Raw genomic sequence first — 144,179 nt, 5'->3', positions numbered from 1 at the left:
AATACTTTGCATTTGCTAATCCCAAACTCCCAATGCAGCTCTCCCCCATGCCCCTCCCCTCTGGCAACCACAGGTCGGTTCTCTATGTGAGTCTTTTTTTGTTTTCTACATAAATTCATTTGTGTCATATTTTAGATTCTGCATATAAGTGATATGATATGGTATTTGTCTTTCTCCTCCTGACTTACTTCACTTAGTATGATAATCTCTATTATCCATCCATGTTACTGAAAATAACATTATTTTATTCTTTTTTATGGCTGAGTAATATTCCACTGTGTATGTATATACTATGTCTTCTTTATCCATTTATCTTTCTATGCACATTTAGGTTGCTTCCACGTTTTGGCTGCTACATGCATAGGGTGCATGTATTGTTGTGAATTATAGTTTTGCTTGGGTATATGCCCAGGAGTGAGATTGCTGGATCATACGTTTAGATCTACTTTTAGTTTTCTGAGGAACCTCCATACTGTTTTAGGGCATGGCAACCCACTCCAGTATTCTTGCCTGGAGAATCCCATGGACAGAGGAGCCTGGCAGGCTACAGTCCATGGGGTCACCAAAAGAGCTGGACACAACTGAAGTGACTTAGCATGCACGACACACATGATTATTAAAGAAATGTGTCCTCTTTCACTCCAATCAGGGTCCCAGATTGTATGTTAAATTTCAGTCACCACCTCTCTGATCTGGCCCCATGTAATCTCTTTGGCCTCCTTTCTTAGCTCCAGCTATATGGCCTCTATATTGGTCCTCACACACAATGGGCTCTCCTAATTTAGGGATTCTTTTTTAACTCTTCCCACTACATGGAACACTCTTTCCCAGATATGTACACAGTTCACTCCCTCACCTTCTCCAAGTCTCCTCAAATCTCACCTTCCCCGAGAGGTCAGCTCTGACCATCCGCTTAATATAATAATTCTTGTAGAATGAACAATTGAACATGAAATATTTTCCTCTGAATTCCTTTTTTTTCCCTTAAATATCTTTTTCACTCTTAGTCCTAACAAATTATGTGGGTGTGATAAATGCTACATTTTCCCTAATACACAATCCTAATGTTTACATTAGAATAAATGTATAAACATGGAGTAATGGTAGAGAAAAATGTTCAGTGTACCACCTAAAATTATCACATGACCACTGTGTGTGCTGAGTCGCTTCAGTTGTGTCCAACTCTTTGTGACCCTATGGACTGTAGCCCACCAGGCTCCTCTGTCTGTGGGATTCTCCAAGCAAAAATACTCGAGTGGGTTGAATGCCCTCCTCCAGGGAATCTTCCCAACTTAGGGACTGAACCTGCATCTCTTATGTCTTGTGTGTTGGCAAGCAGGTTCTTTACCACTAATGCAACTAGGGAAGTTCTAGCAGTGTGCATGCTGAATTTAATGGAAGAATATGTGAAGGTTTCATGAAAATGGCAATACAGAATTCTGAGATCCAGGAGCTCTGTGTCTATGCTGAAATATCCTTTAGTTGCTCGGTCAATATGGAGTAAGTTGATTATTTGTAGTCGAACGCACCTCCCAGGATCTTCCTAGCTAGTGTATTATATCTTACTGGGCCCAAAGAGAGCACATTGTAGTATCTTAATAGATGTTGACATCCAACTTGTGAGTTTATTGTATCACCAGTCTTAGTTTTCCAAATTCAAGGGTTTCATTCCAACTACTAGGTAATTTGATTCTTTCTTACTTGCTTGGCACAACCACTAAACCCCTTATCTGGCTTGTTTTTGCTGTTGAATTGGCCAATCAAGCTTAATTACATTCAGCTGTCTGACCCCTTCTAGATTTTTATGCTACAAGGTTCAAATTTAAGAATCTAATCTAGACTTTCTGAAATTAAAAATAGCAGATATGGAAAATAGAAACTATGCATATGAATATACTTGAAATAAAATAGAAGAAAATAGAGGATGAATAACTCATGGCATTAAACAAATGGCAGGAGGACATTGTAGAAAAGGAAAATAATGGAACTAATTTCCCTCATTTGAACCAATTCCAATTTGATCCTGAATAGAAACTGCCATTTAGAAAGCTCAAATTATCTATGATTTCTCCCCTTAAATCATAGCAGTAAGTGTAGTTTGAGCAAGACATTTTGATTGCAACAATATAGAGAGAAATTGCATTATAAGACTAGGTCTGTCTGAATTTATTAGAATCACTTAAAAAAAATTAAGTTCACTGTAGCTGTTTAAAGAAATAGACTCAACTAGAAATGGCTGAAATCTCTAATACGTTTCTTTTAATTACTGGCATTTATAAGCATTTTTTTTTTTTAGCAATTATATCACTGCAGTAACTGAGTATAGTACTGTTGTTGTTGTTTAGACTCTTGGTCGTGATTGACTCTTTGAGACCCCATGGACTGCAGCACACCAGACTTCCCTGTCCTTCACCATTTCCTGGAGCTTGCTTAAACTTATGTCCATTGAGTCGGTGATGCCATCCAACCATCTCATCCTCTGTCATCCCCTTCTCCTCTCGCCTTCAATCTTCCCCAGCATGAGGGTCTTTTCCAGTGAGTCAATTCTTTGCATCAGGTGGCCAAAGTATTGGAGTTTCAGCTTCAGCATCAGTCCTTCCAATGAATATTCAAGACTGATCTCCTTTAGGATGGACTGGTTGGATCTCCTTGCAGTCCAAGGGACTCTCAAGAGTCTTCTCCAACACCACAGTTCAAAAGCATCAGTTCTTCGGTGCTCAGCCTTCTTTATGGTCCAACTCTCACATCCATACATGACTGCTGGAAAAACTACAGCTTTGACTAGATGGACCTTTGTAAGCAAAGTAATGTCTCTGCTTTTTAATATGCGGTATAGGTTGGTCATAACTTTTCTTTCAAGAAGTAAGCGTCTTTTAATTTCATGGCTGGAGTCACCATCTGCAGTGATTTTGGAGCCCCCAAAAATAAAGTCTCTCACTGTTTCCATTAGTTCCCCATCTATTTGCCGTGAAGTGATGGGACTGGATGCCATGATATTCATTTTTTGAGTGTTGAGTTTTAAGTGAGATTTTCACTCTCCTCTTTCAACTTCATCAAGAAGCTCTTTAGTTCTTCTTCACTTTCTGCCATAAGGGTGGTATCATCTGCATATCTGAGGTTATTGATATTTCTCCCAGCAATCTTGATTCCAGCTTGTGCTTCATCCAGCCCAGCATTTCTCATGATGTACTCTGCAAATAAGTTAAATAAGTAGGGTGACAACATACAGCCTTTTTGTACTCCTTTCCCAATTTGGAACCAGTCTGTTGTTCCATGTCCAGTTCTAACTGTTGCCTCCTGAACTGCATACAGGTTTCTCAGGCAGCAGGTAAGGTGGTCTGGTATTCCCGTCTCTTTAAGAATTTTATACAGTCTGTTGCTATTCACACAAAGGCTTTGGCATAGTTCATGAAGCAGAAGTGGATGTTTTTTCTTGAACTCTTTGGCTTTTTTGATGATTCAGCGGATGTTGCCAGTTTGCTCTCTGGTTCCTCTGCCTTTTCTAAATCCAGCTTGAACATCTGGAAGTTCTCAGTTCACATACTGTTGGGGCTTAGCTTGGAGAATTTTGAGCATTACTTGCTAGCATGTGAAATGAGTGCAGTTGTGTGGTAATTTGGACATTCTTTGGCATTATTTTTCTTTGGGTTTGGAATAAAAACTGACCTTTTCCAGTCCTGTGGCCATTGCTGAGTTTTCCAAATTTGTTGACATATTGAGCGCAGCACTTTCACAGCATCATCCTTTAGGATTTGAAATAGCTCAACTGGAATTCTATCACCTCCACTGGCTTTGTTTGCAATGATACTTCCTAAGGCCCACTTGACTTCACATTCCATAATGTCTGGCTCTAGGTGAGTGATCACACCCTCATGGTTATCTGGGTCATGAAGATCTTTTTTGTACAGTTCTTCTGTGTATCCTTGCCATCTCTTCTTAGTATCTTCTGCTTCTGTTAGGTCCATACTGCTTCTGTCCTTTATTGTGCTTATCTTTGCATGAAATGTTCCCTTGGTATCTCTAATTTTCTTGAAGAGATCGCTAGTCTTTCCCATTTTATTGTTTTCCTCTATTTCTTTATAGTCATCACTTAGGAAGGCTTTCTCATCTCTCCTTTCTATTCTTTGGAACTCTGCATTCAGATGGATATATCTTTCCTTTTTTTCTTTGCCTTTCACCAAAATGTTATAATATACAAAGAATCATACAATAAACCCAGGTAGAATTCCATTATTTCCAATCACAAATAATGTACTTTGTGCCAGAACACAAAAATAAAGGGAAATTAGAGCTCTTTTATCAATTGTAAATGAACACATACTGTGTACAGATAATATAAAGCCCAGAGAAATACAATCACAATAGCTTAAAATGTTTTAAGATATCTAGTCATACCTGGAGTCGTTTTAATTACTTGTGTGTCCATCATCCCTCTCTTTGGAGGACCAGTTCCTCCTCCTGCTGCTGCTGCTGCTAAGTTGCTTCAGTTGTGTCTGACTCTGTGTGACCCCGTAGACGGCAGCCCACCAGGCTCCCCCATCCCTGGGATTCTCCAGGCAAGAACACTGGAGTGGGTTGCCATTTCCTTCTCCAATGCAGGAAAGTGAAAGTGAAGTCGCTCAGTCGTGTCCGACCCTCAGCGACCCCATGGACTGCAGCCTACCAGGCTCCTCCGTCCATGGGATTTTCCAGGCAAGAGTACTGGAGTGGGTTGCCATTCCTCTTCTTCTTCCCCCCGACCCCATCCCCAATCCCAGTTCACCAAGTGGTTTGAATTGAGGCTTCCTTCCTTCTCAACACTGTCTCACAGACTTTAGTAATGAGCTGGAGGTTAATACTTAAACTTGGAAAAGTTTCAGGCTCTGGTTAGGGTGAGAAAGAGTCAAGAATGGTGGAAAAGAATTTATTCTTTTTGATGGTGAATCTGGGCTAATCTGAACTCAGAGCTTGCCGCCAATATTCAAGTCTCCTACAGCCATGGAAATATCATCCTGACCTAGGAGAAATTAGCAGTGGCCCACAAGGAAAGAAGCAGAGATCAGACAGCAAAGGAGTCCTGAAGATTAGGTGAGTCCCTTGGTCCAGCCATTCCTGCTTTTTCCTTTGTCATGAGTTAATAATTCCTCTGTTTCTGCTCCAGTTAGTTCAACTCAAGTTTCTTCACTTGAAATTAAGAGCCATAACACACATCCTGAACTTCTATCTAGAAACTGTGTGAACACGTGTACAAATAGGTTCTCACAAATGACTGATTAATGAAAGTCAGATCTGTTCACTTATCTACAATTTCCATTAAAATTTTAGGGAATTGAGAAAAAGTGGCTTTAAAAATATGTGGTGCAAAGATATCCAGTATAACAAGTGTGAAAATGAAGTGCTTTTTTTACAAAAATAAAATTCCGAACTTTAGTCAATGACCTGCTTACCCAAAGTCTAAAATACAAAATAATTTGGAAGATAACTATGTTGTTCGTAATGGAATCTAATCTATCTCTCTTTCCTTGGAATTATTGGTAGAAAGTTTCCCCTTATCTCCTGTGCTGGTGCCTGAAAATATTCCTCCCAGTTTACATAAATAAAAGTCTCAAAAATAAGATCAGCAGCATGTCTTGACCCCTGACTTGCAGATTTTTTAAATAGCTCTTTGAGTGCATGCCTTTTCTTGCGTAAGAGAAAGATTGGCTATTTTAATCTGTGTAGCTCGTCATAGGACCTAAAGTGCTGTACTATGTACTATGATCTATGTACTGCATACTTTTTCTGTTGTTCAGTCACCAAGTTGTGTCCGACTCTTTGTGACCCCATGGACCTCAGCACGCCAGGCTTCCCCGTCCTTCACCACGCCTCTAGAATTTGCCCAAGTTCATGTCCATTGAATCAGTGAAGCCATCCAACCATCTCATCCTCTGTTGCCTTCTTCTTCTGCCTTCAGTGTTTCCCAGCATCAGGGTCTTTTCCAATGAATCAGTTCTTTGCATCAGGAGGCCAAAGTGTTAGAGTTTCAGCTTCAGCATCAATCCTTCCAATGAATATTCAGGACTGATTTCCTTTAGGATGGACTGGTTGGGTCTCTTTGCAGTCCAAGGGACTCTCAAGAGTCTTCTCCAACACCACAGTTCAAAAGCATCAATTCTTCGATGGTCTGCCTTATTTATAGTCCAACTCTCACATCCATACATGACTACTGGAAAAACCATAGCTTTGACTAGATGGACCTTTTTTGGCAAAGCGATGTCTGCTTTTTGGTTAGTTAAAATATACTTGTTGAATGAATGAATGAATGATGGGAGATTGGCCGATGCAAGACAACTCATTTTCTCTAAAAAGAATTTAAATTCTCTCATCTTACTTCCTCTAACTGCATTTATAATTCCTTTTTTAAGAGGCACATTGTCTATACAGTTTATGAATGGCTCAAATAGATTTCTTCTGTTTTCTGTGCTGCTTTCATCTTACTATCAAAAAGAGAGAAAAAAAAAAAAAAAAGAAACAAACCAGAAAGAAAAGCAAGAAGAAAGAAAAAGAGTGAAAAAAGGAGAAAAAATAAAATAAAATTAATGCCGTACCCTGTGGGTTATTTACAGTCTCTTTGTAAGCTGAAAGGAGACACAGTGTGGTGGGATTGATGGATTTGCAAGAGCTGGTGCCAGATGTTGACCACAACAAGTGTACAATAAAAACATCCATGGAGGTTTTCCCTCAGAATTCTAAATATATTTGGAAATGAGGGAAACATCTACTTGATACTTCTTTCATTGACAGATTGCTATAGCTTTTTGAACTGTGTGTTTTGTTTTTTATAACTGGGGGGATTACTTTTGTGACCTTGTAAGTGCTTCTTCTAAATGTTCTTCACAGGCAAAATTCTAGCTCATGTTTTGATACCATTTCCCTTACTAAATGGCTACATTGTTTCTTAGGTTCCTGCACATTAAGCATTCCTGACTCTGCTCTGGTTCAGAGCAGAGTCAGGAATGCTGAATAAAAATGGATCAATCCTATTTATTATAATTTCAAGATTGCAAAAATTGCGGTGTGCCCAGAGTATTCTTTTTCCTGTAACTTGGCCTGTAGTTGCCGTGGTTGTGACAGCGTCTGACACATCTCTGTGGTTAGGTTAAGGATATGTATGAAAGCCAGAGAAAAGTAGTATCTTATATTTGAATCAGTGGTAAACCATAACTGTCAATGATGCTCCCTAGAGAGCATCTGACTTTCAAAGGGCTGAAGAGCTTCTATCTTAACCTATTTGGTTTTGACGTCTCTGAGCAACACAGAATGAAAAGAAGTTAGCAGCAACTCTGATGGCATATTTGCTCAGTTTGTCCAGTGGAATGAATGGATAAACAGAGATGTTTCTCAGAGAAAGTCACTGGGCCCTCGAGGGCAGTACCAAAGCAATTGCAGTGTTTGGAGCTGGAGTGGGAGAGAAGGGGCCAAGGAGTTGACTGGAGGGAGGAAACTGGCTCCACCTAACAGAGGAAACCCAGACGCTTCTCTCTTCCTCAGTTCAGTTCAGTTTAGTCGCTCAGTCGTGTCCAACTCTTTGTGATCCCATGGACTGCAGCATGCCAGGCCTCCTTGTCCATCACCAACTCCCAGAGTTTACTCAAACTCATGTCCATCAAGTCGCTCATGCCATCCAGCCATCTCATTTTCTGTTGTCCCCTTTTCCTCTCACCTTCAATCTTTCCCAGCATCAGGGTGTTTTCCAATGAGTCAGTTCTTTGCATCAGGTTGCCTAAGTATTGGAGTCTCAGCTTCAGCATCAGTCCTTCCAATGAATATTCAAGACTGATTTCCTTTAGGATGGACTGATTTCCTTTAGGATGCAGTCCAAGGGACTCTCGAAAGTCTTCTCCAACACCACAGTTCAAAACCATCAATTCTTTGGCGCTCAGCTTTCCTTATAGTCTAGCTCTCAGATCCATACATGTCTACTGGAAAAACCATAGCCTTGACTAGACGGACCTTTGTTGGCAAAGTTAACATCTCTGCTTACTAATATGCTGTCTAGGTTGGTCATAACTTTCCTGCCAAGAAGTAAACATCTTTTAATTTCATGGCTGCAGTCACCATCTGCAGTGATTTTGGAGCCCCCCAAAATAAAGTCTGCCTAAAGGCAATGGCACCCCACTCCAGTACTCTTGCCTGGAAAAATCCCATGGACGGAGGAGCCTGGTAGGCTGCAGTCCATGGGGTCACTGAGGGTCGGACATGACTGAGCGACTTCACTTTCACTTTTCCCTTTCATGCATTGGAGAAGGAAATGGCAACCCACTCCAGTGTTCTTGCCTGGAGAATCCCAGGGACGGGGGAGCCTGGTGGGCTGCCATCTATGGGGTCGCACGGAGTTGGACACGACTGAAGCGACTTAGCAGCAGTAGCAGCGGCAGACAATTAATATTCACATAATCCCCAAAGTCCAACGCTATACTTCCATTTTTTTTTTAAGCTTTAGCAGAATGTTACATATGGCCAAGAAAGCCTTGTTTAAAACAAAGTTTATCCCACATTTTGGAGAATAATAAATAAGTGTTAAGAGTTGTGGGAGGTGGATATATTTTAATGTTTTGGGTCATTAGTTTTTAACCTGATGATAACATAGAAACATATGGGTCATTTCAAAATTAGTGAAGAGTCTGTAACGTTGGTAGCAAGTCTGTGAGCTATGGGGACAGCTTGAATTTGCGTCCTTAAGATATTTTAATCCTTCCTTTCCCCATATTGTTTCTCTGGTGCAAAATCCTTATGTTGACCTCACTGGCCCCGCAGCTAGGGACCCTTGGGCTAAAACCTAGGTTTGGGCTTTATGAGTTGTGAATCCTCTGACAAGACATTCGGAAGTTGGGATGAGTGAATATGTGTGCTGTTGAGCATATTTATGAAAAGGTTTTCATAGCTTTAAGCAAATCATCAGAGATAATAAAAAAGATTAAAAAAGAGCTACTAAAAATTGATTTTCATTTTTTTTCTGCCTTCAGCAGTAAATTTGTATATTTCCTTTTTTCTTTTGATATTTTCTAGTAACATTGATTTCAGGAAAATGATCTTCATATTTGTCATTTACACTAGAGGTGAATATTAATGTGGTACTTCTCAGGAACAGTTGCTCTTTTTTGGTTAATTTCTGATGGTGGGACTATAAATGTCATTGCCTGTTTAAGGACTATCAAACTTTAGGATGTGAGAAAGGTGGTATTTTGTGTAGAAAATTTTTCTAGGTTGGTTGAAATCATACAGATACACTCCAGGAGACTATCAGTCAGTTCAGTTGCTCAGTCGTGTCCTACTCTTTGCGACCCTGTGGACTGCAGCATGCCAGGCCTCCCTGTCCATCACCAACTCCCGGAGCTCACTCAAACTCATGTCCATCAAGTTGGTGATGCCATCCAACCATCTCATCCTCATCTCATCATCTCATCTCGTGCCCTTCTCCTCCTGCCTTCAATTTTTCCCAGCATCAGGGTCTTTTCCAATGAGTCAGTTCTTTGCATCAGGTGGCCAAAGTATTGGAGCATCCGTCCTTCCAATGAATATTCAGGACTGATTTCCTTTAGGATGGACTGGATGGATCTCCTTGCAGTCCAAGGAACTCTCAAGAGTCTTCTCCAACACCACAGGAGACTATAGAATTTATAAAATCAACACAGTTCCATTTTTCATGATGTTGAGAAAGCATCTTTTTGTTGTGAAAAAGTGCTGTACTTGGCTCTGGCTTGTTTTGGCTTTAGTTCCTGGATCTACCAGTCACTAGTAGTGAGACTGTGTGTATTATATTTAATCTGAGTTTCTCTGTCATCATCTATAAAATGGAAGCTAACAGTACTTCCATTACAGGGCTGTGAGAATTAGCAGTAATATATGCATTTACCATTCAATAATTTTACCATTTGTTACCATTCAATATTTGGTCATTGCAACAGATGGAAATACACTGGGAGAGCAATATAAAGACTACAACAGTGCTAGTGATAAGCTTTAATAATGTTTACACACATTGTTTTGTTTAAACCTCTTGATAACACAATTATTGCTCCTGTTTCACAGAGGTAAAACTGAGGCAGAAGTGCCTCAGCAGCTTGCTGAAGGGTATTCAGCTTGGAGCAGGTGGAGTCAGCGAGCGGTCTCTAGAGCTCACCTTAACCTCCAGTCCAGTCCGCCTACTCTGGTTATGAGACACGGGTGTGGGGGTATACATTTGAGAATCTTGAGCTTTGATGTTATTTGGTTTTGTATTTTTGTGTTGTTTAGAAATGAAAATCCATAGAATTTCAGTAATGTGCTCAACATTATCTTATCCACAAGTTTTGGCTGGATATTAAAACAGGATTTTCCCCTTGATGTTTGTTTTTCAGTTTAGTGAACAAAGGACCAAACCACCAACTTATTTGAAGTCTATTATGCCCAGGCATTGTACTTAGCTTTTCAGCCTTAAAGAGCTCGCAGTACAGATGAAGAAACACATGCAGAAACAGACCATTTAAATGTACGTAAAGTAGGGAAAAAACATAAATGTATCTGGGTTGCTATGGGAATATGAGGAAGAGGGGGCTTCCCAGAGGAGATGATCATAATAAGTCATGATGAGTAGGTTAAAATCAGCCAGACAAGGAAAGTGGAGAGTGGGTACCACACTCGGCAGAAGGGACGGCAAGAGTGAAAGCCTGGGGACAGAAAACGGCATGGAACCCGCAAGCTCAGTGCTGGGCAGAATGGCAACAATTGGGCCTTTCCAGGTACAAACGGACATGGGACAGAGCAGGCGGGTGGGACACAGGCCTGAACTGTTAGACACTCTCTCATGGAATAGTCTGGCTGGCTGGCTGTTCTACAGAGATGGGAACTACAGAAGAATTGAGAAGGAATGAAACATGGACGTTCCTGGTGGTCCAGTGGTTAAGGCTTCATCTTCCAGTGCCGGGGGTATGGGTTGCTAAGATCCCACATGGCTCGAGGCCAAAAAAAAAACACCAAAATATAAAACAGAAGCCATATTGTAAAAAAAAAAAAACTCAGTAAAGATTTTAAAAATGGTCCAGATTAAAAAAAAATCTTGAAAAGGAGTGAAATGGTCAGCTCTCCTGGCTTCACTGTGGAGAATGGAGACGTAATGGGGATACGGTTTATTTCCTGAATTCCCTTTTATCAACCAGTATCCTCTGTGGAAGCTTTTCATTCCCTTGTTATTTTTTTTTTCCTTTCGTCTGTCTCTGCCTTTGTTCCTACAATCCAATGGGGAGCTCAGAATTTAATAACTAGGTATGGTAACTTGTGGCATCTTCTGCCCCTTGCTTTCTTTTCTCAGGCCTTCTGTGGGTTCAATCTGATCTATTCAAGCTTCTATTTGGTAGTCATGTCTGAGTGAGTCTCATTCTCTGACTAACCCGGGAGACCTGGGCTTTACCAGATATTCTGATGGAATTCTCTCAGAAGCAGAATAAGAATTCCCACATCCCATATCTGAAAATTGTCTGCGTTGTTTGCCATGGAGCCTTGAAAAATACTGAAGCTAAGAGCTTAGGAGAGGGATGTGAGAAGGTAAGAGAGAAAATCTGCCCTTCGTAAACAGAAAGCCTGTGTTCCCTAGTGAAGAGAAAGTGAAGTTGGCCAGTTTATACATAAAGCTCCTAGTAAAGCTCACAGATGGCCTCTGAGTTGTCTTTCTCGGTCACACAAGGGCACACGTGGAAACTCACCCACCTTGCACTATTCAATTCTGCACGGTGGAACAGCGATTCTCAAGGGGGCTGAAGGGTATAATCAAAACCAGCTCTGGGCCTTTTCCAAACAGAATTTTGTAAACACTCTCCCACCACCCGCATCTCCTACACACCCACAACAACCCCCACTGAAAGTTACTGCCAAAGTGAATTACAACTGGTGATAGGAGTGTGTCACACCACTCAGGTGCATCTGGGTGAGTAAAGAGTTGAGGACAACTGTAGACACCCTCAGGGGTGTATGCCGTGGTTTGCAGGGAAACCTGCCAGAAACCAGGCGTGATCACACAAAGCTGGCATCCGTGGTTCTCCTTGTTCCCACTGTCAACTGAGCTGTGTGTGTGTGTGTGTGTGTGTGTGTGTGTGTGTGTGTGTGTGACAGAGAAGTAGTGACTTACAGCGGATCGGAAACCAAAGCCTGTTCTCTTGCTAGTGTTCAGAAGGCAAAGACTATGTCTTAGTTACGTTTCTAGTCCCACTGCCTTGCCCAGTGCCTGGTATGGAAAAATTGCCCAGCGAATGACCACAAAATGAATGGGAAATGATCTGGAGAGGGGAGTGAGGAGGAAGGCAAAGATTTTAATAAACTTCTAATTGTTCAAAACACTGCATTTTCCTACCCAAAAGTTTGAATCGGGCCTTTTATATGTTAAAAATTTGGCTTATTTGATAATTATTGTTCTGCTACCTCACATTTAGAAGACCTAGCATTATGAATAAAACTAATTTGAGGTCTCTCAGCAACTGTTGATTTTAAAGACTTCTCTTCCCTACAACAAATAATACTCTTTAGGGGATACTTTCCCCCCTAAGGTTTTTTAAAATTTGTCTTAATGAACTGAACAGCAATAATTTGACAGTGAAGACATTTAAATCATGCACTTTAGTGCAATTCCCAGAGCTAGAGGAGACAGGCCACTGTGGCTGAAGCAATGGATTGAATCTCGACTGCCAGATGGCAGTTGAAATACAACGGGCTTACAGCCGTCAGTGGCAGCTAGAGGTTTGCAGAAAAGGGTAAGCCTTTCAGTGATTTAAATGGGAAGATGGCTGCGTACTTGAAATTCTTGCATTGTTCCTAGTGGCTTATAAAGGCTAAGGGAAAACTCTATCCACACAAATTCTGTTTAGTATAGTGTTTGTAATGGAGCTGTGTAAATGTATTGCTTGCATCCTGGGTACTATTGCTATTTCTATATGTGCTGTGCTTAACTTTTAAACACAGGCCTCTGAAATCAGAACCAGCATTATATTTCTCCATCTATGATGCTTACATGATTTTGTTCAAATCGTTCTTAAAAAACACAATATCGGTGAGAAATGGCTTCCCACATCCCAAAAGCTTTTACGTATGAGTTTTCAAAATTTTCTCTAATGACTGATTTGATTTTTCTTCTTGTGCTGTATGCTACAACTGGTTCAGGGCAAAAGTATTTCGTTTCCTGCTCTGTGTCAAAATACCCTTGAAATAATCTTATACTTGATAGAATGAAGCTGTTCTCCATGTTTCCATAACTTCTGTTAGAGAATGCATCTGGATCCATTCAACCATGTTCAGTGTTTTTAAGATGCCAAATGAGAGCTTGAGAAGAGCCCCTTGAGAACGGAGAGATGACATTTGCTGAGCTCTGCTAATATCAACTCAGGAAGAAGAATATATCTGGCAGCACATTTATCCTGATAAACATGATGATAGGAAAATTTTTGTTTAAGCAGTGGCAGAACGTATTTACTGCTACATCTATATACGGGCTGTCAGCTCGCATAAAACAGGCCATAACAGAAGACAGTTGCAGGGAGTAGGTTATGTAATGAGATCAAGCCAGTGGAAGTCTGGCATCCAACTGTAATTCTACTAACAGTGAGGGGAGTCTGCTTATCCATCCAAGTCAAGGAGATATATATGTGTATATATATATATATATATATATATATATATGGTCACTGTTCATGAAATTACATTGTTAACCCCCTCAGCTGTTCAATGAGCCACTAGAAAGCAGAATAAAATGTATAAAAAATGGGAGGAAAAGGAGAAAGGGCTCAGGCTATAGAATTGATGGCTTCAGAACTCAAGATTTTTATGCAGGTAAATTTCCTAAATAGAAAAGGACCACAGAGTCTCAGGCTATTCAGAAATAAATACGCTGTTCTAAGTTTATGATGCTCACAAAACCCTATAGTATCGTAACTCTCGATCTCACAAATATAGGACACTAGTCTTTAGAACAGCCTGAAAATATCATTCAAATGAGGGAGATATCAAAAACTACTGAAGCAGAGATTCTGTAAGTGTAAGTTAGTAGATTTTCAATCGCTTTAGTTTCACAATTTGACATTATTAAGGCTAATATATAGGTGCCTACCAGCATAGCTACCATTAGGAATCTTTCAGCATTTCCATTATAAACCCCATTTTCCAGGGGTTAATAACTTGGTCATAAAAATTCACTGCAGGCAGAAATCAAGTCTTGAAGGAAAATCTCTTTCTTGAGTCCCAACAGGAGAATTTGCTCATGTTTCTGATGCAAAGATAGTGGAAGACCAGAAAAGGGAGACGATGTATAAACTTCCATTTCTAAAACTTTAGCATCAGTACTGGTGCTGTGGGACGCGGTGATATGTGCTGGTGCTTTGTTGGCTTGCTTTTTCTTCTTCTCTCCTCAGCCTCTCTTCTACTTACTCCTTTTTCTTTTTTGTATCTCGGTCCTAAGTGGAAGTTGATCCTTCTAAAATGATTAACATGTGGATTTTTCTCAGTGGAGAAAGAACAAGGAAGTCAGAGTTTATATAGATTTATCAGAAAATAAGCTCCAAACCACTTTTCTTTCTGGCTCCCTATAATCTTTTCAGCACTGGAATGTTCTTCACGAAAACATTATAACGTTACCTCAAGTAGGAAAAGCTGTAAGGTCTTACTTTGTAGCGAGCTGAGAAAATTGATCTATTAGCTCAAAACCTTTTTGACTACCCAGCAAAATATTTATTAACTTTTTCTACATTTGGGCTTCCCAGGTGGCACAGTGGTAAAGAATCTGCCTGCAAATGCGGGAGACACTGGAGATGGGGTTTTGATCCCTGCATCGGGAAGATCCCTTGGAGGAAGAAATGGCAACCCACTCCAGTATTCTTGCTTGGAGAATCCCACAGACAGAGGAGCCTGGCCCTACATTTATCAAATGCATGGTAACTACAAAGGGGCGTCATGTTAATATAGTGAAACTAGTAAGAAATTAAACAATTCAATATTTTCGTATTGCCTGATATCTTTTAGATCTAGCTTAATTTCTTTTAGGGTCTAACTCTGGGCATATTCTGATAGCCAAAGGCTAGACTACTTTTAGACCAAACTATTTTTCTGCAGTTATACACAACTAAAAGTCATTCTCTTTTCCTGGGAGAAAAATAGTCAATAGTCATTGTAGACCACCAAACTATTCTAAATGTTGTAGAACTGCTTTCCATGAAGGCTTAAAGTCAATGAATAGAAAGAAAAATCTCTCAGATTTAACTGAGAGAAGTCAGGGCAGGAAAACTCCAACCTTCTGTGCTATTTTAGTGATTTTGGTGGAAGCGTTAAGAAATTGCTGGTATATGCTGATTTCTAGAAGGATAAACATTCTCATTTCCAACCCAAAGTTTTCCATTGGTGTACATAAAATTTTGACTTGTGTCTTCCTACTGTCTCCTCTTTCTAGGGCTTAGCCCTGACTTGTAAGAGTTGGGTTTTTTTTGCATATCTGATGCTTTTGTGTCTCACCTAGACACTTCCTGGTTAACCTGGCAAGCCTCCCTTGAGTTTCAGACACTGAGGGATCGCGTGTGCCTTGCTGCCCCCTACTGGTGACCAGAGACTGTTGGCATTGGGCCTTCGAGAAGACAGCCTTAGATCTTTGAAGTTAATGCCAATATTTGAGAGGTACTTCCTATGGAATTGTTTTATAAAGTTTTTAAAAAATTATATAAACATCATGAAGTGATTTTATTTCTAATTAGTGGCTTTGTTTTTTTAATGTTTAACTTGATTTTCTTCATAAATTTCTAAGGAATTTCTTCAAGTCATGATCTTTTTCTGAAACTGTCACTGCATTACTGAAAGCGCAAAGCCAAGTTTTCTACCAGAATTGCACAAAGGTTTTCTTTCTTGTACATCGAAACCAAGAAATTGATTTCTTATGGCTTTGAATGCAGTTCTTTCTTGAAATTGAAAACATACATACTGGATTTGCATATTGCTTTCTCAAAACGGGTTTCTCTTTTGTCTTGTTTTCATGATGTATCAAGTCTATTGGGGCATCCAGAAAAAGATACCACAGACTGGGTGGTTTAAACACAGAAATTTATTCTCATCGTTCTGGAGGCTGGAAGTCTTGGTCAGGGTCTGGCAGGGTCGGTTTCTGATGAGACCTCTCTTCCCAGTTTGATGTCCTTAACTGGCAGAAGGAGAGTATTCTGGTACTTTCCTCTTCTAACGTGGGCATTCTCGGCTTATGACTTCATCCTGTGGCCTCAGTTAACGGCTCTCACCTCACAGGCCCTTTCTCCAAATGCAGTTATACAGGGGGTTAGGGCTTCAAGTATGAATTTGGAGATGGAGGACACAGACAGCAAAATGCTGATTTGTGAATTTTAATTATTCAACTTTGTAAGTTAGTCAATCATATTATTACAATTTTCAAAAAAATCACATATCGTGGGCTGAGAATACATGGGAATGGGGTTGGTATTAAAATAATAAAGCATGATCTTCACTATGGTGAAGTGATAGCACAGCTAAGAAAAATGAATTAATATCAGACAACAAAAGTGCAAAGTACTAAATTATCATGCTGTCTTTAATTACAAAAGAAGTTGTAAGTGTGACCTGAAAAACCAGGGACAGCTTCTAAGAAGAAACTGTATTTAGCCTCCTACTGAAGGATGACTTCAGTTCAGTTCAGTTCATTTACTCAGTCGTGTCCGACTCTGCGACCCCATGGACCGCAGCACACCAGGCCTCCCTGTCCATCACCAACTCCTGGAGTTCACTCAGACTCACGTCCATTGAGTCGGTGATCCCATCCAACTGTTTCATCCTCGATCGTCCCCTTCTCCTCCCGCCTTCAATCTTTCCCAGCATGAAGGGTGACTAGGGTTTTTATTAAACTTCAGTGGAAGGGTAAAGGGAAGAGTGCACAAGGATGGCACTGGCTTCAGAATGTATACAAAATAGGCAACACCGTTTAAGGAGCCTGGACTGTAAGAGAGGACATTTAAAGGCCTTCTGCAATAAAATGTAACTGTTTAATATTCCCTGAGTATTCATAGAGTGCTGGTTTGGAATATATCAATACATGACATGGTTTTTGTTCTTTGAAAGTTTGCAATCAAAGACCGTAAATACTCAAGTGTGACAGCTCAGTGCTTTCAGAATTTGCTTAAGTCACCTGATATATTTTTTAACCAGGCTACTGCTCTTGACGAAAGCAATGGGTTATGTATTTTGGGCTGAAGCATGCCACAGAGTCATTGATGTGAAGCTTACAACAAAACAAAACTCTTCCTTCCTTTGATTCTTTCTTTATTTGACTGCCTGGTGAGCCCAGAACAATTCAGAGCATCCAGTAGAGCCACTAAACACTGCAGAGGGCAAAGGGTTGGAAACACTGATTGATTTGAAAACCTTGCTGTCTAATACTTTTGCTGGCTTCTCTGTGCATTCTACTCAATAGTTCATTTATTTATTCCTCCAACTATAGGAAAAACAAGCCTGAAAACACCAATTCTTAACACTAAATTATGAATGTTAAACACGCACACAGCTCTCTACCTACCAGCAACACCCATGGGCAGAGTCTATCATACTGTGGACACTGACATATTTCTAACTCTACATCTCTGATCATATACATACCCTGGGTTGATCAGGAAAAACAGAAAATGTCACCATGATCAAAATAAGTCTATAATTAAAACTGGATTTTCTACCACCATCAGCCAAAACTTTTTTTTTAAGTTGTGCTGTAAATCAAGTCTCCTTTTACAGGACCTAGTATGAAGGAAAAATTATGTGGTTGAAACTTGTCTTCAAATTTACCTCTAACTTCAAAATCATTTTCCTTCCTCTGTGGACCCTATTCCCAGACCAGGTTCCCGCGTCTCCCTTGTGTTCTCACTTCAGCTCTCCCCCATCAATCACAGGAAAGTATCTGCTATCAGTCACGTGAAACCTGTGTGAATTTAAGTCATGGTGTTGTTATGTCTCTTCGGGGGATTTATAATTTTGGATTCATCTGTAGTTCTGGAATAAATGCCTTTGTCTCCTGCAAGAGAAGATTTAGGAGGTGACAGAATTCCAGTTGAGCTATTCCAAATCCTGAAAGATGATGCTGTGAAAGTGCTGCACTCAATATGCCAGCAAAATCTGGAAAACTCAGCAGTGGCCACAGGACTGGAAAAGGTCACTTTTCATTCCAATCCCAAAGAAAGGCAACGCCAAAGAATGCTCAAACTACCGCACAATTGCACTCATCTCACACGCTAGTAAAGTAATGCTCAAAATTCTCCAAGCCAGGCTTCAGCAATATGTGAACCGTGAACTTCCTGATGTTCAAGCTGGTTTTAGAAAAGGCAGAGGAACCAGAGATCAAATTGCCAACATCTGCTGGATCATGGAAAAAGCAAGAGAGTTCCAGAAACACATCTATTTCTGCTTTCTTGACTATGCCAAAGCCTTTGACTGTGTGGATGACAATAAACTGTGGAACATTCTGAAAGAGATGGGAATACCAGACCACATGATCTGCCTCTTGAGAAATTTGTATGCAGGTCAGGAAGCAACAGTTAGAACTGGACGTGGAACAAAAGACTGGTTCCAAATAGGAAAAGGAGTACATCAAGGCTGTATATTGTCACCCTGTTTATTTAACTTATATGCAGAGTACATCATGAGAAACGCTGGACTGGAAGAAACACAAGCTGGAATCAAGATTGCCAGGAGAAATATCAATAATCTCAGATATTCAAATGACACCACCCTTATGGCAGAAAGTGAAGAGGAACTCAAAAGCCTCTTGATGAAAGTGAAAGAGGAGAGTGAAAAAGTTAAAGCTAAACATTCAGAAAATGAAGATCACGGCATCCGGTCCCATCACTTCATGGGAAATAGATGGGGAAACGGTGGAAACAGTGTCAGACTTTATTTTTCTGGGCTCCAAAATCACTGCAGATGGTGACTGCAGCCATGAAATTAAAAGACGTTTATTCCTTGGAAGGAAAGTTATGACCAACCTAGATAGCATATTCAAAAGCAGAGACATTACTTTGCCAACAAAATTTCGTCTAGTCAAGGCTATGGTTTTTCCTGTGGTCATGTATGGATGTGAGAGTTGGACTGTGAAGAAGGCTGAGCACCAAAGAATTGATGCTTTTGAACTGTGATGTTGGAGAAGACTCTTGAGAGTCCCTTGGACTGCAAGGAGATCCAACCAGTCCATTCTGAAGGAGATCAGCCCTGGGATTTCTTTGGAAGGAATGATGCTAAAGCTGAAACTCCAAAACTTTGGCCACCTCATGCAAAGAGTTGACTCATTAGAAAAGACTCTGATGCTGGGAGGGATTGGGGGCAAGAAGAGAAGGGGACGACAGAGGATGAGATGGCGGGATGGCATCACTGACTCGATGGACGTGAGTCTCAGTGAACTCCGGGAGTTGGTGATGGACAGGGAGGCCTGGCGTGCTGCTATTCATGGGGTCACAAAGAGTCGGACACGACTGAGTGACTGATCTGATCTGATCTGATCTGATAGTTAAGAGAAGTATTTTTGGAGTTGAGGACTTTGTTACTGTTGAAATCACAAAATGAGCTAGCAGTCAACTTTATTGAGAAGATGGGTATCTAAATTGTAAAAGTATCTCGACGTTAGGGACTTATGTAAAATGAAAGGTCAGAATTACAATTAAGGGACATACCACTGAAGTATTTTGGAAATGAGAAAAGGAAACTAACATTTACTGGGTATTGTATGCCAGGAAATGTGCCAGGCATCCTCACACTTCTTTAGCGCATTTACAGCTGCCAGCAATTCTGTAAACTCTTCACCTCATTTTACCATCAAAGAAACAAAGTTCTGGAGGTTAAGTAAGTTTCATACATATCCTGCAGCTAGCACAAAAAATGGAGCCATGACTCTCTGGCTTCAAAGTCCATTATCTTGGTGTAGGAAAGAGAAAAGTTGTCAAAGTACATGACATTTAAACATGTGATTTATTTTGCTCTGTTAAAAATTTGCTTTGAACATTTTGAATTAAAATCCTTTAATCACAGGATGGTATGTACTTATACCATCTTGCTAGTTTTTAGTATGCAGAGCCAAGATGAATTGCCTTAAGATTTTTTTCAATTTATTTCTGCAATCAGAAACTGTCCATATAAGAGGATAGTGAGACACAGTGCAGGAATTACAAGGTTACCCAAGAACTGCCTCATATAGAGTTGACAGATGTTACTCTCTAACAGGTCTTCAGATATGAATATTTCTGTACTAACTGGAGGTAAACCAGCCAAAGTTAACCTGCACAATCATATAGGTGGAATAATCACATATCATGAACCCCAAATTGAGACACATCAGCAGGCTGAATATTTAAAATTACGGCTATTACATTATAGCTAGAATATATGGTTAGTTTAATTAGGGTTAGGTGGAGGAGATGGCAACCCACTCCAGTATCCTTGCCTGGGGCATTCCATGGACAGGGGAGCTTGGCGGGCTACAGTCCATGGGGTTGCAGAGAGTCGGACACGACTGAGTGACTTATGCTTAATAAGGGTTAGGAGGCTAATTGTGCATTTTTTTTCAATCAAATTTTCAACCGTAGGTTCATTTGAGAATGTGTTTTAATGCTTTACTGAGTGAATCTACCCACTTAAAAAGGTTTTTTTTTTTTTTTTTGAGAAATAAAGAAAAAAGTGGTAAATAGAAACTATTACTAAAGTCATGTTTACGAAGCAGGGCGAGGTTTAAGAGGTTACATTGAATTAGTGTGAATAATAACAATAAAGGTTCCTAACTTAAAATGTGAGGTTTTTTAGATATATGCTTTGGAGTGCATTATTAATTGGAAATATTAATCTACATAAGCAACAAAAAGTATATTTTAACTTGTTATCTAATATGAAGATTATATCGGCTCTTTGTTTTTCCTGTTTTCCCTGCAGTTACATGTCCTTGAGTAATCCTCCCTGCTTGTAATTGTCATGGCCAGAGATTGACTAGGAAAGTAAAAGAGTATATGAATTTCTCAGGGCTTCCTCTGTCTGTGCATGTGTTAGTGGAGAGGAAAGAAGTTGAAAAAGGTACGTAATGTGGTACTTAGGTTTTCTAAGTGTTCATTTATAGAAGATTTATATTCCCAATTTGGCGTAAATAAAATTGAGGCTCTGACAATGAAATTTAAAAAACTGATCCATGGTACAATCAAAGCTGGTTTCATAAAAATGTATTTCAAAATGTAATGACGAAATATTCTGGCCATCTTTAAAAAGTAGACTTTGTCTGACTTGAAAGTGCCCAGGTCACTTCAAAGAGAATCTTTAGTGGTCTATGGAAAGTAATGTTTATAACAGCTTGAAACTCAAAGGCAAGGGAACTCAGGCAGAAGCACGTTCAATAATTTCCAAGGTAACACAAATGCGTCCTGTGCATGCTTCCTTCATCTCATTTCTTACTGCCACAGACGTTCAAGGGAGAAAATAACATATTCTGCATGGATAAAAAGCACAGAGAAGGCGGTGCAAGAAAGATACACTTTAAGAACTAACTGAAGTGCTCGTGTGCTTAGCCACTCAGTTGTGTCTGACTCTTGTGACCCCATGGACTGTCGCCCACCAGGTTCTGCCAGGAGCAGGAGCTCCACCCATGACAAAGGTCATGAAGAAGGAGGCTCGACATATGCAAAGGCGGGATCGAGCCTCAGGAGTCCCCCTGAAAATTCTCAAGCATCTACCCCCACAACCAGAGTCTGCCTACTTTCTGCTTTGTGCTCTCACCTACACCTCTGACTTTACAGGGGGCTGTCCCCTACTACCTCTCTCTGAAAAAAAGAGTTAGCTTACAGTTCCAGTTAATAATTCCTGGGTGTGACAGTGTTTCAACCTACAAACTCCTTTGGAAATCATTCTCTAGCCTGCCTGAATAGGTTTTTCCGGCCACATGTGCTTGCTCAGAGCCTCCCAGCTGTGAGAGGCATGAGATGTTCTAAACTGTCTAAATACAGATTCCTTTGAGCAGTTAAAAGATTGATTAGAAATTGTATTGGTGAAGGGTTTTTCACTTGTTGGGCCAATGTTTGCTGCTAAGTCTCCATATCCCTTACCTGCTGTGTCCCTGGCAGTGTATTGATTAATATAATTGGTGTAAGTAGTAGTTTAATGTTTGTAACCTTGGACCCTTGAGTTAATTCTTTTTCTTGTTATAGCCCACCACACCTTTGCCCTATAGGAATGCAACTTTAATGCTTTTGGAGGGTGGTACCTGACTAGTCACCTTTAGAGAAAAATAAGTTTTCTGAAGAAAGGGTCTTAAAATGTTAACAGGCCTTCGGGCCAGAAGATGATGCAAATCACCTAAACTTTTGCATATGATAAGTTTGCGGGAAGAAAGCCTGGCTTACTGCATGACTCTGCCCCTTCCCCCATTATCCTCTATGCATAACTTAAGGTATAAAAACTACTTTGGAAAATAAAGTGCGGGCCTTGTTCACTGAAACTTGGTCTCCCCATGTCATTCTTTCTCTCACCTTCTGGCTGAATTATTCAGCCTCTTTTCTCCACTGAATTTCCTCACTGAGCTATCCTTATTTAACCACTCTTTATATCCTTAGTTAACGTTTAATTAAGCAGTTGTTTCCTGATCCTCGCCGACACCGTCCCCGCTCCGAATTCCCTGGATCCACTGGGGCTGGACCCCGGCAAGGCTCCTCTGTCCATGGGATTCTCCAAGCAAGAACACTGGAGTGGGCAGCCATATCCTTCTCCAGAAGTGCTCATGAGGCAAGTTAATTCTTTTTTGCCAATAACTCTTGTACAGGTAGGTTGAAAGGATTTTCAACTGTCCTCTGAAGACACTCCCCCTCCCCAAACTGGGATACGTTTACTGGGAAAACCAGGATTGTTCTGGCATTTTAAAAACATTACATTTTATGTGAGTAATTTTTTGCTTAGTAGATTTGAGAAAAATCAGGATTCATTAGGCACTAGGTAGTCACTTTAAAAGTGGTTGCGAGGAGGATGCTTTGATAGTCTCCACGGCCACTAGAAGGTAATAGGTTGAAATGGGGAGGGAGCAGGCTGTGTGCAGAGTCAGCTCTAAACTCTCCTGAGCTGCGGTGCAGATGGTGAGGATTGGATGGCTGAGAGATTGACGAGAGAGAGGTTGTCACCAGGACCAAAAGAGATGGAGACAGGGCCGACTTGGAAAGCTGCTGTGGCAAAGTCAGGGATAAGAAGCCAGATCCCTGGGGTGGGTATTTGATCATGAAGCAGAGAACAGCATGTCACTAAGAATCTGATCAGGACTGAATAACTTCTGGTGCTTTACTTACAAAGTGACTCTTGCAGCCCTGGATCATGGTACTCTTGAGTGAACCACTGAGCAGTCTCAGTACAAAATACAAAATATATTTTTCAAAAGCAGAAAAAAATGAAAACAGTCTTTGCCAAGTATATAGGTGAAAATAGTCTAGAGCTTTTTGCTTGTTTACTGGTAAAATTATTTTACATACTTTTAAAATTTTTGCTCATTTTTCGTTTTCAAATTGAACTTGATGCCTTAATTTTAGTAAATGTAATTTACCTCCTGTTTATATGTAAAGCAGGGAGCCGATGATTTGGAGACAGGGCTTTGAAGAAATAAAAAAAATGACAAATCCTGTTCTTAAAACCATATACTGGGTGGAGAACAGTTTGTACAGAATAATGTGAAGGAAGTAAGGAAAGAATGGGGACTGGGAAAACTGGACAGTTACATGTTAAAAAAAAATGAAATTAGAACACCCCCTAACACCATATACAAAAATAAACTTAATGTAATGATCTAAGACCTAATGTAAGGCTGGGCACTAAAATTCTTAGAGGAAAAACATAGGCAGAACACTCTTTTTATGTTAATTATAACAATATCTTTTTGGATCCACTTTCTAGTGAATGAAATAATAAATGAATGAAAAATAAATGAAATAAAAAATATTGAAATAAAAAAAAATGAGACCTAATTAAACATAAAATCTTCTGCACAGCAAAGGAAACCATAAACAAAATAAAAAGACAACCCACAGAATGGGACAAATATTTGCAAATGAAGCTGCCAACAAGGGATTAATCTCCAAAATATACAAACAGCTCATGCAACTCTGTCAAAAAAAACCAAACAAGCCACTAAAAAAATGGGCAGAAGACCTAAATAAACATTTCTCCAAAGAAGACATACAGATGGCCAAAAAGTACATGAAAATATTTTCAACATCATTAATTATCAGAGAAATGAAAATCAAAACTACAATGAAGTATCACCTCATCCTGGTCAGAATAGCCATCATCAAAAATCTCCAAATGATAAATGCTGGAGAGGGTGTGGATAAAAGGCGGTTTTCCTACACTGCTGGGGGGAGTGTAAATTGGTGCAACCACTGTGGAGAGCAGTGTGGAGGTTTCAAATATAACTACCACTTGGTCCAGCAATTCCACTCCTGGGCATATCTCTTGAGAAAGCCATAATCTGAAAGGATACCTGCACCCAAATGTTGACTGGAGCCTTGTTTGCAATATGTGAGACACAGAGGCAACCTAAATGTCCATCGACAGAGGAATGGATGAGGAAGATGTGGCCAATATATACAGTGGAATATTACTCAGCCACGAAAAAGAACGAAACACTGCATTTGCAGAAGCATGAGTGGACCTAAACTTTATACTAGGTGAAGTAAACCAGACAGAGAAAGACAAGCATTGTATGATATCACTTGTATGCAGAATCTAAAAAGCAGTACAAATGGACTTATTTGCAAAACATAAATAGAGTCACGGATGTAGAAAACAAGCTTATAGGTTCCAGCTGGGGAAGGGCGGGAGGATAAACTTTTAGATTGGGATTGACATGTACACACTACTATATATAAAATAGGTGACTAATAAGGACCTACTGTATAGCTCAGGGATCTCTACTCAATGTTCTGCAATGAACTATATGCGAAAAGGTTCCATGAAGAGTGGGTATATGTGTATGTATAACTGGTTCACTTTGCTGTACAGCAGAAATTAACACTACATTGTAAATAAATTATCCTCCAATAGAAATTTTTAAAAAGAAAGAAAAGGGGAAAGAAGAGAGAGTGTTCATAAAGACACACTTCAGAGCAGCTCTCTTTAAGGATCTAAGCAGCACCACGGGTGAGTGGAACTTGCACACCTCCTTTGAATTCCATCCCAGTGGTCAGTGTTGAAGAAATACATCTGGACCTGGGGGTGGAAAGAACAGGACAGATGGACAATCCATGAAGCCCTCTGAGATTCAGTGAATGCTTTATAACATGTTTACCTGCTGGCTCATGAGTTGGAAATGGCAAGAAGATTTCAGGTTTCACTTCCTACGAGATACAGCACAGTTCTGTTCAAAGTGGATATTCCCGAGGCCACTGGCTGAAGGTCTTTTCATTTTAGGGAAAGCAAAATATAAAGTAGAGGAGACATTTTGCCCTGTGTTGTACCCTCCCTCTGGGCTTTGACAGTGTGCCCAGCCTTCAGCAGGGAGAATCACGTTTTTGTTTTTTTTTTTTCCTGCAGTCTTTGATTAATGAGCAGGACCATTCATCCCATTCACAACCATGTTAGTGACTTTCTCAAGGGCTCTCAACTGGAGAAGTCAGCAGATGGCTGGGAAATACCCACCTGCTGTTTACAGTCAGTCTGAGGCTTGTTAAGCTGATTCTTCCAGGAATCTCATGTGGACAAGAGTAGCTCCCACACTACTTTATGCACATTTTCAAAAATGCCTTCTTGCTCTTGGTTCAACTATCAAACGGTTGAATGGCTTAAGCGAAATATTTTGCAGGTCTCTCTGAGATAAAAGGGATTGGACACTTATGTGAAGACAGAAAAATTGCATGTCAGGTTTTGTAGTGACAGCATGGACATGAGACTTAGTGTATCTGCTAAAACCTGGAAGTTAATCCATCTATCAGTCATTCTTTGAATTAAGAATTGGGTAGTAGAGAAAGCACTTAAATTCTTTTCTTGGACATATCATTTATTTATCACCAGCGTGATTTTGGGTTTTCCAATGAATTATAGTTTCCTGTAATCTACAAAATGGGCATTATAAACAGCAAGCCAGCTCACTTCACTGGGTGTTACAAGGACCTAAAAAGAATGCATAAATGAAAGAATTTGCAAAGTTTAAATATGATACAGGTGTGAAGACTTTCTGCCAATAAGAAGTATGTGCAGATCACCTGTGATGTTACTGATACAGCTGTAGGTTTTTAGAAGCTACAGAAGAGGTAAGAGGTGTGTCTCCTGTGCTCAACATCTACACACTTCAGACAACTGAGAGCAGCATGAGGTAGAACCTAAGTCCAGACCTAAGGGGGCTGATGGAAAAGAATTACCACCCGGGCTTGGAGAAGCATGAGATGAGCAAGGGTTAACACCCAGACTGACAGCATTATGAAGGAGGTAGGCCCTCAGCTGCACTTTGGAACAGGGAAGTGGGTGAAAGAGAGGGCTCATTTTACAAGAAGCAGAAAAGGACTTAAAATTCTAAGTGCAACCTTTTCCAAAAAATGTCCTTTGCCTACTCTGCTCACTGTTAAGCTCCTTATTTATAACTTAACCCTTTCTAAGCCCTACGAATTATTTCTAACCCTTCCAAATGGAGCTGGGTCATTCTGTTCTCTAGTGGTTCCTAGGAGAAGGCAATGGCACCCCACTCCAGTACTCTTGCCTGGAAAATCCCATGGATGGAGGAGCCTGGTAGGCTGCAGTCCATGGGGTCGCTAAGAGTTGGACACGACTGAGTGACTTCACTTTCACTTTTCACTTTCACGCATTGCAGAAGGAAATGGCAACCCACTCCAGTGTTCTTGCTTGGAGAATCCCAGGGACGGGGGAGCCTGGTGGGCCGCCGTCTATGGGGTCGCGCAGAGTCGGACAAGACTGAAGCGACTTAGCAGCAGCAGCAGCAGCACCTAGTCTGGGGCCAGAGTCCCTGGCAAATATTTGAACCAAAATGAGCATTTGAGATGGAGAAGGCGTTTTATGACATGGCAGCAGTGGAGACTCAGAGATAATCTGTGTGAAAAGTAGTGAAAGTGGGAGGGAAGAGGGAACAAAATAGGGCCTCTGATCTGGTGAGAGGAAAGACTCGCACAGGAGCATAAGCTGTGCTGGGGGAGGTGATGCAGCACAGATAGAGGAGGACCAGGAATCTGGGTTTGATGTGGGTAATGAGGAATGATAGTTTATTAAGGAGTAATAAAAGATGTCAGGCTAATAGATTAAGACTTCCACGATCCAATAAGCAAATTATTTTTAAGTCTATTTTTTAATTGGAGGAACATTTCTTTACCATGTTGTGTTGGTTTCTGCCACCCAGCAACACAAATCAGCCTTAGTTACACATATATCACTTCCTCTTGGGTCTCCCTGCCCCCATCCCCCCGCCATTGCACCCTTTCCTAGGTTATCACAGAGGACCAAATAAAAGATATATCACTATGACCATTTATGACTATACTCTGTTGCTTCTTAGTCTATTGTAAGAGAAACAAGTCAATATTCTTTCTCCTGAGTTCTTAAAGCAAAAAGAATGTTTCATACTTATTACAGCTGTGTGGCGAGGCTCCTTCAGATCCGTGAAAGTGCTCCTTTCTGAAGACATTGAAGGGTGTCTTAAGGATAATGATTCATGGCTCTAAAACACCCATCAATCTTTGAGGAATGAACATACCAGTAATAGAGCCATATGCTGCCATCGTTCTTTGCATGGGACTTCTACGGAAGTCACTAGGAGTTCGGTGGAATGATGAAGGGAAGCATATGGCCCTCGATCTGAGCTAAATTAATAGCAGTATGAAAACACAGTTAAATAGTGATAATCTCCCTTGTTATCCAGCTTTGTTCCTTTTCCAGACAACCTTATGGTGTATAGTTAACCACCGAAAGATACTTGTTAAATGGGGAGAGCCGACCTGCGAGCAGAAACCAGGTGGCATTATCTTTTGAAACAAGCCGAAGAGGCAGTGGTTTGGGGCCCCCTTGCTCAGGACTGCCGTGGAGTCATTTAGCGATCAAAAAAGAGCAGAAACCCAGCGATGCTTTAGGCACTCCGTCTGGCTCAGTCCCACACTGTTGCCATAGTCACCCATCTCCTAGCAACGATGAATAGCATTTTCAGGTCTCTAAAAGTGACAGAGCACGCGAGTGAAAAATCTAAATGTAATCCCAGTAGGCTAGTAATCTAAAAGGTTATCTTATGGCTAGAGTTCACTGTGAAGATCTATATGAACCTTTGGTTTCATGAGCCTCTCTTCTGTGATGGGATTTGATTGGAAAACGCCTTGGCTCCAATTGAGGCAGCACAAAAGCTTGCTATTGAATATAAAGACTACAGATGTCATTACAAAGGACATGATAAAGGGAAGTCTATTTTAAAAAGTGGGAAACACTATTATCAGTTTGAATAACCTGGCAGTCATCATCTAGGACTCTGGGTAGAAGGGACTGGGGTGGGGAAGAACCCTGGCCTTCTGTCTGGGAAGAAGGAATGCTCCATGCTAACATATTCAGGCTCAAACAATCTATTAGCAGCCTTTGCAATGAGCAATGAGTCTCAATTGAGGTCACTAATCAGAAGCAGTAAGGAAGCTGAAATAAAGATAGAAGGAAAAGGCTACATGCATCCTGCTTGTCCTTGAGGCAAAGTGAAAAACACACTATGTGATGCTACTTAGAGGATATTTAGCTGTTTATTTCTAAATGTTCGTACCATATTTCAAATAATCTTTATTTAAATAGTCTACCAAAAGAAGCCCATTGAGATACCAGTCTTGTTTTTTTTCCCCAATGTTATAGCCTTGAATCCAAATAAACCTTGTGATTACACTGAGCCTTGTGCATAAAATGAGAATGCAGAAGAGTTCAGACAGCCACAGAGATGTTAGTAACAAAGGAATCGATGCCGATTTTCATCTTTAAGTGCCATTTTGTGTATTATGTACCTCATCTATATCCCCTGACCCATTTCTCCGTTAGGAAGAATACATGTCTTTCCTGATTTTGTATCAGCACTTGTGCGTTTGGTAAATGCCAAAGAAAGATGCACATGGTGGGAAGTAGATTCAGGAATGTCAGAGAGATGTCTCTTGAGGGGAAATGGAGCCCTGAAGCACTGTTGTCTCCAAGATGAAATAAATAATCCCCACACCTAGGCAGGCCAATATAATGTTTACACATTACATGCAGAGCCCAGTTTAGCTGTGCTAACTGCTTGGTGAAGAGAAAATCCTCCTGAAATTAAATAATTAAAGAAGATAGGTGAGTGCTGATTTTGTGAAATAAACAGTGATTGAGGGAAGAAGAAAAACCAGCAGGACTCAGCATGAAACAAATTAATTCATGTTGGAGATTTACTCTCCTGAAGAAATTAAATTGCCCACTTCCTAATCAGTACAGTTCTTGGCATGCCATTTCTTTCTCTTTCTGTCTAAATTTGTTTCATGTTAGAGCTCCTTCATTTTTCTTCCCACTATTTTTAAAATTACAGTTTGAAGCTCCAGTTCTCTGTGTGGTTCTGTGAAGTTTGACACTCATTTAGTTTCTTTACTATTTATTTGTTTAGGAAAAGAAGATTTTCCCTCAATCATCTCATTGTTTATTTCATTTACCCCTGCTCCAGAGGAGATAGGGAGGCATCACAGTTACTTCGTCTCTTCTGCATTATACTGATTTAGTGACTCAAGGGATAAGAATGTTTTCATTATGCTAATTTGGAGTAACTGAAGGAAAACTATGTCTCAGAGTCCATTCACAATATATGGCAGCTCAATGTAAATACAGATTACTGGGTTCTTTCCCTATTCTTCTCCTCCTGGAGCAAAAGGACAAAAAAAAAAAGAGCACAAACTGTTGTTCTTCCAGTTAATTCTGCACACAGAGAAAGATGTCAACACACATTAGAGCTGAAACCACATTTGAGAAGACATGCAGAACTCTGCAAATGCCATTGCTGTTTGTAGAGCTTTGAGCTGGAGGGGATATCATATGTTTTTCAATCTGTTTTTAACTCTTCTGCTGTCTTAAAATAAACCATGTAATTCTTATTCTTGGCCTTAGAACGTGAGCTGTGCCATCAGATTGTTTTGATCCATTTGCTAAAATGTTCTAGGGACGAATGACTCTTGGTTCCTGTAGAAACTGTTGTCATGTCACTTTACCTAATGGAAGTCACTGTGTCTTCTGGAAGGCCAACGAGTAGGGAAGGACAGCTATGCACAGAAGCCCTGGATGACAGCCCATGTTTGTAAGACTGCGTCCGAATCCTATCTCCCTTACGGGCACAGTTGGCTGGTGGGAAAATTCCACTGGCACCACCTGCATACCAACTTTGATTTCAAATGGTGAGACCAGATTTCCAAAAGTAAGGTGCTGGAATATGGCCATACCTTAGAGTTGAAGCCAATATTACACTTTGCCCTCTCACTTACGTATGTGAAAGTAGCTTTTGAGATGACTAACATGTCCAAGCAATCTTGTTCTGCCTGACATATCTGGATGTGACTAATTTATGTAAAGGCTTGTGTATGGCACTGATACCTTTGGAGCATTAATTATAGCTTCTTATAACCATCATAAGATGAAAGGGCTGCCCTGAATATCTAAACAGCTAGGTTATTGGAAGATATTCAAATTACTCAAGGCAAGGAAGACACTTATTTTTGGCACTTAGTGGAAATTGAGTCTATTGTGGCCACTGTGATTTGAATGTGTTTTAATATTGGAAAAGATCATTCCCTTGGCATGGGGTGGCTGGTGGGAGGTATCCCCTGAGGGGTAAGTGAGGAGTGGTGATTTAGGAAATGTCCATCAGAAAGGACTTGGTCAGCTACTGGTCTTTGGAATGCCAGATCCTTCTGTTTTGAAAACAGAGCTTGAAATAAGATCAAATAGAGGACAAGCTTCAGAAGAAGAGATAGCTGTACGTATGTCTGCTGAGACAATGTGTTTGGCATCTATGATCCACGGACTCTAATGAAGCCACCCTAGATACCGGCTAGAACAAAAGGCGAAGGATGGAGTGAGCTTCAGTGCTTAATTTAGTTAGAATTAAGTTAGTAGCTATAACAAGCAAACTCCTAAATCATGTTTAACAATGGAAACCTCGTTCTCCTTCTCATAATGGTCCATTACAGATGGTTCAGGTGGGCAAGATTCTTTCCAACACATAATGATTCTGGAACACAGGCCCCTTTCATCTCATAGCTCTACCGTCAGTAAGGAACTCAGATTTTTCTACTTCAGCCAGTGAAAGGAGACTTTTGAAAGGATTAAGGAGAAGGTGTGCCTACTGCTTATGTTCCTTGGTCCCAGAGTCATACTTATCACTTTTCTTCGTATGCCATTAGAGGCTGTAGTCACACAACCTCATCAAGATGCAAAAAGGAACGGGAAGTATTGCCCAGCAACAAACCAAAATATGCGGCTGCTGCTAAGTCGCTTCAGTTGTGTCCGACTCTGTGCGACCCCATAGACGGCAGCCCACCAGGCTCCCCCGTCCCTGGGATTCTCCAGGCAAGAACCCGGAGTGGGTGGCCATTTCCTTCTCCAAAGCGGGAAAGTGAAAAGTGAAAGTGAAGCTTAAATCTTGGTGGACAGCCAACTGGCAAATGTGTCTCAGAATAGTTGGAAAGGGAAGGGCTCTGGGTCTCAAATGGGAACGTGCTGTATTACAAATGTGTGAAGGGCGAGGACAAGGACAATACAAGCAAGTATGTCGTGTGGGCAGATAGAATATATTCAAGATTTATCCTAGAAGAAATATAAGGAATCAAATTCTAAAAGAGACTAAGATCCCATAAAAATTTTCATCCAACACAAAGTTTCATAAACCAAATAGCTATATCAGACATGACCAGAAAGGTTTTAGGGTTGCAGGGAGGGGGAAGGTATCAAAGTACGAGACAGCAATTTGTGATCTTTGGCGGGGTAATCTAAAAACGGAAAGGTGTTTGGTTTCGAATGGTGTCTGGCTTGGAGTACTCAATGCTGTTTCCCTCATATTTCTGCTAAATATTATTAGAGACTAGAAAAAGGTGTAGGGACTTCCCTGGTGGCTCAGACTGTAAAAAATCCACCTGCAATGCAGGAGACCTGGGTTCCATCCCTGGATTGGGAAGATCCCCTGGAGGAGGGCATGGCAACCCACTCCAGTATTCTTGCCTGGAGAATCCCATGGACAGAGGAGCCTGGTGGCCTACAGTCCATGGGGTCTCATGATTGAGGGACTACGCACAACCAGCACAGAAGGTATAGCTTGCTACTGAAAGCTAAGATTGCCAGAAAACTTAATGTCAAAGTCCGAGACAGGTTCTTACCAAATAGGAAGAAGGTGAAGCTGTATTGAGAAAAAATAGTTAAGTTACACATTTATTCTGGCCTCTACCCACCAGAAAGTTGTTCAGGTACCCCTGTAAGGTGTGAATTCTGCTTTTTAAGGTATTGTGAATGCTTGTCCCAGCTTCATCTTTTCATTCAGAAAGAGAGAAAGGAGCGAACATTGGAACCTGGTTGATTAAAAGAAAAAAAAGTGGAGCATAAGAAGAAAGAGCTTTGGCAGCAATCCACACTGGATGCTGGTATTTTTACAAACTTTGTTAAATCAGGAAATCAGGCAGGAGAGGTGGTGGAAAATTCCACTTTGATGTAGGAAAGATGCATTATAGAGAGGCCTGTAAGGCACGAGAAATGAGCTAAAGATGTGTGTGTCCAAATGCTCTCCTACTGCAGATCTGAGAAGAAAGTGCAACCAGTATTCCTGGCCTCCTTGTAGGTAGACAGTTGCCCTGATTAAATGTCACTTTGTTAAAAGATGAGAAGGAGGATTGTAGGGAAAGAGAGATTTACTATAGAATTACTGGGCCACGAGTGAGTGTGAAGTCGCTCAGTCGTGTCCGACTCTTGTGACCCCGTGGACTGTAGCCCACCAGGCTCCTCTGTCCATGGGATTCTCCAGGCCAAGAATACTGGAGTGGGTTGCCATTTCCTTCTCCAGGGTATCTTTCCCACCCAGGGATTGAACCAGGGTCTCCCACATTTTGGCAGATGCTTTACTGTTTGAGCCACCAGGGAAGTCCGAAACACTGGGCTGTGGGCTAAGCCAATGTGTACACGTTCAACTTCAGTAAATACTACCTGGCCACGAATGACATTCCAGTTACTCTATATTCTTGTCAGTTGTTGGCATTTTCTGAATTTTTGATTTTAGCCATTCTGTACGATTGGTAGTAGTGTTTCATTGCAGTTTGGATTTGCTTGCCCCTGATAGCTAATGAAATAGAGCATGCCTGATGAGTTAATAGGGTCATCTCTAAGAGACCAAGGAACCAGCTAAGGGAATATCTCATTCAGTGGAAGTTCAAAATACTTAACAACTGGTAGGACACAGAATTGGTCAATCAGAATGATCGCTGGCTCAGAGTAATGAAGTAAGGTCGTGTAAGCCCTGTCTGTGCCAGGCACTAACCTAGTCTGTGCCATGCACTGACCTTGCCAGGTTTGAGTGGTCCTGGAGGAGGCCTCGGTTGGCTGGGGACGTAGGAGGAGGAACTCCACTCAGGTTCACAGAACAGCAGCTATCTGCAACCCAGGAAGATCATTCCATATAAATCAACTGTGTGTCCAAAATGGTTCAGTCTAGTGTCAGAATATCAGCCATGTCTCATCCTAAGGAACAGAGAATCGGATTCACAAGACTAATGAAATGGAAGGTGAAGAGAAAAGTAATTTTGAGTATAGTGGTAATTAGTTCAGTGTGTCTAAGTACAAGGTGGGGAGGTTTGCAGCGAAGACTGGCGGATCTTAAAACTGGAAAAATTATTATTTTTTTTTATTAAAAACTCTTTAAGATGTTGAGGAAGAAGAATCATAACTTCTATATACACTTTATGGAAGGCATAGCTAGAAGGAGATAATTTACTCCCAATTTAGTTTTGACATCTTGGATCCATGACTTTGTACTCCAACAGGAGATGCTGGTGCTTAGTGAATAGTGAGAACAGAACAGAAAAAAATTCACATATACCCTGTTACAGCTCAACAGAATGGTTCTGGAGCACACATGAGGAACTCCTCATGAATTTCAGGAGTAATTCAGTTCAGTTCAGTTGCTCAGTTGTGTCCGACTCTTTGTGACCCCATGAACCGCAGCATGCCAGGCCTCCCTGTCCATCACCAACTCCCAGAGTTCACCCAAACCCATGTCTATTGAGTCGGTGATGCCATCCAACCATCTCATCTTCTGTCGTCCCCTTCTCCTCCTGCCTTCAATCTTTCCCAGCATCAGGGTCTTTTCAAATGAGTCAGCTCTTCGTATCAGGTGGCCAAAGTATTGGAGTTTCAGCTTCAGGATCAGTCCTTCCAATGAACACCCAGGACTGACTTCCTTTAGGATGGACTGGTTGGATTTCCTTGCAGTCCAAGGGACTCTCAAGAGTCTTCTCCAACACCACAGTTCAAAAGCATCAATTCTTCGGTGCTCAGCTTCCTTTATAGTCCAAATCTCACATCCATACATGACCACTGGAAAACCATAGCTTTGACTAGATGGACCTTTGTTGGCAAAGTAATGTCTCTGCTTTTTAACATGCTGTCTAGGTTGGTCAGAACTTTCCTTCCAAGGAGTAAGCGTCTTAATTTCATGGCTTCAATCACGATCTGCAGTGATTTTGGAGCCCCAAAAATAAAGTCAGCCACTGTGTCCACTGTTTCCCCATCTATTTGCCATGAAGTGATGGGACCAGATGCCATGATTTTAGTTTTCTGAATGTTGAGCTTTAAGCCAACCTTTTCACTCTCCTCTTTCACTTTCATCAAGAGGCTCTTTAGTTCTTCTTCACTTTCTGCCACAAAGGTCGTGTCATCTGCATATCTGAGATTATTGATATTTCTCCTGGCAATCTTGATTCCAGCTTGTGTTTATTCCAGCCCAGCATTTCTCATGATGTACTCTGCACATAAGTTAAATAAGCAGGGTGACAATATACAGCCTTGACGTACTCCATTTCCTATTTGGAACCAGTCTGCTGTTCCATGTCCAGTTCTAACTGTTGCTTCCTGACATGCATATAGATTTCTCAAGAGGCAGATCAGCTGGTCTGGTATTCCCATCTCTTTCAGAATTTTCCACAGTTTATTGTGATTCACACAGTCAAAGGCTTTGGCGAAGTCAATAAAGCAGAAATAGATGTTTTTCTGGAACTCTCTTGCTTTTTCGATGATCCAGCGGATGTTGGCAATTTGATCTCTGGTTCCTCTCCCAATTTAATCAGAAAGCTGGAGGACCTTCACAAGCCGGTCAAGGAAAGAGCTAGGGCTAACCTTTATTTATTTATTTAAAAATTGTGGTTAAAGGTAAGATAAAACTTACCATTCTAACCAGTTGACGGGTACATGTTAGTGACATGAGGTTCACATTGTTGTGTTGCCATCACCACAACCCATCTCAAGTAATTTTTTCTCTTGCCAAATTAAAACCCTGTGCCAGTTAAAGACTAGTTCCCCTCTCCCTCTTCCCTTTAGCCCTTAACAGTCACCATTCTCCTTTCTGTTTCTGTGAGTTTGACAACTCTAGGTTCCATCAAAGTGGAATCCTGCAGCATTTGTCTTTTTGTGCCTTGCTTGTTTCGCATAAGGTCTTTAAGTTTTGTTCATCTTGTAGTAGGCATCAGAATTTCATTTCTTTTTAAGGCCGAATAAAATCCCATTGGGTGTATATACCACATTTGTTTACCCATCCATTCATTGATGGACATCTGGGTTCTTTCCACCTTTTGCCTATTGTAAGTAAATCAGCTGTGAACATTGATTTACAAATACCTGTTTGAGTTAGGGCTACCGTTTGATGACTTAGCAATATAGCACTGAGACAGTGGCCTCCGTAAGTGGATGCAGGCCCTTCTTGGGACCTTGTCATCACTTTCTGTCCACATCTATAATAAAATAAAAATTGCTAGCTTTTCTAAGTGGTTACTATATATTTTGTTTGATATTGTTTTAAGTATGTTACCTGTATCATGCCATTTAAAGCTCAAACAAATCCACAAAGCAGGTAAAACATTTAAACTTACATATGTTATATATCTAGATAATCTTATTTTTTCACAGGGAGGGTTTTGCCCATGGTCCCATGATATTAATCGTATGGGCCTGAGTGTGCTGACCTTTACATTGGGTTTAGAGATGTTGTACATCTAAGGTAGACTTCAAGCCCAAGTCACATGCTCTGTATCCTGGTATCATTAGTGTTATTCCCTCAAAAGCAACCCTCAATTATAAGATAACAGTTTGTCTTCCATTCTATCAGTTTTCTCTTGTGAATAGTATCTTTAGGGCAGGGATTGGATATCCATGAACCTACTGGTCAAACATCATCAAATACTGTTTCTCTTGTGAATAGTACCTTTAGGAACCCAGGGCAGGGGTTGGATAGCCATGAACCTACTAGTCAAATATCATCAAATATTGTCAAAAACTTTGTCATAATCATCAGGAGATTGCTTGACTCCATAGGTTCCTGCCTATGGGAGGCAAGGGTGGGAGCCAGATGTGTTTCAGAATTGAAAAAAAAATTTCTTTTAATGTTGAAAATAAATTCTGTAAAATCCCCAGATTGTGGGAATTATGCATTATATAAAATTCAAATTTTCATGTTTCCAACAACAAAATATATGAATATTCATACTCAATGAGATAAATTAAAGCTATAAATAGCTTCATGTCATTTCCAGCTGGGTTTTGTTGCCAAATAAATTTTGATGCCAAATAAGAAATGTATCTTTAGGTTTTCAGAACTTTTAGCATTGTGTCATTAAAATAAAGGCTTATGGGACTGTAACCCAAAATAAGCATGGCCTGAGCCTGTCTTCCCAAAAGTCACCCGTGCTGCACCCAGCAGGCCAGCTAAACCAGGACCTTTGCAGTTGGTGTCATTCCCTGGTAGCTTCAGATTTCCTGCGCTCTGAAACTTAATTTGATTGGATCACATATAAGAAAAAGAATATTAAACTGCAAATAGAAAATTAGATATGAAAATGAACATTTATTTGAAATGATAAATCACAACAAATTATAATAAAAAGCAGATAATGAATATCATAAGTATTTCACTCTGATTTATGATTTTGGTTTCTCCTGGGATACCTTCTCCTTGATACATTTGAATTTTGGAATGCTCAATAATTCTGAAAAAAGAGCAAAAGGAATCTGAAATTGAGGGATACAAAGAGCAAGTTAAATGTACTCTAGAATTGCTGCTATGTTTAATGGGCTGCATAATTGTGTAACCAAATTACTCTTACATAATACACATTCAATAAATACATGTAGGTGCTTGGTCATAGAAATACTTTTTCTTCAGGGCATTTTCTTGCCTTGATAGCATTTTTTGTATGTCATTTCATCTGGAACCGGTCTTCATCAAGACAGTGCATTTCATATACTATGATGTGACCTAATGGAATTAATAAAACATGTGACTTTACATGCAGCTATATTTGTTTTTTATAATACTACTTCCAGTTTGTGCCCTATAAACTTAGACATTCTGAGAACTTCTTTTTTGGACCATAAAATATCCATTTTTAATTGTATATGCTGTATTGTTGTTTACATTTGGGACAGGAGCAAACCAGTTTTGATCACCATTGATGAAAATTGGTTCCTGTTATTACAATTATTATTATTATCACAATTCTGCAAGTCTGATGATTAGAAGAATTTCTGTCTGTAGATTTTCAAACCTCACTTATCCACTACTAACATACGTAAATCACAATAAAAACTTTGGCCCTGTACCTTTTTGCAGATAAACCATCATGTAGCCATTCTTAGAAGACATTCCTGCATCAGGGTGACTGTATATCCTGATGCAAATCACAAACCGATGTATATACAGAAGTCACTGCAAGCCATACTAAACCCATATTAAATGACTTTGCACCTCAAATTTCCTTTAGCTGAATCTGAAAAAGCTCATGGCTACTCCAGTACCACCAAATACATAGGACAGTGTAATGAAGAAGTTGGAGTGGAAAGGGATAATGGTATTAATCGGCTGCAGTTAAAATAACTTATTTTGCAAATTTTCAAATGCACCGAGTCATAAAACTGCCTCACTACAGCCTCTCTAGGCCAAGAAAGTGCCCACAAAAGTGAAGGGTTCTGAAGGTTAAGCTTCACTGTTATTTAGTTCCTCAGTCATGTCCAACTCTTTTGTGGCCCCATGGACTGCAGGTTCCTCTGTCCATGGGATTTTCTGGGCAAGGTGACTGGAGTGGGTTGCCGTTTCCTCCTGCAGGGGATCTTTTCGACCCAGGTATCAAACCCATGTCTCCCCATTTCCTGCATGGCAGGCAGATTCTTCACCAGGGAAGCCCCTAAGCTTCATTAGCTTCACAAAAATCTTTCTGTCTTTCACTGCTGTCTCTCACTTAAACTGTAGGCCCTGCTGGAGTCTGAAGTCCAGGTGTGCAGTTCGTATCTGAACATCCCAGTTTTCTCAGGTAATGAGAAACGTGGAGTTGGAGTTGAATAAATATTTTTACAGCTATTCAGAACTAAAACGGGTTAAAAGAGCCCACCCAAAGCTTACTGCCAGACCTACACAAAGCTCTTCTTTGGGAAGCAATAGGGGATACTGGGAAACTTATGACATTAAGCAAATGTTGACAGGCTGAATCCTGCATGCTGCTTTACTGTTTATCTAGGTTTGGGCCTCAGTTTCCTCATTAGTAAAGTAAGAATGCGCCTGACCTCATAGGGTTGTTATGAATGCACGTTAAGAGTTTAGCATTGTCATTGGCAGGTATTAGGCAGTCAATAAGTGCTAATGAACTGAGCGACTAAGCACAGCACCGCACAAGTGCTAATGAAATGTAAGTAGAAGGAAAGGGTCCAGGACAAAGTCCTGGGACTCTTGGGAGTCCTTTGGACTGCAAGGAGATCCAACCAGTCCATCCTAAAGGAAATCAGTCCTGAATATTCATTGGAAGGACTGATGCTGAAGCTGAAGCTCCACTACTTTGGCCACCTGATATGAAGAGCTGACTCATTTGAAAAGACCCTGATGCTGGAATTCTTTGTCGTCTCTAAAGCAATCTTTTTTTTTTTTTTTACCCCCTCCATGCACAGCCCCTCCTCAGCAACTCTGCAGTATTAGTTGTTAAGATCAGAATGACTCCATTTGGAATATTGCTGAACATCTTGCAATCTGTCTAAATTCATGACTTGATTTTCTGGCAAAATGTGAGGGCAGCCTGGCTATAACATCTGTTACTCCTTAAATGGCCAGGACTGATTCAACTAATTTTAGTTTGGTTAACTTTTCCTAAATTTACCTGGCTTAGAATTACTTCAAGGTATGGGTTGTTTCATTGATGATGAAAATGAAATTAGGTTTTCCTACATAATGTCTTTTTAGAGGCAGACCATGAGTGGAGAAGAATCTAAAAAACATGAATCCAGATATGGGAAATTTCTTTGTTATTTTTTTAAATTGACCATATCCCTTCTCTTGATTGCCTTGGTAAGTTGGGTAATATTGTAAGATTCTTCACCTGCAGAAGGTGTCAGTCAATTCCATGTAGTTGTCAGCTCCCAGGCAAAGCTCCCTGCCAGGCACGACAGTTCCACTTACCCTCAATGCAGCAGGCCTGTGGTACCCAATTTTGGCACTGCAATAACTGATGGAGAGCGGTCAGCAAATGTCTGGCATGTAGAACTGAGGTACATAGGTACAGAGTCTGGGCTTGAGAGAGGAGGGGTGATTTCCTCCTACCTCATGGGGAATCTTTCAAGAGAATTTTACAGCATGTTCATTGATTAATTTATACATCCATTTATTCACTAAATAAAAGTCTCATGTGCTTTCTGTGTGTTAGTATAGAGACAAGTGTTATGCATGAACTCTTACCCTTTAGTGACTTCATTCTGAATTGATAACCCACGTTTCCTATAACTCTGTTCAATATTAAAATTTATAATCCCTCTCCAAAACACTCATGGATTTAAATCTGGAATTAAGTTTGAAGGATTAGCCTTCCATTCTCTCTTAGTCTTGATTTTCTTACTCCGGCTAATATGGTCGGTCATGAATCTCAAGTCCACATTCTCAAACTTAAAATAAGCTGGAGATGAATCAGTGTGTATGCAGAGAGGTCTTCAAAAATTATGAGGATGGCAGGTAAGGGAGAAAAGTCAAATGATGAAGCTTGTATTTAACACACTGAAAAGACTGGGAAATCATTAGGGAAGATTCCTGTCCTCAGATTTCTAGGTAAGCCAGAATGTGCCTTGGTTATGGGTATGGTAATTGCTCTAGATGATCAGAGCATTGCCCTGTGCATTGTAGCATTTAGAGCTATGAATTGCTTCAGTAAGCCTAAGTAGTAAAGAAAATCGTTATAGGGAAATAAACTTTTGGCAACTGGAATCAAGTGATCACATTGGTTTAAGGAATGGATAAATCAAGAAAAGAGGAATTAAATTGGTTTTGGACTTATACTTGCTGTCTGAGAAACATTCCCCAATTATGAATTTTTTTCTAATCCCTTCCACATCCCCTGGCTTCTTCATGAATTCTGGTCTCACTGTCTGCCTGAAAGAGGTAGCCCATGGTGCATATATAACTGTAATGTGATGTATTATTAACAGCTTTCAGTTAGAGATCTGTCTTACTATACGTCTTTTTAGGGGCTTAGAAATTTTAAGTCATCAAGACAACTGCTACGGAGTTTATCCAATGTGTTAAGATGCAGATCTTTGAGATTTTGGCAATACATTTACCATAAACACTGAAGGTCTCCAGACTCATGTGTGAATGAATTTCATTGAGTAAGAGAGAAAGCCTAACATAAGATGCCATCAGGGATCTGGCATTCAAGTGAAATTGGGCTAAAATAAGATTAGGAGATGGAGGAGATTGTGGTAAACCAGATCAGTGCATTTCAAACTACCTTTTTGGATTAAAAGACATATGATCAGTTTGTTAAATTGCTATAAAAGTTCCTAAAAGCTGAGGCTCAGTTTCTATTGTTACTTGTTGCAGGCAATTAACAGTTCATGGACTGACATCAGTTTATGGATGAAACTTGAGGAGCTATCCCACATTGAAGGTCAGGAAGGGCGGTGGTGAGGAGATACCCCTCGTCCAAGGTAAGGAGCAATGGCTGAGCTTTGCTGGAGCAGCTGTGAAGAGATACCCCACACCCAAGGTAAGAGAAACCCAAGTAAGACGGTAGGGGTTGCAAGAGGGCATCAGAGGGCGAACACACTGAAACCACACTCACAGAAAACTAGTCAATCTAATCACACTAGGACCACAGCCTTGTCTAACTCAATGAAACTAAGCCATGCCTGTGGGGCAACCCAAGACGGGCAGGTCATGGTGGAGAGACCTGACAGAATGTGGTCCACTGGAGAAGGGAATAGCAAACCACTTCAGTATTCTTGCCTTGAGAACCCCATGAACAGAATGAAAAGGCAAAATGATAGGATACTGAAAGAGAACTCTCCAGGTCAGTAGGTGCCCAATATGCTACTAGAGATCAGTGGAGAAATAACTCCAGAAAGAATGAAGGGATGGAGCCAAAGCAAAAAGAATACCCAGCTGTGGATGTGACTGGTGATAGAAGCAAGGTCCGATGCTGTAAAGAGCAATATTGCATAGGAACCTGGAATGTCAGGTCCATGAATCAAGGCAAATTGGAAGTGGTCAAACAAGAGATGGCAAGAGTGAATGTCGACATTCTAGGAATCAGCGAACTGAAATGGACTGGAATGGGTGAATTTAACTCAGATGACCATTATATCTACTACTGCAGGCAGGAATCCCTCAGAAGAAATGGAGTGGCCATCATGGTCAACAAAAGAGTCCAAAATGCAGTACTTGGATGCAATCTCAAAAACGACAGAATGATTTCTGTTTGTTTCCAAGGCAAACCATTCAATATCACAGTAATCCAAGTCTATGCCCCAACGAGTAACGCTGAAGAAGCTGAAGTTGAACGGTTCTATGAAGACCTACAATATCTTTTAGAACTAACACCCAAAAAAGATGTCCTTTTCATTATAGGGGACTGGAATGCAAAAGGAGGAAGTCAAGAAACACCTGGAGTAACAGGCAAATTTGGCATTCGAATATGGAATGAAGCAGGGCAAAGACTAATAGAGTTTTGCCAAGAAAATGCACTGGTCATAGTAAACACCCTCTTCCAACAACACAAGAGAAGACTCTATACATGGACATCACCAGATGGTCAACACCGAAATCAGATTGATTCTATTCTTTGCAGCCAAAGATGGAGAAGCTCTATACAGTCAGCAAAAAGAAGACCAGGAGCTGACTGTGGCTCAGACCATGAACTCCTTATTGCCAAATTCAGACTTAAATTGAAGAAAGTAGGGAAAACCACTATACCATTCAGGTATGACCTAAATCAAATCCCTTATGATTATACAGTGGAAGTGAGAAATAGATTTAAGGGCCTAGATCTGATAGATAGAGTGCCTGATGAGCAATGGAATGAGGTTTGTGACACTGTACAGGAGACAGGGATCAAGACCATCCCCATGGAAAAGAAATGCAAAAAAGCAAAATGGCTATCTGGGGAGGCCTTACAAATAGCTGTGAAAAGAAGAGAAGTGAAAAGCAATGGAGAAAAGGAAAGATATAAACATCTGAATGCAGAGTTCCAAAGAATAGCAAGAAGAGATAAGAAAGCCTTCCTCAGTGATCAATGAAAAGAAACAGAGGAAAACAACAGAATGGGAAAGACTAGGGATCTCTTCAAGAAAATTAGAGATACCAAAGGAATATTTCATGCAAAGATGGGCTCAATAAAGGACAGAAATGGTATGGACCTAACAGAAGCAGAAGATATTAAGAAGAGATGGCAAGAATGCACAGAAGAACTGTACAAAAAAGATCTTCATGACCCAGATAATCACGATGGTGTGATCACTGACCTAGAGCCGGACATCCTGGAATGTGAAGTCAAGTGGGCCTTAGAAAGCATCACTATGAACAAAACTAGTGGAGGTGATGGAATTCCAGTTGAGCTATTCCAAATCCTGAAAGATGATGCTATGAAAGTGCTGCACTCAATATGCCAGCAAATTTGGAAAACTCAGCAGTGGCCACAGAACTGGAAAAGGGCAGTTTTCATTCCAATCCCAAAGAAAGGCAATGCCAAAGAATGCTCAAACTGCCACACAATTGCACTCATCTCACACGCTAGTAAAGTCATGCTCAAAATTCTCCAAGCCAGGCTTCAGCAATATGTGAACCGTGAACTTCCTGCTGTTCAAGCTGGTTTTAGAAAAGGCAGAGGAACAAGAGATCAAATTGCCAACATCCGCTGGATCATGGAAAAAGCAAGAGAGTTCCAGAAAGGCATCTATTTCTGCTTTATTGACTATGCCAAAGCCTTTGACTGTGTGAATCACAATAAACTGTGGAAAATTCTGAAAGAGTTGGGAATACCAGACCACATGATCTGCCTCTTGAGAAATTTGTATACAGGTCAGGAAGCAACAGTTAGAACTGGACATGGAACAACAGACTGGTTCCAAATACGTCAAGGCTGTATATTGTCACCCTGTTTATTGAACTTATATGCAGAGTACCTCATGAGAAACGCTGGACTGGAAGAAACACAAGCTGGAATCAAGATTGCCGGGAGAAATATCAGTAACCTCAGATATGCATATGACACCACCCTTATGGCAGAAAGTGAAGAGGAACTCAAAAGCCTCTTGATGAAAGTTAAAATGGAGAGTGAAAAAGTTGGCTTAAAGCTCAACATTCAGAAAACGAAGATCATGGCATCCAGTCCCATCACTTCATGGGAAATAGATGGCGAAACAGTGTCAGACTTTATTTTTCTGGGCTCCAAAATCACTACAGATGGTGACTGCAGCCATGAAATTAAAAGACGTTTACTCCTTGAAAGGAAAGTTATGACCAACCTAGATAGCATATTTAAAAGCAGAGACATTACTTTGCCAACAAAGTTTCATGTAGTCAAGGCTATGGTTTTTCCTGTGGTCATGTATGGATGTGAGAGTTGGACTGTGAAGAAGGCTGAGTGCCGAAGAATTGATGCTTTTGAACTGTGATGTTGGAGAAGACTCTTGAGAGTCCCTTGGACTGCAAGGAGATCCAACCAGTCCATTCTGAAGATCAGCCCTGGGATTTCTTTGGAAGGAATGATGCTAAAGCTGAAACTCCAATACTTTGGCCATGTGAAGAGTTGACTCATTGGAAAAGACTCTGATGCTGGGAGGGATTGGGGGCAGGAGGAGAAGAGGACGACAGAGGATGAGATGGCTGGATGGCATCACTGACTTGACGGACGTGAGTCTGAGTGAACTCTGGGAGTTGGTGATGGACCGGGAGTCCTGGCGTGCTGGGATTCATGGGGTTGCAAAGAGTCAGACACGACTGAGTGACTGATGTGATCTGATCTGATCTAGAGCAGGCTAAGGATATTAAATTTCAGAAAATTTTAAAATATGTACAGACCAGATAAAATCTACCTTCAGGCAAAATCTGATCTGAAGCCTTCAGTTGTGACCTCTAAATTAGATACTAAAGAACTTTTAATGTCTTATATTTCAAAATTTTGTCAGTTTTTCCTATATTGTGTAAGTGTGGTCTAAGTCACTTAATGTTTAATTTCCCTTATAAGGTGTATTCAGCATTTCTTACAATTCCAGACTAATCTTGTAGTTTTTAAAAAATAATTCATTTAACTTCTCATGCAAATTTTTCTATCTTATAAAATCTGAAAGCACAGTGATGTGATTTTCTGACTTACTGGCATTTATTTATTTTGCCATTCACATGTGAACACTTCTCCAGGAAATCTCTTCAAATAGAACCTTCTTAACTCCTTAAATTTAATATGGTGACTAGAACTGTACCTTTACTTTGAGTTTAGGTCATCATTTTGAACATACTCTAGTTAAGTCCTATGTGGCTGATATGTGGGATTGGTGGTCTTTCCAGAAAATGGCCTCAGACTTTTCTCTTATGTCATCTAACAATCTGGGATTTTTGTCTTGGAACCAGTAAAAAGCCATTGCAAGATTTTAAGCAAGACCATGAGAAAATCAAATTTATGTCTTAGAAATGGTCATTATGGCAGCCATTTGGAGTTTGGGATTTTAGGGGTTGAGATAAGAGACAACATATTGTAAAATAAAACATTAAGATACTCTGACTGAAATTCACAGTGTATACATGTATATAGTGTATATGGTTCAAGAATAGCAGATAAAAGAAATGAAAAATTCCAATTGCAAAAATATGAAGCCATTAGTAATCATACAGTTATGTTCACTATGTTTGACTTAAGAAATCAAGTTGGAAAATTTACTTGTCCGACTTTGAAGTGTGAAGAGATGGAGACATTTACATGGAAAGTTAAACAATTTTTAAATAAAGCACATGATGAATTTGGAGTGGCATTAGAATCTTGGACTTGGCTGTGGTGAAGTGGGCAAAATCTTATGAAGAGGGGACTACACTGATGGCAAGGAGATGGAGAGAAGAGAATGCACTTGAGAGCTCAAGAAGCATTCAAGAGGAGGAATCCAGTTGGATTCATTTCTCAACTATATGTGAGAACTGAAGGACAGAGAAATGTCAAGAATGCCTCCTGGCTTGGGCAGCTAGGTATCTGATATTACTCATTCGGAAGAGAAGGACTAGAAAATGAGAAACAGAGATGGGGCAGGGATGGGGAAGTGAAAGTCACTCAGTCGTGTCTGACTCTTTGTGACCCCATGGACTATACAGCCCATGGAATTTTTCAGGCCAGAATACTGGAGTAGGTAGCCTTTCCCTTCTCCAGGGGATCTTCCCAACCCAGGGATCGAACCCAGGTCTCCCTCATTGCAGGCGGATTCTTCACCAGCTGAGCCACCAGGGAAGTCCAGGCATAGAGAAGATGAAGTTTAGTTGGGTATTTGTTGAGCTGGAGGTGACTGTTGGACACTGGAATGGAGATATCTGTAAGGCAGTAAGATGCTCAGATCCAGAACTCAGGGAAGAAAGTTGAACTGGAAGGTAATTCCAGGAGTCATTAGCTTCCAGGTAACTGCTGCAGCCATCAATTTAGATGAGATCGCTTATCTTATGAGAAAAGGTGGCATGAGAAAAGCAGAAGTCCAAGAATGCAACACAGAGAAACATAAGCAGCAATTTTGTTCAGGGAGGCCGTAAGGACAGTAGAAAGTAAAAGAAAGTGAAGTTGCTCAGTCATGTCCAACTCTTTGCCACCCCGTGGACTGTCCCAGGCTCCTCTGTCCATGGGATTCTCCAGGTAAGAATACTGGCGTAGGTTGCCATTTCCTTTTCCAGGGGATCTTCCCAACCCAGGGATCAAACCCAGGTCTCCCGCATTGTGGGCAGACACTTTAACCTCTGAGACACCACGGAAGCTACTACCTAGGGCAGTAGAGATAGAGCTATTGGAGCCTAGCTTTGCCTCTACTGGTTTGGGTGAGTTATCCTCTCAATCTTGGTTTCTTATCTATAAAATGAGGGTAGATAATGTTTCCTCTGAGGGTTGTTAAAACAGTTATCAGGATAATTAGAAATAATATAATGTTCCTAGGCCAGTGCCAGGATATGTAGCTTTCATCAACGTCTTCTTCTTCACTGTGGTCACTTCTAACCAAGCTTGTCAGAACTAGGTGAGCAGACCAATAGCTTCTGAGTGAAGAGAAAGATGCTGACCAGAAGAAACTCAGCATTTGGGGTTTCAACATTAGCACATCCTTTTGGATACTCAGAAGACCATTTTTGCCAGTTATTATTTTCTAACTACTTTAGGATCGTTAAAATTGCTGCAAATATTCTAACACTTTCATCTACATTGTCTACATAGGTGTCATAAAAACAGAGCATCAAATATTAGGCAAAAAAGACAAAAAATTACTGCAGATTGTCATAGGATAAGTATCAAAGATAATGGGAAAGCTGTTCAGAAGCTTTATGAAGAGAATCAGGACCCTGTTCTTGGGCATGACCTTTGTGGACCTTGTGAGTTTACCGCTGGGCACATAAGTCACAACTCAACTTAGTGGTCGATAGCCTTCTCCCCCGCTCCCCTCACCCTTTATACAGTCTGTGACTTCGTGAACCTGGCACGTTGTGTCTCTCAGAAGAGAAAATTAGGCAAAATGTGCAGTTTCTTCTATCATATTAAGACAAAGGCTGGTGGACGTACTATTATGTAACTCACTGAAATGAAAAACTCCAGGACAAATTACCAGGCTTATTAATCAAAAGAAATATATCCAGCATGATGTACAGAATTTTGAATGTTTCCCTGTAAGATATTAGCTTTGCCCTAAAGCCTGATAAAGTCACTTTCGAAAAATATACCAGCTGCAGTGGTACCCTGGCAGTTTGAGGCAAGCAGTATTTGTGCAAGGTCAGCACGTTCTGAGGATACGTGGGCATTTCCTCAGAGGGCAAGCCATTCAATCTCATTTGCAAGAGGGACGAAGGCTTATGAATGTCTTAGGACTTTAGTGATCTGACTTGAGTGCATTAAATCATACAAGCTTGCTCTTAACTAAAAAAAACAAAAAACAAAAAAACACTGTTCTTATTTTATTTTATTGTCATTTCAATAAAAAAATTAAAACAGAAAAAAAAAAGAATATCTTAAGAACTTGTTGATGATTCAGGGATAGACAACAAAGTTTCCCTTATTGTCTAACCAACTTTGTAACTTATCCCTGAATCGCCAGTTAGAAAATAAGACCTTCAGAAAGATTAATTGAACTGGGATTATTCTGCTTGAAACTTGAGAAGCTAGTGAAAAATTTAGTAGCTGTCTATTCCTATCTCTGTTGCTTTTACAGGTTAAGAGTGACAGATGCTTATATGAAAAACTCAAGTGATAAATGTATATGCACAGAGGGAAAGTCCCTGTCATTCTCCAGCAACAAATAGGAATATAGATTCCTCCACACTTTCCCCCCATGCATGCATCAATATATTAATAATACTCTTAATTAATAGCGATATTCAAGTCCAAAGCTTCTCAGATTGGTGGGAGCTGAGGAGAAGGGAAAGAGAGAAAGGAGAGCTGGAGACAAGTAAAATATTTGATGAACATTTCTCTCTATGACCAAAGAAACATTGGGTTGCAGTGAGGAAGAAAAGTTGTGTCCCTAAGAATATGGAGAACGTAGATTCCTTCTCTGTTTTCTCCATTATCATGTTTCAGTGTGAAGGGGAAGGGCAGAGTTCACACCAGTGGGCAAGTCCCAAGCTACATATTGATTCCTGTGGCTGTCTAACTCCATCCACATTTTCAAATCCATCTCTACTGCCATCTGCCAGGAGATAGAAACCCCCACTTACTCATTTTGGGCAAAAAGATGTACTTTAAAGTCAGATGGTGAAAAGATTAAATGCAGTTGGTACAAACCACTTTTCGTCTTTTTCCTACCTGGAACACAGCATGCTATGAAACTGTGATAGCTATCTTGATATTAGGAGGTAGCAAACTTGATGGAGACCAATACACTCTAAATTGAGGACCTAAAGATAAGATGACCCTGTATCCCTGACAGCAGTTTGGAGCAGCAGTAACAATGTGGAGCAGCTTCAATCATATAACTCTGGATTTTATTTTTTTTTCCGGTTGTGGATTTATTTTTTTTTTTCCGGTTGTGGATTTATTTTTTTTTTTCTGGTTGTGGAAAAATAACCTCAATTTATTTAAGCCATTGTCAATCAGGACATTTGTTACTGGTGGCTGAAAACATTCCTAACAGATATAATGTCAAATCCATTTCTATTATCTGCCTAGACAATACTGGTGGATAGAATCCAATTGTTAATATCTTTAGGAATTGAAATCAAGTTTCTTGTAGGCCAAAGAGACATATAAAATAAAATCTATAGTTCCAGATTAGAGACCTATTAGAGAATATGTCTGTTTTTGGATATCCTGATATCTTGGGACACATATCAGAGACAAACTGTCTTAGGGCTATCTAAGAATACATATCAGAGATGCATGGGCTAGTGTTTGCATAAGGAACCAGAATTGCATCAGCTCTGGAGTCAGAAAGTGTGACATACCAACAATTATTATTTCTAATGAAAGTACCCATCTAATGAACCTGAAATGAAAGCATTTTTGACTTTAGTTCTTATTATGGGTAATTATAGCATAGTAGTTAAAAAAGCAAACCAGGAGGTTAAATTGTTTGGGTTTTTACTCTATGATTTCCCAGCTATGAGTCCTTGAGTGAACCAGCATTTTGGTGCCCCTGTTTCCTTACAGGCAAATTGAACAGAATAATAGTATCACTCCGCAGGGTTTTCACAAGGACTCAATGAAGTGGGTATATATACAAAAAATTCCTTAGAAAATGTCTGATCCTCTGTAAGTGGTTGAGTCTACAAGAAGACTGTTATTGCTTGGCATTATGCTTGTCATATGAAAAATGCCTGACAATGTGAGTGATTTCTTAACTCATTCTCCCCCACATTTTCCATGTAGTATGTTTGGAGGCCATAAATAAAAAAATTAAAAATCATGCTAAAAGCATTTTATTACACTGCTCTCCTCTTGCCTTTTTTTTTTTTTTTTGCATTAAGCTCAATTTTTACTTTTATAGATTAATGCCCCTGCCTTGACTTCATATAATCTGTTTATTCAGGGATTCCCTAATGGCTCAGATGGTAAAGAGCCTGCCTGCAATGCGGGAGACCTGGGTTGGGAAGATCCCCTGGAGAAAGACATGGCAACCCACTCTAGTATTCTCACCTGGAAAATCCCATGGACAGAGGAGAATGGTGGGCTACAGTCCATAGCATCACAAAGAGTCGGGTACGACTGAGCAACTTCACTTTCACAAAACAGTTTCGTGGGTACTCTGCATGACATTCTGCTTAGGACAATTAAGCCTGAACTGATTCTAGTATTGTCTCCTTGCCCTAGGGCTTAGCCACTGGTGTTCTGTGGGCAGCCAATAAATAGGACAGTCATAGGACTTATTGTCTAAAGTGGGAGATTCCTGATAGAGAACAGGAGTGCTTAGAATTAAAAAAACAAAACAAAACTAGGACAACACGAATGAACATATAAAATATAAAATGAAATCTTGAGTTCTACAGACTATAGATTTTAAAATCTATAAATATACAATAAAATGTACAGTCTGTAAAATCTGTATGGTCCCTAAATGACTCCTTCTGTTCAGGTACAGTTGTCTCAGGGAATCTGCCCACTGTACCCTGACAGGCTTTTTCATTAGCTTCCAGTTTCTAAATGACAGAGTCATCTTGCCTGGGTTTAGGGAGCCTCAGAACAGGGGACCATGTTGGAGGATGAAGAAGCTGAACTTCCTAATAATTGCATCACAGGGTATGTCCTTCTTGGGAAAGGGCATAACAAACTGGTTAAAAATCCATATACCATAACATTTTTCCAGTGGTCATGTATGGATGTGAGAGTTGGACTAAAGAAAGCTGAGCGCCAAAGAATTGATGCTTTTGAACTGTGGTGTTGGAGAAGACTCTTGAGAGGCCCTTGGACTGCAAGGAGATCCAACCAGTCCATCCTAAAGGAAATCAGTCCTGAATATTCATTGGAAGGACTGATGCTGAAGATGAAACTCGAATACTTTGGCCACCTGATGCGAAGAGCTGACTCATTTGAAAAGACCTTACTGCTGGGAAAGATTGAGGGCAGGAGGAGAATGGGATAACAGAGGATGAGATGGTTGGATGGCATCACCGACTCAATGGACATGGGTTTGGGTGGACTTTGGGAGTTGGTGATGGACAGGGAGGCCTGGTGTGCTGCAGTTCTTGGGGTCACAAAGAGTCGGACATGTCTGAGCGACTACTGAACTGAACTGATGGATAGTAATGTAAAGGCTCCCTCAAATGACCAAATTAGAATGAGTGTTTCTTCTCCTATATCAAATCAATTCTATTACATACTTTTATACTTTCTATTATATACTTTCTTAAAATTAGATTTGTGGTCCCGTAAATCCTGTAAATGGAAAGAAGTGGGTTTTTTTCTCCTTCCTCCTTATAGGATATTACATTCCTAACATTTTTTATGTGGTCTTTGTGTTGGAATTTGTTGCTCAGAAGGCATAAATAAACATTAAACTATATGGTTTGTTTTTACTACTGAAATAATGAGTAAACAGGGATAAAAAGCAGATTGCGTGGCTCTTCCCTGTTTAAAGTGTTCAGTGTGTGGTGTGTATGTGTTAGTTGCTCAGTTGTGTCTGACTGTGACCCCATGGACTGTAGCCCGCCAGGCTCCTATGTCCATGAGATTCTCCAGGCAAGAGTACAGGAGTGGGTTGCATTTCCTTCTCCAGGGGGATCTTCCCAACCCAGGGATCGAACCCAGGTCTCCTGCACTGCAGGCAGATTCTTTACCCTCTGCGCAACCAGGGAAGCCCATTGAGAGTATTCAGTATAGCTTCATAAATGTACATGTGGTCTGGGCTTCCCTCACCTCTTGTCTTTTTTTTTTTTTTTTTGCCTTGCATCCATTGATATCAAACTGAAGACTGACTTACAATGGGCAGGAGGATGCTCTGAATGTGCAGCCTCACAGAGTGATGAAACCACAGTACCTGATAGCATTTAACAAAATGTTTAATGTGGAGAATAATTTTAAAATGTGAAAAAGTTTTACCTTCTTCTTAATCTCTAGTTACTAAGGTAAGGTAGTATCTAGAAAACTCCTAGTTAAAAGTACCTTTTACAAATCACTTACAGTATTCCCCAAATACTCAGTGTATAATTTCTTCCAGACCTCTACCTAATGACTCAGTTGCTATTAATTTATTTAGTTAGGTTTATAGGACTAAACTCCTATCATTAGTTCTATTCCATTTAAAATTTGCTCAAAAATTTATATGATAAGGTGTTGAATTTTCGAAAACACTTTTTCTCTATTGAGGTGACTATGTAGTTTTTCTTCTTTAATCTGTGGCTGTGTTCAGTTACAATACTAGGGTTTCTAATTTCAACCATCCTTGCATTTCTTGAAAGAATCATAGTCTCAAGTATTTTTTTGAAGTCAGTTTTGCTAATATTCCTATACCCATGTTTATAAAAAAGGTTGTCCCATAATTTTTTCTTCTTGTGATGTCCTTATCTGATTTTTTAAAAATTAATCATTCATTCTTCTCTAGGCATTTGAAATGGTTTAGTATCATAAATACCCCTTTCAAATGGCATTTGAAAGAGGCCTGAAACTTTTACCTTCTAAGTATATAACATTTCAGAAACTGTCCTTACACTTAGAACTCAAAATGTTATATGGAGTGATTGTAATTTGTGATTATATTGCTATTAATTAGCAAGGAAGAATAAAAAGGACCCCTAAATCTAAAAGAACTAAAAAAAAATAAATAGGGTCTCTGGTTCTCATTCTGACAGTTATTTAAATGAACTGTTTTTCCAGTAGTCATGTATGGATGTGAGAATTGGACTGTAAAGAAAGCTGAGTGCAGAAAAATAGATGCTTTTGAACTGTCGTGTTGGAGAAGACTCTTGAGAGTCCCTTGGACTGCAAGGAGATCCAACCAGTCCATCCTGAAGGATATCAGTCCTGGTTGTTCATTGGAAAGACTGATGTTGAAGCTGAAACTGCAATACTTTGGCCACTTGATGCGAAGAGCTGACTCATTGGAAAAGACCCTGATGCTGGGAAAGATTGAAGGCAGGAGGAGAAGGGGATGACAGAGGATGAGATGGTTGGATGGCATCACCAACTCAATGGACATGGGTTTGGGTAAACTCTGGGAGTTGGTGATGGACAGGAAGGCCTGGCGTGCTCCAGTTCATGGGGTCACAAAGAGTCAGACACAACTGAGGGCCTGAACTGAACTGAACTGAACTGTGTGGTCTTAGATGTAACAGGAGAATTTTTATGTTGAATTACACATTTTAAAAATTGATTCTGATCTTAGTGCAGATGATGGCCTGACAAGGAAGAGAGGAAAACAAATTAGGAGGCTGTGGCAATAGTCTTAGCAGCAATAAGACTCAGAACTAAGACCACAGAAATGGAGATGAAGAAGTGTGCAGATTTAGATCTTTTGGCCACAGCTGATCTCCATAATCTTCCCCTTACTTCTACTGGAATTTAGACAGACATAGATCCAAGCGGAGCTTTTGTCAGTTAGCAATTTTTACGTTTTATGATGCATTTAATTCTCTAAACATTGCTTTATTCATGTTACATATGTGTGTGTGTGTGTCCATATCATTTAAATCATCATGAAATTAAATGGGAAAGTCAAAAGTTCTTACTATAACACCTGAAACATATGAATAGCATCTACTCAATAATCTGGAGAAGGCAATGGCACCCCACTCCAGTACTCTTGCCTGGAAAATCCCATGGGCGGAGGAGCCTGGTGGGCTGCAGTCCATGGGGTCACGAAGAGTCGGATACGACTGAGCTACTTCTCTTTCACTTTTCACTTTCATGCATTGGAGAAGGAAATGGCAACCCACTGCAGTGTTGCCTGGAGAATCCCAGGGACGGGGGAGCCTGGTGGGCTGTCGTCTCTGGGGTCACACAGAGTCTGACACGACTGAAGCGACTTAGCAATAAGTAAAGGTAGTTATTTGTAATTATGGTAAACTATTTGGACCCGAGATGTGCTTCAGTCAGAGTGGAGTGAAAAGGGAATGGAGGGAAGAGGCAGGAAATTTGGATTCTAATCCAACTCTGTAACCACATAGGGATTTATCTTGGGGGAAAGTCGAGCTTCAGTTTTCTAATTTGTAAAATGAAGGGTTTGTTTGGCGTATATGGGTCTCAGCTGCAAGTAGTACAGACACAGTAAGTCACAGTAGTTGTCTGGGTGGGAACCGTACTTTTCAAAGAAGTCAGCCAACAGTCACTCTTCCTCAGTCTCTGTCATCTGCCAACTCTTCCAGTTCTTCCTCTCCCTGGTCATCAGTCTTGAGGGACTAATCATAACCTTGAACTGTTGCAGTTAATCCTGTTTCTTTCCTGCACATGCCTGGACTCTTCAGATGTTCTTCATTTTGTCTAGACTAGTGAGCTAGTGTGTATCTGAAACTCCTTCACTGCTCTTAGAAAGAAGTCACATTGATGACACCATGGAGGATCATCTTGGTCCTGGGGGTGCAGACCAAGATGATAACACCCTGGAGGACCGTGCCAATAGTCTGGCAACTCCTGGACCTTAGCTATCAGGGCTGTGTTTCCTGATTTCCTTGTGTGTGTGTGTGTGTTTTTTATACAGTGGGGTTGGCTCCTTGGTTTCTTGCCACCTCTTCCTTGTCCTTTTGGTATTTGTCAACCACAGTAACTGATTGAATTTTTTAACATGAAATGGTCAATTATGCTAGGAAAGTTAATTCCTAAGGCCTTGCCAAGTGTAAGAGTTTATTCTAAAATTATTCAGGAAAAGCTTCTTCTAGAGTTAAAATAAAGATAGTTGGCTTGATGTTTAGCTGAGAATTGATCTTTTTCTTCTTCATAAGCAGAAAATAGAATGCTTATTCAAAAGCAGAAATCAAGTGGTATTTGTCCTTATAGAAGATGTCTCTGAGATTTGAAGAGCTAAATTAAGGAGGCTGCAATTATTCTCAGAGTAGGAATAAATAGTTATTAAAAATGCACATCTGATAGGCAAATGGTTCTTAAAAAATTTAAACCTCCACTTTCACAAAGATAAGAGAAGGTTAAGAGAAAGGCTTGATTGACCTTCCGAGTGCTAACCGACATCCTTTATCCTTCTTCTGGGAGAGTTGGTGATACGCACAAGCCATTTAAAAATTAGGTCTGAGAGCCAGGCGTGAGGAGATGAACACGTCGTGGCTGAGTTATGAGTGTCAGCTCCATCGCTTCTTATCTTAGCTAAACACCTCACTAAACCTGCTGGCGGAGCTGAGCCACTTCATCAGCAGACTCTTCCTCTCAGGAGTCATCCCAGCCAGGGGCAACGCTGCTCACCCTCGGAAGGGCGAGAGAGGCCCTGGAGGCAAGTGTGCTGTGTGCTCCCCATTTGAGGAATGGCATGCGGGGATCAGCTGTGGAAATTAGCAGCTTTGGGGTGAGCTGGGTCAAGAGCCCACGATATACATTCAAATGCTCTCTCAGACAAGGGCAAAACATGCTGGAAGTGTGCAGAACAGGAAGCAGGGTGAGCTTTGGCACCATGATCAACAAAACGTATTATTGGATATTTTTGGCAGGAGAATGTTAGACTTCCCAGACCCCTCAGCACTTAGCCAATTGATATCCATTTATGACACGGATGGTAATTTTAGTGGAATGACATGACAAGTTAGGCAGACTAGCAATTCATTTCTCTTTGGACTACTACAAAGCCCTACATGGTTATAATTTTCTCTTCACATTTACCATGACCCGGGGTTGAGCAGCCTTCTCATTCTCATTTTCTTCAGTATCAAACGTTAACACTCTGGTGATGGAAAGAGAATGGTTCCCAAGAATTACAAAGTTAAGAGATTTCCCCTGCTGAGCACAGGATGAGTAGGAACAAATATATGAATAGTACTAAGGTCTGTTAAGCATAGAAATTATAGATAGTATTTTTACTGTTCCTTTATTTAGGAAAAAATTAGCTTCTTATAATCATTCAATTTAATACTAATATGCAATAGTATATTGAATATGATACAATATATATGTTTTATTATTATTTTTTCACTTAAAAAAGTATATCTGTCTCAACAGTAGACCATAAGCTCCTGGAGAATAAGAGAAAAATTATCTTTTATTCATCACAGGGTCTAGCAATAAACAGATAATTAAAAACGTCAATTGAATAAGAGAATGAAGTACTACCAGATCCCTTTACAATACACTAACAAAAATACTTACTGCATGTTAAGCTGTATAAACCTCATTTCAGTTGTTTCTAACTGCCACTGTAAAATTTAGGTGCTTTCACTTTTTCTAATTTAGGGAACAAAAGAGGAGAAGCTTAGCACTAAGTAACGTGCCTAGTGGCACAGCTGGTAAGAGTTGCAGCCAGAATTTCAAAGCAGGTCTTCCTAACGTCATAGAGTAAGATTTCCAGTTAAAATGAACATATTTTGAGCAAGTGTTTGTGCTTTATTCATCAAGAGAGGAAGACTCAGTAGTACTACTTTTTGTACAAATTTGAAGGCAATATTAAATTTGGACTAATGACCCTTGGGACAAACTTGGTACTTTTAAAATCCTATGGCTCTTAGACCATAGCGTAAAAATCTTTACTTACTTAGCTAAAGTTATTGTTCTATATAAAACAGGTTTGGAGATAGACAACCAGGAGCTACTGTAGAGCACAGGGAACAATATTCAGTATCTTGCAATATCTGGTAATGCTGCTGCTGCTAAGTTGCTTCAGTCGTGTCCAACTTCTAGCGACCCCATGGACTGCAGCCTCCTGCAGGCTCCTCCGTCCATGGGATTTTCCAAGCAAGAGTACTGGAGTGGTGTGCCGTTGCCTTCTCTGAATATCTGGTAATGAGAGTCTAAAAACACTGTATATGTATATATCGCTGAATCACTTTGCTGCAGAGCTGAAACTAACACAGTATTGTAAATTAACTATATTTCAATAAAAATTATTTTAAAAGAGATTTTAAAAGACAGGTCTGGATAGAAGAATCTGCTGATTCTAGGTATGCGCCTAGGAGAATGAACTCAGAGCTCTCTGACCTTTTCAAAGTGGTCTAGGAATGCTCCCTGCTAGCTAGACCACAGGATGAGTCATGCAGGGGGAATAAAATTACCCAGGGTATTTTATTAATGGAAAAGGTGTCATCCTGCTTTTAATTGAAAGATTAAATGGGAGGAACAAGAATACTTCAGATTTGAATTCCTGTGTGATTTAGGCTTCCAGGCTTCAGAGACTTCTCCCAGGCAAATAAGGATGGCAAGACTTGGTCAAGGGATACTACCTTTGCTTGATTTTCTCCCTAAAGCATACTGTGAGACAAGGATTCAAGTGCATGTGGTTTAGTCAAGGGCATCCCAGTAAACAGCAGTAGGCCAGTGGGTTAGTTAGACAGGGAAGTTTAGGAAACCAACCAAGAGTTTAGCATGGAGCAAGCTACTACTGTGGTTAACTGGCCCTTGTTCCCACTGAGAAGTTACAGGATGCCCTGTGGAGGGTGCAATTCAAGTTATTCCATCCGAGGGGCCAGGAAGCTGAGGTGTACTGTCTACCAATCTCTTTCATCACTGACTGATGGCCACATCTGAGATAAGTAACTGGTACTTTCTGCTTGTCTAGAGCGCTCCAAGCTTCTCTTCTGATCAGAAAGTCACAGTGGTTTTTAGTGATCAGCTTTGGGTGTGCAGAAGTGAATATGAGGGATATATGGAGCTATATACCTCAGCAACAGCTACAGGTATGAAGGGAAAAGTAATAATGCCCAGCCATTCATCTTTAGCACTTTACATTTACAAAGGATTATCAGAAACAATACATGATCTTAGTTTCTATTTTCACAACTGTCTTAGGATATCAAGGCAGGTGCTACTATCTTTATTTTACAGAAGAGAAAATAGAGGCACAGAGAGGTAAAGTAGGCTGTCCACTCACAGATTCACTCACTTATATATCCATTTACCACTTATGGCTAAAAGAAGAGGGTGAGATTATCTAAGAAGATGAACATTTTTTTTTTTTAAATCTCATGGAGACCATGTACCACCTAAAGGGACTATTTAAATTATTAGGTTTTATTAAGGTTTAAACTGCTGGTTATTTAGTTTATTCTTTTCCTATTTAGCAGAGGAGTGAGGATTAGGAATCAAAAGGAAGACCACATCATTTAAAAACAAAATGAAAACATTATTATTTGCTCTTCACTTCCAAAATATTCTGTGACATAACACTTTCTACTCTGATATATTCAAGTTCTTTAATATATCAACACTTTTAACCCTTACAAATGGGGATATCAAATTGGCCTTTACCAGATCCTGGTCTTTCTACCTCTGTTATGTCTCTAAGTGCCCTTTGTCCTATCTTCCTTGCTATCACCCTAGTCCAGATTCATTTTTTAAAAATCTTACTTGGACTAACTCTTCTGATGTGTATTCGATTCATACCTTCACTTTCTAGTCCATCTACAGACTTGTTGCCATGTGAATTTTACTGAGAACACCTCACATCTTGCTATTTCCTGCTCCAGAATCTTCTTGCCTAAAGAACAAAATCAGTGTACATCAAACTAGGGTTTGAAACTATTTTTTTAAGGCAGAGCCTCAATCTACCAATAGATCCCTCCAGGATCTCTGAAACCATATGTATCTTCCCCTGTTGCATCTTTGTACTGTCTTTACTTCCTGGAAGGTCCTTCATTTTCATCCGTATAGGCCCCTGTACTCTGCAAATTCAATCTTTAGAAACAAATGCCTTACATCTTTCAGAAAATTTTTCCTGATATGTTCAGGGAAAATCTTTGACTACTTAGACTCAGCATGTTTGCATGGTCAATATCAGGGTATCTGTCTTCTTCACCCATTCAGTTCAGTCAGTTCAGTCTCTCAGTCATGTCTGACTCTTTGCGACCCCATGGACTGCAGCACACCAGGCCTCCCTGTTCATCACCAACTCCCGGAGTCCACCCAAACTCATGTCCATTGAGTCAGTGATGCCATCTAACCATTTCATCCTCTGTTGTCCCCTTCTCCTGCCCTCAATCTTTCCCAGCATCAGGGTCTTTTGAAATGAGTCGGCTCTTCGCATCAGGTGGTCAAAGTGTTGGAATTTGCCGCATTAGACTGTACCCTTTACAGTGCCTTGCTCATGACAGATGTTCAAAAGATGTTGATGTTTTAAAACTTTTATTTATTTATTTTATTTATGTTTGGCTGTGCAGGGTCTTCGCTGCTGCTTGGGCTTTTCTTTAGTTTTGGAAAGCGGCAGTGGCTACTTCCTTGTTGAGGTGTGGTCTTCTCATTGCAGTGGCCTCTCTTGTTGCAGAAAACAGGCTTCAGGTGTGCAGGCTTCCCTAGTTGCAGCATGTAGGTTCAGTAGTTGTGGCTCCGGGCTCCAGAGCACAGGCTCAATAGATGTGGCACACCAGCTTGGTTAGTCGCTCTGAGGCATGTGGAATATTCCTGGATTATGGATCGAATATGTGTTTTCTGCATTGGCAAGCAGATTCTTGACCACTGAGCCACCAGGGAAGCCCAATGTTGATTTTCTGGAATGATAAAAGGGAGGCAATATATCTGTTCAACTATAACACCTAATTAGTAATGTTGAACATCTTTGTGTTATTTGCTATACATGGACACTGAATGATTTTTAAGTATAAATTAAATACAGATAATTTCTTATGCCACATGGCACATCTATAAATGTTGTTGCTGGTAAGTTAAAGAGGAATGTGTTAAAAGTCATTGCAAGATCTAACAGTTGGAGTGAATGCCAAGGCCTATAAATACCTAAAGAGGACTCTTAAAAAATGAAGGATGCTTTTAATGGCACACATTGTTCCTTGTAGATTATATAAATGCCTGGTTTAAATACATAATTAGAATCTTGTTTGTAGTTCTCTACTTACTGGATCAAGCAGAGTCTTTATTTCAAACCACTTGAAACAAATGAAAACTTATATAACATGAATGAGTTTTAATATTTTTAACCTTATATAGTTTTTAATGGAAAAGATTTTTTCCTTTGAATCACCATGGGTAATATTTATTCTGATGATGAACATGTTTTCAACAGAATTAATAGCCTGTAATTTCAGACAGGTGAAACAATATTGGATTTCACATATTAAAATACTTTTATTTTCCATCTCTTTGAAATTTATTTGAAATGTAGACATTCTCACTGATTTTTGTTTCCATAGTCTACATTCCAAGGACACTGCACATTTGGATTCAAATAGTGTTTTCTTTCTTTTCAATTCTTGTCTTTGTGCAAGGGGAAAGTTTGGATGGCCAATAAAATGAGTTTTTTAGGCATTTCTTTGAACTGTAAAAAAAATATGGCCAATGAACTGAATAAATATTCCTTAGACTCTTCAGGTCTCTTGTTGACTTAGAATTCTTATAGTTAGGAAAATCTTCAGTATAGGGGACCTACCCAAGGAGATAGAAATAATACTTTCATATTTATAACCCTCTGCAACTCTTGTTCCTTCTTAGAACAATATTTGAAAACATGACGTATGATTAAATAATCTAATTTTAAATTATAAAATGAACATACAAAAAAATAATGGAATTAATTCTTGGCACCAGGGACACCCCAAAGAGAATCATTTTTAACCAGTTGTGGCTCAGCTGGTAAAGAATTTACCTGCAATGCGGGAGACCTGGATTTGATCCCTGGGTTGGGAAGATTCCCTTGGAGAAGGGAAAGGCTACCCACTCCAGTATCCTGGCCTGGAAAATTCCATGGACTGTATAGTTCATGGGTCGCAAAGAATCGGGCATGACTGAGGGACTTTCACTTCAAGATGAACCAACTCAAGAGTAGTTTACACTTTAGTAGACTAAGCAACAAGAAAATGGCCAATTCACACAAAAAAACTGTGTCTATATAAATAGTTTTAAAGACAGACTGGGAAAAACTGGGCTATCAGGGTGTGCATTTAACCATAACCCAGCAATCAGTTCCCTTGCCCTTTGTGCTCCAGTGGAAGGAGACAGAGAGGATTGCTACTTCCCGAGACCTCTATCTTTCTCTTCTCTTTGGTACACTTTGATTGACAGCCCCTCACATCTTGTTTCCCTCCAGTGGGTTTATACACACAAGGTGACTGTTTGGGGGGGCTCTATGGTGAGTATGATTGTTTGGTACAATTGATGAGCTTTGATCTCATAAAAACTGTATTGAAATGACATAAAACACAATTGTTTTCAAATCCAGGAATCTTACAGCCAATTAAAAGACTATTTAAAGAAAACATAGTGCATTTTATCAGGCTAAAAATTCAGTGATTTGTTTGAGGGCATGTCCCTCTTTTGTTGCCTTTTGGTTTCTATCATATGAGAATGGTCCACCAGCCGAATACCCATTTGCAAAGCAAGTATAATAGACTGATACTCTATGGTGTTTTTATTACATGGTTAGATTAGATATCTTTCCTTTCCCTAGTGAAGCATTTTGAGAATTAGTTGCTTTGCTTCTAAAATTTAGATTTTAATTCACTCTTTAAATCTAGCTAGGAAGAGATTTAGTTAAAATGATAAACATGATATCTCACATACACTAATTAAGTTGTCTTAAAGAAAAGATGGCTTGCATGTGTATCTGTTTAACATGTTTCATCAAAAATGTTGTGGTGGTATATAATTTTAATGTAAAATAGCCCTCTTTGCCAGGAATTGAGCCTGCTGCTGGATCTTTAAATTTTCAGTGTCTGTTGCCATAGCAACGAGAATTGACTCTGATACCCACTGTGTTCAACATAAATTAATTTAAAGACATAGCACTTGAAACAGTTTAGTCAATTTTAAGTGCATATCTCACTAGGCCTCAGATTTCAGTGCTGCTTTATATTTAAAATGTCATTAAAATGTGTTCCTTTAATGTTAATTATACTTATTTGTGAGATTCAGGGACTTATATGTGATTTAAGAAAAATGTTGGAAAACTAGTTCCAGAATTGTTTGTGAGATGTAAGCTTCTAATAATGTAGAGTATTTCCTTTTTTAAAACAGGAGGATGTTACTTCTTCTCCTGCCCAAACACCCTGATATTAGCTGAATAGCTAGACTTGATGTTACCTAAATAAATCCTCCTTTTTGCATGCTTTAGTTGATGCCCTGGGCTCCATACTTTGATAATCTTCTGAGAAGAAGGAACCTGGCTATCTTCTGGCACTTTTATGCCTAATCAGTCCCTATTACCTTAAGGAAACAGATTTTCTCATTAAATAATTCTAGCCAGCTTTAAAATATTTTTCTGGCATAAACTTTGGGGCACTTGGTTTCCCAGATAGACAGAGTTAAAAGACCAAAGAATTAACATATATAGGTATTTTGAGGAGATTCAAACTTGTCCTGCTTTCTTTTGTTTGACCTAGGCAATTTTTACAGCTAAACCTACTGTATTTGCTCAGTGAATATTTTTTACACTGTGTTAATATAAAAGCAATTATATGGAAGTAGACTGCACATCATGATAGATGTGAAGGCTATTGAAGAGAGAAGCTGGGCTGTTTTTTCACAATAATATAATATAAACATTTTTATTATAGAAAAAGATTTCCAAAATTTTCTAATAGTTCTACTTTGTCCAGTAAACGATATTATACCTCAGGAAAGACTGTTTTCCATGGTGCTATTTAGATTTATGTCATGCTCTTCCGATCATGGGAAATATTATGACTACTATGTAGAAAATAAAATACACTTTTAAAAACCTCCTCTTTCCAGAAAAAAAAGTGTGATTTTCTTTGAAATGGTTTTATTTCTTCTGAATCATCTAATGCCAGCTTGGAGTCATTTGAACCATAACCCTTCACATTTGGATTTAAAATGAGAGACTGGCTTGTGGGATTTCAGGAGCACTGCCTTCATATTTCTTCTGAAATTAGAAAGAACCCTGTGTATTAAATATTTAGTAAAACTCAGCTGCTACATCAGCCCAAGGTCTATATGCATGAGTTGTTTTCTACCTTGCTATATTGATGTAGACTAGAACAAGACATTTAAGGAAAGACAGGAATCTGTTACAGCCCTTGTGTGATTCATCGATGCCCACCAGACAGTGTCATTAATAAACCAGCAGAGATAACACATCTGAAATTCACTGCTCCTGAGGGAATTTTTTCTGTGTGTGTGTGTGTGAGAGAGAGACAGATATATATATAATCAAAATGGGGAAGTTAAAAAACTTTCCTGTTTGAATTAAATCCAACCTGTCTCTGGATGAGTATGCCATCAATCATTATGTTAAAACTTTTTTGCTGATTACCATAAGTAAATTTGGAAATGTATCACTAGAGTCAACTGAGAACATGCTTTTCAAAGAAAAGTGAGAATTCTTTAAACCATAAGCACCTATTTAGGGGTTAAAAACAATCATAATTTAGTGTGATAATTTGACCCATAATTCAAAGCTTGATGTGAATGGAATCTGATGCAGTTTATAATGGTCCAGAAGAGGTAATAGTTAATGACAGAGAAAAGAGTATACCAAGAGTATACTGGAATTTGATATTGTTTTCTCTGAATGATTCTTACCTTCATCTTGAGAAGCTTAAATTTGTTATGGTGACTCAGATTCACAGAGTTGGGGAAAGTAGGAGTTTGCCTTTCATAAAGCATTATCCTGATGCTTCTGACGAGAGCTGCACTCTTCACTAATCTGAGAATTTCATGCTAAGGAATTCCATCTGAAATGCAAGGGTCCTCAAGACTCAAATGACTAGTAGAGTTATCCTGAAATGGATTTCTGCCTTATACCTCTGTTCATATTGCACAGTTGCAAATAAAGTACATTTTGAGTAATAAAAGTGTTGCTGTACTTCTCCCTTTTTCTTTGTCCTAGTCAGCTTCGCCAGTCCAGATGTCTAGGGAGAGATCAGAGTCTGCTGGAAAAGGAATCCAAAGACAGAATAAATAGCTTCTGCCTTGCAAAATAAAATGATAAAGCAACCATAACAATCAGACCATTGTTTTAAGACAGGATTTCCTAATTTTCTTTATCTCTTTCCTGCTCTCAATAGCTTGGGTAATAAAGTTGTAGAACTCTGTATATGACATTCTTCTGTAGAATAGAGATGGTGCTTAATGACACAGAAGGATATAAACTACAGGAAGTAATAATACCTTTTTCTGGCCTGGGAATTTTTTAGAGGTTGCCAAGAAAGTAAGAAGGATTTCCTCTCTCTGAGCTAAAATCCAGAGGGTTAAAAGTCATAGAGTACCAGTAGGTTTGGGAGTGGAGAGGATAGGGTAGGTTGGGAGACAAGGGGAAAGTGTCCTTTTGCTTCCCATGTGGGACTCGAAGAGTGGTTACCCCTGGTTGTACCTGTAGCGTCTTGGAGGCTAGGCTATATCAGCGAGACGGTTCTTTCTGTTCAATGGTCAGAAAGGAGACTGTGAAGCTCCAGATTCCAATGTGGCATTAACACATTGGAGTCAGCAGCTCTGTCATAGCAGGAGAAGCCAGCGTTGAACCCAGGGCCCAAGAGGCTGGAAGAAGAATGTGGGAGATACTTGAGAGACAGTAGGAGTGGGAGCTGAGGGGAGGCTTGGTCAGCCTCTGTCCTGCTCACTGCAGACCTTAATTCCACTAAACACATGCTTTAGTGTCAGAAGGGGCAGCTGCATTCGGGTGGACAGGAACATCATCCCAGAGGTCGGAGGACCCTCTTCCTGAGGACCCCTCTCTACAGAGGGTCAGCCAGTTGCTTTCAGCATAAAACTAGTTATCACCTTGAGGAAAGAACCTTTGTGGAAAGGAGCATTTTCCCCCCAAAAGACTGAGAATTACTACCTATAGAAACTAGATTTTCAGATAGGACTGAGTTTAAAACTGAACTGAAATTTACGTGTCTATCTATCTAGTCGTTTTTTCCTCCCTCACATTTCTCTCTCTAGATTTCAATCACTACGTTTTCCAAGTTCACAGAGGATTTGTTCATTATGTTTTTAATTATGCTTCAGTTTGGGTGATTTATTTTGAGTGTCTTCAAGTTCACTAATCCTTTCTTCAGTTATAGCCAATTTGCTATAAATTTCATCCATTGAAGTTTTTATTTTAGATTTTTTTCCCCACTTCCAAAATGTTTTATTTAGATAGTTTCCACATCTGTTCTGAATTTCCCTATCTCTTTACCTGTTATATTAAATTTTTGTTATAGATTCTCTAATATATTTATTGTTACTATTTTTGAAGTTGTCTATCAATTCTAACATCTATTTTATCTTGTCTAGTAATGTTGTTTTCCTCTTGACTATGGGTCATGTTTTAAAATTTGTTCATATATCTGTTCGTATTGATTGCAGACTGCAGATTGTATTGATATACTATAGAGACTCTAGATTCAATCGTGTTCCTCTGAAGGGTGTAATTTTTTTTCCCATCAGGCAGTTAAATTGCTAGCAGATTATTTAGTCCTGGTTTGTGGTTGTTAATCCTAAAATGGGGTCCTTCTGGTGCTTTAATGGAAAGCATCATGTATTTATCTAGCCACTCTAATTTACTCAGCAGAACTGAGTAATTCTGCTGAGTAAATTCCAAAATCTGACTGCCTTGTGGTATTCATTCACTGAAATCTCTCCTAGCTGTTGCCCTCCTCCAATGCCCTACATAGCTGCAGTTTAGGAGTCAGTTAAGGATTTGAGTGGAGGGTTATATGTGTATTTGAGGGTTTTCTCTTCTATAGCTTTTTCCTTTTCAGAATTTCTCCCTCTCAGTTTCTAGGAAGCCTCTAATTTTCTCCTTCAACTCTTCAAGCTAGTAATGTTTTACATGAGTTCCATTCACCCTAGGTTGTAGACTGGGAAGTGCTAAAAGTGAAAAAATTAGTGCGACTTTCTGCCAGTTATGTGGTTTCCTTATTTTGAAGTTTGGGTCTCCTTCTATCACTCCTCCATGCTTTCAAACAGTAGTTCTTTTCTTCAGGGTTTCTGATTGTTACAAGTGGGAGAGTTCAGTTCAGTTCAGTCGCTCAGTGGTGTCTGACTTTTTGCGACCCAAGAAATTGCAGCACGCCAGGCCTCCCTGTCCATCACCAAGTCCCGGAGTTCACCCAAACTCATGTCCATAGAGCTGGTGATGCCATCCAACCGTCTCATCCTCTGCCGTCCCCTTCTCCTCCTTCCCCCAATCCCTCCCAGCATCAGGGTCTTTTCCAATGAGTAAACTCTTTGCATCAGGTGGCCAAAGTATTGGAGTTTCAGCCTCAGCATCAGCACTTCCAATGAACACCCAGGACTGAACTCCTTTAGAATGGACTGGTTGGATCTCCTTGCAGTCCAAGGGACTCTCAAGAGTCTTCTCCAGCACCACAGTTCAAAAGCATCAATTCTTCGGTGCTCAGCTTTCTTCACAGTCCAACTCTCACATCCATACATGACCACAGGAAAAACCATAGCCTTGACTAGATAGACCTTTGTTGGTAAAGTAATGTCTCTGCTTTTTAATATGCTATCTAGGTTGGTCATAATTTTCCTTCCAAGGAGTAAGCGTCTTTTAATTTCATGGCTGCAGTCACCACTGCAGTGATTTTGGAGCCCAAAAAATAAAGTCTGACACTGTTTCCACTGTTTCCCCATCCATTTCCCATGAAGTAATGGGACCAGATGCCATGATCTTAGTTTTTTGAATGTTGAGCTTTAAGCCAACTTTTTCACTCTCCACTTTCACTTTCATCAAGAGGCTTTTTAGTTCCTCTTCACTTTCTGCCATAAGGGTGGGGTCATCTGCATATCAGAAGTTATTGATATTTCTCCCGGCAATCTTGATTCCAGCTTGTGCTTCCTCCAGCCCAGCATGTCTCATGATGTACTCTGCATAGAAGTTAAATAAGCAGGGTAACAATATACAGCCTTGACGTACTCCATTTCCTATTTGGAACCAGTCTGTTGTTCCATGTCCAGTTCTAACTGTTGTAATACAAATTACTTTGCCATTATTGAAACCCAGAATTCCTACAGAGGAAATGAGCTGCAGTATACAGGCCAAGGAGGAATGACGGAAGGTAAGGTTGGAAGTATAAACAAATAATCCTGTAGGGCTTGGACAGCCTTGGCAAGAAGAGTGAAGCTTATTCTAGGCATTATATAAGCATTAGAGAATTTTAAGGAGTTGTTCAATCTTATTTTTAGATACAATTATAGTTCTACATGAAAATATAGTAGATAACAGTATTAGTAATTCTATGTGAAAACACATGGTCAATAATATTGGATAGGGTTTATTCATTATAAAACAGATGTTTGGGTCAGTAAAGGTGACATATTATAAAGCTTCATAGTGGGTAATAATAATTATGACTTTATTCACCAAGCAAGGATGCTTACTAGTTGACTTAAAAATGAAAAGAGGGATGGTTAAAAACTGAGATTCTTTTTTATAATGGAGATACAATACCGCATTCATTCATTTGCTCACACTTCCTAGCGACTATTCTAGACACTAAGGAAATGACAGTGAATATATACATTCTTTGGAGAAACATAAGTCTATTCAGTTTTGATGTTTCATCTCTGACACACCTCAAATGAAGTCAGAGACTTACTTTCTCAATGAGACCTGATAATTGAACTTTTTAAAAATTCCCATTACCAGTGATTAAAGCCTAGCCTTAAATTACAGAAAAATATGCATAGTGGAAAGAATGCTTCAAACCATGGATAAAGTATGACAATAAATGCCGGGGTCCAGCTCCAGCTGATCTAGGATATTCGAAGCGGGGACGGCGTCGGCAAGGATCAGGATACAATAGCTTCAATTAGATATTAATTAGAGATATAAAGAGTAATAGAATGAGGATAGCTCAGTAGGAAAATTCAGTGGATAAAAGAGGCTGAGTAGCTTGGTTTACGTGGGAAACCAATAAAACTTCAAGACAAGAAGCTTGCACCACTTACGTAGGCCGCAGGCGTCCTTCCGTTCTCCCGAAGGAGAGGAGACACTGAGGCCTCCCCGGTCGGATCTTGGAAGCCCAGGCATAATTAGTAAGCATGGCGGGTTCCACGCTCCAGATGGAGACTCAGCCAGAGTTTGAGAGAGAGAACGACATGGGGAGACCAGTCTTTCGAGGAACTGATCCCAATTCTTTATTTTCCAGAGTCTGTTTTTATACACTGAGATGTTATACAAAAGTCACGTGGGGACAGCAGTCCTGACTTTTATTAAAGTCAGGTGTTTCATACACATGTATACAGAGGTCTTAGAGGTGTTACATCATCTTCTGGCCAGGGGGCCTGCTGACAATTAATGACCCTCTCCTTGTGACAGCGGTCAGTCAACCAGGACACTTATTTCTCCAGGGGTGATTATTCTTAAAACAGACGCCACCCAAATAAAGTTACATTCCTATAGGGTGAGGGTGTAGTGGGTTTTAGTTAAGGAAAGAATTTACTTAGCCTAAGGTCTAACGTGATTTATATCAAAGGTTAATACTTATTTCTTCTATATATTCATTAATGTGTGTAAGGGCAGGGGATGTGGAGACTTAGCAACAAACATTGGCTCAACAAATGAAAAACCCTTCACCAATACAATTTCTAATCAGCCCACTATACTTATACTAATGGTTTTCTAACTTTTCTAAGGAACCTGTTTTTAGAAGGTTTAAAGCATCTCGTGCTTGTCATGGTTGGGAGGCTGTGAGCAATCACATGTGGCCGGACAAGCCTGTCAGGCAGGCTAGAGAACCTTCAGAGGAGTTTGTAGGTTAAAACACTCTTGTCACGCCCAGGAGTTTTTATTAACTGGAGCTCTAAGTTAACTCCTTCTCTGAAAGAGGTGGTGGGGGACAGCCCCCCGTAAAGTTAGAGGTGTAGGTGAGAGCACAAAGTAGCAAAGTAGGCAGGCTCTGGTTATGGGGGTAGATGCTCGAGGATTTCCAGGGGGGCTCCTGAGGCCCGATCCCGCCTTTGCGTATGTCGAGCCTCCTTCCTCATGACCTTTGCCACAGGCGGAGTGCCTCACGCTGGTCCCCAACAAATAAATATTCCTTTTACACTAAGTTCTGATTTAACTAAATTAGTTACCTTTTTTGGAACAAAAAATTATTTCTGACAGCTTGGGCTATTGCACATTTCTTACAGGAAAATGATGAGTTAGGGTTGTAGTATGTGTTAATGTTTTAGTTTCACTAAGAAGACTGTAAAAAAATGATTTAAATTAAGAAAAAAACTCGCCATCAGTTTCAGAATAAAAACCATGTGCTTCCTGAGGAAAATCTCTGAAGGGTGTGTGTGTGTGTGTGTGTGTGAGTGTGTGTGTGTGTGAGTGTGAGAGAGTGTGTGTGTGATTGTGAGTGTATGTGTGTGTGTGTGTGAGTGAGAGTGTGTGTGTGAGAGAGTGTGTATGTGAGAGAGTGTGTGTGTGTGAGAGTGTGTGTGTGTGTGAGAGTGTGTGTGCATGAGTGTTTGTGCGTGAGTAAGTGTGTGTGTGTGAGTGTGGGCAGCTTAAAAGCCAGCAGTCAAGTAATAAAACTAAAAGGAATATTTACAGACCCACCGCATGCAGATTTGTTTCCTAGGTTTGTCAGGGAGTCCTACATAACTTTATTATTTCAGGGCTTCTGGCTTGACTTTGAATAAACAGTGCATATCCATGTGGGAGCAATGAGGAGGAACTGTGGCATCTGGTATGATTTTAAAAATAACTTCCTACTTATATAACTGAGACTTCACCAAAGATCAATGAGATTTTTTCAAGTCTGAGACCTAAGGTTGTGTACCATGAAATAGTTCCTTGGGAAGCTGTTGATTCAGGTAGCGTTGCTATTTTGAAAGAAAAACATTCCTACCCAAGCAGCAGATGTTAACAGACCATGGCCCTAGCATCATAACTCCAGGTTACCGAGATGCGAGTTTGTGTTCTCAGCTTCATTTACAATCATTATGAGTCTTTTACTTTTAATTACTTCTTTATTGATCTCATACTGCACATTTCTTCTGCTCTGTACAAAACGTCAACAACTCTGGTGGAATGGGCAGGACAGCACTCACAGTTCCCTTTCAAGCTGGCTTTCTTAGCTGCAACATAGAATGGGGCAGTTGCCTACCAGTTGGTTCTTTCTGGATAACAGTGTTATTCATGATGTTGTATGCTTCTGAGGCAAAAGCCACTTTATTCCTTTAGCAGCTAAGCCCTGTGCTGCTTTTGAAATATAATATTGTAGAACTGTCTTTAACTTTCCAGCTCTGGGGAGATGTAGAACATTGAAATCAGAACTTATTTGTGCCCTATCTAAAAAAATTATTCATCCATTTTTGAAAAACTTTCTTTGGAGGAGGGCTTTCTTCCACAAGAAGTGTATCTGCAAGTGGAAAGCTCTTCCCAAAGAGTTCTGAGCTTTGACAAGTCATGATAAATGTTTCACTATCTCTGATAAGTAACAATTTTCTGAAGATTAGATTATAAAGCCCAGTGTAAAATAATGAATGTTAATCCTAGATCCTTAAGCAATATCTTTAGGGGAGATGGATTAAAAGCGGGTACCCATTCTCATTCCTTGACAAATTGCACCCAGGTGGCTCAGGCGGTAAAGAATCTGCCTGTAATGCAGGAGACGGTTACAATCCCTGAGTTGGAAAGATCCACTGGAGAAGGAAATGGCAACCCACGCCAGTATTCTCGCCTGGAGAACTCCATGGGCAGAGGAGCCTCGTAGACTACAGTCCATGGGGTTGCAAAGAGTTGGATACTACTGAACAACTAACACTTTCACTGTTCTATGATTTATCCTCCATTTTGGGCTTCCCTGGTGGCTCAGACAGTAAAGAATCTGCCTGTAAAGCAGAAGACCCGGGTTCAATCCCTGGGTTGGGAAGATCCCCTGGAGGAGAGCATGGCAACCCACTCCAGTATTCTTGCCTGGAGAATCCCCGTGGACAGAGAAGCCTGGCGGGCTACAGTCCATGGGGTCGTAAAGAGTCAGACATGACTGAGCAACTAAAAACTAAAAAAGTAAAAGTCCCTGCTTTCAGTGTTCCTGTTTTCAGTTCTCTATCAAGGGCATATGAAGCTGCTGCTCTCGTGAAATGAATTGGAGGTTCAGAGGAAACTGAATTAAAGATGAATATTTTAAAAGAAAGGTTTGCAAAGGTCTTCTTGTACAAATAATCAAAGAGAAGTGAAAAGAGAGAGAGCACATATTTTGTAGGCTCCAGCAGGCCTACCACATATTTATAACCCGTCATTCCATCATCCGGCCACTAGCAATTGAGTTAGCTGTTATGGTTGTTTTTAATAATTCCCACCACTTTTGAGTTCTAGAAAAAATAATTTGTGTATCCTAATTGGCCATCTTTGCCTTATTTCTTTGAATTATGCAAATTTTAGTCATTTCTATTCCCCAAATAACCAAATTACTGTGCTAATAAAAACAGACTACATATACTTAGGCCACAGACTCTACTACCATGTGCTACAAGAAACACTGTTGGTTTCCTAAATAATATTAAATGTTAATAAAGAATTTTTTTAATGCATAAGGAAATGGGCACTGAAAAATGTTAGAGAAACATGCAAGAATGGAAAAGAATGGGACAAGGAATCAAAGGAAGAGTTCAATAAAGAATGGAGAGGAGGAAGTTTAGAAAATTTCTACTTCTTTTAGTTGAACGTATATAAATATATATTTAACACTTCAATAAACATCAAATAATACTGGGTTGCTGGTGGATTATTTGCTAAGTTGTGCCTAACTCATTGCAACCCCATGGATTGTATCCCACCAGACTTCTATGTCCACGGGATTTGCCAAGCAAGAATACTGGAGTAAGTTGTCATTTCCTTCAACAAGGGATCTTCCCAACCCAGGGATTGAACCTGTGTCTCCTGCCTTACAGGTGGTCTCCTGCACAACAGGCAGATTCTTTACCAAATGAACCACCAGGCAAGCCCAATAATAGGTTATGTTTTGGTTATTTATTGTACCCCTAATGTGTGCACAGATTTCTGCTGAAGGAACTCAGATAGAGTTAAAACCAAGACCCACATCGTAATATTCAAGCTGGTGCCCAAATGTACCAGTTCTTCAGGTAAATTGTCTGTTCAAAATATTGTTTGATTTGGCAGATTTTCTCCAAGTTCTCTTAGAACCTTTATAATAACTAAATGGTGGGATAGTTCTATTAGCCATCTATGAAGCTGTCTATGAGATTATTGTAACTGAAATTAACTACTAGGAAATGGCTTGCAATAATAATTTGGCCACCTGATGCAGAACGTCAGCTCATTAGAAAAGACCCTGATGCTGGGAAAGACTGAAGGCAGGAGGAGAAGGAGAAAACAGAGGACCAGATCATTGGATGATATCCCTGACTCAGTGAACAGGAGTTTGAGCAAGCTCTGGGAGATGGTGAAGGACAGGGAAGCCTGGCGTGCTGCAGTCCACAGGGTCACAAAGAGTCAGACATGACTGAGTGACTGAACAACAAAACCTCGTCATTAAGCTGCACGTGTAAGAACTGAAATTCTCCATGCTGACCCAATTCTGATCTTTGGCTTTTTCTTTAATGCGTGGTTTGTCTTCTTGCTTTATCTTTCTCACTGATTATCTAATGCCTGCTCCCAAAACAGCCCTCCCAGCATTCCAAATCAATCCTCTGTATTCCTGTTGTGTGCAAGGCCTCCTGAGTTTTGCTGACTACATTGCTTCAGCTTTGTGCCTTTATGGAGACAAAAATTTGAGACACGGTGTATTCTTTTTCCATCTTATTGTTTTTGTATTTTCTCTTTCTGTTGAAAATTTGCCATCCTATCTGATAAAATGCAATACAATTTACAGAGTCAAACCAAACCCAGCATATTCACATATGGTAATTCCTGTCTGAATATTTCTTGTATCTTTCAATTAGATACAGGGCATTCTGGCTGAGCTAGTGCTGAGACTCATCAACACTATTTGTGTGCAGTTTGACAAACCCTATCTCTCCAGGTCCTACCCCAGAAGTACTTTTTCTTTTCTTTTCTTTCTTTGTGCTCTGTGTAGGCAAAGCCTCTTTAGCTGTCATAGAATCCTTAGGGGATGTGATCAGCCTCTTGAGAGAAATGTTCCTTTGTGTGAAGAAATGATCTGTCAGGATGGGCTAGACTAACACTTAGTAGTGTTCAGACCATCACATCAAGAATTTTAGCAGCAACCATATGCATTGAGAAGAAGAGAAAAGGGGATGAGTGTAAAAGAACTGTATTATGAGGTCTCTAGCCCATCTGCTCTTTAGCTAAAAAGAAACTAGATGAAGAACCCCACAAATACTTTAAATTTGTAATTCTCAGACTTCAGCAAGCACGAGAGTGAAAACTTATAAACCAGCATTCTGAGATTCTGATTCCGTAAATTCACACTGTGGCCAGAGATCTTGAAATTTAGCAGGCTGCCAGTTCATCTGATACTGCAGATATATGGGTCACAATTTGAGCAGTTCTGCTCGAAAGCACAGACTGTTAGATTTTAGTGTGCGTCAGAATCAGTTAGGGTTTGTTAAAACACAGACTGCTGGGGTCTGCCCCCAAGGGTTCTGACTCAGAAGTATGGATGGGGGCCCAAGAGTTCGCATTCTGGACAAGTCCCCAGGTAATGTTGATGCCACTGGTTCTGGGAGCACACTGTGAGAACCACTACTCTAAAGGATGGAGGTAAATAAAGGGTCACTGGCACTGTGTGGTGAGTCTAGGGAGTCAGCAGCAGTTTGGGTCATGACCAGTTTGGAGACAGATTGAGGTGCTCTAAGTGGCAGCTGTTACATTAAGTTTCCAGCAGTCCAAGGGATTCTTGGAGACATTTTGGAAACATGTTCCATTTTGTTCAAACCAAATCTTATTTGAATTTCAAAGAACAAGTATTGACCTAAAACAAATAGACTGCCAGTTATTTCTCTAGCCAAAAATATGGCTTTGTTTTGAGATTAGCAGAAATTTGCAATTTGGTGACTGCAACTATCCTGGTGTGCTGCGGTCCATGGGGTTGCAGAGTCAGACACGACTGAGAGACTGAACTGAACTATGTAAGCCACAAGCAATTCCCCTGGACAGCAAGAGAAGGAAGAACTCTTTCATAGAGAGGAAAAAGGAAGTTGGAAGGGCTATAGTAAGCACAGAATCTCTGGCTTTTCATTGGCCGAGTCGTTGCCAGGAAAGAGAAATCTTTCTTCTTCCTGCTGAGCTATCCTCACGAGGAATGAGAGCTCCCCCTTCTGTTCTCCCAACTAACTGAAGTTTCTGTTTCTTAATTTTTTCTTCATGGTAGCTTCCTTTGCTTGACACTTGGTTTGTAAAATTTAGAACAAAGAAAATGCAGTGTTCCAGGCATGACTCTGATTATACTTAAGATAGTTTTCTTCTTGAGGACTCATTAAAAAAAATTAGAAAATAGAAGGCTAAGTGAGACACTGGCTTTGCCAGTCAGTATGACTAAATGAGTGGGAAGAGGGACACGCTTACCTTACTCAGTCCATATGAGTAAAGTAAAAAAGAAGCAAGGGTTTCAGCTGTGATACTTTAATAAGAGTCAGTTCAGTTCAGTCGCTCAGTTGTGTCTGACTCTTTGCAACCCCATGAATTGCAGCACGCCAGGCCTCCCTGTCCATCACCAACTCCCGGAGTTCACAAGCTTAAAACAGCTCCCCCCTCCGCCAAAACCCATTTTCTTTATTTTTGAAGTGGAATACTAACCTTTTTTCACCAAAATGTCAGGGGTGAAGTGTTTATAGCATTTAAGGAGAGTCGCTCTCAGAATACTTCAAAGTGAATCTCTTAGTAGTAATCTGCGTGTGTTCGTGTTAAGTCGCTTCAGTCGTGTCTGACTGTTTGTGATCCCATGGACTGTAGCCTTCCAGGCTCCTCTATCCATGGGGTTCTCCAGGCAAGAATACTGGAGTGGGTTGCCATGCCCTCCTTCAGGGAATCTTCCCAACCCAGGGAGTGAACCTGCATCCTTTTGTTTGTTTGTTTCTTCTTATTATTATTTTTTAATTAATTTATTTTTTATTGAAGGATAATTGCTTTACAGAATTTTGCTGTTTTCTGTCAAACCTCAATACAAATCAGCTATACATATATCTCCTCCCTTGTGAACCTCCCTCCCATCTCCCTCCCCACCCCACCCCTCTAGGTTGATACAGAGCCCTGTGTGAGTTTCCTGAGCTAGACAGAAAATTCTCATTGGCTATCTACTTTACATATGGTAATGTAAGTTTCCATGTTACTCTTTCCATGTGTCTCACCCTCCCCAGAACCCGCATCGTTCAGGTCTCCTGCATTGGCAGGCGGGTTCTTTACCACTAGCGCCACTTGGGAAGCCCAGTAGTCATTTATTCTTATGCATTTCAGTTCAGTCTTGGAAATCAGTATCTCTAAGGGAACCCTGTATCTGAATGCTCAGTTGGAATAAAACTTCTTTCTGTGACAGGGAAATTCTCAACAGGAGACTAGGAGTCAGCCCATCATGGGGGTGCTTGATGAGAATCACACGGTAAGAAAATGCCACACATCCTCCTGACAGCCTGATGTGGCTTCTTAGGTGTGGGTCTCTCCCCAACTCTCTTCCCTCCCACAATGAGAATTCTAGTCAGCCTTATGGAGGAGAATATGTGAGGTTCCTCAGGGATGCTGAGGCAGAAAAAAAAGGTAATTAAATATTGCATTTGAGCCTGGTGCATTGAGATTATGCTCACAGTTTCCATCCACTGAGATTTTTCATCAAGCCAGACTCTGTCCTTAGGCCGTATTCTACCATATGTAAAGTAGATAGTTTCTCTTGCTGGAAACTTGATGAGACAGATAAATGGTTGAGCAGAAAATATTCCTTCCTGCTGGAAGTAACTCAAGGTAAAAATATGCCTATCAACTGTGGGTGAGTTGGGCTATCTTCTTACAGATGAAAATGCACATATACTTATCAATGTCTTACAGAGAAAGACACAATTACAGTTTGACCTCCATCTGTAAACATCTTTCAGCATACAGGGGCAGGCAGGACAATTGCAGCTTATGTCTTTGTTTTTTTGTTTTTAATTTGAAGCCAGTGATTAGGATTTTTCCCCAGGGGTTTCCTTGCTGGCTCAGTGGTAAGGAATCTGCCTGCCAATGCAGGAGATGCAAATCTGATCCTTGATCCAGGAAGATCCCACATGCTGCGGAGCAGCTGAGCCCATGAAAGCCACAGCTATTGAACCTGTGCTCGAGAGCCTGGGAGCTACAGGTACTGAGCTGGAGAGCTGCAACTGCTGAAGCCAGGATGCCCTAGAGCCCAAGCTCCATAACAAGGGAAGTCACCACGATGAGAAGGCCAGGCACCGCAACCAGAGGGTAGCCCCTGCGTGCCATAGCCAGAGAAAAGTCCACACAGCAGTGAAGACCCAGCACAGTCAAAATAAACAAATACAAGTGAAAATGTCAAAGAAAGATTCTTACCCAAATTTAGGCCAGTTCCTACTAACTCAAGATTTGGAATTTGGGAGCTAATATTCTGCTTCTCAAACATGCCCAGGTAATGATTGCTTGAATCAAGGACATCACTCTTAAAGTGACGACAATCCTGCCTTTTGGTTTATTACCTTTTGGGAAGGTAGTGAATTTTAAAACCACCGCATTGAACTTTTCAACGATCCAAGATGAAGAAGATAAATTTAAATAAATACCAAGAATTAAATAAATAAATACCTCATGAAAAGAGGATACAGCAGTACTGAATAAGACTGATATGGTTTGCATTTGAAATGCAGTTCCCCTAAGTTCAACAGCCATTTATTGAATGTATATTATATTCCAGGTTCTGATGACACAGATGAATAAAGTACTATTTCTGTTTTCAGTTAGTCCCAGTTAAAGGCTGGGGGGTGGGGAACTGATATAAACAAATAATACCTACAGAAACGGAGGTAGACTGTGGCAGTGGGCAACGTATAGACTTTGAGATAGACAGGACTGGAGTACACACTGGGTCTTGCTTTAATTTTGTGGCTTTAGGTAAGCTACTTTACTCTTTTAAATAACCTTTGCTGTTCGTTTTATCACCTATGGAGCAAATAGCCATGCAAAAAAAAGAGGAAGATAATAGCAATAAAAACTGTGTATAAGTTACAGAGGTACTATAGCAGAGAGAATGATTTTGGTGAGCTGATCAGGGAAGGCTTCAAAGAGGAGGTTGTACCTCCAAAGTGTTTTGATACGTGAATAGGAAATTTCCAGGTAGACAACATTTGTGAAAGGACTCCAGGCAGAGGAAATAGCACTTTCAAACCCATAGGAGGTGGAAACTGTGAAAAATAATAACAGTGTAACATTTCTGTTGCATTCATTTTTTGTGAAAAGTAATTTGAGATGGGGCGGGAAAGGAGGCAGGGGCCAGTTCCTCATCTCAGTCTGTGCTCTGATAAAAAGTTTGACTTGATCCTTTAGTTCAGAAGTGTAAGATGAATGTTTTTGTAATGAGTCTTCTGTTTCAGTTTTGTGTTATTTTTATTTATATCATCTAAGGCTTAAAAATGGGGATATTCCATTTAAAATCCCAGATTTTTTCCTGACTTCTCTTGGAAATTTGCCACAGTGAGTCTGAATCTGCTCATGGAATCAATTGGTTCAAACAGAGGCCACCCCTCAGGGGAGCCTGTGATTTCTTGCTGTTGATGAGCAGTAAGGAAGCTTGGAGGTTTTAAGTAGGTTGGTTATGTGGTAGGATATTTATAGGACTGTCTTTGTGTCTTCCTTCTGCACTTGAGGGAGAGGAGGCCAGGAATCAAGGAGAGGTGATTGCACATGACACCTTCCAAAGCCAGGTTAATGGATGAGGGATCTTCAATGTATTCATGTTGGTAAGAAGAGAGAAACTTTAAACAAAACAAAACAAAATAAGGTTAAACGTTATTCTAGAAGAGGGGATATGAATGCCATACATAGACCCCGTGAGTATTATTGGCTGGAGAATAATACTTGTAGGATAAGATCTCTCTCTTTTTTTAAAGATACCTCTTAATAAAAACAGAAAAAATAAAAATTAAGCTACAATACAAAATGACGATCCCTCCCAATGTCCTTTCTCACCTCTTCTCAGAACTGGAAATTCCCCTCCGTCCCCTTAGTCAGCAGTAGAAGTGAATAGAGACTGAAGGGCTATGGCTGATTCACAGCTCAGAGCCAGCAACATTCAGCACACAACGGAAGACCATAGAGATTTCCAAGACCAAAGAAGACGCCAGAAATGTGACAATTGCTGGGGGAAGATTTCCTATACAAGATGGGAGGAGAAAGAAGAAGCAAAAACTCCAAGAACGGGGGAGGCAAGATGAGGGTAACCTGAGGAAAGGAAAAGAAGTGGTCTGTGCTGAGACACCCTGCTATTGAAGGGAATACCCATGCGGAGACATACATGGAGAGAGCCTGGAAGGGACCTTCAAGAATGGGGACTAGGGGACTTCCCTGATGGCTCAGGAGTAAAGATTCCACCTGTCAATGCAGGACACATGGGTTAGATTCCTGGTCCAGAAAGATCCCACACGCCACAGAGCAGCTAAGCCTGTGTGCTACAAATACTGAAGTTTGCAGGCCCCAGAGCCTGTGTTAGCAACAAAAGAAACCTCGTGGCAATTAGAGAAAGCCTCTGCAGCAACGAAGATCCAAAAATAAATAAAATAAATAAATAAAATTATTTTAAAAAAGGATGGGGATTAGATAAAACAAAGATGCAAAGTTATCCAAAGTCCACCCTGACCCCACTCTATACAATTTGTATCTTATCCTCTGAAACCTCAGGTAAATAGTTATTTGGATCATCTTTAGGCTAACTGGTTAGCAAGGTGAGAAAAGACTAGCCCCCTGACCCAGAGTGGCACGCACCATTGTCTTTCCTATGGCAGATTGGGCAGCAGGAGGACCACTTGTGGACTTCACACACCCAGAGAAGCAGGCAGAGTGCTTCCTTGACCATCTCCCTCAACTCTAGAGGAGCAAAACACACCTCTCCTGCCATGGGCTGAAGATAAAGTGCCTGGGTTACAGATATACTAGCTGAAGAGTATTGAGTGATTTAGTATGTGTTCGTGCAAGATTCCTTCTTCCCTGGTGGCTCAGAGGGTAAAGCGTCTGCCTGCAATGCAGGAGACCCGGGTTTGATCCCTGGGTTGGGAAGATCCCCTGGAGAAGGAAATAGCAACCCACTCCAGTATTCTTGCCTGGAGAATCCCATGGACGGAGGAGCCTGGTGGGCTACAGTCCACGGGGTCGCAAAGAGTCGGACACGACTGAGTGATTTCACTTTCACTTTCATGCAAGACTGGGGACACTGGTTGGAAGCTGTCAGTTAGAAGATGTTTTAAACAGTTTGAAGAAAGAGGAGGACCTGAACTCAAGCTTGGGTGTGCAAATAGAAAGGGAATGGCTTCATGATATCTCTGGGGCTTTGCATGTCCCTCTTACTTCACCTGGACTAGATCGTCCTCATTCCCTTATCCATTCAAACTCAGTGCTAGCTCCACTGTGAAGATTTCCATAAGAATATTCAGATATTTCTTCTCTATATATGTTCTACCTCGTAAATAACTTAATTTTAACCAGGAAGTATTTCACTGAAGCATTGTCCACCTGCTTACCAGAATGTAAGTTTCTTATATCTAGGTGAGGATGTCTTTGAGAACAGTGATCACCTACATCAAGGTGACGTAGTTAATAGGGCTGAGAACAAAGACGACCTGTATCAACAAGAGTTAGTGTTGTCTCCCAGGAAACATTTGCCCCCAAAAAGATAAGACTGTAAACTGATAAATAGTCTCACTATTAGCCTCAGGTAGTTTCTGCAAATCGATTTATTTGAGACAATAGTCTCCTCCTCTAGGCAAATAGCTCACTTATCAAGACCCTTATCTCATTATGATGACAGTCATAAACTATTTCGTCATGACCGCTGCTCAATCCCAAGTGACTTTCTGCTTTGAAAGCCCCTTTTGAAACCACTTGAGCCTAGACTCCCACCCCCTCCCGCAAACCCTTTGAATATCTTCTCTTCTGTTACACTGCTAAGACTATAAAAGAGAGGTCCTCTCTTACTATAGCAAGGAATACTGTCTACTGGTGATATTTTGGGGGGTATTCAGCATCTTTAGTCTTAATCTAGCCTAGACTATTTTTTTTGCTTTGGCTCCATCCCTTCATTCTTTCTGGAGTTATTTCTCCACTGATCTCCAGTAGCATATTGGGCACCTACTGACCTGGGGAGTTTCTCTTTCAGTATCCTGTCATTTTGCCTTTTCATACTGTTCATGGGGTTCTCAAGGCAAGAATACTGAAGTGGTTTGCCATTCCCTTCTCCAGTGGACCACATTCTGTCAGATCTCTCCACCATGACCCGCCCATCTTGCGTTGCCCCACGGGCATGGCTTAGTTTCATTGAGTTAGACAAGGCTGTGGTCCTAGTGTGATTAGACTGACTAGTTTTCTGTGAGTATGGTTTCAGTGTGTTTGCCCTCTGATGCCCTCTTGCAACACCTACAGTCTTACTTGGGTTTCTCTTACCTTGGGTGTGGGGTATCTCTTCACGGCTGCTCCAGCAGAGCTCTAGCACATAGTAGTGCTTAAATTCCTGTTAAAAGAAGTGAAAAATGGAAAAAATGTTAGTCGTTCAGTCGTGTCTGCATCTCTTTGCAACCCCATGGACCCTATGTAGCTCATCAGGCTCCTCTGTCCATAGAATTCTCCAGGCAAGAATACTGGACTGGGTAATCATTCCCTTCCATGGGATCTTCTTGACTCATGGATCAAACCCGTCTCCCTCATTGCAGGCAGAATCTTTATCATCTGAGCCACCAGGGAAGCCTGTTGAAAGAAGTAGTTATTAATAAAAGAGAAAATCAATATACATGGTGCAGTGATTGGATGTAAGCAGGTGGGGAAAGAGTCAGGGATGCTTCCAAAGTATTAAGTGTTAATTTGTGCCATCACTTAACATGGCAAAAGCGTAAGAGCAGGTTTTCAGTGAGGAGATAGTGATTTCAACTCCAGACATGTCGAATTTGCAATTCTTGTGATACGGAAGTAGAGGTGTTTGATTCTATTGGGCTCAGTGATAGAAGGCTCCAGACATAAGTTTTGTGAAGGAGGCTGTTTTTTAATCACTGGTTCTCAAATGCTTCAGACCAGCAGCATCAGTACCACCTTGGAACTAGTTTGAAAAATGTAAATTTTGGTACTCAACAACAGACTCACTGAATTGAAAACGCTATGGGAAGAGTTCAACTATCTGTATTTTAACAAGCCTTACAGGTGATCTGATGCACCAATAACACTTGAGAACTATTGTCTTAGAGATTAATCTCACCCACCAGGGTCTAAGAGAAGATTTTGCTCAAACTTCTAATGATGTACTTGCTAAGGAGTGCTAATCCTGTATTCTTTGCATGAACAGATCTTCTCTAATATGTTGGCCTGAGAGGCTGCATAACAAAGCAAATTAAACATCTTACTTGCTACATCTGAATCTGGCTATACTCCTTTCTTCTTGTGTGCCTTAGGGAGACAGTTGCTTAAACCTTCTGAGTCTATGTTCCTTATCTGTAAAATGGGAACACTGATAATACCTACCTAGTTGAGTTCTTTCCCCTGGAGAAGGAAATGGCAGCCTATTCCAGTATTCTTGCCTGGGAAATCCTATGGACAGGGGAGCCTGGTGGAATACACTCCCTGGGGTCACAAAGAGTCGGACACAACTTAGTGACTAAGCAGCTGAGTTCTTATGATAATTATATGAGCTAACGTATATAGAAAGAGTGTTTAAATCTGTAATGTTTACGGCTTTTAAAATCTTTACTTCTTGAGAAACCTACTTAACTCAATGTTTTCTGTCTTTAGAAGTTTACCTCAAAGATCTCACCGGTTGAAAGCATCTGCTGGTTCAGTTCAGTTCAGTTCAGTCACTCAGTCGTGTCCAACTCTTTGCAACCCCATGAACCGCAACATGCCAGGCTTCTCTGTCCATCACCAACTCCCGGAGTCCACCCAAACCCATGTCCATCGAGTCAATGATGCCATCCAACCATCTCATCCTCTGTCATCCCCTTCTCCTCCTGCCCTCAATCTTTCCCAGCATCAGGGTCTTTTCCAATGAGTCAGCTCTTTGCATCAAGTGGCCAAAGTATAGGAGTTTCAGCTTCAACATCAGTCCTTCCAATGAACACCCAGGACTGATCTCCTTTAGGATGGACTGGTTGGATCTCCTTGCAGTCCAAGGGACTCTCAAGAGTCTTCTCCAACGCCACAGTTCAAAAGCATCAATTCTTCGGCGCTCAGCTTTCTTTATAGTCTAACTCTCACATCCATACATGACCACTGGAAAAACAATAGCCTTGACTAGATGGACCTCTGTTGGCAAAGTAGTGTCTCTGCTTTTTAATATGCTGTCTAGGTTGGTCATAACTTTCCTTCCAAGGAGTAAGCGTCTTTTAATTTCATGGCTGCAATCACAATCTGCAGTGATTTGGGAGCTCAAAAAAATAAAGTCAGCCACTGTTTCCCCATCTATCTGCCATGAAGTGATGGGACTGGATGCCATGACCTTAGTTTTCTGAATGTTGTCCTTTAAGCCAACTTTTTCACTCTCCTCTTTCACTTTCATCAAGAGGCTCTTTAGTTCTTCATTTTCTACCATAAGGGTGGTGTCATCTGCATATCTGAGTTTATTGATATTTCTCCCGGCAATCTTGATTCCAGCTTGTGTTTCATTCAGCTCAGCGTTTCTCATGATGTACTCTGCATATAATTTAAAGAAGCAGGGTGACAGTACACAGCCTTGAAGTACTCCTTTCCCTATTTGGAACCAGTCTGTTGTTCCATGTCCAGTTCTAACTGTTGCTTCCTGACCTGCATATAGGTTTCTCATGAAGCAGGTCAGGTGGTCTGATATGCCCATGAATTGTCCACAGTTTATTGTGATCCACACAAAGGCTTTGGCATAGTCAATAAAGCAGAAATAGATGTTTTTCTGGAACTCTCTTGCTTTTTCAATGATCCGGTAGATGTTGGCAATTTGATCTCTGGTTCCTCTGCCTTTTCTAAAACCAACTTGAACATCTGGAAGTTCACGGTTCACGTATTGCTGAAGCCTGGCTTGAAGAATTTTGAGCATTACTTTACTAGTGTGTGAGATGAGTGCAATTGTGCCGTAGCTTGAACATTCTTTGGTATTGCCTTTCTTTTGGGATTGGAATGAAAAGTGACCTTTTCCAGTCCTGTGGCCACTGCTGTGTTTTCCAAATTTGCTGGCATATTGAGTGCAGCACTTTCATAGCATCATCTTCAGGATTTGAAATAGCACAACTGGAATTCCATCACCTCCACTAGCTTTGTTCATAGTAATGCTTCCTAAGGCCCACTTGACTTCACCCGTTGAAAGCATCTGCTGGTTAGCCATGCTATTAATTACCTTATACTACTTGGCCCATGGGAGGTATTCAACAAACCAGCAGTTGAGTGAATGCACGGTCTAGTCCTAATTTCCTTGTTTCTTCTCTGAGTTTTATAGCTTCTATTATCAGTACTTTTGTTTTTGCACCAACTTATGCATTATTATATTTACTACTTGCTTCCTGGTTATATCATAAGCTCTTTGAGGAAAAGTCCTGTGCCTTACTTATCTTGTCCACCTACAGAGCACCTGGCACAGTGTTGAGAGCATAAATGGAATTCAGCCATAGTCTGTGAAAAACAAAGAACTGAATTTATTTTGGTCTCAAATCTATTTACTCTACTAAATTTTTGCCATTTCCTATCGTTCAATCTGTCCATCATGATTTCAAAGTCTTAAACCTCTACCATCCCTTTCTCCCAAGAGTCACAAGAAGGAAAGAACAGGGATTCTTTATCTATTTCTGTTGTCATCCAGTAAGATTACTCTTACTATTTTGAGCTTCCCTGCCAATCTCATAAATTTAGCCTAATGTTCCTAAAGTAATTTCTTGAGTCAAAGCTAGGATATTCAAATGGCTTGTAACTCTTAGCCCAGAATAATGGTGTGTGTCATCTCTCTGTCTCTAGAAATACACCTTTAAGGGATGTTACTTATTCTTTATGTAGCCTTATTTTTACCAGCAGCTTCCTTCAGCTTTCCTTTAACTTTTTAATTAGCTCACTGCTTTGTGTAGCCCTGAGTAGAAATTCTGCTGGCATGGAAAACTGCAAATGTCCCTTTTTATACAGTTATGAAACTCCTTTAAATTGATATTATTTATATATGAAAGAAGGCATACTTTGGAGGCAAATAAATCTGAGATCAAAATGTTAGTTCTGTTACTCATTTGCCATGTGGTTTTGAGTAAGCTACTCAACATGCCTGAGTCTATTAACTGATCTATTAAGCAGGGACATAAATATTTACCTTATGGCATTATGTGAGAAGATTAAATAAGCTATATATTGTACTCATATGTGGGAGGTATTTAATTAATGGTGGATATTATTTCAAAACAAAGGAAAAGAGCAAAATACTGTGAATTTCAGAAACAGAAGCTCCTTTAGAGTCTATCTACTCCTTTAGAGTCTATAATGTATAGACTCACAATATCGCTGATATTGTGGACATTAGTTTTATTCTGAAGTTCTATTTAAATTTTAATCAAGGATGACCTCATCAAATCTCAAATCACTTTACCTTTGACAATTGCTCTTCAAGGAAGATCTTCCAACTAATTAGGTAACTGAAGGGCCTCTTTCCCTACATGTATAAGTGAGTCTTCCACTCTTTACCCTGCAAATTGTTGACGGTTCACCTGTGATTTGGTAGACAGGGAATTCTCCCAACCTCAGGCGAAGGCTGACTACAGTTAACTGATTATTCACTAAGTCCATTTCCCCCCGTGGGAAACTTTCAGTGTCCTTCCTTTAAGGTCTGTTGGGAATACTTACTCTCCCCAGGGGCTCTTCCACTTTTATCATAAGACTCTAATGGGGACAGTGAGAAACTGCAAATCCAGTGACCCTTTTTTAAAGAGGAAAACAGAAAACCCTTTCTAGACAAGCCAAGTCCAGTGGTCGTGGGTGGCTGAGAGATTTCTGAAGGGCTGTTTGGAGATGCGGATATAGTGGGATACAAACATGTCGCATGGTTTCTAAGGAGCCACATCTATTTTTTTTTTTTTTTTCCCTGCAAAGTACCTGGAATAATTAAATTCCTAATTAAAATTCTCAATCCGGTTGTAAGTAACACTCACTTGCACAGTAGAATAGCTACTATCATTCCTTCCCTCTTTATCACCTCCTGCAGGGCCCAGAGCCACATCAGGACCCAGCACGAGGGAAACGGCCTTCTTCGATAACCTGGGGCTCAGAAGTGGAGGCAGAGAAAAGGTAGGGCTGGTTTACAGAAGCTGATTTCAAAGAAGGGCTCATGTTCTGCCCGAGGGCAGACTTTGGTGTAGGTCTTCACATTTCTTCTTCATATTGCTTCAATTTTACTAATAAGCTTTCTATATTTTAAAAGTTAAGTCTTTCCAAGGAGTCTGGAAACTCAAGGCATTCACACATTGGCATGAATTGCTTACTTGAATTCAATAAGTTATTATTGTCTAGCTGTCTACATTATGAAACCTGCTATCGGTGCATGGCAGATTGAACACAATGGTAAACTATTGACAGCTATAATTAATGGACATACTGATTAAATTATAGATAAGTATATTTTGTGCTGTGAGTTTTGTTCTCCATTACTCTTTCTCCTGTCAAGAAAAGTGAAGGAGTGTTTTTCTTTTTCAAATAAACATGGTTCTCAGTCCTTTCACTTATGACTATAAAGAAGTATGTGTGGAGTCAGGAATAGGCAGACTGTTTTCACTGTTTGAATTTGTTTTTCATTAATGAAAGTATGCTTCTAGCATTTGTACTTTTGAGTTATTTCCATTTTCTTTCCCTGTCATGGTCTGCATCTTCTGTCTCATCAGTCCTTTTACTATCTTGAAAAACTGGCTTGCATTTCCTTCTACTTCCTCTCCCTTGCTCACTTTTCAAATCTTTTAATCCAAATTTTGTCCCCAGTATTTCACTAATGAACTGTCAGGGCAAAAACGTATCCTCCTGTTAGTCACATGGAAGGCCTCTCTCTGTTCTCACTCACTCAATTTTACTACCGAATTGAGTGATCTTCTCAGCGCTTCAATTTAGCAGCTTTTTGGGCTTCCCTGGGGGCTCAGATGGTAAAGAATCACCCACAGTGCAGGAGACCTGGGTTCCACCCCTGAGTTGGGAAGATCCCCTGGAGGAGGGCATGGCAACCCACTCCAGTGTTCTTGCCTGGAGAATCCCATGGACAGAGGAGCCTGGCGGGCTGCAGTCCACGTGGTCCCAAAGAGTCGGACACGACTGAGTGACTAAGCACGCATGCACGATCCCATCTCTTGGAACGTTCGTTTCTCTCACTTCTCTTCTAGTGCCCGTAGTTCGAAAGTAAGAATTACTTCAAGATCCTTTCACACCTTAAACCAGTGGTTCTCAGTCGCAGCTGTACATTTTAAACACTGATGGCACCTGGGTCTCTCTCCCTGGAGTTCGGATTCAGTAGCTCTGGGAGGTAGCCATCAATAGTTCCCCGGCGTTTCTAACACTCCGCCAGGATTGAGAACCATTTTAAACTGACTGAGCGACTGAACTGACTTAGACTTCAGGGCAGACTCTTAATCACCCTGAGGCACAAACAAAACTGACTCAAGCTTTCATCCCATGGGAAGGCCCAGGACCTCTTTAACATAACTGTAACATAACTTTCCTTCCAAGGAGTAAGCATCTTTTAATTTCATGTAGCAGATAACTGAAGTTTATTTTTTTGGGCTCCAAAATCACTGCAGATGGTGATTGCAGCCATGAAATTAAAAGATGCCTACTCCTTGGAAGGAAAGTTATGACCAACCTAGATAGCATATTCTAAAGCAGAGATATTACACTGCCAACAAAGGTCTGTCTAGTCAAGGCTATGGTTTTTCCAGTGATCACGTATGGATGTCAGAGTCGGACTGTGAAGAAAGCTGAGCACCAAAGAATTAATGCTTTTGAACTGTGGTGCTGGAGAAGACTCTTGAGAGTCCCTTGGACTGCAAGGAGATCCAACCAGTCCATCCTAAAGAAGATCAGTCCTGGGTGTTCACTGGAAGGACTGATGCTGAGGCTGAAACTCCAATGCTTTGGCCACCTGATGCAAAGAGCTGACTCATTAGAAAAGACTCTGATGCTGGGAAAGATTGAAGGCAGGAGGAGAAGGGGAAGAAAGAGGATGAGATGGCTGGATGGCATCACTGACTCAATGGACATGAGTTTGGGTGAACTCTGGGAGTTGGTGATGGACAGGGAGGCCTGGCATGCTGCGGTTCATGGGGTCTCAAAGAGTCAGACACGACTCAGCAACTGAATTAAACTGAAACTCTCTGCACTTGACAATGCTTTTAAGAGCCATGGAACTTTGCATATATTTTGACTCAGCATTAATAATTTTAGAAAGTTCTGTTAAGAATATAATTATACAAATGATCAACTATGTTTGCAAAAGGATTTCATCATGGTGTTATGTGTAACAGGGAAAAATTGGAAATAAACTTAATGTCCAAATACATGGTGTTAGTTCAAATATATATGCAATTATGTGATAGAATGGCATGCAATATTAAAAGAGAAAAAGAAATGAACCTGAAAATATATGGTGTTTGTAGCACAGATTCCCCTAACCTGGACTTGTGGTGTGGGTGCTAAGTCACTTCAGTTGTTGTGACCCCTTGGTCTGTAGCCTACCAGACTCCTCTGTCCATGGTGATTCTCCAGGCAGGAATACTGGAGCGGGTTGCCATGCCCTCCTCCAGGGGATCGAACCCATGTCCCTTATGTCTCCTGCATTGCTAGGCGGGTTTCTTTTTTTTTTTTTTTACCTCTAGCACCACCTGGGAAGCCCCTGGAATTGTGGAGACATTGCTAAATGGACCAAAGCCATTCTTCTCACTTAGAACATGGTCTCAGAACCCTCTTAATATCAAGCTCCAAGAATCCATTATCAGGACCAGAAATAAAAGGAAGCGGGAAATTTATGAGTCATACATATTGTAGAGTAATAGCTAATGACATAGGAAAATATTCATTGTCTACTGTTAAGGGGAAAAAATAATAGTCTACCAAGGAGTATACACTGATGATTATATTTTCTTTAAGGTGTATTCATACTTATATATGAATAGATAAAAATGTTGAATGTTAAAAGTAATTATTTTCAGGTGATGGGATTCTGTGTGATTTTTATCTTTTTACCTGTATTTTCCATAGTGAAGTAAGAAATAGTAAGAGAGTTTTACTCATTTTTCAAGCCCCGCCTCTAAGAATCCTTCCTCATATCAATTTCTCCCTTGACTCCCTTAGGTTTCTGAGCCTCTTTCATCACACTTACCACAGTCTGACCTTTGCTAGAGTAATCTGTGCAGGTGGGTCCTTCTCCTCAACTAGATTGGAGGCTCTGGAGTGTATTACTCAACGAAAGTGGATTGCTCTCAGTAGGTGCTAGGACACATTTTGTTGAATTGAATTGAATGAGCCTTTGGAACACATTTTCATCTAAGTCAGAGAGCGGTAATTCCTTCCACCCTATGCTCAAGTACAGAATCAGTAATTGGAAACTCTGATTCCAAGGGTCTGTGGCACTTGAAAGGAAAGAAATTGGGTGTCAGATTTGGTGAACTTAAGTCCCTTTGTAGAGCTGTTCCCATACAATATTTTCATCTTGTGCAAACAAAGGCAGATACTTTATTTTCACTGTGTGGAAGTTGGCAGGATGAATTATTAAGCAATAATTTTTCAGCATTTTTTTTTTTTCGTCTGTAGCTGAAGAAGAGTTCACCTTTTCAAAGGTTCTTGTAGACACGCAGAGGTAGACTGCTTTCACCTCTGAGTCCTGAGGGCTGTGATGTGCTATTATTAAGAAAGTTTGAACTGGAATAATTTCTCCACAGGGATGAATACTCAGTGATGTGATAAAGCATTTCCCTACTCTGATACCTCATCTGTATCTTCAGAACTGATTTTTAGTGGAAGGCATATGAAAGAGGAGGTAATCTAAGCTCAGAACCAGAAGAGGAGTGGGAGAGAGAAACTTTTGGTACCTACTTAACAGAACAAAGAACTTGAGAAGCTAACCTGGGCCTGAAAAAAGGCAGAGGAATTGAAGAATAGAAGTCCAGGAGAATTAAACTGAATATTGTTAGCAGGCAATTTTTTCTCAAGGCTTAAATCATAATGCCACAGTGAAAACAAATCATAGTGCTAGAGTCCATCTTGTTCACTGGTGTGCTTTTCCATTGGTCATTGTCAAGCCTTTCAGGAAAAGAAAAAGCGTCCTCTTTGTAATAATCCTCAAAGAAGGAATGTATACAGCCTGTCTTGGTAAACTATTCCAGAGTTGAGCAACACACACTCTAAACAGGGAAAGTGAAAGTGAAAGTTGCTCAGTCTTGTCCGACTCTTTGCAGCCCCATGGGCTATACAGTCCATGGAATTCTCCAGGCCAGAATTCTGGAGTGGGTAGCCTTTCCCTTCTCCAGGGGACCTTCCTAACCCAGGGATTGAACCCAGGTCTCCTGCATTGCAGGCAGATTCTTTACCAGCTGAGCCACCAGGGAAGCCCCTAAACAGGGAAGGGATATATATATATATATACACATACATATATCTGTGAAACGAAAAGTGAAACGAAAGACTATGCCCTTCTGTTCTATGCTTGATAGACATGGGACTAGTGATCCTGGTTCTCAGTATTATCAAACTTCATATACATGACCACAGTTATAATTATTAGAGAGATATCAACAGGAGATTTAGATGTGCCCAGAGTTTACTGCAGTCAATCCAGTTACTTGCGGGTAGTTAGTCATTTGACAGGCAGAATCATTATGTCTATGGCCATAGGTAACTTTATGTAGGTCTTGGAGTTACAACCAAGTGACACCATAGTAAAAAAATTTCCCACTTTTCTCTTCTCCATGTTAAGTAGCCTGGCTCATTTTTCTTCAGAAGTCTTTATTTTTAAACCTTTAGTCATAACCTCAAACATGAAGTTTTCAGAGGTGGATAGGAGGACTAAAATAATCAACTAATCTGATGATTTTCAAATGAGAAAACTGGAGGACTGGAGAGTTTCACTTAATAAAAGAGCTAGCAGAGAACACAAGGCTCCTGAGCTTCGATCTTGGACTTTTAGCACCACATGTTTGTATTGCTCTGCTTCTTCAGCTCTTCCAGCGGTTTTCAATTAGAGATATATGTACACCAGTGCCACGCCAAGTGTTTGTCACGGACCTGTGTTGATCCAGGAATGTTTCTAACTGGCTTGTAATGAAACAAGTAAAGACATCGAAAGTAAGCATTTAGGAACTTGTACACACAATTGGGCAGAACAGTTTATGTCTATTGAATGTAACAATAAACAACTTGGACTTGTTTTTGTCTGGTTTTATAATTTAGTTTACCTTCTACGTTATTTTTAGAGTATTGTATAAAAGCATCATTCTTCAGTGGATTACAAATGAAAATCAGTCTGTCACCACAGATGGGTTGAGAAGCACCAGTCTAAGTAGGTCACTGGGTTTTTATAACAAATAGCAGGACGTGCATGGACAGGATGCTTATAAGCTTTTAAAAGTAATCAAAAGAAATGAGCTTAGTATTTATGTTATGGTAGGATCTGGATACTTTGAGTAGTTTATGGGAAATAAGACAGGAAGAGCTGGAGAACACTGAGCCATGTATGATTTATTTTCATTATTGTTCAGTCGCTCAGTCGTGTCCGACTTTTTGTGACCTCATGGACTGCAGCATGCCAGGCTTCCCTGTCCCTCACCATCTCCCAGAGCTTGCTCAAACTCATGTCCATGGAATGTTTTCATGGCACTGTTCTAATTACTCTTCAGTTTTTAATGTTCTTTTAGAAAGGTGGGTTTTTGCAAAGGTCAAAAGAATCTTTAAAAAATTTATAGCAGATAGGACAATTATCATGTACTGTGACTCTAATACATTTTCTACTATATTTTTAAAACTATTTTTTATTGGAGGATGGTTGATTTACTGTGTTTAGTTTCTGCTGTACAGCAAAGTGAGTCAGTTAGACATATACACAGATCCACTCTTTTTTAGACTCTTTTCACGTATTGGTCATTACACAGTGTTGAGTAGAGTTCCCTGTGCTATGCAGGAAGTCCTTGTTGATTATCTATCTTGAATATAGTCCTGTGTATATGTCCGTTTCAAGCTCTCAATTTATCTGCCCCCCACCCCCACCCCACTCCCCTTCCCCTTTGGTAACCATAACTTTGTTTTCTACATCTGTGACTATTTCTTTTCTGTAAGTAAATTTATTTGTACCTTTTTAAAAAGATTCCACATAAAAGTGATGTCATATGATATTTGTCTTTCTCTGTCTAATTTACTTCACTTAGTATGACAATCTAGATTGTCCACTGTACCTTTTAATATAAAATCAAGTCTGCTCTCTTTTCCCTTAATTTGAATTTTCTTCCTGAGCATGTTAGTACCTTTTCCAACTTACTTAGACAAGTTTATTCTAATCACCAGTCAAATTTTATCCTGACTGTGAAAATTCTAATTCAGTCTTCTGGGCTTTCTTTCACCTCTAGATTTGGTAGGTATAATTGTTTCTATTATCCAAGTTAAAGAAAAATGCAAGGATACTTGAATGTAGTATAAGTCACAATGAAATATTCCTGGATGGCTCCTCCAGGGTTGATAACGACCTACAGATAATTGCTCCCTTGGATACTCTTAACCGTTTATTGACCCATATAATGCAATAAAGGCAGACTCCCAGCAGCCTAACTACCTGACATGGCTTAAACCTAAAAGTACAGAAAAACAAAAGAAAACAAAAGCCCTCTGTGAGCACTGAAGGACAGCTATCATAAAAGCTGCACATGGTTCTAAATACCAGGGTGGAAGATGGGGCTGCACCAGGTCAGAGGGTAAAGACTTCATGTTGTGAGTAGACTCAGGCTCGGGCCTGACGCCATTCTTCTTGCCTGAATAGCCTTGCCCCCCGACACACGGACCCTCCAATACCACTCCCTCCATCAAGTCCATTCGGAGACCTTCCCTCTCCGTGCACGGACAAAGACTTGTATGCATGTCTGTGGCTCCGGCCTAACTCTGTTGTACTTTTTTGTTTATGCATCTGCCCACTAGTCCTTTCCAGTGAACAGACAGAAGGCAGGGACTATGCTCTATGTATATTTGTATCCTTAGGACTTGTATAGTATCAGCATTCCACACTGTTGAAGGAAGGAAATCTGATTTGACCTTCAGTTCTTCTGAGGTATAAAAGCACTCAGGCAGCCCCACCTGTTGTAATTCTCCTTTGTAAAAAACAAACCAAAAAAACGCATATCCAACTATAGTACTAAGGTCTACCAGCTGGTTATAATTTCCACTTGCAAACATCTTTGGTTCTGGCAGGACGTGTAAAGGAGCCTGGAGTAGAAGATTCTTCTTGTCAGAAGAAGGCTCCTGGCTCTGTTCCTGCCTCTGGTGCCATTTTATTAATCCGCCTTCCCTGCTGTCTGACTTACTTTCCTTGGCCAATGGAGAGCTGATTGCTCTGTCTTCCTATCAGCCTAGGTATTTCCCTTCCCTTTCTGCCTCCTTCAGGCTCTCATGTCCAGCACAAATCGTCCTGTCTCCCTTTCTTTACCCTTATTTGAGCTATCTGCCCCCATGTAATCATTAGCTGTGAAATATGCATTTTGAAATATGAAATATCAAATTTATGGCAAGCCCATACTTTGTGTTAGGCTTCTTATTATATACAGTGGGCACATAGAAGCGCAATGTGTAATACTTGCTCTTGAGGAACTCAGAATTTAGTGGGAAAAACAGATGAGTTAATAAATTATTAAATTACCTAGACTGATTATAGACCAATCTCTCTGACAAGTCTTTTACTTTTATAACCTCATTTACTTTTCATTAAATGACAGTATTATTCCCATTTCACAGACAAAAAAAAGTGACTCTTGGGAGGATTGTGTAAATTGCTCAAGATCCCATTACTTGTAAGAAATAAAATGAGAGTTAAAACTTAAGGTGTTTGAATACCAACTCTGCACGAGTAACTGTGCCCTATTTTGTGCCTATGGACATTTGAGTTCCTTCCCAATCTCCTTTCCTATGTTATCTAGAAAACTCACTGGTGGGAGAAGAGTAGACCTCATTCCCAACTAGGTTTTAAAATTAGCAGGTACAATAGCTTTCATGCGTGGATTTATTTTCCTATAACATTTATGACGCGAAGAACTGACTCACTGGAAAAGACCCTGATGCTGGGAAAGATTGAAGGCGGGAGGAGAAGGGGACGACAGAGGATGAGATGGTTAGATGGCATCACTGACTCAGTGGACATGAGTTTGAGTAAACTTCAGGTGTTGGTGATGGACAGCGAGGCCTGGGGTGCTGCAGTCCATGGGGTTGCAAAGAGTCGGACATGACTGAGTGCCTGAACCGAACATTTATGAAGAACATCATGCAGAATATTATGTAAGTTTGTAAGAGATTTAAATCTGTAGCTCTGCCTTAAAATACTAGGCCTGTTTACCTTAACATAGATTAGATCATTATTTTATTATTTAAAAAACCAAGTAGGTTTAATATCAATTGTGTTGTTATCAGTAAGGATCTTGCAAATCATTTTGGCTTTGATTTCCTCTCAGTATTTGTTTCAGCCAAGCTAACAGGTTTTTTTGCTCTAATTATCCAATTTTTCCTTTTAAAAATAGATTCACCTTTCTTGTCTTCTGAAATCTGTTCAATCTTGTTCAGATACTCAACAACAGCCAGTCGACCCGTACGGACCCTGATAATTTCATAAACAACTTGTTATGAAAATAATCAGGCACTTCAGACTTGAACCCATTTAATTTACTCCCAGGAATCCTCCTACTGTAGCTTAATTTTTCGCCCTTCTATCTTGGGTGAAATCTGTTCTGTATATAATTACAGTATATTTTACTACTTGATTTTTTTTTTTTTTTTTTTAGTATTTCCTTTAATCAAACCTTCATTGCACTATCGGAGAAAAGTAATGTACCCCTTTGTCATCCCTATGGTGAGATATGACTCATCCTTAGCCAGAGTCATATTTGCCTCTGAGACAGCAAAGCCTTGTCTTTCTTATTCTTCAGGTGACTGGCACTGACTAAGACTGGAAATGTCCTTTCTCTTTTGTATGCTACAGCTTTTCTGATACTTCTTTAAAAACAAAACAGAAAAAACAAAACAGAAACCCCATAATATATTGAAAAAAATGGGTATTGGTAACTCACTGGTGAATGAATGTATAAGTGAGTGATTGATGTGAATTTTTGAATTGTATTTTCATTTAAATTACTTTCTGTAATATTTGAAGCTATTTACTTAGCTTGGTAATGCTGCTATCCAAGAAGAAGCAACATACACAAATAAATTCAGTGTATTTAAGTGGAAGCAACATGTTGAATTTTGCCAAATATTTGATTATTAATGTTGCAATTAGCCTTTTTTATTTCCAGTGGAGTTAAGCAATGAGAATTATGTTATTGACATACTATCAAATCAAGAATCACACTCTAGAGACAAAATGTTTTATTCCTTTGGAGACCTCAGTTTTTTCCTCTTAAGGCCGTCTGTTGATTAGATGATGCTCACCCACAATATGGAAAATATTCTGCTTTACTCAAAATTTACTGATTTAAATGTTAACATCTAAAAAGCAACATCTAGATTGGTGTTTGACCAAACATCTGGCCACCATAGCTTAGCCAAGTTGATACATAAAATTAACCATCTCAAGTGGTCATGTTTTTTAACTTGCTCTTATTTAAAAATTCACCATAAAATTTAAAACCAGTACTCAAAATAATTAAAGTAAAAATAACTTTCTAGAATAGATGCAAGAAAATTTTGTAAGATCCCATATAAGAAAAGAGGGCAAACTGAGGCCATTTCCCCCCAGTCTCCCCAGTTTAGGTACAAGTGTTTCTTAAAATGGAGATGCAGTTTGAAATTAAGAAGTGAGGTGACTGTGTCATCTCTGAGCTCAACATCAACATGAGCCAAATTACAAAAGCTATTGTCATTTCCCCAAAGAAGAAATAAGCATCCGCATACGAATTTCTTGCCTTCCGTATTAAGTTGCGAACTACGCACAGACAGGGAGTACGTATTACTTTTCCTCTGTACCTCATAGGTCTCAGCATATTGCTGGATACTTTAAGTGGAAAAGTGGATCTCTGAGAAAGGTAGCCCACAGACTCAGTAAAGCCAACAAAGATTGAATAAAGCCAAAAGGATCGAGGGCAGAGTAAGCTGTAGGTAATTGAGTGACCGTAGGGCTAATTGAATGGCGATGGAATAAGAGAAAAGAGGCTGTTGTTCAAAAAAAGGCAGTGAACTAGATACTTTGATCATGGAGTATTGCCTTTTGACAATCTGATTCCCCTTAAAGTGCAAATGTCCTGAGGTAGATGGATATCACTGATGCGAGGCAGAGCAAGAATACGAGGTTCAGGTGGCCCATAATTCATGCATACATCATAGGCTACTTGGGATGAAAGCAGAGAATATGGGTTGCAGGAAAAAATGGGAGCCAAGTACCATGTCATTTAGAAAGGTAGGAGAAGTTCATGAAAGTTATACATGAAAGCAGCATTGTCAGTATTAAGGTGATTGACAGATGTTTATAAAGGTGATAGAAAAAAAGCAGCACTTTTGGAAGGCATTAAGGCTTTCAAGACTAAGAACCTCAGGAAGGTGTTCGTTTCTGATTCTTAAATGACACCCAGAGTGGAAAATTATGTCAGTTCAAGGGCTGTTTTGAAAGAAGCAGGGATAAAGTAAAATGTCTGTGAACTGACTTGGATGAGTTTTCAAGGGACCAAAAAGTCTGTATTAAGACTCGTTGCTTTGGAGAACAGCATTTCAGAAACTGTGGATTGGGAATAACAAAGGTCATATATTAAAGACACAATCATCTTCCCTAGAAACACTGGGGATTTTAATGTTTTCTGAACCTTGTTACACACACCCCCTGCCCAAGCATACACACATACTCATCAGCAATACCTCAAATTCTGTTAAAAAGTTAAAATTATGAACTGCAGCAAAATGTCTCGTTGTTTATTTGCTAATGTCAAAGGGCACTGGTTTCAAACAATACTTGCGTGTAGAATATTTTAAAAATTTAAATCTTTCTTCCAAAGAATGTTGAGTAAAGATTGAGCAAAGCCAAAATGGATCGAGGGCAGGGTACACTGTAGGTAATTGAGTGGCTGTAGGGCTAGTGAGGGGGCAGATCTTAAAAGAATTTAAATCAGAGTTCCAAAGAATGTTGTTTGTAATGCTAAAACATGTACAAAGAAGTACATAGTGTTTAGAATCAAATTTCCTGTACTGTGGATTAAAAATGTCATCAATGATGGATAAGACTTGGAAAGTAAGATGCAGAGTAAAGTGAAAAGAAGGTAGAGCAATTAGTAATCTCCATAATCTTATGGTAGATGGCCCCCAAACACTGCCAGCTTGCTATTTGCACATGAATGATGGATGGTGATTTACAGTGCTAAAATGCATCCAAATGATAACTTACCTACCTAGATATTCTGCTTCCAATACTCTTTTTAAAAATTATTTCATCTTACTTATTTATTTATTTTATTTTTGGTTATACTGGATCTTCACGACCGCTCAGGCTTTTTCCTAGTTGCAGCAAGCAGGGGCTACTCTCCAGTTGCACGACTTCTCATTGCAGCGGCTTCTCTTGTTTTGGAACGTATGCTCTAGGGTGTGAGGGCTTCAGTAGCTGAGCCTCCTGGGCTCTAGAGCACAGGCTCAATAGCATGGGCTTAGCTGCTCTGTGGCATGTTGGATCTTCCAGGACCAAACACAGGGATCGAACCTGTGTCTCTTGCCTTGGCAGGTAGATTCTTTACCACCGAGCCACCAGGGATTCTTCTGACTCAAGAAATTTACTAATACGAATACAAGCACCAGATCTGAGTTCTTTAACGTTTACATAGACACATCTGCCTTTCACCATATGACTCAATCCAAAGGCAAATGCAGGGAGAACAGCTTATAAAGGAGAGCTAAGCACTGATCTCCAAGGCTTCTCAGTTCTTTGATAGGCTTCTGGCACTTACTGCTTATTCTCTTGTCTTTCATGCTGTAGCTTTTTTCTCCTTTGAGGGTTAGTTTTTTTTTTTCCTAAGGAGAAGATACAGAGAGACATTTCCACATATCCAGCTCTGCCAACTGCTCCATCACATTTGGTGTACCATTAACTTTGGGAATCCACCCACTCATTACTGTACAAAGAACAACCAGCTTAGTTCTTCCCTTCTCAATCTGCAGACTGCAGCAACATGTCCTCTGTAGGGAGAAGCATGAAAGCCGTCTGTCTCATCCTGTGGGAGGAGCCTAATCCTCCCTTGCTGCATGAACCTGACAAGGGCCTGCTTCAGCAGCTGCACAGCTTTGACCCACGGGCTGCAGAACTGGACTGAATAACTGAGTACCTTGTGAGAGTCCTCTGGGAGATGGATGTCCCTTCCAAGACAGCGTGTGCCCCTCAAAAAATGTATAAAGGAAAAAGTCTGGGTTTGAAATGAAGAGACATGACTTTGAATCTAATCCCACAACTTGCTAGCTGTATAAAATTAGGCCAGTTGCCTTTCTGAGTCTCCTTATAAAATAAGAATAATAAGGTTTACCCTCAGGCTGCTCTGGAGAAATAATGAGATGGTACATGAGCAATAACCTGGCAATGATCCTGGTCCAAAAAAGGCTGCTCAATAAATGCTAAACCTGCCATGTTCTTAGTGAGTCACTGATAGAAGCCATCCATTGTGTCCAGTGCCTCCCAGATACCATCCAATTTAATTGTCCCCACCATCCGGTAAGGGAGCCATTGTTCAAGGCCAGGACTCCGATGAGGAAATGAAAGCTGAGAGAATCAGATAACTTGCCTAAGTCACCTGATAGTAAATATGAATCCTGGAATTTGAGCTCATTTGACAACACACTCTTTCCTGTAGCTTGCGTCAGCTCTGAATATGAAGTATAAAGAGACCTAAAAAAGCATAGACTGGAGTCCTACTGGGCTCCTGTCCTCATATCCAGACTAGTTAACCCTTCTCTTACTTGACCCTTCTACCTGATAGTTCCCCAGGAGTCATTAGAATATAAGCTTGGGTATCTTGGCTATCTCTTTTCTTCTTTGTTGCTGGTGTTATTATTAGTAATGTATCAAGCACAGTGCCTGGCATACAGTGACACTTCAATAAAGGGTTTTTACTGATTGATGATTTCATTTGCAGATGGTGGGAGTTGCATGGAGGGAGAAGGGTCCACAACTGCTCAGGAGACGAAGAATGAGGCATGGGATCAAACACAGCTCTCAGAATTGGTGAGAACTTACAAGAGAGTTCTGGACTGCTGCTAGGTCATTCCAAAGGTTCCTTACCCCAGACACTAGCCCAGAAACTAGCCCAGATCAGAAGGAGGTCTTGAGATGATTTGGAGTTCTTTGAAATTCCTTGTCAAACAGGCACTGATTGCAAGACACCAGTGACTCTTCAGGGTTCCATGGTACCAGTTGGTCTTAGGCCAATAATGCCTTGTATGGGCCATGCAGATACACTTGGGATTGCAGTTATTTCGAATAAAATGGAAGTAATGGATAAGATGATTTATGAAGAATGTTGTTTCTCTTGGAATCCCACTACAGGAGGGGATCTGTGGTATTTGAAAAATAAAATCATAATAACATTTCAAAATACTCAGAGAAATCCTTGTGGAAACTGGTGGTAACCTCATCAAGGGGTTTTAAGAGAAGAGGGCTCTTCTCTTGAACATTGATTCTGAAAATTTTTATCTTTTCTCCCCTTGTGGCATCTTATGGTCTCTGTCCAATAAAGGCAAAAAGCATATAGAGAATAATTTGGTGGCTCTTCTTATGAGCTGAAGATATACCTAATAAGTAGGGTTGGGAGAAGGAGAAAGTAGGGCTGGAGTGAAGCTGAAAGCATGGCTAAGATGGTAAAGCATCTGCCTGCAATGCAGGAAACCTGGATTCAATCCCTGGGTCAGGAAGATCCCCTGGAGGAGTACATGGCAACCCACTCCCATATTCTTGCCTGGAGAATCCCATGGACAGGAGTCTGGTGGGCTACAGTCCATGGGGTCTCACAGAGTCAGACACGACTGAAGTGACTGAGCACTCAGTTAGCTCACTAGGTAAAAATCTGCCTGCAATGCACCTGCAGATGCAGGTTCCATCCCTGGGTCGGGAAGATCCCCTGAAGGAGGACATAGCAACCCACTCCAGCGTTCTTGCCTGGAGAATCCCTTGGGCAGAGGAGCCTGGTGGTCTACAGTCCATAGGATTGCAAAGAGTTGGACATGACTGAAGCAACTGAGCATGCATATTTTAGATAATGGAAGAGAAGGAGATGGATAAAGAAATCTTCCCAGAATAATAAAAAACAAACAAACAAAAAAGGGATTTTCAGATCTGATTCACTATATTCTGGTAGGCCCCTAACATTCATAGTTCTTACTTTTGAGGTAGTATTCTAGTATAAGTATGGACCACAAATTTTTTAAGCTAATTTCTTCTAGAGGGCTCACATTTTAAAACTTCTTTTATAAAAAGATGGCATATTCTTTCAGGTTGCAATTTCTCAGTAAACAGGTTTAAAAAAATTAGGACCTCTCTTTAGAATAACATGTTAGCAAATGCTTTTAAGTGCTAGAATTTCTTAGAGAAAGGGGTATTTTAAGTCTGTTTAATATTCATAAGACTCAGGATTCTAGGAAGAAGGTGGCACAATTTCAGTGGGACAAAAAAAGAAACCTCAATATTCTCTAATTTTATAATCAGACACCTTGCATCCTGGTTTGGATACTGGAAAAAGTCATCTCATTTTCAATACATATTTTAGAAACTATCTGATATATAGCAAATTATTCTCTTTTTTTGTATGTTTTGTTTTTTAAATTATTTTTTAATTAAAGGATAATTGCTTTACATAATTTTGCTGTTTTCTGACAAACCTCAACATGAACCAGCCATAGGTATACATATATCCCCTCCATTTTGAAACTCCCTCCCCTCTCCCTCCCCACCCCACCCCTCTAGGTTGATACAGAGCCCCTGTGTGAGTTTCCTGAGACATACAACGAATTCCCATTGGCTATCTATTTTAATATGGTAATGTAAGCTTCCATGTTATTCTCTCCATACATCTCACCCTCTCCTCCCCTCCCACCATGTCCATAAACCTGTTCTCTATGTCTGTTTCTCCATTACTGCTCTGCAAATAAACTCTTCAGTACCATCTTTCTAGATTCTGTATATGTGTGTTAGTATATGATATTTATCTTTCTCTTTCTGACTTACTTCACTCTGTATAATAGGCTCCAGGTTCATCCACCTCAATAGAACTGACTCAAAGGCATTCCTTTTTATGACTGAGTAATAGTCCATTGCATATATGTACCACAATTTCTTTATCCATTCATCTGTCGATGGAAATCTAGGTTACTTCCATGTTCTAGCTGTTGCAAATACTGCTGCAATGAACATTGAGGTACATGTGTCTTTTTCAATTTTGGTTTCCTCAGGGTATATGCCTAGGAGTGGGATTGCTGGGCCATATGGAGGTTTTATTTCTAGCTTTTTAAGATCTCCATACCGTCTTCCATAGTGGCTGTATCAATTTACATTTCCACCAACAGTGCAAGAGGGTTCCCTTTTCTCCACACCCTTTCCAGCGTTTACTATCTGTAGACTTTTTGATGATGGCCATTCTAACCAGTGAGAGGTGATGTCTCACAGTGGTTTTGATTTGCATTTCTCTAATAATGAGCAATATTGAGCATCTTTTCATGTGTTTGTTAGCCGTCTGTGTGTCTTCTTTGGAGAAATGTCTGTTTAGGTCTTCCCCCCACTTTTTTGATTGGATTATTTGTTTTTCTGGCATTGAGTTGTATGACCTGCTTGTATATTTTGGAAATTAATCCTTTGTCAGTTGTTTAATTTCCTATTATTTTCTCCCATTCTGAGGGTGGTATTTTCACCTTGCTTATAGTTTCCTTTGCTGTGCAAAAGCTTTTACATTTAATCAGGTCCCACTTGTTTACTTTTGTTTTTATTTGCAAATTATTCTTGTACTGAATTTTCATAACATATATTTTCAAGCTCCTCTGCCTTGCTTCCACACCAGTTCAAGCAATTCTACATATTTGTGATTTTTAATGTTTTTGTTCCATTACTTGTGTATTTACATGTGTTGCAGTTGTAACCATGAATGAAAATTTATTTTATCAGGAGAGATTATTCCTGGCTAGAGTCCCCCAAACTCAAACCAAAACCAAACCAATGGGTATGTCCACTGCATTCTTGATGTCATGGTTAGATAGAAGTAAGGAGGATACACTGAAACCATACTCACAGAAAACTAGTCAATCTAGTCACACTAGGACCACAGCCTTGTCTAACTCAATGAAACTAAGCCATACCCGTGGGGCAACCCAAGACGGGCAGGTCATGGTGGAGAGATCTGACAGAATGTGGTCCACTGGAGAAGGGAATGGCAAACCACTTCAGTATTCTTGCCTTGAGAACCCCATGAACAGTATGAAAAGGCAAAATGATAGGATACTGAAAGAGAAACTCCTCAGGTCAGTAGGTGCCCAATATGCTACTGGAGATCAGTGGAGAAATAACTCCAGAAAGAATGAAGGGATGGAACCAAAGCAAAAAGAATACCCAGCTGTGCATGTGACTGGTGATAGAAGCAAGGTCCGATGCTGTAAAGAGCAATATTGCATAGGAACCTGGAATGTCAGGTCCATGAATCAAGGCAAATTGGAAGTGGTCAAACAAGAGATGGCAAGAGTGAATGTCGACATTCTAGGAATCAGCGAACTGAAATGGACTGGAATGGGTGAATTTAACTCAGATGACCATTATATCTACTACTGCGGGCAGGAATCCCTCAGAAGAAATGGAGTAGCCATCATGGTCAACAAAAGAGTCCAAAATGCAGTACTTGGATGCAATCTCAAAAACGACAGAATGATCTCTGTTCATTTCCAAGGCAAACCATTCAATATCACAGTAATCCAAGTCTATGCCCCAACCAGTAATGCTGAAGAAGCTGAAGTTGAACAGTTCTATGAAGACCTACAAGACCTTTTAGAACTAACACCCCAAAAAGATGTCCTTTTCATTATAGGGGACTGGAATGCAAAAGGAGGAAGTCAAGAAACACCTGGAGTAACAGGCAAATTTGGCCTTGGAATACGGAATGAAGCAGAGCAAAGACTAATAGAGTTTTGCCAAGAAAATGCACTGGCCGTAACAAACACCCTCTTCCAACAACACAAGAGAAGACTCTACACATGGACATCACCAGATGGTCAACACCGAAATCAGATTGATTCTATTCTTTGCAGCCAAAGATGGAGAAGCTCTATACAGTCAGCAAAAAGAAGACCAGGAGCTGACTGTGGCTCAGACCATGAACTCCTTATTGCCAAATTCAGACTTAAATTGAAGAAAGTAGGGAAAACCACTAGACCATTCAGGTATGAGAAATAGATTTAAGGGCCTAGATCTGACAGATAGAGTGCCTGATGAACTATGGAATGAGGTTCGTGACATTGTACAGAAGACAGGGATGAAGACCATCCCCATGGAAAAGAAATGCAAAAAAGCAAAATGGCTGTCTGGGGAGGCCTTACAAATAGCTGTGAAAAGAAGAGAAGCAAAAAGCAAAGGAGAAAAGGAAAGACATAAACATCTGAATGCAGAGTTCCAAAGAATAGCAAGAAGAGATAAGAAAGCCTTCTTCAGTGATCAATGCAAAGAAATAGAGGAAAACAACAGAATGGGAAAGACTAGAGATCTCTTCAAGAAAATCAGAGATACCAAAGGAACATTTCATGCAAAGATGGGCTCAATAAAGGACAGAAATGGTATGGACCTAACAGAAGCAGAAGATATTAAGAAGAGATGGCAAGAATACACGGAAGAACTGTACAAAAAAGATCTTCACGACCCAGATAATCACGATGGTGTCATCACTCACCTAGAGCCAGACATCCTGGAATGGGAAGTCAAGTGGGCCTTAGAAAGCATCACTACGAACAAAACTAGTGGAGGTGATGGAATTTCAGTTGAGCTATTCCAAATCCTGAAAGATGATGCTGTGAAAGTGCTGCACTCAATATGCCAGCAAATTTGGAAAACTCAGCAGTGGCCACAGGACTGGAAAAGGGCAATTTTCATTCCAATCCCAAAGAAAGGCAATGCCGAAGAATGCTCAAACTACTGCACAATTGCACTCATCTCACACGCTAGTAAAGTCATGCTCAAAATTCTCCAAGCCAGGCTTCAGCAATACATGAACCGTGAACTTCCTGATGTTCAAGCTGGTTTTAGAAAAGGCAGAGGAACCAGAGGTCAAATTGCCAACATCCGCTGGATCATGGAAAAAGCAAGAGAGTTCCAGAAAGGCATCTATTTCTGCTTTATTGACTATGCCAAAGCCTTTGACTGTGTGGATCAGAATCAACTGTGGAAAATTCTTCAAGAGATGGGAATACCAGACCACCTGATCTGCCTCTTGAGAAATCTGTATGCAGGTCAGGAAGCAACAGTTAGAATTGGACATGGAACAACAGACTGGTTCCAAATAGGAAAAGGAGTCATCAAGGCTGTATATTGTCACCCTGTTTATTTAACTTATATGCAGAGTACATCATGAGAAATGCTGGACTGGAAGAAACACAAGCTGGAATCAAGATTGCCGGGAGAAATATCAATAACCTCAGATATGCAGATGACACCACACTTATGGCAGAAAGTGAAGAGGAACTCAAAAGCCTCTTGATGAAAGTGAAAGTGGAGAGTGAAAAAGTTGGCTTAAAGCTCAACATTCAGAAACTGAAGATCATGGCATCTGGTCCCATCACTTCGTGGGGAATAGATGGGGAAACAGTGGAAACAGTGTCAGACTTTATTTTTCTGGACTCCAAAATCACTACAGATTGTGACTTCAGCCATGAAATTAAAAGACGCTTGCTCCTTGGAAGGAAAGTTATGACCAACCTAGATAGCATATTGAAAAGCAGAGACATTACTTTGCCAACAAAGGTCCATCTAGTCAAGGCTATGGTTTTTCCAGTGGTCATGTATGGATGTGAGAGTTGGACTGTGAAGAAAGCTGAGTGCCAAAGAACTGATGCTTTTGAACTGTGGTGTTGGAGAAGACTCTTGAGAGTCCCTTGGACTGCAAGGAGATCCAACCAGTCCATTCTGAAGGAGATCAGCCCTGGGATTTCTTTGGGAGGAATGATGCTGAAGCTGAAACTCCAGTACTTTGGCCACCTCATGTGAAGAGTTGACTCATTGGAAAAGACTCTGATGCTGAGAGGGATTGTGGGCAGGAGGAGAAGGGGACGACAGAGGATGAGATGGCTGGATGGCATCACTGACTCGATGGACGTGAGTCTGAGTGAACTCTGGGAGTTGGTGATGGACAGGGAGGACTGGCGTGCTGCTATTTATGGGGTCGCAAACAGCTGGACATGACTGAGTGACTGATCTGATCTGATCTCTGAAGGAGGATAAAGGAGATAATGAAGGAAGCTCTTTGAGCTCTGAGGTAGACAGCTGCTCTATGCATTCAAGACATCATTATTATTAATTGCCTTTACTCATTTGTAAGCATCTGAGCTCTTGGGCCTGATTCTCCTCTCTTAGTGCCCCCCAGTGTGTCCTTTAAACATATTTAATCTTCAGCTGATTTCAAATGAAGCAACATCTTGTATAGATGCATGGGGCTGGAACAGAGGAAAAGCATAATCCATTTCTTTCATGGTTCTTTTAAGACTACTCACTCATAGATTAAACTATTTTGAATACTTTGCTACTGGTATTATGTCAGTGGGCTTCCCATGTGGTGCAGTGGTAAAGAATCCACCTGCCAGTGCAAGAGAGGCAAGAGAGGCAGGTCCAATCCCTGGGTCAGGCGACCCACTCTGGTATTCTTGCCTGGAGAATCCCATGGACAGAGGAGCCTGGCAGGCTGCAGTTCACAGGGTTGCAATGAGTCAGACACGACTGAGAACACACAAGGCATGTTATGTTAGCAAGTTTTTTTTGTTTTTTAACTTAAGAAAATTAAATAATGCCATCTGGTGGTGAAAACAAATACATTAATATCTGGATGATATTTCTAGAATTTTAAAATTTCCTTTTTGTATTGTAGTAGTCTTACTGCTCCAGTAATTTTTAATGAGTTGACTGAAATCTTTGGAAAGTAAAATGAAGATTTGACACATCGGATAGCAGTAAATAGTTTGGAATTTATTTAGCCAGACACAAATGTACAGTGATAAAATTCCCAACTCAGAAATTCTTTTAACTCATAAAGAATGGCGAGAAAAAAAAAAAAAAAAAAAAAGAGTGACGAGAAATTGTGTAAAGCTGTGAAGCTGGTTCTCATCTTAACTAGAGTAGTAATTTCCTAGTATCTGGTCTTATCATTTCCTCTCTGGTCACACATTTTAAAAAATGAGATCCACCTATGAAATTCTGGGCTGTTCTTGTGGGTGATGGGCCAACTGCCTGAAGAGATATTATGTTTCACCAATTTCCTCTAAATTTTGCTCACTCATGCAATGTAGTTACATCTGAAACCTAGTGGGGTAGACTTGCGGGAAGGTGTTTTTGTTTTATTTTCTTTGCATGAGAGCCTGTATGAACCCAACGGGGATATACGGGTGAACCTGGAGGCCAATGTAAATGAAAAACTATATTTTACTCATCTTTTCTATCTTTTAAGGACCAAAGTATGTCCTAAGAGGGAACTTATCAAAATGAGAAGTGCCTCCAGGCAATAAAGTTGATTCTTCTGTCTTTTGATTTCACTGAAAGTTGGCTTTTTCTGGGAGGATGATGAGTAGATCTGGCACAAAGACAGTGTTCAATAAATGTTTACTGAATTAAATCAAAATGAAGAATCCTTCTTCCCTTTCAGGCCTCATAAGAGGAGACTTCAACCAAAATGAAATTTCTAATATGCTAACCTGCCACATCACTTCCCTACTTAAAAATCCTTCAATGGCTTCATAATCCAGATCAAGCTTCTTGCAGAGTCATTTGCAACCTGGTCCCTGAGCCCATTTTTTTTTTTTTTCCCTACCTTGTGGCATTCCTGACCAGGAATTGAACCTGTAACCTTGCATTGGGAGGCAGAGTCTTAACCACTGGACCACCTGGGAAGTCTGCCCTTCTGCGCACTTTTCTTGACTTATCTCCTCTCACTCTTCACTCCCTCACTTCACTTCTCTGTCCTAAAACAACTATATATCCATGTGCAGGCAAATGCATGTACACACACGCATGCACACACACACATACACACACACACATATTGAATAGATCCACTCATACGAGACTACTTGCCTTTCCCCAAGGCCTCTACATTCTGCCAAAACTTTCCTCACCAAAGCACCCTTTTGCACTTTACCTGGTGAACTCTTAATGATTTAAAAGCATTTAGCTCTAACACTATCTCTGCTATGAACCTTTTCTTGACTTTTTTTCTTGTGGACAGTAGTGGTTTTTTTCTTTGTGCTCAAAAAAACCTCATAACACACTCCAAAATAATGCAGTTACTCTGCTAAAATTGTTTCCATGGACATCTTTTTCACTATACTGTTTCTCAAGAGCAGTAACTGTATTTTATTTTTAAAATCGTTATTTGCTGTTTTGAATGGTAATGGACCCCATCAAAAATAAATGGATCCCTTATTAAATGTTTGTTAAAGGCATGTATGATAGGTGGTAAAAACCAGGCACTAATATACAATCTCTCTTATTTAATAGAAAAACCCACTGAAGAGCTCGTTCTAGCTCCCCAGGTTGGTATGGTCATACCACTGAGGTCTTATCTGTAAGATGTGACTGAACAAGATATGTGCCACTTCCTTGCCACTTCCTTATTAGGACACTGCTTGCTCCTCATTTCCTTTGTCTTTTCTGCTGCTCACTAACTGAAAAACGCTGACAGTTGAGCAGTCTTGAACCCACAGATGGAAACTTGTGTAGAAGTTAGCTGAACTTTCCTGACAGCTTGGGAACCTCCATAACCTAGGCGAGCTACCAGACCATCCTACTCTGGGTTGTCATATTAGAGAAAAGTAAATTTCTGCCATATTTAAGCCATAATATTTGTTAGAACAACTCAGTTTTACTTTCAGGAATATGGTTAAAATGGAGCCTATTTTCTATGATGCTGAAGCCTTATTTTCTTTAGTTTTGTGCCATAAAAAACAGCTTTTGTTTTTATTTTATATTAGGGTACAACCTGAAAATATATCATGAGAAACATTTAAATATTACTTTTAATGATGAGCTTCAAGATCGTATCAAATTTCTCAGATCATATCCCAAGATGATCATTCCCTACCTGTTAAATTCAAATCATAATAAAAAACAAGAGCAAAAATTAAAAAGCATTCCAGCTGTCTCAGAGAATAGAAACGTTCCTTTAATCTTTAAAAAGACTCTAAGTTACTCTTGACTTGTGCATCTTCTTTCCAGGCTTAGGAACTGGTCCTCAGTTTCAGGCTCGACCTTGTCTCGTTTTCTAGGAAAATCTTGACCTCTGGAGGGACAGCTGAAAGAACACCAGACCGAGAGTCAGGGCGTGATTCTTGCCCTCAGCACCAATTCAGATTTGTCTACTTTAAAAAAATAATAATTAATTAATTTAATTAAAAAAAATTAATTCTGGAGACAGAATGCCTTATTCCTTCGGAGACCTCAGTTTTTTCCTCTTAAGGCCTTCTGTTGATTAGATGAGCCTCACCCACATTACGGAAAACATTCTGCTTTACTCAAAATCTACTGATTTAAATGTTAACATCTAAAAAGCAACATCTAGACTGGTGTTTGACCAAACATCTGGCCACCATAGCTTAGCCAAGTTGATACATAAAATTAACCATCACAAGTGTTTTTTTTTTTTAATTGAAGGATAATTGCTTTATAGAATTTTGCTGTTTTCTGTCAAACCTCAACATGAATCAGCCATAGGGATACATATATCCCCTCATTTTGAACCTCCCTCCCACCTCCTTCCCCACCCTACCCCTCTGGGTTGATATAGAGCCCCTGTGTGAGTTTCCTGAGCCATACTGCAAATTCTTGTTGGCTATCTATTTTACATATGGTAATATATGTTTCCATGTTACTCAGATTCGTGTACTTTTCGTTTTGAAAACCCAATATGCATCCTTCTTTTCGTCCCTGCTATCTGCAATCATGTTTTCGAAAACTGAATGATAACCCAAGATCCTATAAGACAGGAGTCCCTTCCTTGCAAATATCAGTGACCTCTGTCAGGACACATTCCCTTGATTCAGATCGTATGACTTAGTGCCTGGCCTGCTTATTAGAAACCCCCACTCTTTGGAGATTGTCCTCCAGTAAGAACCACTAGATGTCTATGGTTATAGTCCATACATAGCATCTTTTGCTCCGCATGAGACTTGCATTATACCTATGGTTTGGTTTAGTCTCCTATCCCAACTCAGTGCCTAAAACTTTCAAATGAAAAGCCCTTGTTTTAGTATTTCTTTGCTCACTGGAGTTAATGGGTAGTTGTGATTATGTCCTGAGATATGATGCTGTTGGTAAATTGCTTTAATTTGTCTCTGTCATGCATTTCTTGCCTTTTTCTTTAAATCATAAATTCTTGCTCCACACACTGTTATTACCAGCTTCTCTTGCTTTCAGTGAAGCTGGCGATCCGATGTCTCTTTTCTCACTCCTTTGGCCTTCATAGACGGGCGCATGTGAGCTGTGCTGGCCACTGAGTGGTCTCCTTTCACTGGTAACATCAACTGATCCAAGAATGGGGAAATGGCTTAAGCGAGACCTCAATATCTTTTCAGGGACTGATATTTTAATAGTTGCTAGAGCAGACAGTGTTTCCTCTTTCCTTCTGAGATTATGAGCTGTAAAGGCATTGCAATCTGAAGATGCTACTGGCCAATAATGGGGAATGGATACATCATGACATCTTTTGAACACTTAGGCTCATAATTTTTCCTCTTGCTTCCAATAAATATCCAATAAATTAGAGCTGGTTTTCTTTCATTTACAAGAAAATTTGTCTAGAACAAGGGTTTCAGACTATGATCCTACCATCTGTTTTATAAATGGTTTTCCTGGAACATAGGTACCGACATTTGTTTGCTTATTTCTATGGTTTCTTTCTCACGGCAATAGCTGAGCCAAGCAGTTGTGGCAGGTACTGTGTGCCCCACGGAGCCTAAAATATTTACTACATGACCCTTCATAGCAAAAGTTTGTCAACTTTTATTGTTTTTAAGATAGACTTTTTTAAAGGAACTTTTTCTTTTTGAACACTTTAAAGCATTTTCAAATAGAACTTTTTTTTTTCTTTTCCCATAAGCCCTATGTCTTTCCTGAAGCGGGCAGAATAAAAAACAAATTATGGCTCGAAGGTGTGAGTCAAAGTGCAGCCCCAAATAGAAGGCAATTTTTGGACTGTTGGTTTGTGCTTGATACGCTTTGTTGATTTCTAAGTGATTTCTATCCATTTGCCTTGGGTATAATCAAGTTAGGTATGCCTTAAGAATTTTGTACATTATAACAAGACATGTACTAGAGGAGCAGTTAATTTTTGAGGTGATATTGGCACTTTCTGAACCTTATAATTTGTAGAAGTTATTTATAACTTGTATAATGCACAGGGTTGTCCGGTATGGTAGGTACTAGTGACAGGTGACTATTGACACTTGGAATGAGCCAGTCTGAATCAAAATATGCTAATGGTGCAAAATACATAACTGACTTTAGAGTTTAAAAATGACACAAAGAATGTAAACTATTTCAGTGGTAACTTTGTGCTTGTGTGTATGCTGAGTTGCTTCAGTCATGTCCGATTCTTTGCAACCCTATGGACTGTAGCCCACCAGGTTCCTCTGTCCTTGGGGTTCTCCAGGCAAGCATACTGGAGTGGGTTGCCATTTTCTCCTCCAGGGGATCTCCCCGGCCCAGGAATTGAACCTGTGTCCCTTGATTCTCCTACATTGGTGGGGGGTTCTTTACCACTAGCACCACTTGGGAAACCCAATGATAACTTTAATATTTATTAAATGATATTTTGGATATATTGAATTAACAAAAAATATATTCTTGAAACTGCTATTTACTTATTTCTTTCAAACTTCTAAAAAATGGATCCTAAAAAATTTACCTTTGTGGCTCACATATTTCTTTTTTTCTTCTTCCAAAAGTTTTATCAAATTAAATTGCAAAGTTTAAAAAAGTAAACAACCCAGTACCCAAAAGTTTATCTTGATGTCCCGACTTCCTGTCTCTAGCCTCCCCTGAGTCAGTCACTCTGATTTCTTTTTGTTGCTTTGTCTCAGCCATCTAGGCTTTTTATTTTTATTTTTAAAATTTATTTATTTTAATTGGAGGCTAATTACTTTACAATATTGTAGTGGTTTTTGTCATACATTGACATGTACTTCTAGGCTTTTTAAAAGCCTTATACTCAGTCTCAAACAACTGAAGCCTTATACTCAGTCTCAGACAAGGCAGGGGACTGAGCTTGAAGTTAAGGATTAAATCTTCTGCTTCTTCAAGGTAGAGGTCAGCCAAGCTCAGAGTGGAATTTATTGTTTCCAACTTAATGGCTCGCACAGGTTTTTTTTTACAACAATGGCATCTTCAGTGGTGTAATCCCTCAGACTTTCATGATATTCTCTATTGGTTTTTTTTTTTTTTTCTTAGCATTGACCATTTTTTATCCATAGAATACTGTATGTAATGAGCTTTAAAGTCTTAATGATCCTCTGTTCTAGAGGCTGAATTAGAGACATTGTGTTTAAGGCAACAGATTACTGGAGAGCCCTGGATGTTGGATTCATGGAGTTCCAGGTGGCCAGCGACATTGCCCAATAGCAAAGCGAAAGCGAAGTCGCTCAGTTGTGTCCGACTCTTTGCCACCCCATGGACTGTAGCCCACCAGGCTCCCCCATGGGATTCTCCAGGCAAGAATACTGGAGTGGGTTGCCATTTCCTTCTCCAGGGGATCTTCCCAACCCAGGGATTGAACCCAGGTCTCCCACATTGCAGGCAGATGCTTTTAACCTCTGAGCCAAAAGAACTGCAAAAAGTAGTCTCTTACTGGCAAAGTATTTTCTGACTTCAGGGATAAAACATCAATGGAACCAAACTGGAAAAAAGGGTTCTTGTTGTCCAGTCCTTCTTGTTGGACCACTGAAAGACTAGCGGCTGGGGTTTATCTTTTCCCTTCAATACTTGGGGTCTAGTTAACATTAGAGTCAAGAACTGTCCTGATCATAAACCTGAGCACATTTGCACAAAACGGTGGAGCTAGTCTATCCTGTCCAGACTTAAATCTTGTGCTCACTTCTCTTTTCTACTAATAAATGTTTTTTTGTGACCTTTTTTCCCGAAGTAGGGCATTTTAGTCTGCATTAAAAACATGTTCATGCATGTATTTACTCTCCTCAGTGATTTTCTTAATGACATGGGAACTTGTCTGCTGACTCTTGGTCAGCTGAAGCTGCTTCTTCTGTTATCTCCACATTTTTAAAGCTAAACATCTTTCTAAAATTATCAAACCATCCTCTGTTGGCATTAAATTCTCCAGCTGTAGATCCTTAGCCTTTCTTTTGCTTTAAGTTGTCATATAGTGACTTTGAGCACCTTTTTTGGGTGTGGGGCAAGAATACTGGAGTGGGTTGCCATTCCCTTCTCCAGGAGATCTTTCCAACCCAGGGATTGAACCCCGGTCTCCCACACTGTAGGCAGACACTTTGGCTCAGAGGGTAAAGTGTCTGCCTGCAATGCAGGAGGCCTGGGTTCGATCCCTGGGTCAGGAAGATCCCCTGGAGAAGGAAATGGCAACCCACTCCAGCATGCTTGCCTGGAAAATCCCATGGACAGAGAAGCCTGGTAGACTGCAGTCCATGGGACTAGTACCTACAGATGTTTTATGCAAAGAATCGGACACGACTGAGCGACTTCACTTTCACTGTAGTGACTTTGCTTTTTCTTGAATCACATCAGTGTCTGCCTGTATGCCTTTATCACAGCGACCTGCACCTGCCTAAAAGCTGCACAAGATAAAGAAGGTATTTCACAAAAAGTGCCATATGTTTGTGTCTGCTGGTGTAGCTTCAGTGACAGCGTCACAAACATTCTCTCTTTTTTTAAACAATGATCCTTACTGGATTTATTTATCTTGAAATGGCAGACAACTATAACTGCAAACCCCAATCTGTGGAACACATCAAGCAATTCAACTTTTTCTTGTAATGTCATGACTCTTGTCTGCTTCTTAGGAGCACTTCCATCATCACTAGTGGGACTTCGTACAGGTCCCGTGGTGTCATTCAGTGTCTACAGTATGCCAGTAAACATGATGAAAAATATGAGGGAATGCCAAGAGATGACTTTTTACGGCAGCGTGCAATTTACGGAAGAGATGAACGGCCCGCGTGATGGTTAGCATCACCCGGCGTTTTAAGCCGAGACTAGCAACGTTTGAGCTCTTTGCAATTGCAGCAGGCGGTGGCTATGAAATTATCACATTAGTGCAATGTGTACTGTAGTTTTGTGCAGTTATGATTTAATACTGTATCTTTATGTTTGTTTTTATTTCTCTTGACTGAAAGTGGCACCAGTGTTTTAAACAAGTTTTGATAAATTTTAACATTTTGTAATAGATTTGTGTATGCTTTATAGTAGTAAAGATAAAATAGACTAGTACGTACAGATATATTCATGATATATATACATTTTCTTTATTTTTCAACATTTCTAGGCTCATCTGAGAGCCTTTTAAATTGTCATAAAAAATCTTCACAAAAGATTCCAATGTGTTTATTGTAAAAAAAAAAAAAATCTGTGTATAAATAGACCCATGAAGTTCAAACTTATGTTGTCCAAAAGTCAGCTATAACTTGTATATATTGTTGATAAAATGTGAGTCCATGAAAAAAAATTACATATGTAGAGTTAATCATTACATACTAATAGATTCTTTTTCTTCAAACTCAATTTTTTAAAAATCTATGCAGAGGACATACAGGAGCATGCAGAATGCTAGTTAGATTCTTTTTTAAAAAATATATTTTTTTTCAAGTAAGTCTGAATATATACAAATGTCTGAAAATTATGTGATTGAAATTAACTTTTTATTTTTTCTATTTCCAAAAACTTTGTTCTCTGAAATTTCTTATGTGGAAAAAGATAGACTTTTCCTTCTTATTCATTTGATGTGTTGTCATACTAAATTGGTATCAGTAAAATGGGAATGATGGTTGAAATGGAAGTTGTTCAGAGATTCCAACCAAATGGGTCTCTTCTAGATTTGTTTGATTTATTTATGTTGATTTCTATATTTAATTTAAATGTACCAATAATGCTTGAAATAGATGGGGAAACAGTGGAAACAGTGTCAGACTATTTTTTTGGACTCCAAAATCACTGCAGATGGTGACTGCAGCCATGAAATTAAAAGACGCTTACTCCTTGGAAGGAAAGTTATGACCAACCTAGATAGCATATTCAAAAGCAGAGACATTAGTTTACCAACAAAGGTCCGTCTAGTCAAGGCTATGGTTTTTCCAGTGGTCATGTATGGATGTGAGAGTTGGACTATGAAGAAAGCTGAGCGCTGAAGAATTGATGCTTTTGAACTGTGGTGTTGGAGAAGACTCTTGAGAGTCCCTTGGACTGCAGGGAGATCCAACCAGTCCATTCTGAAGGAGATCAGCCTTGGGATTTCTTTGGAAGGAATGATGCTAAAGCTGAAACTCCAGTACTTTGGCCACCTCATGCGAAGAGTTGAGTCATTGGAAAAGACTCTGATGCGGGGAGGGATTGGGGGCAGGAGAAGGGAACGACAGAGGATGAGATGGCTGGATGGCATCACTGACTCGATGGCCGTGAGTCTGAGTGAACTCCGGGAGTTGGTGATGGACAGGGAGGCCTGGCGTGCTGCGATTCATGGGGTTCCAAAGAGTCGGACACGACTGAGCAACTGAACTGAACTGAATGCTTGAAATTAACAGTAACGCACCTGCCCTTTTCCTTCTAAATGAAAGCAGCAGTCTAGAAAGCATAATGAGTTCAGTACACATTTTATATATTCCATTTACACATGAGGGGATTTAGCATATATTTTGTCAGGGTGTCATTTCTGAGAAAGAAAGAAAGCTGTTAGGATATAAAGCATGGCCTCGGGGGCATATACTTCAGCTCACCATCCCAATGTGAAAGCAGTATTTTTAGCTTCCATTGATCCTCTGTGGCTGCAAAAGGTGTTTTCTTATTAGAGATGAACAGAAATCCAACGGTCATTAGACAGATTTCCAGTCACTTCTGTGCACCATGACCTTTTGGTGAATAGATAACATATAGATCATGCAGTGTATTTTACTTAAGGGTTTTAAAATAGACTCATAATACACTCTATATACTTCAGACTTTAGTAGGTCCCTTGTTAAACAAAGGCTAAATGTTTTGTTCTACATTTGCTATTTCAAAGAACAGCATAGGTATTATGCAGAATTTTTGACTATTTTTATTTTAGCTTATGACAATTTAAAATTCCTAGTCAGTGATCACAGAGAATACATTGAAAAGTTTTAATAATAAATTATTTAGACTTGTTTGAGATCACAAAATACATATCTAGACAGGGATAAGTAATTATAGCAAAAGTAAATTTTGCAAAGGTGTTAAACTGCAAACATCTTTTTTAAAATTAAGTTTTAAAGAGTTTAGATGTTCTCATTGCAGGATATTGGATAAAAGGATAATACAGGGATCTATCTGTGTTATTTCATATAATTGCCTGTGAACTTAAAATTACCTTGAAATTAAAAATTTAATTAAACTCAGCAAAAAAAAAAAACAAAAAAAACAAAAAAAAAAAAACTCAGCACCAATGAGAGAATCCAATAAGATTAAATGCAACATCAACAAAGAAAATCAATAGTTTACCTTTCCAGAAATAACCAATTAGAAAATTAAAAAGTATAATACCTCATTCTTAATAGCATCAACAACAATAAATTGTTATGGAAGAAACCTAGTAAGTGATGTTTAATATGAAGAGCTTAAGGAAAATATAAAATTTAGGTGAAAGTTTTAAAAGAAGATGAGTAAATAAGTATAACATGATCATAAAGCCTAGAAGGCACTGTGCTATGAATAAATCAATCCTCTTCAAATTGAGCTGTGAATCAAATGTGATTTCAATTTTTAAAAAATCCCAAAGCAATAAACGGTTAGGACAAAATTACAAAATTTCTGCATACCAAAAGTATTCTGAGAAAGAGTAGAATAAAATAGATTGCATAGTGAAAAATATTTATATAAAAGACAATTCTGCATCTATATGAGCACATATATTTATAAAATACTTTGACAGAGTATAAGTGTGCTCAGTTGTGCCCTGTTCTTTGCGACCCTGTGGACTGTAGCCCACCAGGCTCTTCTGTCCATGGAATTTTGAAGCAAGAATACTGGAGTGGGCTGCCATTTCCTACCCAAGGATCGAACCTGTGTCTCTTGCATGAGTCTGCTGCATTGCTAGCAGATTCTTTACCATTGTACCACCCGAGGCCAAAATATTGATCATATCAATAAATATAAATAGACTTAAGAAATTGTCTCTAGGATGTATTAAATGAAAGAAGCAAAATGAAGTAAAATATGCATTGTATGCTACCACTTATTATGCATAAACACATTTGCTTATGCTAAGGTAAAACAATGGAAGATAAACCATAAAATTACAAATTTAATATGGATAAGGGTAGCATTAGGTGGAGACAATGGGATAGAAGTTAAATTCTTAAGCTGTACTCAGCAGATTTGGAAAAATTTCTTTAATGAAGATGTGTATTTCATATATTTACAAAATAATTAAATAAAAAAAAACAAATGAACTTCAATTTTTGTCTAGTTGGTGGCCTGAGTATACAAACAGGAACTATTCCAAAAAATTTTAAGACAGAATGATATTTATATACATCATTAGAGGATACACTGAGAATACAATAATATGGAAAAAAGTTCCAGTGTCTTCAAGGTTATTGTGGTGGTTATTTTGAATGTTGAATAAAGCAAATGTGTAATTTTTACTTTGCTGGGATTTTTGGCATGAGAAAAACTATATTTAGATTTAAGTCAATTAGTCTAGAATTTTAAATGGACGTATTAGTATGACCTGTTGAGATACAACTGCTGAAAAAAAAAAAAAAAAAAGACTTCTAGCTCTGGCCATTGCAAACCTGTAGAAACAGTAACAATATATTTTTCTGGTGCCCCAGACTGTGGCTTCTAAATACAGATTTCCATCAAAAAGAAGTAGAGCACCTAGGAGAAATGGCAAATTCCAGGTCTGGTCAGGGGATGTACAAACTGATTTTATAATTTCCTGTTACATTTGACAGCAAACATGATGCAAGAGACTAGTTTGATTGTATCTAAAAAACAAAACAAAACATCATCTAAATAGGTTTCCCCTGGTCAAAGAAGGCACAGTAATGAGTTGGAACACAAAAAAATATACATTTTAATGTTATTATTAATTAATAGAGCTTCCCAGGTGGCTCATTGGTAAAGAATCTGCATGCCAATGCAGGAGACACAGGAGATGTGGGCTCAGTCCCTGGGTCAGGACCATACCCTGCAGGAGGAAATGGCAACCCACTCCAGTATTCAGGCCAGGAAAATTCTATGGGTAGAGGAGCCTAGTGGGCTACAGTCCATGGGATAGCAAAGATTCGAACACAATTAATGACTGAGCACGTGGGGAATTAATTAATATATTATTAGTTAATTTATCACTCACCCACCCACCTGTAGTGATAATTGTCTAGTCAGTTTGTTCCCCACTCTTTCTGCATCTTTCATAACTCTTAAATTATACTCCTAATTTGAATTGAGGGTTACTGTATCCTTTTTAGTGGAAAGAGAAATATTTAATAAATTCTTTCAGTAATCTGTAACCTACAGTCCCTTGGGCTGCAAGGAGATCCAACCGTTCCATCCTAAAGGAAATCAGTCCTAAATATTCACTAGAAGGACTGATGCTAAAGCTGAGACTCCAATACTTTGGCCACCTGATGAGAAAAACTGACTCATTGGAAAAGACCCTGATGCTGGGAAAGACTGAAGGCAGGAGGAGAAGGGGACGACAGAGGATGAGAGGGTTGGATGGCTTCACCGACTCAATGGACATGCTGATGCTGCTAAGTTGCTTCAGTCTTGTCTGACACTGTGTGACCCCATAGACGACAGCCCACCAGGCTCCCCCATCCCTGGGATTCTCCAGGAAAGAACACTGGAGTGGGTTGCTGTTTCCTTCTCGAATGCATGAAAGTGAAAAGTGAAAGTGAGGTTGCTCAGTCATGTCCGACTCCTAGTGACCCCATGGACTAGCCCATCAGGCTTTGCCGTCCACGGGACTTTCTAGGCAAGAGTAGTGGAGTGGGGTGCCATTGCCTTCTCTGCAATGGACATGAGTTTGAGTAAACTCTGGGAGTTGGTGATGGACAGGGAACTTGGCATGCTTCAGTCCATGGGGTTGCAAAGAGTCGGACATGACTGAGCTGCTGAACTGACTGACTGGACCTAAAATTATCCTTCAGTTCAGTTCAGTTCAGTCTCTCAGTCGTGTCCGACTCTTTGTGACCCCATGAACTGCAGCATGCCAGGCCTCCCTGTCCATCACCAACTCCTGGAGTTCACCCAAACTCATGTGCATCGAGTTGGTGATGCCATCCAGCCATCTCATCCTCTGTTGTCCCCTTCTCCTCCTGCCCTCAATCCCTCCCAGCATCAGGGTCTTTTCCAATGAGTCAACTCTTCGCATGAGGTGGCCAAAGTATTGGAGTTTCAGCCTCAACATCAGTCCTTCCAATGAACACCCAGGACTGGTCTCCTTTAGGATGGACTGGTTGGATCTCCTTGCAGCCCAAGGGACTCTCAAGAGTCTTCTCCAACACCACAGTTCAAAAGCATCAATTCTTCAGCGCTCAGCTTTCTTCACAGTCCAACTCTCACATCCATACATGACCACTGGAAAAACCATAGCCTTGACTAGACGGACCTTTGTTGGTAAACTAATGTCTCTGCTTTTGAATATGCTATCTATATTGGTCATAACTTTTCTTCCAAGGAGTATGCGTCTTTTAATTTCATGGCTGCAGTCACCATCTGCAATGATTTTGGAGCCCAAAAAATAAAGTCTGACACTGTTTCCACTGTTTCCCCATCTATTTCCCATGAAGTGATGGGACCAGATGCCATGATCTTCGTTTTCTGAACATTGAGCTTTAAGCCAACTTTTTCACTCTCCACTTTCACTTTCATCAAGAGGCTTTTGAGTTCCTCTTCACTTTCTGCCATAAGGGTGGTGTCATCTGCATATCTGAGGTTTTTGATATTTCTCCTGGCAATCTTGATTCCAGCTTGTGCTTCTTCCAGCCCAGCATTTCTCATGATGGCTTTAATATGTGGGTACAAATACATAATTCTCCCCAGTTCAAATAGAAATATATGAGTTATCCTTCAGCCAGAATCAAACTGCTTCTCAGATAGGATCTTGTTATCTTTGTCTATCTTTCTGAAGAATACTTGAATTTCTTTTTTAATGAAATTCTTCAAAACTGCCCAAGTGCAGGCACACAGAACTCTCACTGTGTCATTTTTGTACGTATCGGTTATGCAATTTGCTTTTCTTAAATACCCAACAAGTACCCTCCAGATGGCGCTAGAGCATTTTGCGTGGTGCTGTGGAGTAGCAGCCTAACTGGGGAATTCTTACTATCAAACGCCAGGTAGACAACTATTTGCCTAAAATGTTAATGATGAAGAGGGAGTTAACTCAAAGATGTATCATTATCTAAGAAGATAGTTTTAGTCTTTAATAATCATAAGAAGATGATGATGAAAAGTGAAAAGTGAAAGTGAAGTCGCTCAGACGTGTCCGACTCTTTGCGACCCCTTGGACTGTAGCCCACCAGGCTCCTCCACCCATGGGATTTTCTAGGCAGGAGTACTGGAGTGGGGTGCCGTTTCCTTCTCCAGGGGATCTTCCCGACCCAGGGATTGAACCCGGGTCTCCTGCGTTATAGGCAGAGCCACCGGTATAGCTCAATTCCTTAAAAATTTAGAAATAATGGAGTTCTATTTTGGAAAAAGAATCTAAAAGAATATAGATCCAGATTTCCCTAATTAACCAAACTAATAAACACCTTGGGCATCTCTCAGAATTTCTGAGAGATCTGGGGTCTGTCCATTCTTTGAAACTCTGATATCTTAATAATGAAGAGCTACCAACACAGAGAAGCAGCATTATGATATGCTTTACAGGTTTATCACACACAAAAGTCTGATTAAATGCAGACTTTTAACACAAATACAATCCTCTGACTCTGCATATAAAAACTTCCTTGGTGATAAATGGCCAAGGGCTACATCTGGATCTCAGTGTTGTTTGTGAAGTCCTATGGAGGTCCTTAGCTTTCGCTTCCCCAGGAAGCTTAGGACCCACATTTACTGTCTGTTCTGTTGTTTAACTTTAGAATATGTTCATGGGCAAGGGGTCCAGTCTCTCTTGCATTCAGCTGCGATAGCAATGAACTTGGGATAAAATACTTATGCTAGAAAGAAACTGAATCGTATCATCTCTTCTATTAAAAAACTGTGAGTGCGTCTGTTCTAAGTCGCTTCAGCCATGTCCAGGTCTTTGTGACCCCGTGGACTGTAGCCCGCCAGGCTCCTCTGCCCATGGGATTCTCCAGGCAAGAATACTGGAGTGGGTTGCCATTCCCTTCTCCAAGGGATCTTCCCAACCCAGAGATCAAACCCTAGTCTCTTACGTCTCCTGCATTCTCAGGCAGGTTCTTTACCACTAGCACCACTTGGGAAGCCCCCCAAAATGTATAATGTAGAATTTTTCTTCTGCAAAGGCCCTTGGTTCTGCTCCTCTGCAGAACTCGCACCCTAGGTGTGAGATCTCATCTTAGTTTGTCCCTCTCTCTTCACTGTCACTGAGTTCTGCAGGCTAACCTAGGCTTCCCTAAGCTGTGTGCAGGGACAGATAACTGGTCCTTCACATACAGCAGTTTCTGAAAATCCTCAGGAAGATCTAGCTCTTGACTATACCTGAGTCTGAAGGAAGGGACCTGGGAACTTAGCATTTGTCTTCGGGTTTCCATCTAAATGACTATGTTTGAGAAAAAGATTTAAAGCCATTCCAAGTAGCAAATAATATATTTTAAAATATGTTTTCTCATAATATTTATTTTACAATTTAAAATGATATTAATATTATTATTGGTAATAAGAACATTTTGACAATATTATTTAACTGATGTTTTAAGAAATAAATTAAAATTTCTTCAGTATAGGGCATTAATGCTGTCAGTTTTCATTTTTGTTTTTTGCTGATTCATGCCATTTATGACCAATCTAGTTAGGAAAGCAAATTAATCATCGTATTTGAAGAGTTGACATTAACAATAGCATTTAGAATAAAAGTAATTCGAGTCTGGAAATTAGAGCATCCAATATTTTATAAAGGGTTTTCAGCAGCTATGATCACCACTGTGTGTGTGCTCAGTCGCATCCTGAATTTTTGCCACCCCATAGACCGTTGCAGGTTGTTTGTCCACGGACTTTTCTAAGCAAGAAAAATGGAGTGTGTTGCCATTTCCTCCTTCAGCGGATATTACTGACCCAGGGATCGAAGCCATGACTCCTGCTTTGGCAGGCAGATTCTTTACCACTGAGCCTCCTGGAAGCCCCTTAACTCCACTGAAAAATTTCCACTGTGTTTACAGCGGTCTTGGAAATACACAAGCAACAAACCACAAAAATTAACCTCATTAGCTGAAAGTCCCTTTGGCCAATCATTTCCTGAGGGGATAGTAGAGTTTCTAAGGACACCACAGAAGCTTTGTTGTAAACAATTTTAAGTACTGATTTAGAGGTGTTCTGCGGATAAGAGGTTAAGCTAGTTAGAATACTTGAGATCTGTTTTATATAAATGTTTAATTGATGATCAATGTTTTATATAAATGTTTAACTGATGATCAATGACACATTTATTTCTAATATAGGATAAGTTTTAGGGTGTGAACTATGTAATTTAAAAACACAGAAAAGGATTTGTTTCTTCTAATTTTGATTTGCCAGAGTTTTAAGACACAGAGGAAAGCATAGCGGTGTTTGTTTTAAGTAACCTTAGAATGCTTATGCCAAGACAAAATTTAAGTCCTAATCCCAATGAAGGAGACAGAACTCACATATGGCATTTTAATCTCCTACAAAGAAAGTGTTTAGATATGTTTAGTTGTTCTTTTTTTGTTAACTAATTCTTGCCTGGAGAATCCCAGGGGCGGCAGAGCCTGGTGGACTGCCATCTATGGGGTCGCACAGAGTCGGACACGACTGAAGCGACTTAGCAGCAGCAGCAGCAGCAGCAGTTCTTTTTTTAATAACAAGGAGTTATATACAATTCAAACAATTTCTTCAATGAATAAAGTTAAGGCACACATAATAAGTTTGGACACATTCATAATAATTTTCCTAGAATAAATTCCAAAAGCAAAATTATGCATATTTTAATCAATGAGTACAAATGAATAAAGCGTGCTCCCTAAGACTTGAGCCATTTTATGCTTCCCCTGGGTTGCATGTGATAACTGTTTTCTTGGATAAGGCGTGCACATTTTTTTGAATGTCTTTATTTTTATCTATACAATATATAAAGTAAAAATGATAGCACTTTGAAGTAGATGAAATGTTTTCCCATTATTAACAATGCATTGCACTTTGAGGAAAAGAGATGTGTTCTAAAGTATGCAATTCACTCACAGGGTGTGCTAATAACTATACAGAATTTATATGAAGCTAAAGGGGAGAAAAAAATCACACATTTTAAATAGATTTTCATTATATTGTATCCATATTCAAAGAGCTAATAGTACCCTTTACTTTGTTTTATGTATACATGAGTATCTTTTTATGGATGAAATAAGCTCTGCTAAATATTATAAACATGATATATTGAAAAAAACAGATTTGCTGTTTACTTCAGAGCTATGAAAATTAAGAAATTTCATCAGCGGTTATTATCTGGTTCCCTAAGAGGGGAAGAAGCCAAATATGAGACTATAAATACTGGACTGTGCTGATGGGAAGGGAATAGCAAAATTAGCGTATTAATCCTCACACGTGCAGCTCTCTTACAGACAGCATTTTAGTTTCAGTTGTGGTTTACTGTCATAGTATGTACTTGCCTTTAATTATTCAGAGCTCAATGTTGGTAAACTAGAAAATCTTTCTTATGATCTTAATTTGAAATAAATCAGTACTTACCCCACTTTGCATTTCTTATTTCATTGAAATAAGTATGGGAGTTGTGTGATGTGAGACAGTAAAAAGAACCCAGCAGTTTAGAGTCAGAAAGACTTGAGTTTAAAATTTGAACCTGGCATTTATTAATTGTGTAAATTTGGTCAGTGTCTGGAGTGGGTTGCCATTTCCTCCTCTGGGGACTCCAGTGTTCTTGCCTGGAGAATCCCATGGACAGAGGAACCTGGCAGGCTACTGTCCATAGGGTCGCAAAGAGTCGGACACTGAAGTGACTTAGCACGCACACACACGTAAAATGCATCATTTATATACTTTGATATTTATAAATTAGAGCTGGTAAAGACCTATGAATCTTTACCAGCTCTTTACCATTTACCTATGAATCTTTACCATTTACCTATGAATATGAATCTCTTTGTTGCAAAGCTATGTTATTCACAGTTAGGGTTATTAATACAAATTGAAAAAATTTCAACGGCTTAATAAAAGTTTTTTCTTGCTTTTGTCACAGACAAAAGTCATTGGGCTAGGGGGACATCTATTGGTTCTGCCATGCCCTTGTACCTCAGGGTCCTCTGCCAGTTGAGAGACTGATCAGAGACTGATCAGATTGATTAGGAGTCATATTGGAGGTTTTGTTGGGCCAGGCCTGGATGTTGCATAAATCACATCCATTCACATTCCATTGGCCAAAATTCAGTTGCATACAGAAACAGGTTAGCTGTGGGCTCAACACAAAGAAAGAAAAAATTCCGGTGGCCATCTAGCCAGCTTCTGCTCACTGACTAAGTGACCTGAAGCAGTCTAACTGATAAAAGTAATTTATGCCAATTGACCTAGACCAGTTTGCTGCTGCTGCTGCTGCTAAGTTGCTTCAGTCGTGTCCAACTCTTAGCGACCCCATGGACTGCAGCCCACCAGGCTCCTCCATCCATGGGGTTTTCCAGGCAAGAACACTGGAGTGGGTTGCCATTTCCTTCTCCAGTGCATGAAAGTGGAAAGTGAAAATGAAGATGCTCAGTCGTGTCCGACTCTTAGCGACCCCATGGACTGCAGCCTACCAGGCTCCTCCATCCATGGAAGATTTTCCAGGCAACAGTACTGGAGTGGGGTGCCTGTTTAGCTTTTCATAAATATTAAGGTTTTTGGTTTGCTTGTTTTTTAGATAGACATCAGCAGCCTATAATTACAGTGATGTCTACAGGTTTTTTCCCCTGTTATTCTTATTTTTGTTTCCATTAATTTAGCATGTCTTCTATTTGGCTATTTTAAAGATTTTTTTTTTTTTTTTACATGACTAGTTTTCAAGAGTTTGATTTTTATATTCTCCAGTGTTATTTTCCTTTTTTTACCCTGTTTTTGGTTTGTTGTACTTCTTGGATCTATAAATTTATAGTTTTCATTAATCTGTACATTTTGGTTCATTGTTGCTTCAAATTATATTTCTTTGCCCCTATCTTCTCTGCTTCCAGGACTATAAATTTATGGGTGGCTCAGACAGTAAAGAATCTGCCTGCAGTGTGGGAGACCTGGTTCAATAACTGTCAGGAAGATCCTCTAGAGAAGGAAATGGCAACCCACTCCAATATTCTTGCCTGGAGAATCCCACAGACATGGGGTCGAAAAGAGTTGGACACGACTGAGCAACTTCACTTTCACTTTCACTTTTCAGACTGCTTAGTGGTACCCCGTAGGTCCTTGATACTCTGCTTATTTCTACTATTTTACTCTCTTTCACGCTCATTAATACTTTCTGTTACTACATCTTTTCATTTACTTATTACTGTATCTAAACTGCTCTTAATCCTTTTCCATTAATTTTTGCTTTAGTCATCAAGCTTTTACCTCTAGAACTCCATTTGGCTCTTTCAACAGATTTTCCATTTATCTCCTCATTATATTGATGCTTTTCTTCAAACACTTGAAGATCATTATAGCAACTGTTTTAACATCTTTGCCTTCATATTTTATCATCTCTGTTGCTTGTGTAACTGTTTCTGTTGGCTGATTTTTCTTTTCAATGTGGACCACATTTCCCTGCTGCCTGGAATACCTCACAATTTTTTGTTGGATGCGGAAAAGTTTGAATGTTTCATTATTGAATATTTAGATTTTTCTCTCCTTTTTTTTTTTTTTTTTTTAAAGAAAGCTGGATTTTGTTTTTTATAGGTGGTTAATTTAGTTCAGTTTAGCGTGACCCATTCATGACTTGTTTTTAAGTTTCATTTAGATGGATACGGAGCTTCCCCAGTGGCTCAGTGGTAAAAAACCTGCCTGCAAGGTAAGAGACACAGGAGATGTGGGTTTGATTCCTGGGTGAAGAAGATTCCCTGGAGGAGGACATGGCAACTCATTCTAGTATTCTTGCCTGGAGAATCCCATGGACAGAGGAACCTGGCAGGCTACTGTCCATAGGGTCGCAAAGAGTCGGACACTGAAGTGACTTAGCACGCACACACACGTAAAATGCATCATTTATATACTTTGATATTTATAAATTAGAGCTGGTAAAGACCTATGAATCTTTACCAGCTCTTTACCATTTACCTATGAATCTTTACCATTTACCTATGAATATGAATCTCTTTGTTGCAAAGCTATGTTATTCACAGTTAGGGTTATTAATACAAATTGAAAAAATTTCAACGGCTTAATAAAAGTTTTTTCTTGCTTTTGTCACAGACAAAAGTCATTGGGCTAGGGGGACATCTATTGGTTCTGCCATGCCCTTGTACCTCAGGGTCCTCTGCCAGTTGAGAGACTGATCAGAGACTGATCAGATTGATTAGGAGTCATATTGGAGGTTTTGTTGGGCCAGGCCTGGATGTTGCATAAATCACATCCATTCACATTCCATTGGTCAAAATTCAGTTGCATACAGAAATAGGTTAGCTGTGAGCTCAACACAAATAAAGAAAAAATTCTGGTGGCCATCTAGCCAGCTTCTGCTCACTGACTAAGTGACCTGAAGCAGTCTAACTGATAAAAGTAATTTATGCCAATTGACCTAGACCAGTTTGCTGCTGTGCTGCTGCTAAGTCTCTTCAGTCGTGTCCGACTCTGTGCGACCCCACAGATGGCAGCCCACCAGGCTCCCCCCTGTCCCTGGGATTCTCCAGGCAAGAACACTGGAGTGGGTTGCCATTGCCTTCTGCATAAACCAGTTTAGCTTTTCACCAAAATTAAGGTTTTTGGTTTGCTTGTTTTTTAGATAGATATCAGCAGCCTATAATTACAGTGATGTCTACAGGTTTTTTTTCCCTGTTATTCTTATTTTTGTTTCCATGAATTTAACATGTCTTCTGTCTGGCTACTTTAAAGATTTTTTTTTTTACATGACTAGTTTTCAAGAGTTTGATTTTGATATTCTCCAGTGTTATTTTCTTTTTTTTACCCTGTTTTTGGTTTGTTGTACTTTTTGGATCTATAAATTTATAGTTTTCATTAATCTGGACATTTTGGTTCATTATTGCTTCAAATTATATTTCTTTGCCCCTATCCCTGGAGGAGGACATGGCAACTCATTCTAGTATTCTTGCCTGGAGAATCCCATGGGTAAAGGAGACTGGCTGGCTACAGTCCACAGGATTGTGAAGAGCTGGACACGACTGAAGCAACTGAGCACACACACACACATAGATGGATAGAGGGTTTTCTTTGTTCTAGAATAATTTAGTCCCACCACTAGGGTATTGTCCTTCTGGATCTTTACTAAATATCTCAAGGATCTACACTCTAGGTAACTGGAACCCAAACATCTCTAAGTTTTGAGTGAGCTTTGGCATGATTTAACTCATGCTTCTGCAGCTTCTATTTTTCAGCCTTTTCAGATTTCATGGGTTTTCAGTAGCTCTTTCTTCTCTGGAACTCTGCCCTGTAACTTCCAGCTGCCTCAGTCACTAAACTCTGAATTTTGGTATCTTGAATTAGCAAACTGATTACCTTGCTTGGTATTCATTCCCCTTTCTACTCCAGTGTTCTCAATGTCCCTCTGAAAAGAAGCTGGTCAATTATAGGACTTAAATCTATTGTATTCTTTTTCTCAGAGATCACGTTTTGATGTTGCCTATAGTCCAATGTCTGAAAATCCCTTAATATATATTTGTCTAGTTTTCTAGTTGTTCATTGTAGGAAAATAATTAAGTTGTTGTTACTCTATCATGGCCACAAGTGGACATCTTAAAGTGAAGAAGAATGAATGAATAAGAGATCTTTGCTCTCGTTGTTGTCCAGTCGCTTAGTCGTGGCTGACTCTTTGTGACCCCATAGGCTGCAGCACACCAGATGTCCTTGTCCTTTACCATCTCCTGGAGTTTGTTCAAACTCATGTCCATTGAGTCAATGATGCCATTCAACCATCTCATCCTCTGTCGTCGCTTTTCCTCCTGCCCTCAATCTTTCCCAGCATCAGGGTCTTTTCCAGTGAGTCAGCTCTTTGCATCAGGTGGCCAAATACTGGAGTTTCAGCTTCAGCATCAGTATCCTTTCAATGAATATTCAGGGTTGATTTCCCTTAAGATTGACTAGTTTGATCTTGCAATCCAAGTGACTCTCAAGAGTCTTCTCCAGCACCACAGTTGGAAAACATCAATTCTTCAGTGCTCAGCCTTCTTTAAGGTCCAGCTCTCATATCCATACACGACTACTGGAAAAACCATAGCTTTGACTATATGGAACTTTGTTAGCAAAGTGATGTCTCTGCTTTTTAATACGCTGTCTAGGTTTGTCATAGCTTTTCTTCCAAGGAGCAGACATCTTTTAATTTCATGGCTGCAGTCACTGTCCACAGCGATTTTGAAGACCAAGAAAATAGTCTCACTGTTTTCTTCCCCCACCAACCCCATTTGCCATGAAGTGATGGGACTGGATGCCATGATCTTAGTTTTTTGAATGTTCAGTTTTACTCAGTTTTATAATTTTTCACTCTCCTCTTTCACTTTCATCAAGAGGGTCTTTAGTTCCTCTCTGCTTTCTGCCATTAAAGTGGTATCACCTATCTGCACATCTGAGGTAATTGATATTTCTCCTGGCAAACTTGATTCCAGCTTGTGATTCATCCAGTTCACCATTTCGTGTGATGTGCTCTGCATATAAGTTAAATAAACAGGGTGACAATATACAGCCTTGATGGACTCCTTTCCTGATTTTGAACCAGTTCGTTGTTTCATGTCTGGTTCTGCTGCTTCTTGACCTGCATACAGGTTTCTCAGGAGGTAGATAAGATGGTCTGGTATTCTTATCTCTTTAAGGACTTTCCATAGTTTGTTGTAATCCACACAGTCAAAGGCCCTGAAGCAGAAATAGATGCTTTTCTGGAAATCATTTGCTTTTTCTATGGTCCAGCATATGTTGGCAATTTGATCTCTGGTTCCTCCGCTTTTTATAAATCCAGCTTGTACACCTGGAAGTTCTTAGTTCATGTACTGTTGAAACCTAGCAAAAGGATTTTGAGTATTAACTTGCTAGCATGTGAAATGGAGCTCACATTCTATTGACAGGAGATGGAAAAGGAAAAACACACAAGCAAGCAAACACAGGAATTAAAAAGAAATTAAAGTAAGAATGAGAATCATAATATAAAATAAAATAGAGTAGGGTTTCAAAGTGATTTCTCTAGAAGGTAAATACTGCTTGAAGAAGTGAAAATTAAGATGAAATGTGAATGACAAGAGGTTAAGTATGTGAAGTTAAGTGCAGGAAAAGCTAGTGCAAAGGCCCTAGTAAAGTGTGTTCTGTAACAACCATCTCTCTCCCCAAGCAAAAGGAGGAAGAGAAAGTAAAAATTTAGTGTGACTGGGTGGAGCACTGTAGGATATTCGGTGAGAGCAGAGACAAGATCATATGAGGCTTTGGAATCTATCATTGAAAATCCTTTGGAGAGTTGGACAGTTTAGAAAACACTCTTTTTTAAAATGTGTTAGTGTGGAGCTTTGGCTTTTCCATATGTGATTTATGGATATCATTTTCTTCCTATGCTGCACTCTCTTGGGTTATTAATCTACAACTGATTTTGGATGTCTGGAAACTCTGTGACCCAATGAACACAGTTATATGTCTTTCCCAGTCACTTCTTGGCTCATTTGCACCTGCCAAAAGATGGTATGCATTGGACAGCCATGCACCTTGCTGATAGTTACTATCCTAATCATCTTTCCCACTGGATTAAAAGATTTGTGATAAGTGATTTGAAGTTCTTTAGCCTATAATCAAAGCCTATACTACTATTGTAGTATAATGAATGCATAGCCAGCTAGTTTCTATGCATATTACACAGGCACATTTACAATTCTAAGCTTCTAAAGGATGGGGCAGTTTAGCTCTAACTACCCTTAATATTGCTGAGGTAATGGCAAGCATGAAGATGCTTATTACATTGTTGTTGCTGATGAAAAGCAGAAATGGTCAGAATTCCAACAAGTGTAACACCAGCTGTGAGTGATTCTATGTTAAGAAAGTGTTTTTTTCCCCCAGAACAACTATGAATGGAGAAAATGGAACATATTTTTGTGTCCATCTGTTTGTGGCACAGTTTAGAAAAATATTTTAAAGTGATTTGAGGACTAATTTTTGGGACTCCTCCACAGTTTCAAGTATTTCATAATTTGGCAGCCATTTAGAACACTTTGGATGCAATTGGCTTAAATAGCTCATTTATATTGGTTCCAGAATATTCAAATACCATTCCAAAGGGCAACATTCTATTCCTGCATGCACACTTCATACCCCCTGTTGTTAATGCAAAGAATCAAACACCTACACACCCACAGACCCATATGAGCTATTTGCATTTATTTTGCTCTGGACTCTGTGGTAATTTTTCTTCCTTTTGGGTGACAATTTTCAGCTTATCAAGAGATAACTTTGTACTGATGATGTGAACAATTAAAGAGATAAGTGAAATTTGAATATTTGAAGGGGATGTCAGCTTCTAGATAAACCATTAGCTAGGCTTTCATAAAATCTCTGGTCCATGAATGTCATGCAAGATTGGACAGAAATCTTAAAAATTGAATCTCTCATCTTCAGCTGCCAAAGGTAAATATTACCTTAAGAAAATGTTTTTAAAGTTTTATAAGGGCAATAATGTTTCTAACAGAATTCCAGTCTCCTCTTAAGTATTTGTGTAAAAGTGTAAAAGTTCATAGTCTGGCTCTGTTTCAAGATTTCTCATTTGTAAAACTTTATTCTTCTTTATCCTTTACACAGAAAGAACAAAAGTGCTTTCAAAAGATTTATCTGTGAAGGATCCAAAATTGTATTTGAGAAGATTTTTATTTAGTGATTACCACTCACAGCTGTAATTTGGCAACTGTTTCTGGTTTCCAAATATTTCATCACCTTTGTCTGGTTATGAAAAGTGAGTTTGAAAGAGATCATGTCTGTGAAATTTGCTGTCTTTCTTTAGTGTTAAGAGGGACTTCATGTGAGAATAACTGGGTGAGGCTCTAGATACAGATTTATCCAAGAAACTAAAAGTAGTCAGAGAATATTTGTTGAATTCCCATCACAAGTTAGGCATGATGAACAAGACAATATTCCTGCCTTCAAGTAGTTTTATTAGGTATTGAGAAATTGAAGCACGTAAAAGGAAAATCCAGTACAGTCGAGCGTGTGTGTGTGTGTGTGTGTGTGTGGTGCGGTCAGAGGGAAGGCTTTCTGAGGGAAGCATTTCTAAGCTGAGATCTGAACCATACCTGGGTGTTGGCTAACAGAGGAGTGGGAAGCTGAAGGGAAGGAGTCTCAGTAAGGAGGGCAGCGCGTGCGACAGTCTGGGGTGGAGAGAACGTGGTCCCTTCTGAGAACCGAGAGTAGCTCAGAGCAGTTCGAGGTAGTGGTTCAAAATACAGTATCAGTTGTATATTGTGAAGACTGGTGTTTTAGTCAGCTCAGCCTGCGACCACAAAATACCATAGACTGGGTAGCTTCAACGGCAACATTTGTTTCTCACAGTTCTGGAGGCTGGAAGTCAATGTGTCCGCCCTGATAACCTCACTTAAATCTAAGAGCTTCCCAGAGGCCCTACGTCCTACAACACCACATTAGTGGTTAGAATTTCAACCTATGAATTTTGGGAGGGGACACAAAAGTATTGAGGATATCAAAGCATTAGATCATTGTTATATTATTAATTATTTTTTATTAATTTGTCAGTAGTATATAGGACCTTACTGATAAGTGCTCAATAAAAATCTTTGAGTGGAATAAGAAATCTGTAAAACAATCTGTTCCCAGTTCTTCTCCCCAGAAACTTTAGAACTAGAATTTTAGACATTTTTATTTTTGTTGTTGTTGTTCTTCTTAAAGTAATTTCCTGGGGCTTCCCTAGTGGCTCAGAGGTAAGGAATCTGCCTGCAATGCAGGAGTCGCAGAAGATGTGAGTTGGATGAAGATCCCCTGGAGGAGGGCATGGCAACCCACTCCAGCCTTCTTGCCTGGAGACTCCCATGGACAGAGGAGTCTGGCAGGCTACAGTCCATGGGGTCTCAAAGAGTCGGACATGACTGAAGCGACTGAGCACACATGCAAAGTAATTTCTTAGTATTTCCTCTGGTTTAGTGAGTAACGAATAATATTCCAGTTTTTACTGGAAAAGAATATGCAAACTCTGGAGAGGAGTGTTTTCCTGAAACAGTGCTCTGCATAATAGGTGTAAGTGAGAATCAGGAACAAACCACCTTGATCAAATATAGACAATTATACCCAGCTGTCTCCTTTCCTTCTTCCCTTTAATCTCAATTTTCTTTAATAGTAAGAAAAGGTACATTGAAATGTAAGTAGGCAAGAAAACATAGGTTAGATCTGCTTATGTTGAAAATAACAAGATTAGAGATTTTATCAGTCAAACAGGAGACAGTAACCACACAACTATTTGAACTGAGAAGTTTTAATATATGAATTATTAATTATAACACAAGACTGATTATTAAGATTTGAGAGAATGCTAAAGAATATCCAAGGAGTCCATTCTAAAGGAAATTGGTCCTGGTTGTTCATTGTAAGGTCTGATGTTGAAGCTGAAACTCCAATATTTTGGCCATCTGATGTGAAGAGCTGACTCATTTGAAAAGACCCTGATGTTGGCAAAGATTGAGGGCAGGAGGAGAAGGGGACGACAGAGGATGAGATGGCTGGATGGCATCACAGACTCAATGGACATGAATCTGGGTGAACTCCAGGAGTTGGTGATGGACAGGGAGGCCTGACCCCACAGTTTATGGGGTCGCAAAGAGTTGGATACGACTGAGCGACTGAACTGAACTGAAAGAATATGCGAGAGAGTACCAAATAAGGGAACAACTTGAAGGGGTGGCTCTCCCTAAGGCTAGGATTCAGACCTCATTGGAGAAAGGAAGGTTGTAGCCTACTAGATGGCAGAGAAGTTGATGGGGTTGCCAGGACCAGAGCTGGCCCACATTCCCCAGGCAACTAGGAGAGGTAGGCGACCTGAGGCTGGGAGAGTGGGGACCTAAAGGAGTAGAGTGTTAGAGTCAGCAGGCTGGCACAGATCTTGGGGTATGAGATGTCTGAGTCATGAGGGTCTCAGCAAGGTGGTCAGTGGACTGGGTTTGGAGCTGTGCATTGGCCAAGTGGCTCCATGACATGGTCGTGGCCAAGGGGCAGGGTGTCCACTGAATGTGAGTATCACCTCTGGCTGTGGCACAGTGGGCCCAAGAAGAAATAAACAGAAGTCATGCAGGAACAGGAAAGATGATCTCCCTTCTTCTGCAATGTCCTTTCAGTCATCTCTCAGTTCAGTTCAGTTCAGTCGCTCAGTCGTGTCCGACTCTTTGCAACCCCATGAATCACAGCACACCAGGCCTCCCTGTCCATCACCAACTCCCGGAGTTCACTCAGACTCAAGTCCATCGAGTCAGTGGTGTCATCCAGCCATCTCATCCTCTGTCGTCCCCTTCTCCTGCCCCCAATCCCTCCCAGCATCAGAGTCTTTTCCAATGAGTCACCTCTTCTCATGACGTGGCCAAAGTACTGGAGTTTCAGCTTCAGCATCATTCCCTCCAAAGAAATCCCAGGGATGATCTCCTTCAGAATGGACTGGTTGGATCTCCTTGCAGTCCAAGGGACTCTCAAGAGTCTTCTCCAACACCACAGTTCAAAAGCATCAAGTCTTCGGTGCTCGGCCTTCTTCACAGTCCAACTCTCACATCCATACATGACCACAGGAAAAACCATAGCCTTGACTAGACGGACCTTTGTTGGCAAAGTAATGTCTCTGCTTTTGAATATGCTATCTAGGTTGGTCATAACTTTCCTTCCAAGGAGTAAGCATCTTTTAATTTCATGGCTGCAGTCACCATCTGCAGTGATTTTGGAGCTCCAAAAAATAAAGTCTGACACTGTTTCCACTGTTTTCCCATCTATTTCCCATGAAGTGATGGGACCAGATGCCATGATCTTCGTTTTCCGAATGTTGAGCTTTAAGCCAACTTTTTCACTCTCCACTTTCACTTTCATCAAGAGGCTTTTGAGTTCCTCTTCACTTTCTGCCATAAGGGTGGTGTCATCTGCATATCTGAGGTTATTGATATTTCTCCCGGCAATCTTGATTCCAGCTTGTGCTTCTTCCAGTCCAGCGTTTCTCATGATGTACTCTGCATATAAGTTAAATAAGCAGGGTGACAATATACAGCCTTGACAAACTCCTTTTCCTATTTGGAACCAGTCTGTTGTTCCATGTCCAGTTCTAACTGTTGCTTCCTGACCTGCATACAAATTTCTCAAGAGGCAGATCAGGTGGTCTGGTATTCCCATCTCTTGAAGAATTTTCCACAGTTTATTGTGATCCACACAATCAAAGGCTTTGGCATAGTCAATAAAGCAGAAATAGATGTTTTTCTGGAACTCTCTTGCTTTGGAAAAAAAGGCTTAACCCTGTGTTCACTGCAAAGGGGAATTGCTTAGAGGGTGGGGCTCCATTGTCCCAGATGAGATAATGAAGGATATGTTTGGATCTGAGAGGCAGTAAATGAATAACTGTCACAAAGCTAAATGGACGATAAATTGGCAAAGGGAAATTATCAATTTAATCTTTCTTTGACTAAAAGAAATATATATATGTTATGTATGTGCCTGGTATTCCTCTCACCATGGCGACTTCTACTATAATATGCCTTGAATTTGATTCTGAGGCAATAAGGCTGTGGTGAAAATTGCCAATAACTTTGGCCCTTATTTTTCTTTATTCGGACCCCACCTGTGTGTATATCTACATACACACGTCACCTGAATTCTAAGCTCAGCTCTGCAGTTAGATTGGTAAATCTCTAAGACCCAATTGCCTATTTGTCAAAGAAGGAATTAAGTATGTCATCATAGTGTTATAACGATTACAAAATACTCTTTGTGAAAACACAGTTTAGGCACTTAAGTAAATGTGGGTCAAATTCAAATTCCTTGTAATTTTCTAGCTCAAAAACTGTTGTATACAATAGTATATAAATTGAAAGAATTGGATCTGGTTTTTAGCTTCTATACTTGGAGGAAACCACAGAAAATTCTAACAGAGGTAGCTTCAAGAAAATATTAGGAGCGTATCTATGATTTGCAATTAAACTGATTTAGGCTTTATAAACTAATTGAAATCACAAACTCATTTTCTAAAGGCCTGAAACTTATATGAGGTAACAATTATTCTATTTACATAGATGTTTGAACATTGTAGTTTAGAGTTGATAAATCAATCAGTCCCTCAATATGGTTGCTTTTAATAAGGTTTCCCCCTTCAGCTGAGTAACTACCACTCTCATTCAATATGTACTGCTAGATACAAACACACACACATACACACATGCACGGGCATGATTTATTCCAGTGAGAGGAAAATATTCTTTGTTGAAAAGTGAATGAAGTTGTTTCCCTTCTGAATTCCAGCACCAGTCATATTCTCTGTTTTTTACGTCTTCCAGTTCTTGGTTCTTCCCAGTAATGAACCATATTATTGTAATCAAATTGTACCATTTCTTCTACCTTGAATTTCTTTGGAAAGTAATGCATCATCAGCTTCACTGATAATGCAAGCCAGAAATAATCTCTCAGTCTTTTGACTTCCCCTCATCCCTGAGAATGTGGTATGCACACTTCTTTTATGGGTGCTTTCCTTATGCTTGTAGGCTTGTGTATATTTGTTGCATCCAATTAAATGCTCTTGAATGGGAGAGTCAAGATATCCTTTGTGTAAATACAATGTATTATAATACATAATAGTTGGTACCCAATGATACTTGTGGAGAAGGAAATGGCAACCCACTCCAGTATTCTTGCCTAGAAAATCCTGTGGACAGAGGAGCCTGGTGGGCTGCTGTCTATGGGGTTGCACAGAGTCGGACACGACTGAAGCGATTAAGCAGAAGCAGCAGCAATGATACTTGATTATAGTATTAATAGTAATATCTGTTAATATAAGGGAAATTATATCAAACTTAATAATAATATTGGCTATATTTAAAAATTCTCAAAGCTAATACTTTCAAATGATTCAAACTTCAAAAAGTGTGAAGAGCTGTACAATGAAAATGCTCCCTTTTCCTCCTACCAGTCAATTCCCTTCCAGATAAATTTCTTAGCTATTCTTACAGAGAACTTTTATGTATATATAAGTTAAAACATTATATGTATATTCTTATCATTATTTTTGGAGCAGCATTGCCTTCTGCCTATATTTTTTATAGCATTGTATTAGATTCATGTGTGCAATACGACAGCTCTCTTTACACTACAGCGTGCTCACCCGTAGAAGCTGTTTCCACCGTCACTGTACAGTTGAGTCCCTTTACCCATTTCTTCTCCTCTGGTAACCACTATTCTAATTACCCTAATTTTTAAAAGTATTCATCACTTTGCTTTTTCACCTTGACAATACATTTAGGATACCTTTACAAATAACATGTAAATAGTTATAACTAATGCTCATTTACTTTACCAGATTTTTTTCTCAATGTTTTATATGTATTAACTTACTTAATTGTTGTGGGCTTCCCAGATGGCACAGTGGTAAAGATTCCGCCTACCAATGCAAGAGATGCAAGAGACATGGGTTCGATCCCTGGGTTGGGAAGATTTACAAGAACCCTAAAAGGTAAGCAGTATTATCAGCCCTCTTTTGCTAAAGGAGAAACTGAGGCACCAAGAAGTTAGGTAAACTGCCCATGAACACGTGGTTACTAAGTAGCACAACTTAATATTAGAATAGTGGCAGTAGGGGTTTTACGATTCGTGTTTTTATTAATACCATATGCTTCGTGGACATTTACAGAACTTCCTCCTTCTTGTTTACAAGAGTGGACTGAATTGAATATTGGATATTTAACCACTGCCTTTTTTTTTTTTGTAATACTCTCTATATGCCGGGAACAGGGCCAAGTGCATTGTATGACTGCAGGAGGCACGATTCACATGGAATTCTCTGTATATGTATATCTCTCCATTCATCATATGGATGTCACTCTTGGAGTTGTGTGACACGGTTACCCCGAGAGGCACCTTCTAATAACTCATGGAGTAAATTAAGATTGGTAATTTGCCCAAGATTGTATACAGTATTTGTAAGTAGTAGGATTGGAAACTGAACATTATCTACCTGACATCCAAAGTGATACCCTTAACCACTACACTTAACTTCCTCCATAGCAAAGAGAAAAACTTGTCTTTTAGGTTGTAGATGATGTTGAAGAAAAAGACAGTAGTACCATCTTTGCTGAATTTCCCTTACAGTGACCACATGGATTCTCAAGACAGCTCTTTTCCTAGCCACTACTCCCTCTGAACTTGCTTTATCTACTCTATTCTTATGCTTCAATCATAAAAGAAGATATCGGAAGGACTCATTTGGGTAATACAGACGTTCAGTTTAAAATATGGATTCTGGTTCATTCAGACAATTGGCTTTTCAGGCCACACTTCTCAGACAGCGTGAGAGATGTAATGACAAACTTCACTTAGAATTTAAAGCAATTTATTTTTTTTCCCCCCCGATCTGGTTCAGCTCTGATGGCCTCTGCCCTGGTTGGGGTTAACTCTTCTTTGGGTTACATGTGCATGACTCATAATTCTAGAAATCGATGGAAATCTGTTAAGTGCCTGAGCAGCCTTTTGAACTCTCCCTCCAACCTCTGAAGGGATTAGTCTTCTGGGGGGAAATGAGCAGATGGTGCCTGGAGCAGTTGGCCAACTTTCTTCAGCAGGGCTGTTACTTGAATCTGTCATGGGCCGGAGCATCTGTCAGGAGGAAGAATTACGCTTCTGTGCCTCTCCCCTTAGACGATGAATCACATCTCTCCTCCATTTCTCACTGTTCAGTGTGTTGTCTTTTTTCAAAACCTAGTGCTGGAAGATTTCAGTGACTCTCTGACATAATTCAAAAAAAAGATACTACAACAATAACATTGAAAGTCCTGTGAGACAGAGAGAGACTGCACTAGAAGAGAGGCTGACGTTTGTTCAGTTATTTCTGACAAGAAGATTATTTAGAGCCAGTCACTTCATCTCAAGGGTATTATGATCTATGATGACATCTTAGTAAAGGGGAAAATAAAAAACCCTAATATGCTCTGAAAACTTCACAACATCATTCTCCTCCATCATTCTGACTTATTTCCAGTCTATATCCAGATGGATACACAGTGAAGGAAACCCATCATTCATTCTTTGCTGGGTGTTGTTATTACTACATGAGGGGCCTGTGTCAGAGATCAGGTGCCCAAATACAACAGTATTTGTAATATTGTCTAGATCAATTAAGACAGTGATGTTAAATGCCCATGACTGTGCTTTGACCACGATAACCGAAGAAAGGACACAAGACATGCTTGAAGTTGGAACAGTCATAGTCTTAACAGTGAAACCATTGGTCATGGATGTAGACATAGTCTGTTCAAGTCAAATATTGCAAGACTCTTCAAGGATAGAATGAATAACTCCACTCCACACGTTAAAAATCAGGCTATGTTTTGTATCCTAGGCATCCAGCAATTCTTGTGTTTTTCCAGATACTATCTCAATGGCCCCAAGCTCTTTAGCCAAAGTCATAAATTTTAAATATTTCTGCACAGTATTGGAGCGGTCTGGCTGAGACTGTAAATGGGTTAAGCTAAGCCAACAGGCTGTTACTGTACATGTGAATTAGAAACTCAAGAGCTGTCCCTGGAAACAGAGCAAGGCAGATGATACGGTTTAATTTTTCTTTTTCTCTTCGACAAATCCCATGTTTATTGTTGTCACTGTTATTGTTTTGTTTGCACATATTTTTAGAAGGATTTTATATTCTTGAACTCTTCCTGGAATAGAGAGCATATGTATGACAAAAGGAAATAACAGAAACTGGCCAGGGAAAGTGTGGAAAGAAAGTCAAAATAGAGTTGATATTACTAAGAGAGCTCTTTAAAATGGAGTCAGGAAGCCACTGAGTAGCTGTAACTTATGAAATCTGATCCTTTGACTACTTAATGTTCTAATGGAGACATCCGGAAAATCTGCCAGAAACTCAAGATACTTATTGGAACCTTACTCTAAAACAACCTGTGACAACTAACCCTTGAGAAACGTTTCCTTTTTATGTCAGAGTACAGCTTTGTGGCTTTTGCCTTTGTAAGTCCCTGACTCTTCCTCTCCCCTGGAACATGCTTTATGTCTTACCCTAATGTGTATCTCCTGAACTGCAGTTCTTAAGGCCACAAATAAACTGCTTTATTTGACACTCTCTGCATTATTTTGGTTGACAGTATCCCATCTAGCATGCTATGTTAGAAAGCAAAAGGGCTTCATCCTATTCCTCTGTTCCTTGGCTGCTAAGTCGCTTCAGTCGTGTCCGACTCTGTCTGATCCCATAGACAGCAGCCCACCAGGCTCTGCCATCCCTGGGATTCTCCAGGCAAGAACACTGAAGTGGGTTGCCATTTCCTTCTCCATTGTGTGAAAGTGAAAAGTGAAAGTGAAGTCGCTCAGTAGAGTCCAACTCTTAGCGACCCCATGGACTGCAGCCTACCAGGCTCCTCCATCCATGGGATTTTCAAGGCAAGGGTACTGGAGTGGCTTGCCATTGCCTTCTCCGTCTGTTCCTTGGAGACTTTACCAAAATGATATGTAACTATATCCTCTTCTCCATAAACAATGGAGGCTCTAGATTTCTGTACAAAAAGGGCTTAGGGGCACAAACTAGGTGGAATTATTGGAAGGAGGAGGCTAGAGAGTTTGCCTTGAAGTTCTACTAGCTCAATGTGATTTACTTATATTTTGTATTACAGACAAATGCAGCAAAAATTATGAGATTCTTTTATTATGTGTAAGATTAAGGAAATGTCAATTGTTTAAATCCAATAATATTATTAATACAATGATTATAATCATTGTTTTTATCTGGAATGACTTTCAGGGATGGCAGATATAGCAGAGCTAAAGTTTCCCGAGGTCACCCTCTTTGTTTCTAATTCTTTTCATGAGATGGTGCATATCGTTCTCACTCCCATCCCAAAGTCGTCACCTCTACCCCGTGCTTCACTGCACTTAATATACTTCTCTGTTGTAGCTCTTATCCCTTAGGGTTGTAATTATAGTTTATACCTTACACTAGAATATTTTCTCTTCAAGGGCATAAGTCTTATCCTATTCATTTTTACATTCATGGCACACATGTATGTGTGTGTGTGTGTGCATGCGTGTGTGTTAAGTCGCTTCAGTCATGTCTGCCTCTTTGTGACCCTAGGGATCATGGCCCTCCAGGTTCCTCTGTCCTGTGAACCTCCAGAATATTGGAGAATACTGGAGTGGGTTGTCATGCCCTCCTCCAGGGTATCTTCCTGACCCAGGGATGGAACCTGGCTCTCCTGCATTGGCAGGTGGGTTCTTTACCACTAGCGCCACCTGGGAAGACTCACGGCACATTGACTCTGCTCCATGTCAATGTTGATTGATCAGATATAGAAAATGAATGAAAGTTTGGATTGGTCTCTGGGATGACGGTGTCCAGGGCTCCGCTTACCCCTTCCTCAGTGAAATTGATCAAACTTTTTTTTTTTTTTTAAAGAAAAACCAACCATTCAGAACTTCTGGAAATGGTCCTAAGGACAAATAGCAAATGAAACATCTACTTAAGATCTATCAACATTCAGTAAAAAAAAAAAGGTGAGAGTTTGTGATATTTGAACCAAGACTGCTTCTTCTTTTCCTCTCGCTCTGCTCAGCAAGATGAAGAGTCTACTCCAGACTCCTGAGCCCAAGAAGATAGGACCAATTCTTATCCCAGCTTCTAGTCCAAGGGCTTTTTTCCCTGGAGGAGAAGCTTATCCTGCCTCTGGTGACCTGTTGCTGAGGCTAAACTCCAGGTGGTTGCTAATGAGAGGTGGGACTCACATTTTCCACCCAGCCCCTACTTATGAACTGGAGATTCTACTTTGAGTACAAAACATTGAAAATACTGGGATCCTGATTGTCCTTGCCCTAGCTCCTCAAGCAGTGGTTCCATGTGAGGAGAGATGAGCTGAGAGCACCTCTACTCCTGCCCACCCACCACCTCTGTACCGAGTCCTCAGCTTCTACAGTGGGGTAGTCATGCAGAGATATGCTTGACTCTCTGGTCAAGCTTCAGGATAGTAACAGGGACTGTAACCACCCCCAGCTCCAGAGCCCTGGCTAAGAGAGCTTGCCTGGGAGAGAATCAGGCCACAAAACATACAGCTTTTAATTGTCTTCCCAAGGGAACTGACTTCATTTGCAGCAGCATAAAGAAGTTCAAGCCTAAAAGCACTGTAAAGAGATCTTCAGTTCAGTTCAGTTCAGCTGCTCAGTCGTGTCCGACTCTTTGCGACCCCATGGACTGCAGCACGCCAGGGCTCTCTGTCCATCACCAACTCCCAGAGCTTGATCAAACTCATGTCCATTGAGTCGGTGATGCCATCCAAAGATCCAAAGAGATCTTGGTGAAAGGCAATTGGAAGGTGATTCTTGGATTTAATGACAGTATAGCCTAGACTGTTGGCTGACAAGTTTGTAGGAGAGAACTAGAGAATAAAATAGCTGGGAGAAGCCTTTCAGGGTTAGAACAAATATCAAATACTGACCAGAGAATTTGTTTCTTAAAAGGAGGCAATGTTTAATTGGATTAGTTTGTAGAACACAGAGCAATCAGCTGGCAATTAATGGTATTTAACTGCTGGTTGTGGTCAGTGAAAGACAGGACAGAGCCATACACATGCTGTCATCCCAGAGAGACTGTGGGCATACCTAAAGCGGTGCCTTCCTGAAAAAAAACCACAGAATTTTAACATTGAATCCATGTGTGTGAGTGGTGGGGGGTTGGAGGGGGGAAGGTCGGTATGCATGGGGAATAGACTATATTAAAATAATCTGGCCAGTTACTGAACAAATTTTAAAAATGACAGTAACAAGCCGTGAAATAGAGGTAATCAATACTCAGGGTTTCTACACTATATAACCTAAAATTTTCAGTTTCTTAAAAATCTTAACAAGGCATGCAAAGAAACCAGATAAAAGCAAACAAAGAACAAGCAGCAGAAACTCTCTGAGACTGACCAGATATGATTTCATATCTACTTTTTAGTCCCCAATTTTCATCCCTTCTTTCTTATTATCATTTTTACTTCTCTATTGATAGTCTCTGTTTGGTGAACATTGCCATCATGCCTTCCTTTACGTCTTTAATTATGCTTTTCATTGGTTCTGTGACCATATTTCTAATGACTCCTTTGAAGCCTTTTAATTGAAATCTGCTATTTTTCATGCTCTAGACATTCTTCTCAAAATACGGAGCCAAGAAGACAAAGCACCCTAATTAGAAGATGACCAGAAAAACTCATAAACTTGCTAGTAATCTGTTACTTTATAGCTATGAACCTACTTTATAATCCAGTTTCATTCTTCTATGGAGCCGAAGACTATAATTCTATTATAATTCTCAGGGCCAAATTCATTCAAAAATATTTTCTTATGCTGTCCAATTGTTGAAGCTTTTCTGCCAACCTCTTTTCTTGGCCACCTTATAGGCTACAAAATTCTGAGTTTTCTTACTACATGAATTAAGTATGAGATTTCACTGAATATATTTTAAAAAGTGCCAACAAAGCATGATTTTTTTTTTTTTTAAGATTTACTGGATGTCTTCCCTCTTGAAAACCCAAGTCCATTTACTCCAAATGAAACACAGATGGGAATTTCTAACAAAACATATTTAAAAATGAGATTTACTCTACTTATAAGTATTAGGCTATAGTAGTAAAACTAGAACTAACTATTATATAACTTTAACTTCATCAAAGTTGAAGATACTTTTAAATGACATAGAGAAATGTATAACATACATATGTTTGTGTATATGAATAGGGACTTCCCTGGTGGCTCAGAGGGTAAAGCATCCGCATATATCTCAGAATGCTCTTCTGTCTATCTAAAATACTTATTTGGTTTCTCATCTTTAGGAGTAAGATTATTTTCACATATATATGAAAGAAAGTATTCAATTAAAAAAGAACAATATGTAGTGATTCTTGATTTGTATAGCTCACCAAGATATTCTGTGGAGTTCAGTTCAGTCACTCAGTCGTGTCCAACTCTTTGCGACCCCAAGATGTTCTGTTATATCCCAGTTTATTTTGGACTTTTTATTATAAAACAAACATCATCACTATCACATTAGTGTCTTTGACCCTCTTAAACAAATACATATTTATCAGAAAGTGTCAATACACATCCTTAAAATATGGTAGGACAGAGAAAAAAAGTTAAGATTTTTATGTTAAGAGACTTTTACAAAACCTGACAGAATTCTTCAGCATGTATTCAATCATAATTGCTTTCTCATAGGCAATTTTTACGCAGAGTACATCATGAGAAATGCTGGGCTAGATGAAGCACAAGCTGGAATCAAGATTGCTGGGAGAAATATCAATCACCTCAGATATGCAGATGACACCACCCTTATGGCAGAAAGTGAAGAAGAACTAAAGAGTCTCTTGACGAAAGTGAAAGAGGAGAGTGAAAAAGTTGGCTTAAAGCTCAGCATTCAGAATACTAAGGTCATGGCATCTGGTCCCATCACTTCATGGCAAACAGATGGAGAAACAGTGACAGACTTTATTTTTCTGGGCTCCAAAATCACTGCAGATGGTGATTGCAGCCATGAAATCAAAAGATGCTTGCTCCTTGGAAGAAAAGCTATGATAAACCTAGACAGCATATTAAAAAGCAGAGACATTACTTTGCCAACAAAGGTCCGTCTAGTCAAGGCTATGGTTTTTCCAGTAGTCATGTATGGATGTGAGAGTTGGACTACAAAGAAAGCTGAGCGCCAAAGAATTGGTACTTTCGAACTGTGGTGTTGGAGAAGACTCATGAGAGTCCTTTGGACTGCAAGGAGATCCAAACAGTCCATCCTAAAGGAAATCAGTCCTGAATATTCATTGGAAGGACTGATGCTGAAGCTGAGATTCCGATAGTTTGGCCATCTGATGCAAAGAGCTGACTCATTGGAAAAGACACTGGGAAAGATTGAGGGCGAGAGGAGAAGGGGACAGGCCTGGTGTGCTGCAGTCCATGGGATCACATGAGTGAACGACTGAACTGACTGAGGCAATTTTTTGGTATGTCTCATTAATTGAATATTAAATACTCAATATTAAGTAAACAAATCTCAATAATAAATGGGCAAAAGCTTTGAATAGTACAAGTCAGCATTTTTAGGTGTATATTCAAAGACTTTTTACAAATGTCCATGATCATGAAACCACTACTACAAACAAGATATAGAATAATTTAATCTCTTCTAAAGTTTTACCAATGCCCCTTTGCATTTAGTCTCTTCTTCCCACTCCCGTTCCTGACATCTACTAATCCAATTTCGTTTCTGAAGTTTTTCCATTTCAAGAATGTCATATGAATGGAATCAGATAGGGTTATCAGAACTTTGGTCTTGTCCAAAACATTCATGACCGAATGTCATGCAAGGGAGTGGCCAAGTCCTAATAAGACTTTGGAACAACTGGAACTTTCGTTGCTAGAGGGAATGTGAATGGTATAGCTACTTTGGAAAATTGTTTTGCAGTTTCTTATCAGACATGACTTAGCAACTAAACAACTACATAAAATCATAAACGTGCACTGTTTCAATCACTTCTCCTGCAGCTAGTTTAGCAAATGGCTCCACCTAGTGGAAATAAATGCTTATTAAATCTAAATTTACATTTGATTTAGAATTGCTGCTGCTGCTGCTGCTAAGTCGCTTCAGTCATGTCCGACTCTGTGTGACCCCATAGATGGCAGCCCACCAGGCTCCCCCGTCCCTGGGATTCTCCAGGCAAGAACACTGGAGTGGGTTGCCATTTCCTTCTCCAATGCATGAAAGTGAAAAGTGAAAGTGAAGTTGCTCAGTCGTGTCCGACTCTTAGCGACCCCATGGATTGCAGCCCACCAGGCTCCTCCGTCTATGGGATTTTCCAGGCAAGAGTACTGGAGTGGGGTGCCATTGCCTTCTCCGGATTTAGAATTGCAGGATATCAATTTTATCCTGTTTTTTTATTTAGACATTTTTATTTTATTTTGGATCATTTCTATGTGGTAGTTAAGGAGCTCAAGGTAAAAATGCCCAAAGGTAATCAAGTATATAAGATAAAATATTTCTACATATTTTCTTTTCTTTTTTAAAAAATATTACACATATGCATTTTTCATTATGGTAAAATATAAAATCCACCATTTTAGCCATTTTAAGTGTACAGTTCAGTGGCATTAGATATGTTCACAATGATGTGCGACCATCATCACTACCTGTGTTCAGAGCTTTTCATCATCAATTGAAACCTGTACCCATTAAACATTAACTCCATACCCCCACCTTCCCTCAGACTCTGGTTACCTCCGTTCAATTTTCTGTCTCTGTGAATGTGAACAATAATATTTTTCCAGCTTTATTGATATACAATTGACATTT

General features: G+C 39.9%; 1 long non-coding RNA gene across 1 annotated transcript; it reads left to right on the top strand.

Annotated features, from left to right (window-relative positions):
• The first annotated feature begins 26,183 nt into the window (after nucleotides 1–26,183).
• Nucleotides 26,184–135,652, top strand: LOC129642296 (uncharacterized). Its single transcript, XR_008709600.1, has 4 exons — nucleotides 26,184–26,433; nucleotides 41,075–41,240; nucleotides 135,228–135,323; nucleotides 135,602–135,652. It is a non-coding gene; the product is annotated as an uncharacterized LOC129642296 (long non-coding RNA).
• Nucleotides 135,653–144,179: the final 8,527 nt, after the last annotated feature.

Source organism: Bubalus kerabau, chromosome 1 (genome assembly GCF_029407905.1).
Source record: "Bubalus kerabau isolate K-KA32 ecotype Philippines breed swamp buffalo chromosome 1, PCC_UOA_SB_1v2, whole genome shotgun sequence".
NCBI lineage: Eukaryota > Metazoa > Chordata > Mammalia > Artiodactyla > Bovidae > Bubalus > Bubalus kerabau.
Note: the sequence above shows the minus strand (reverse complement) of the source record. Positions and strands in the feature narration are given on the sequence as shown.